The following is a 144,179-nucleotide window of genomic DNA, read 5'->3' as shown; positions in this document are numbered from 1 at the left end:
AGAGGAACAGAATCTTTGCAGAGAGAGGAGGACTGGGCTTCATCCTGGGCACACGAGAGCATTTGTACTGTCTATCCCAGCTCTGACATGTTCTGGACTGAGGTTCTTCTCATCACTTTGAAACCATGCCCCATAGACTCAACAGAAGCTGATGGAAAACAGGAATTCTTGAGCTTTTCTTGGCTTGCACAATGAAAGGGGACCAGCTTATTAAAACCCCTCTGCTTGTAAACTGCCTTTACTGATTAAGCCCACTTGAGTTATTTTTTTCCTTTCTTTCTTTCTTTCTTTCTTTCTTTTCTTTTGTTCTTTCTCTTTCATTGCATACCTTTCCAGCTTCACGTAGCCCAGTTGTCTTACAGGAATTTGGGGTCACTTGTCGCCCAGTGTGAGTCAGATAATGCTGACTGACCCTAAGCTGGGCTTGAGCAGCTGTCCGTGAATGGCCTTCTGAGGTCAGAGGGCTGGAAAACTGCACCCTCAGATCATACTAAGCGCCTCCATATGGAACATGCAGAAGCAGGTAAGCAACGTGTATCTGCATGGAACACGGGTCCCCTCACCTTCTCCCTACCTCTGACCACCTTCCCCCATGACTGAGATCACTCTGCTTATCCCATAAATGTCCCAACGCCCTCACCTTCAGGGAGGTGGATCTGAAGCTTGTTCTCCCATCTCAATGCCTGGCCGCCTTGTGAATAAACTCTTTTTCGGCCACAAAACCTTGGCATCTCAGCTTTTGATTTGCTGCCTGCTGGGCAAACAGACCTGATTCCATAACAACCTCTCTTCCCATTGTCAGTAGAATCGTTAGTGAAACTCCAGTAGACGGACATTATGACATTCACTGCTAAATTAAAAAGCAGTCACGGTAAATATTCAGTTAAAAGAAATAAGGGAACATCACTCTCCATTCATCCCATTCAGTAAAGCCCCTGGGTTCCAATTCCTCTTTCAGTGTCTGTGATGTTTTCCAAGAATTCTACCCGGAAGCCAAGAGGCTCTGGGCTTTTTAACAGCGCAATCTGAGGCAGGCACCTATTTCTCACATGTCACAGCAGGTCCTTCCCGTGGATCACATGGCACTGCTTCTTCAAAACATAACTAAGACTTCCAAAGTCACCTGTGGGAGGGCACGCCTACCTGTGCCTGTCTGCCTTATACTCAGCATTCTCCAAAGGTGGGAGTATTTTGGAAGTGTGACCTCGTTGACAAAGAGACCCGGAAGTCTGGCCATGAGGCGTGGCTGCCAAGGACTGAGCAAAGTCTTCTTCCTCAGAAGCGTCTTAAGAAAGAATTTCATGTCAAGAATGTCCAGGAGTCAAGAAGGACTCATAGGAGGTTGTTATCTAGATATATGTTTAATATAATATACGTGCTTGTGATTACAGATACATATTCGGTGCTTTATCAAGAAGTATGAGTTACATAGCATACAACGTATTGGATACAAAATCAGAAGATAAACAAAGTTGTTCCTAAATGAAAACCATACAGGGTACATGCTGACAAATGGATTGCCCAACCTTCCATTTCCACTCCTTTCTCTGAGCTGATCTCCTGAAGATGAGTTGCAAGCTGTAGCATTTAAAAAAAATTTAGTCCCCCCCCAAATCTAATACTATATCATATGAAATTACTTTTGGCAGCAATTATCCAGATTACTTCTCTCCATCAGAAAAATTTTCAGATCTTCCTGTTACTTTGTTATGGCTTAGTTTAGACATTTTCCTAGCTATGAAATTAAATATTTTAAACTGTATTCATTATTACATAACTGTGATTAGACTCAACTATTTTAAATGTATCCTCATGCAGATGGAGAAGAGAAATGGAGGTATAGGTGTGAGGCAGAAAGGAAAAATATCTCAGGTGAGAAAACAAGAGACTTATTAAACTGAATATGAATGTTGAGTTGGATTTGTAGCTTCTCAACTAATAAAAAAGGTCAGAAGATTATTGTTAAATTGTGAGGTGAGGAAAATATTCCCAAGTTTTTGTTTCTTTTTTGCCCTTCACTCTTTGCTACAAGTTTCCATTCAAAGCTAAGAATGTCTCCTCACGCAGAACAGTTGATTTTTACAGCACGAAGATGCTGAGAGGGAAAGCCTTTCTTTGGATTATTGCTTTGGTCAGCCACATGACCTATTTGGGTGAAAATATATTTAACAGAAATAGCAGTTCTAAATTATTAACCAAAGAGCCTTGTCACAAGCAAATATTAAACACACACTCTTCTCATAGAATGGAGAGACTAGAAAACCAGAAAGTTCTAATGACAATTTGGACAGGATATGCCAATATGCATTAAGATGTCACGTCCAGAAGCTACAGAGAGTTGCCTGGCCCTTGGGTTTGGATGCTTAGATGTTAGAAACTGAGTTCTCCATGCTCTGCTCTGTGGAATGCAAGCTGACCAGGGAAAGTAAACCCTCTATATTTGTTCTTTTATCTAATCAAGACTCCTTAGGATTTTAAAATGAGGTTTCACATCTAGCTGCATTGATAATCAAGAAATGCATTCCTGCAAATCTTGATGATGACAGCAAGAAGCAACGTGATTTTCAATTAAGTGGAGCTGCTCTTAGACATTTCCTAGTGAATGGACACACTTCATAGGCCTGAGCACTTAACTTCCTCACCACTTCCCTTCCCTTCTTTCCCCCCTTCTTTTCTCATGGTCCTTTTTCTCCAAACCTGCTAAATTACCAGGAAACAAAGTAAATGGCCTGCTAGAAGGAATGATTTCAGGGGTAAAAATCATTTCCCTGAAATATAAATCGCCTTTGAAATGAATCTCAAATTTTCAAATTTGTGATGGGACAGATAGCCTGACAAGTTTTTGTCGAAACTTCTGGACATCTATTATTCTTTGAGAAAGAATAACTTCGCTCTATCGAAAGGGAATGTGTAAAGAGAACACGTCAACCGAGCAAATTCCATGACTTTGCAGAGGATAAAAATAAAAACAATTTCTTTATCAAGTTCTTCTCTTTATGTACTAGAAACTGAAGTCTGCTTAAAGCATAATTTATACAGCAGAGAATTAAGAGTCCACAAGGTGATACGGGGAGCAGCGCACAAAATACTTTCATGCATTTGAGTCTGTTGATTTGAAAGCAAAGCTACGGAAATGCCTCAGTTACTTCTGCATTTCAGAAGGTGTTTATCTGGGAGAAAGAAAATTGTGTGTGTGTGTGTGTGTGTGTGTGTTGGGGGTTGTTCACACGAACAAGCACTGCTTTAGCAGATAAACATGAACACAGCCTCCTAATTTACTCTAGACTCAATAGTCTGTCTCTTTGTTCTGGTCCAGTTTAGATCCTAATCTGACGCTAACCACAAACTACATCAAACCCAGGCAGAAAAAGTCAGGTTATGGCCATCCCCTGGCCTGCTTAATCTTAGGTTTCTCTCAAGAATGAGACACATATACTCCTGTTCGCATTGACCACCTCTCTACATCCCAGATGCACTTAGGACTGTGTTACATTTTCACAGGGAGGAAAGCAGCACCACAGGGCTCCTGCATTGAGTTCCATACTTTCCCCGGCAATTTACTCCAGGGAGAGTGGGGAGGAAGGGGAGGAGGCAAAGGGAGTGATAAACAGACATTACACATTTTTTTTCCTGGTACAATCATCCCAGTTTTCTTAATTCCCCCAAATTTAAAACAATGTTATTTTATTCGTGTTACCATGGAAACTTCCAGTAACACAGTTGTGGTTTTCTTCCCCCTTAAGTTTAAAAACAGTTTCAAAAAGATTTCAAAGAATTTTCTAGGGCAATTTTCATACGTTTGCTTTGCTTTCACATTTTAGGCTGTGATATTTGTATTCCTTTTAATTTTATTATTTAGAAGAGTTTCTAATGTGTATGTGCCTGTCTGTGCACTGCTTTAAATTTAAAATCACACATACTTATGTTACATATCACTGGTGGACTGCAAGGCCTTCCTTCTTCTTGCAGCCTCATGACACTGCCCTCCTGGTGCTCTTCCTGCCCTCTGCTTCCTGGGTTCAGCTCATGAAAAGGTGAAGGTCCTTCTTATCCTCCACCCACAAGTCTACCCACTCAAGGTTGTGCAGTCAATTTGTGAATGCGGTAAGTCTGAGTCTTTGAAACATCGACTGTCTTGGTGAACTCTGTGATCTCTAGATAAATCTCTGGGTATTTTCAAACATTTGGCTATTTCAAATAAAAAGAATAAGGTATTTGAAATTGTAATGACATCAAAATTTCTCTTAAAAATGTTTTGTCATTCAAGAAAAAAAAATAACTCACCTAAATTCTTCGGTTCTTACATTTTCTAGCTGCCTTAGCACGTAAAGGACTGGTGATTTCATTCTGATCTGGGGCAGCAAAGACAGATGGTGAGGAAGATGGTGCCGGGAATTCTAGGTGTGAGTTGCTTGTCACTCCTGCACATATGGACATGATGGGAACTTCTGTTTCATGCTCCCAATGTTGATCCAGCCTAGCTGTCGACTGCTTGATGACAGAGTTTCTTTGAAGTGAGCAATATTAACAAATATAAATGAACTCACACCATACCAGCAAGAGTTGGCCGTAGACCCAGTCACTCCAACCCATTTTCGGAATTTGAAACGGCAAGTATTCAGGAAGGGCGTGTTATCTTTGGAAATAACAAAAACGAGGAAAATCCAACAAACACGAACAGTGTTTACTCAAAGAGTACAGTAATATGGTTGCTTACTTTCAATATTCTTAAGGAATAACTGAATAAATGGGCTACAAATGTGAAGCTAGCAATGTGCGAATGAAAAAAGAAAAACAAAAGGAGATACAAGACTAAGCAAATGTAATCTTCTACTTGAACATTTCAGATTTTTATTAATCCTTTGAAAAATACTTTTTTAATTAACTCAATATCCTCACCTTGGTTATATTCATACAGAGTTAGAGTCTATGACTAGATTATGTAAATCATTACTTAACCAAATCTACTAAAGATTAGAAAAAAATTTTAGCAAGACTTATAATAATGCAATACAGAATTAAATGTTTAAACCTACTAAAAAATATCATGGTCTATCAGTTGGTGGTGTGTAAGGCATGTTAGGAGTCTAAACGTGCACTTTGACTATAAATACAATTCACTAAATGCAGTGAGCCAAAAGGAAGGGAAGTGAGGTGTTGCTAAAAGATCACATTATTTTTCAAGATGCAGGGTACTTATGTCACTTAGCAGTCCTCTGCATTTAATCAAATTGATTTTTTGAAAGATAACATGATGGTTTGAATATAATTGTCATTTACTAAACAAACAGATCCTAGGAGAACTAACCAGTTTAGGCTTGACAAAAATTTTCCCATCGTAGCGTACAGCCCTCTTGATATTAAGGTGGGAAGACTGCTGCAATGAGCAGCAACTGTTTTATTTTACAAGATTGGAGTTTAAATTTTTGGAATTTTATACTCAGGTGACATTTAAAATACTTTGGAAATTGAAATTTTTGTCCTATAGACTAGAGTCATAGATACATTTATACGGTAGTCCACTGTCAATCTCAGGTCATTGATTTAATACAGAATTTAATAACTTTATAGGTGGGAGGGTATGAGGGAAGTACAGGGAAAGAGGCCATATGGATTGTGTTCAGATGGATTTTGTGAAAATACAACATATTCATGGCTGTATCTTTTGTTTATAATCTTCAGTTAGCACATGGATGCTCTCAGAGGAAGATCAACATTTTAAACAATGTATTTGCTTAAAGAATGAAATAATGCCTGCCTCATAATTTTCTTGCCACCTTTTATTACTAAAGAAGTTCAGAGATAATAAGAGGGGTGACCTTCTGGATCAGAATTAAAACAACAGGTGAGATCAATTAATCTCACTTGAAACTGGTCTTTGCACATCCACATTCTTTTTCACACCAATTTAGGTGGAGATCCGTTACCTAAAGCAAACGGACCCACATTCAATGATATCATATTCTTGTCTTACATTTCCTTAAGTAGAGTTTTTCTGTCATTCTGACTGAATTTCACAACAGCATACAAGAGTAGAGGTTAATTAAGAATGGGGGCAGGAAGAGGAAACTGGAAAAGGAAGGCATTCAGGCCAAAACAATGTGGGCAAAAGAGTAGGCAACACTCTCGGGGATTTTCCCTGCTTGAGAACCTTTGAGCAAGCCTGCTATAGGAAGATAAGTGGGTTGCTGGACAATACAGGGTTGTTACGGAAGAAATAACTCTCAGGATGGTTCTCACAGCCTGATTAAATTGCTACTTGATGAGCTCCTGATAAAACTCAGAGCGCACAAAGCGAGGCAGTGAATCCTTTTCCATCAGGGCATAGATTCTTTTCTGGGCCACATCAAAGCTGCTTGGGGAAGGTTCCACCAGGTTCTTCATGGTGATGTCCTTCGTGAAGTGATCGATATTCACCTGTGAGCCAGGAAACAGGGTCACTGAGTCAGCCCAGGTTGTGGGATTTGATGAAGAGTAGTGAGGATGGAAGTGGCATTTCCCACCAATAGAACACATGAGGGGAAGAGACTGGTAGAAAGTGAAAAATATCATATCATTTTTATTTTGCAGGCAGTGGGGTAAGGCAACTGGTGTTCCAATAAATGCATGACTCAGATTAAGCTCCAACCAGTATTAGAGACTCAGTGTTAGAAGCAGGCAGCTACAGGGCAGACCTCATTTAATCCGCACAATAACCTTAAGAATGAGTCTTTCCTTTTGTAGGGGAAAGATAGATAGATAGAAAGATAGATAGATAGATAGATAGATAGATAGATAGATAGATAGATAGATAGATGATAGATAGATAGGCAGACAGATAGAGGTTTCCTCAAGATCACAGAGAGAATAAATGTATTTGAATGCAGAGGCAGAATCTGAATCCATGTACCCTGATGCCTAATCCCACAATCTTCCTACCACAGCATTTGGTTTCACACCTCCTGGGGAGAATGAAGAAGGAGAAGGAAATTCTGGCCAGGGGTCCAAGACCTCTTGCCTGGCTCCAGTAGAATAAGGCAACTTGGTCTTTTCCTGAAACAAACCAGGATACCCTGGTTCCAGCACAATAATAATAAAAGTGGCAGCTAATGTTTATTGAGTTCTAAATCTGTGCCAGACACTGGCTGAGAACTGTGCTGAGGAACTCACTTTATCTTCCAACGCTGGAAGACAGACACTGACATGTACATTTTACGGTTGAGGGACAGAAATTCAAATGCTTTGCCCAAGCTCTTTAGTGGTAGAGGGAAGATTCAAAAGCTCAGCAGTGTGGCTTTTACCCATGAGACTGCCGTGTTGGAAGGTGCGGTGGCTTAGATATTGGTCCTGGCTGCATTGCCACTACGTTGCGCCACTTGCAGGGACATCGTTCATGCTAGAGTCCACGTGAATGGCCCCCCGGCATTCTGCAGCATACAGCCTGCCTGGGCTCGCCTGAGGATCATTTGTGAGGAATCGCTGTACATCACGTTGTATGTTTTAATGACTTTTAAGGGAGTGTAAAAGAGAAACAGAATACAGATCAGCCAGTGGTTCTGAATTTGAGCATCAGAAAGTGTTTTAGCTCTCTCCTGGGCTGCTAGAGGTACTTGCTCCTGAAGAAAAGCTATTTGAGCTCAGAGAATTGTCCACAGCTTTAGGACAGAGTCAGGGACAGAGGCATGATGGGATTACCAGGCCAGAACAGACAAGAGCAGTGAGTGATCAAAGGTCCACGGTGAAGCGAGTTGAGGCTATGACGTGGTTTTCCACAGGTGAGCGGGACCTGTATGTTTTATGCAGGGATGGTAGGTGACTACAGAGGCTGCCCTGGGAATGGCCTCGGAGGTGACGTGGTCCGATGCCTGCCTTCACGGGTGAAGACTCCAAGACCCAAAGAGGTTAAGTTACACGCCTACAAACTGCTAGTGAGGGACGGAGTTGAGGCTATAATGCATATTTCTGTATTCTCAGCCACACTAAAGCAGTGCTTCTTTCTTTTCTTAAATATAGACTGAGCTAGGTGGGCAACCTTACTCAAAATAGTTGAATTTCTAAAAATTATAAAATTCTCTATTAATTTTATTTTTTAAGTGATATATTTAAAACTCTAACAGACTGTATGCGCCAGCAAATAACAGCTACTCATCTTACTATTTTTATTTTTTGCATAGCCCTCTTCTAACGAATCATTCTGATACGTGCTTATCTGTTTACCGCTGAGCTAAGAAACTATTTTTTCATTAATTTAAAATATGGGCACTTGACAATTTGCAATATATGTGAATTATCTACTTATTGAACTACACAGGATCATTTCTCTTTTTAAAACCTTAGTCCCAATTTTTTTTTACCACTGTACCTCTCCTTCAGTTCCTGGTATTAAAGAGCTGAGGTGAATATTCAGAGAAAGAAAATTCAGATTACTCTTTGCCTGGGTAAACTTGTTGCATAGGTCAATCTGCTACTCATCATCAAAACGAAATAGTAAATCTTGGGCTCAAAATACAAGATTTGGAGAATTTTTGAATCTATGTGAGATGATTATAGTTAAGGGAGCTAAGAATCAGAGAGGTTTAATTAGAAACTTACCCAAAGTCACACATCGACAAAGGTCTTTAATTGGGACATCTTTAATTATTCATCTCATAGATATTCCCTGAATGCTTGTTAAGTGCCAGGAACAAGAAGCACATTCTCTCTGATGCTCGGCTCAGAGACTGGAAGTCAAGGCATTTTACTTAAAGCTCACAGGTCCTTATAACGGGGGCCACCATTCATTTGTTCCAGTAACTCAGCCAAAGTTTCATTTATTTTGAAACTCCATTTTTAATGTGTCATATTTCCATAATAACCATCAATCTTTTCATAAGGAACCTGGTGAACAATGTTTTCCTAGAGCTCAGAGCAACTAGCAATTGTCCAGATGGGTCTCCACCATTGGCAGATATTGCAACAAATCCTAGAATTCTGTGAAGAGGAATGAAGTTGGTAGGAAGGAAGGTTAGAAGTGGGAAATCAGTTGAAGTCAAGAAATGTGGGCCAACGTTAATACCAAATTAATCTCCTTGATAACATCATAAACTGAGATTCCATACTGAGAGAAGAAAGAACGGCCCAGCACAAATGTTATCGGAAGTAGAGGAAAGCTAACATATGGGCACGGGGTGGGAGACTGAGGAGTAGAAGAGGCGAACTGGAAAGGATTACAAAATAATTTTCAGGGCAGGTCTAAACCTAGTTCCAGTCTAGGACTCTCACTTCCTCCACTTTACCTATTGTAGTTTATGCTCCCATGCTCCTGACCTCCACCTCTTGTGTCATGGAGAGAACTCATCTGCTGGTATTAAGGTATATAATTTGTCCATCCATTCAAACATATTTACCCTTTAGAAAAGATCAGTGATGAGTAATCCATAACCAAAGGAATAAATATCAAATGGTGGAATCTCAAAAGTATAGAGCACCTGTGAGAGAAAAAGGATACTGGGGGTTTTCCCCTCTCAAGTCATCTTAAACTGATTACTGCTGACCTAGGGGTTTTGCTCAGATCACCTCTGTGCTTGACCCCAAGTCTTGATGAAATATTTGATGTCCAGATTGGAATATGGGGTACAATGTGAAATTAGTGACCTGATCAAAACATGATGAATAGGTCTTGCTAAGGCCATTCTGGATTCCACAAAAAGTCTTTTCAATTCATTTTCACAAATAGCAAAGAGCAGATAATCTACCACAAAGCCGTTTTGAAATCAATACACATCTTAAGTGTGTTGTCAATTAATGGCATATTCTCTTCTGATAACTCTGTTATCTTATAATAATTGATTTTCTTGAGTAGAAACCCTGTTGAGTGTTGACTAGACTGTAAATGAAAAAGGCCTGGGGGAAACAAAAGGATGAGGGAGAATAGAGGGGAAAAGAGTTTTTACCAAAAAGAAAAAAAAAAAAAGGAGAGAAAGGGAAAAGTGGGGAAGGGGAAAAGGAGGAAAGAAAAGATTAAGTGGTAGGAACATTCATTAGGCATTAATTAGTTCCAACCCTGAGATGTGTATTTTCACATCCACTGTTTAATTTCCTCCTTACAACAACTTTGCAAAACAGTCTTCAGTATCCTCATTTTCACAAAGAAAGAAACTAAGTTCAGAGAGACTCAGCAATGCATCCAAGATGATACCACTAGTATCATTCCCGCTTGCAACTGCATGCTCCTGAAGTGAGACGCATGTTGCTAGAACGTGGTCTAAAGAGGATGCAAGTTCATATCTGCTTGACCTTGCTGCTCCGCCTTGGCGCTCAGTTGGTGCTTAAGGAAGGTGGCTCACTCTCAAATTGCCTTTTACTGCAGATGGAAATCCTTCCTGGGAAGTTGTTGAGCTGAACCCCACTGGCCACACTCCCCCACCTAGCCACCAGAACCAACCTCATTAGGAGCCTCTGTCTGGATGAATTCTTCATAAATTTTCTTTGCCTTCTCAGCCATCTTGACAGGGGACTTGATCTTCTTGTAATCCTCACAGGCCAGCCAGAACTCGAGGTTTTCCTCACTGAATTCAGACTTCAGGAAACTTTTGAAGCTGGCAAGTCCATCTAGCAAGGGAAAAAGGTATTGGAGGAAATGCATTCAATCTATCTGTATGTCTATCAATACTATCTCACTTTGTAATGCATTGTAATGCATTATTTGCTATACATGCCATTTATGTAATAACTTTACAAAAGCTAACTCATTTGCTCCTCACCACAAACTTAACAGGCAGGTGATGCTGTACCTTATTTTACAAGAAAGGTCAGAGGCTGTTACCTAACCAGATAGTAAGTGGCAGAGCTGGGATTCAGATCCAAAGAAGTCTGTGTTTGGGTGATGAAGGTTTATCTGCATATGGCATCAAGGAATACTGTGAACACTATTGCCATTCTCGATACTTAGCAATTACCAAAAAAGAAAAAAAATACATTTAAAACTTGATTTGGCAGTATAAATAATTTAATGTTGATTATCATGTATAAACTACTTAGTCTTCTTTTTCTTTCTACAGATGATTTTTAAGAAAATATTATGTTCCAGGAACTATGGTAAATAAAATTGAGATGGTTCCTGCCCTGATGAAGCTTATAGATTATGGGAGAGATATAGAAGAAAAGTGAAGAAAAACACACACACAATTATGCAACAAAATAAAACCATATGAAATATAGTATCAGAGTAACAGCAGGGTCCTGACCTCACTTTGGGTTAGGCTTAGGGAAGGCCTCCATGAGGAAGTGACAGTCAGAGACCTGGAGGAGGAGTGGGAAGGGGACGGATGGAGCTACCACATGCAGAGCAGTTACAATGCCTATCAATTATACATTAGACTTTAAAACATATTAAATTTAACGTAATTATAACTATTGTGATTCTGTGTTAAGAGTAGATAAATGTAGCTCATGTAGAAAATATTTCAGCTTATAATTTAAATATATATATATCTTTATACATTTATATACAAATATATATATGTGTATATATATATATATTTGATTTTCTTGAGTTGAAACCCTATTGAGTTTATATATGTTGAGTATATATATGAGATTCTTGGATCTGCCTTTTTTTTTTCTTTCCTACCCCTTCAGCTCTACCCTCCAAAATGGTAAAAGACAAGGTTGGGATTTAGAAAGGCACTGGAGAGGAACAGAGGACAAATCACTCTATATCTTCAATACTTTCTTCCTTGTTTTTTTAATGGAGGTACTGGGGTTTGGAACCAGGACCTCATGCATGTTAAGCATGTGCTCTACCACTGAGCTATACCCTCCCCCACCAATATTTTCTTCCTTTTAAAGCTGACTATATGTATGCATTTTAGCCCCAATTCTAACAAATGGGTATGTATTGAGAGAGAATCCATGTCCATTTACTATCTAAGGAAAGTAGATTTCTAAAGGAGGAGAGAAAATTCTAGTTTTCCACAGACAATATCACAATTACAGGCATTCATGGTGTGTCATTTGCCTCCCAGGGCAGAAGCTGGATTGACTGTCACCAGTACATCAGGGCCCACTTTTCCTCTAACTTGTTCCCCATCAGGAGATATTTCTGCAATTCATTAGTTCTACTTGGAGAACATATTTGTGTACTGAATTCATTTCCTTTGACCTAATTTCAATCTGTTTCCCTTTCCCTTGAATATTTCTCCCTACTCTTTTTTTTTTTATAGATTTTCATTCATTAGTCATTGCCTAATGCATTGATTTCATACAATTTGCACAAAATGTGATGATTAAACCAGAAATATACCATTGTCCTTTTTTCAATTTTCCTTCTATACATTTTTATTGTCTTCATGCCCCTCACATTCCCCTGCAACTATATTCAGTTCTAAAGAAACAGAATGACTAAGTCATAATCAACTTGGATTAGGGTCACCAGTGATTTCTGGATCCAAACAAGACACTGCATTTTAATCCTCTTTCCCTGTCCTTAACCTAAGAGTATTTTTTTTTTAATTGATCAACACCTAAAAATACATCAGGGAGCAATGGTAAGTATGATAAACAGTTTTCTCTAGAAACCTAGCTAGAAGAACTACTTTAAAGCCATTTGATAATCTTTACGTGGGTAAGATCAGGTGTATTTCCCACTCGCTCTCTGCCCATATTTCCGACTATATTTCCAGCACTAATTGTTATAATTCAGTGACACGGTGGTCAATGGTGTATGCTGAAAGAAGAAATAAGACCGAGTCCTCTGTCTGTCTGTCATCCTTAAAGCCTTCATTGTTTCTTAAACAAAGGGTGTCAGGAAGCCTCTGTTGAAATGGAAAAAAAAAAAAAAAAATTCCAGGCACTTTCTAGCTGCCGGGAATTGACACAGGAATGAAGTTTTACCAGTTCCCACACAATCACATCTAAGACGGCGGAGGAAGCAATAACTTCACAGAATAAGTCCGGGGCCAATTTATTCTCATTAGCCCCCGTTTCCCCACAACATGGTGAGTCAGGCCTGTAATCACCCTTTCTGAGACTTTGAAAAAGGTAGAGACCTCCCAACATTGTTATCTATGAATCACCCTCTCTGAGTCTTTGAAAAAGGTAGAAACCGCCCCCCCAAACATTGTTACCTATGACCTGAGGATGCATGCCAGGATCCCTCAACAATGTTAACTTTTACCAAGTCATCTTTTCCAGGGAATGATCTTGGAAAACAACTTTCCAGTGCTCTGAGTCTATTTCCTGCGGACTGGCTTCATCGCTCCCATTGAATCCCATGATATTATTTCAAGACTTTTTATCAATGTGTGGACTTTAAAGCAAGACTCCTAAAACAGCTTTATACTCTATCAGCCTGGGAGATGTTTAAAGCTGTTCTTTCTCTTATCCGGATTTTAACAATTCTCTGGAGGAGCTTTTCCTAGGACCCGCTAACGCCACTCCCCAGATGCTTTCACCTCCTTAACTGCTCATTTTCTACTGGTCCATTCCTCAGAGATGCTCTCTGCTGAATTCCCATTACTCCTGAGGACGTCCTCTTAGATCAGAGTCAGGTCTACTCTGGGCCAAATGTCTCTGTTCTGTGAGGAACACACATGTCTTCTTTGCCCCATGCTATTCCCCTGCCCACTCCACGGCCCAGTAGAGCTCCTGGTACACAGCCCTGATAAACCCTACATTCTTCCTTCCTGAGCCTGCACAGAGCCTCAGCATAACCTCTCAACACACCTCTTCAGGCGCCCTATTCCTAGGGAGCGGGGGAAACCCACCTGATCCTCTGGTCTAGTGGAAACACTGGGTTGTGACCCACACTATGATCCCAGAGCTGGCCCTAATGAGTGAAGTCACTGTTGACATCTGTGTACAATACAGTAACAGCCCTGCTAAAGAACAAAATGAAACCACCTATAAAACCACTTTAAAAATCAAAGGAGTGTAAGGCAAACCCAAGTGAGACTGGTGGAAAGGGAAAAGACTGAGAAGCAGATCAGCACAAATCTTTTCTCCTAGGGGAGAGAGAGTGAGACATGGGTCATTGACAAGTACCATGACATAGTTTCCAGTTTCAAAGCAGGGGCTTTAGAGTCAAGATTTTCTGGAGGTGAAATCTCACACACCACGTTACTGCAGTAACTTGGGCAAGTAATCTAACCTCCCTGAGCCTCAGTGGCCACATCTGTTAAATGGGGTACTAATGGAACCTACCTGACTGGGTTGTTAGAAGGGTTAAATAACTTGCGTAAGGCTCTCACATGACACTGAACATAATAATAGCTCATGTGAACAAAAAATACTGCAAAACATCAGTAAACAAAGAATGCTGAAGCCATCAAGCCATCAGCCACTGCTGCCACCCCCCACTGAAGGCAAGCCTGCAGCCCAGCCTCTGCAGCCAATCACAATGGTGCACCTGAAGGGACTCAGAATAAGAAAAGACAGGATACTGGCCCTAGATAGCTAGGTGCTTGTCGAAGGAATGAATTCAATGAGCCCAAATGTTTGCTCCCTCCCATACATAGAAAAGCGCTAAATTCTTTAACTTGAGATGTCTGGTTTTCTCTAGTTAACAAGTAATCTTCTAATGTTCCAACTACCTGGTCTTTGTTGTAAAGCTCCTATATATCCTAGCTCCTCTGAGCAGTCCCTCAGCGCCATCTGAGAGGCTGTCATCCCGGCTCGAGTCCTCCCGCCAAATAAAACATAACTCTCAACTTTCAGGCTGTGCATTTATTTCAGTTGACACCCAATAAATGCTGATTTTCTCCATTATCATTCATATCCACTTTAAAATTAATCTTTATTCAAAACCCCACTCAAACATTGCTTCACATTCAAGGTAGTCCTTACCCAGTATTTTTCACTTGCTGTTGAGGATTTTTACTATTATGAGAGACAAGTTCACTTTCTGGGGTTTTGTCATTGTTGGAATTGTTTGCTTACATGGCTATCTTTCTCAGGAAGCTGTTAATTCTTTGAGTTCAAAGTCTGAGTTTCATTTATCTTTGCCCCTCTTTTGAAAGCATCACACGTCCTAGTTTAAATCTGGTTCAAACTGAATTAAATAAAAAACATAAAGAGAAAAATTTCCTCCCAAGCCATGAAACTAAACAGATGGGAACACAACCTGCACTCGTGGGTCCTCAGGACACCCGGTTTTCTTATTCCCTTGGCATCCTTCCAAAATTGAACAAGTGTCAAAACTGGGGAAGAAGGCCATGGGCACCCCCAAAGGTGTGTTCTGCCTCTGTCCACCCCTTGATTTTTACAAGAGATAATTCAGACTTACAGTTGTTCTCCAGGAGTTTATCCAGGGACTCACGCCACTGCAGAACCTCCTCCAGTGAGGGTCTAAATCAAGCATTAAGAAAGAAAAAGGTGACAGCCATAAAAAGGGAGTTAGCCACATACGCCAACAATGACTGGGACCTGCTTTTCTTTGAGATGCTACAACAGATAACTCATCCTCAGCACAAGGGAGTTGGAGTTTTTCCCTTCTGAACAAGTGGGCTTAATGAGCAAGGTTTGCTTTCATACAGCTATCTTGCATATTTCCACCTCTTGTTGAACCATTTGGTTGGCCCTGTCCCTTTTTAGAAGTAGAGTTTTTTGTCATGAAGCTACATCTTGATATTCTTGAATACCCCATGACCGTGCCTCTAATTGTGGTCTTTTTTTCCCAAATGCATAAAATCCAGTTGTCCCATTACAGGGATTGAACTCATGTTTCCTGGTTCACCAGGGCTGTGCTTTGATCACCCGACTTAATACAGCCAAGGGCATCTGATTCCACATCCACAGTCCAGCGCTGTGTCACCGGGGCTGATGGAAGACGCAAGGTGTGAAGCCACCTCATGCTGTGAGTGTGATCAGTGCCCATTTTAAAAAATCTGGGTGCATTTTCCTGCTCAATTCAAACAAGACAATGATATTTAAAAGATTCAATCTCTCTGAGTAGAAAAGTGGTTAGACCTCGTGCATATGATCCGGTTGCTGATTCGAAAGGAGAAGGTAACAGTCAACACATAATTTCTCCTTAGGCTGTTTTTGCTTTAATGTTTATATATGGAAAAACCCTGCTGCGTTTTCATTTTAACCACCAATTTTTGTCTCGCGGCAGGAGTGTGTCAAGTCGGGCTGGTGCTGTCTGGGAAAAATGGCTGACTCTGCTCTCCCGGGGCTCACCCTGCTCTGACTCTTGTGTGATGATGTGAGTTCTTCGCCGTCAAATCAGAACAGACTAACAAGGCATTTACTAGAACAGTAAGGCCAATGAAGGTGCTTTTCCTAAATTGGAATTTCCTTAGCACTTAACTTGTTCATCTACTGTTCAGACAACCCAGGAAAACTCCTGCTTCTGGTTTTTAAAAGATAATGTCTAAGAATTTTAATTATTTAGATTAGCAGTGAGATTGATAATTGCTGATTCGACTTCTGACTTTGCTCTCCAGGGGCAGATTCAGCCTTACTTCATTTGTGTACAGAGTCCAAGATGGTAGTAGTTTTTTGGTTTTTTTTTTTGCTAAAGTACTGTGAATAATTCCTTTGTTTCTTTATTCCTCATGACAGAACATATCCAGACTTTGAGTCTTAATTATATGATTTTTCATAAAGTTTTATGTTTTTACCATTTGAAGGTTAAAACATGCCAAAAATGAGAGTAACAAACCTAGCGAAAAAAATGGTATCAAGTGATTTCATTTTCCTGGCTAGAGATAAAAGTATCCTTGATCAAAAACTCAACACTAATTCCTTGAAAATTTTTTTTTAGTTTCTAAACAAAATTTTATGTAGAAGCAACCATTTTACAAGCACATTTGGAAATTTATTTTTAATGCATGAACTACCTTCTCTCTTCCCGTTTTCTTCTCATTAGTATAAAGCATCAGGAGGAGAGGTGACATGAAGAAGGGGTTACAGGGATGTCCTTGTATTTTCCTACCTGATTTTATTTCTAACCAGGAAAGCAGCTATCTTTTAGAGGTCAGTAACTCCTTTTGGCTCTTCTATATTGCCCCATGCTGAGACCTTTTCCTATGTATATACTATTTTGTACCAACATTTTCAGCACACAGCTTTACACATCTTAATTTCTTCACTACAGTAGGTTCAATGTTTTGCAGATGACACCCACCAAGTCTTTACTGATTGTTGACAGAAACAACAAGACATTCAACAACTGGACAAAGGAAACAAAGCAAGGGGAAGACTGAATCTCTTCTCCGATTTTATAAAGATTCTCATAAAATGAAATCACCTTACTGGCCACATTTCCTCTGGTTAGTGCAGAGGGACACAGGAAGAAGAAATGACAGGAGCAGGTGCACCCAGCTTAAGCGTGTTACCAGATGCAGTTTGCCCCAAATGGTCTTGTTAGAACCAGGCTAATGGACAGTATGAGCAGCACATCACAGCCGAGATTAAATTCGCGCAAAGGACATAGGCAGAGCCCGCTTGAGGGTAATGTTAGTCCAAATTGATTCAAGGACGCAGTCAAGCAGGACACATCCCCCACAACACGAAGCCCAGCATTCTGATTACAAGCCTAGGAAGTGCCACAGGTTCATCCTGTCCTGATTCTTAGAATTTGCCATTAAGTCTGACTTCTTTGAAACAAGAGAGATGCAGATCTAAATGACCAATACGTATCCTGGTTTGCAAGGTCATTGCTGACCACAGAGAGCGGGCACGGGGTTTCTGTGTGAGGGTGTGGAGAAAGGGAGGGAGCCAGTCCAAATGAAAGGCAAAATAAACATGCATAGAGATGATTAAATGTGTGTTTTACAACGGTCACTGTACGAGCCCCCTGCTCCAGGGAGTGACAATCTCAGCTGGAAGTGCTCTCTCCCTTTACTGTTCTCTCACCACACCTACTTGTTGAATTTCTTACATGGCGGTGATGCACTCACTGCCTAGAGGTAATAAGAGCTTGTCAGTCACGGAGAACTTTCCCCATTCCACCCTGTCCAGTGGCGCATTCCCTGAAGCCTGGATCCACCCCGAAATGTGCATGTCAGACTAATATGTGAATTAATAATGGTTCAGTTTGTCCAGAGTTAGTCAGTTGATGAAAGCCACAAATAACCCAAAACGTAGAGTACAAAAATGTTAGCACCGTGAATCAGAACTACCACTATAAGCAACTCTGGCACCTGCTAGCTGTAACCACGGGAAAGTGTGACAGCATCAGTGGTTTTCTCCTTTATTTTCTTTCTTCTTCTTTTTTTTTAATTACACACTCCCTGGCAAATATTTAAACTCTTGATAATGTTCTCACATGGTCTTGCTCTTCACAAGGAAAGTGAAATCCAATTTATTTAATGCACTTGAGTGCCTGCTCAGGTCCCTCTTCCTCTCCTGCAGTGCATCTGCTCATGGCCAGACTCAAGTCCATGGACATTTATTGAGCCCTCATCCCACGGCCAACGGCGACCTGGGCACCATCGATGGAGATGCAGACAAACACACCTGCCGCTTTTCAATGTCTATCTGTGGGCCAGTCATTGTGCATCCACCTTTCCTCCTCACAGCAAGGCTCGCTCTGCAGTTTACCAGGTCAGAGTGCATGTAGGACAGCCCTACGTAACAGCCCTCCCTGCGCACAGGCTAAGGACGGTTTATGCATGGAGGTCATTCCAGAGTTACAACGTGGCAAAACAACAACAAAAATGTAGTTAAACATTAGTGACATCAACAGGGAGAAAAGAAACTATTAAAAATGTCTACATCAGCTCCTGAGCATTTTGCAATCGATTATATTATAACCTGTGATAATGCTTATTACTAAATCTATGCAGTTTTATAACATGTTTATTGTTCATTATGGAGACCTACAGTAGGGCCTTAGAGAATGCTCACATACAGAGGGTGGGCAAAAGCGGGAGCCCTTAGAGAGAGAAGGCAGGGGGAGGATTCAAGGTTAGAAGTTAAAGAAGAAAGTTTTAAGGAGACCAACTGGTGAGCCGAGTCCAAAGCTGCCCATGAGTCAGGCGTGAGCCCTTAGCGATAGTTTCAGTGAGGGAGTAAGGTTTCAACCTGATGAAAGGAATTAAAGAAGAAACTGAAAGCAGCTACTTTCCATTTCTAGAGGTAACCAATGAAAGCAAGAGGAAAAAACAGGAGTAGATGGGGTGAGGGGCTGGGAGGATGTTTTTCATAGTGGAACATGGATAATTATTTGTTCCTAAGGAAAGAGTCCAGAGGGGAAACGAGCAATTAAGAACACTAAAATGGTCACAGAAGCTGGCTTTGGGCAGCCGGGATAGAGGCAACTTTTTCCTACTTTTTTTATTGGTTCATTTTTCTTCTAAAGAGAAGAATAAAAATATATTTTTAAAGTAGAAGATGCTTTTCTTTTTAAAGGGGGATTCTTTTTTTTTTTTTTTTTTTTTAAAGATGAGAGGAGTTAAAAATACCTTTAGCTTGGGGAAGGTCTGTTTTCTCCTCTGAGGTTTATTTCCTTGTCCTTGAGAAGGATGTGGGTAAAAAATACAGAGGAACTTTAATGTGGGGAGAAGAGAGATCAATTGAGCTCATGCAGAACACAGTCTTCTAGTTAAAAGGCATGGAAATTTGCCAATTATGAAGAGGTGAGATGGGGTTGAGGGGTGTGGAAAAGGATGGGAAACCTTTATGGTGATCACTGTTAAAAATGTAGTAGGGACACAAATATTCTCTAGGGATAAGATTTTTTTCCAAAACAATTCAAAGTTGGGGAAGCGGAAAGGGGATGGAAGACAAGAGTAGAAAATAATCTAATAAATGTCAGCCCCAGCTTTTCTTCCAAAACTACTTCTCTCTGAATCCCTGTTAAGCCAAATAGTTCTAGTGTCTGGGTGCGATATTAAAGCAGAGAATCAAAGCAGGAAATGTAGCACTATGTTTATTCTTTTAAGTTAATTCCAACAGAGCAGTAACTGCCACGCTGTTTATTTCAAAATAAATAAACTTTTTGATCTTTTGCTTTAATGAAATGTGGTTCCTATTCCCGACCAGTGCCTGGTGCCCGCCGCTCCACAGTGAATTAGCTTCCCTTTTCTCAATGCAGAAAACTCAATTATGTCTCACTTCCGGTGTGGGTTCACTTTGAAGTAATAAAAGGAGGAGAATGAACATATCCACTTAGGTTGATGAAAAAAGATTTAAAAGGAATAGTCCGTCTCTCTATCTCCCAACTAACCCGGCTGTATTAATATGAAGGTCATTTGGAGAAAAAGATCAGCCAACTGATACAAACGTTAGATTTAAAAAGAAATGGAGGTTAAAAGGGATTCCTGTCTTTTTAACCACACTTCTGTGATCTCCTCAAAGCCTTAAGGTAGCAGAGTGAAGGAGTCTGAGCACATTTGGCTTTTTGTCTTCCCACTTTCTCGTCTTGATTTTTAGGAGTGTCTCTGTTTTAAAGGGGAAGGTCGGGTGTATTTGTCTAGGCTGTGACACAGGGACGCAGTGACAGGCTGTGTAGGAAGCAGAGCGATGGTAAACACTGTGAACGCTATGAGTAGTGTCATTAAGTTAATCAGTGCAAAATTGTGGGCTGGATTTACTGCCATAACATCTCGATCTTTGGAATTACAGCTTCCCCACAGCCTACGTGGATAGAAGGGTGTGGGGGAAACGCGAAGAGGGGACTGTCAGGAATAGCAACGTATGGATCGGGGGGAAAAAGTGCTTGATGTGCATTAAGTAGAAGCATCTTGTCAAGTATTCACTTCTCCTTCAAGGACCAGCCTTCTGTTCCTCTGCTGACCCCTGAAGGGACAGTATCTTGGAGAAGAAACTATCAGCTGTGAACTTTCTGCCTTGATCCGAGCCATTTCTTGAGGGAAATGCTCCCACTTGTTTCTCCCTGCTGAGGAAGCAGCCTTGGATACTTTCTTCTCAGGTGGGCATCCAGGGATCACAATGGTTACCTGGCCCAAGGGCAGCAAGTGAACAGGTATTTTCCACCGCACTTCTGTAGCGTAAATGACGGATGAAATGGATGGTACCATTTTATAAGATATGGTCTGTCTCTCCAAGCATATCACAAGGGCCCTATATTTTGTAAGTATCCTGCCAGTAAACAATATTTTGCTCCATATACAGGAGAGTTAAAAAAAAATCCTATGTACAGAGCAACTCCCTGAGGACGCTTATGATCTTCAATGAGTAACTGAAGGGGGAGGGCGTCTGTGCCCTTTAAAAATAGCCATCCTCTAGGGGAGAAGGGTGGAATCCGCAATGATGACTCACCTCTGGGGCCTGGCTGGCTTCTCCGGCTTCTCGCTGTTGTACGGAATGACAAGGTCAACAGCAGACTCTGGCTTCTGGAGGAGAATCCCCAACTTGAGCTTGATCTCCTTGGCCCTGCAGGAGGAGGTGTAAGGAGAAACAAGAGCACTCCATGAGCATAAAGATCCAAGAAAGAGATTTTCTTTCTGTGTCAGAGAAAGAAAAATGAACAAAACTCCATTTCACGGTCGTGGCAGAAAGAAAACTAATGTAGAAATTGCGACACGTGAGCTCTAACAGCAGTTGTCAAGTTTTCCTTCTGTCCCTGGCTCATAGGCAGTACCTCATTTTAATCCTAATTGTTATTTTGTGTGCATTCTTTCACATTATATATGGGGAATTCTATCATATTATTCCCATTTTACAAATGAAGAATTTAATGATAGAAAACTCAAGTAACTGACTTAAGATAACCAGGGCCAGTATGTGACGGACATGGGACCAGACCCCCAGGCTGCCTGACTTGCGTTCACAGGTGGAACTCACTGCATTGTCTGCCAGTCTTCTGAGGGCTCTGCTCCCAGCTCTGCCATTAATTCGATGTGATATTTGAAAAAGTGATCATGTTTTATTGGCAGACCTCAGTTTCTTCATCTATAAACTGACAGGGCTAACCTAGATGTTTTCTTCAGTCATTTCCAGCTATAAAATTGATGGTTGCTTTTCTATAAAATGTTCTTCTTTTGGATGGATTTGATTTTTTTTCCAACCCCTTGCCCACTGTTCCACAATGGCTGTTGTAGTATCTTACAAGCAGTAAGCCTTCCATAGATGCATATTAATTACCAATGGACTGGTTATAGCAGCATTATGCTACTCCTTTCTGTCTTCAACATTTTAGTGAATAGATGTGGTCAGAATTCCGGGCACTCCTCCATCCTAGGGTGCAACTGTTTTCAGATTTGAAAACTAATCTGCTAAGTTACCCATTATTTTATCACGAGTCTGAACTCAAAAAGCACCAAGCCAATCCTAAACATTAATCCACAAGACAAGCCACTGTATCCTGGCAGATCCAGAAAGCTGACCTTTCACTGTCACTCTGGTACTTTACACGTGCTTTTGAGATAGGATTTATCATACTGTGTTATGGTTATTGATTTATGTGTCTGTTTTCCAAACTGGATATAAGATCTCTTTGCAGGTAAGAATTGAGTCTTAAATACCTTTTAACTCCTATGCATAGCACAAGGCTTGGCAGCATAGTCAACATTCAAAAATATTTGCCAGAGTGAACTAAAAATATCTTAATTTTTGTTCCTCACGCAGCTGCTAACATTCATCTCCCAGTCAATGCTGATCAAAGCCAAAGTTTTCAAGAACTGTGATAGGATCCATGTTGTGGCCAGATAGGGTTCTGCCACCGTAAACACACTTTCCTCATCCGTTCACACGAGACAGTGATGAGACAATTTAAATACATAAAATGCATAAGATTAGCAATTATGGGTATTAAAGAGAAAAGTTAAGGAAATATATTGTATAACTTTAAAAGTAAGTGTTGAACTGTGTCATAGGTACGTATGATGAGGGTGATTTTTGAAACTATGACTTAGAATTAGTCAATGTCTCTTCCTTTTCATTTCTTCCCTCTTCTGTTCCTTTTTTTCTCCAGATAAAGCCAACTCAGCTACCACGCTACAGGAGAGCAAATGCAGCTGAGCACAACGTTATGGTTGGCACTGAGACTGTTCTACTGAGGGAACTTATACAAACCATGAGAACAAGAGTACGTGTCACTTTGACTCCAGGCTCCTCAAGATGCTTAAACTATCTAACATTTAGGGCTTTTTGCCCAGAAATTGAGACTGATAAAATAGTACATCCTCACAGAACTTGTTGTGATGATGAGATGTGCTCACGCATGTGAGTCACTTCGAACAGCATTTGCCGTATCACACCACTTCTTCAAAGTCAGTTCTAACTGCATGGTCATTTTTCCCAGCCGAATTCAAGCTGAGTTCCCTTGCTTGGAGTACCATATTAAAACATCCAGAAATTTCTCACATGTTGCTAAGAATTCAAACACCCACCGCCTCCTATATTCTACCTCTGAAGACGGGAATTACCGATTTTATATTTATCTGAAGGATGCAGAAAACAACATGGGGGTGCAGAGGGAGGGATGCAGGCAATTACGTGTAGTCACCCTCTGCTGGCTAGGGTGCAGTGCTGCAGCCAGAAACACCAGGGCGATCTTTTCCACCAGGACACCCAGGCCTTGAAGAACTTCATCCCTAATACCTCTCCTAGCTCCATATGCCCCGCACCTCCTTCCTATAAGGGGAAGGCATGAAGCAACTGTCTGAGTTTCAACCTTGACCCAATAGTTCACTCAGCAATATTTAGATAAAGATGATCTGTTTTATGAATGTTTCTCTATGCTTGTATTTTCAGTTGATTCTTTAGATTTTTGTTTTGCCTTTTTCTCCCCCTCTCAAGTTCTGTTTCTTTATCCTTTTACTCTTTTGCTCCATTTGAGCCACTTGCTTTTATAAAAAGGCAGAGAGATATTTGTAATTGATTCCTAAGGAAAGAGCAAGTTGGACATGAAGAAGCCATTTGAATGAAGGGGTTGAGCATTTTTAAACTTCATTTATTCGTTACTACTTTCCTCCTCGGTCACGTTTACTGTGTCGTTAGTGCACAGTAAACACACCACACACTCACAGGGTTTGGTCCTTGCCTGCAAGGTGCTTATACCCTCAAACTTGCAAACAATCACAAGCAGCTGCTCAAGAAGACGATGCCCAGAGAGCAACAGAGCACTGGTGGAGGACCCCGGTGTCCAAAAGGGTGAGTCAGGGGGCTTCTCAGAAGAGGCAAGGGTGGAACAGCTTTTAGCCAAATGGACAGGAAAAGGATGGGATTTCTAAGTAGAAAGAGAAGAACGTGCATATTGCTTGAAGGGACGTGGAAGTGGTTCTGTGCAGCCTGAGCGTAAAGTGTGATTAAGGGGTGCAGAAAGCCGTGTTGGATGAAGCCTGCTCACTCTGCCTCCCCTTCCTGAGGGAGGGACGGATGATGGAGGAACCTCTGAGCTGTACACAGCCTTCAGCAAAATTGGTATGAAAACAAAAATGAGGTGAAACTATTGAAAGATGCCTTCAAAGACTCTCTATGTGAAAAGGTGGCATCTTAGCTGACAAGCTCAATCTGTTTCCCATTTTTCTTTTGCTAACTTTTATAGGATGCATTTTCCCATAAAAATGGTGTCTCTAAATTCTGATTAAATTCTCAAAAAGACATCCCACAAAAGCCTTTTCAAACCAGAATAAATCAGAACCCTAGTATAATTTTATCTGTATCACTATTTAAGTTGTTTTTCTGTGAGATCATCTAGAAATCAGCTACTATTTATAAAATTGCCTATAGAAAATCGTATTCCACTTCCTCAGGGTAGAGCAGCATACCAGAACTTCACGTTACTCTTCTCCTCATGTTTGCCCTGGGGATGGAAGGGAGAAAGGAAAAGCAGTGCTTTGGAAAATACTTCTTTCTATGGTTTAGCATAGGTTCAAATTATAGGACATTAAAATGTTATGGTACATAAGTCAGGAAGTCCATTTGGTTGAATTAGGAGTTTGAGAGAACACAGAGAATGAATAAGATTACTGTCTCCCTTCTTATAAGATAGTAAAAGTCTAAAAGCTGAAGAGTTGACTGATGCTGAAGTCCCAACCACTTGAAACGTTTTACTCATTTTGTAGTAATAAACAGTGTTACTACGTTTGTTTTTCTCTTTCAGAGTTACTGGAATGCTGCTTCATTCCCCGTCTCTGCTTCCTCTGCATCATAGCAACACATGCAATTGTGGGAATGAAAACAAACAAATGGAAAACCAAATAAAACAAAAGCTCAAACCTACCATTTTATTTTTCCCGTTAAAAAGTAGATTTGAATGTATCTGACATTCATTTATGTCAAAAACAATTCCACCCAGATAATAAAACTTCCTAATGTGTTTATGATTTCAGCTCAGTCCCTGGCTCTATTTGACCGCCCACCAGGCAGTCTTCCTGGTTACATTACATTAATGCTTGTTAACAAGAAGTGATCCTTATCTCTTCTCAGCTCACCCCCAACCTTGTCATCCTTTGGTTTTACAAAGAAAAACTTGTTTTGAAATAAAATCATTGGAAATGCCTCGGTGAAATTTTAATTAAGGGTTCAGAGGAAGATAATCCTTTCACTGGATGACTCACATTAGTGATTTCAAACTGAAAAGAGTTTGAATAATTATAGGGCTGTACAATTTTAAATCTGTGCCCTGTGTGGGCATACTTTCAAACAGCTCTGGGCCATCTCGGTCCTTCCGGCTAATGGGTGAATTGAGTGAAAGTTATTACCTTAAGACAAACAAGTGTGGAAAACAGTTCAAGCAATCACTAAAACAAAAACAGAGCAGAATTTTTAAAAATACAATTATATTTAAGTAAAATTTATCCATAACCAACTACGGATAAAGTCCTTTCAATAAAGATTTACTATATAAGTTGATGAATCAATAAATGAACGAATGAATTGAATTTCTAGGTTATAGTAAAACTGCACTTTGGAGTGGTTGGGTGAGATATTGGGGTGAGGCACAAAATAAGTCATTGAGGACTAGGATGTCTCTGATGTAGCTAACTGGGAAGAAGGGAAGCCACTGAATGATTGCAAGGAGTCCAACTGAATTCTCTGTCTGTCTGTCAGAGAGGTTGGAAACAGACAAGAGGGAGCTCAAACTGAGTATGCTCATTCTGCCTCACCGCAGATAGGACACGTTCTGATGAGAAGAGGCAGGGAGGGTAATTACAACCACTAACAGTCTGATCGGAATCCATTATGAGATCAAGATTTATCAGGACTCAGTTAAAAGAAATAGAAGTAGCCCCGAGGCGAAGGCCAGTCCTGTGGTTGGACATGTGTCGGAGACAGTCAAGAAGAAATACAAGATTGAGCAATGTTGGGAAGTAAAGGACAGGGGTTTTACAACACATTTCCAAAAGAGATATTCCAGCATGTCCCATGTCAAGGACAATCCAACTTAAATTCATTCCAACTGAAATCTGTGTTGCAGACGCCCCCTGCTGACTGTGGGAAGGAGTGAGCATCAGGCTGCTGCTTTCTGAAGAAACATCACAAAGCTTGTCTCCACAGGAGTAAAAAGGACATGCCCTCTGTTGGCCTCTAAAATGTAATAAATACCCATTAAAGATAAATAAACGTTTATAAAACACTTAGCAGTGAGACCCAGCAGCTGGAGTGTACAGGCAGCTGGATCTGAACAGCAAAGGAAGAAAAGAGCGCCTCTGAGTTCTTGCCTGTGGCTGAGATCAGAGTCACGTGGACAGAACCCCAGCAGAGGCTGAGGAAGGAAGGGAGCCCAGAGGGTGTGTGTTCACTGTGCTGGACCCATTGAGGGCAGTTGATTTGGTTGAAGCCTGGAAAAGCCTTCTTGTTGGCTGCTCATTTAAAACTTGAGATCAGTGGAGTCTGTTACTGATACATGGATCATGAGAGATTGGGGTTTATAATTGATCTTGAAAACCCTTAGTGGAATATAAGAAAATTCAGTGGAAAAATCAGGTCAGTTCTAGAACTGAAATTCTCACCTCCCCAGGATCCCCCAAACATGGTTCCTTAAAATCAAGATTCATTCTCAAGTGTGGGCAGAGAATGTAACAGTTTGGCATCTACCATTTCCCTAACTTAACCCACTTCTATGTGAACTAAAGAAAGTCCACTCATTGCTTATGTCTTAGCAGAAAATGAAAGAGTGGTTTCCTCATGCTGCGTTGAAGTATGCATTTTTTTTTAACCTGACATAACTTAATATACGATACATTATGGAAAATGACTCTATGGTTAGTTAATATGAAATACTCCTCAGTGGTCCAAATGACAGATGAAGAAAATTCTAAAGAATATATTATTATTATTACTACTACTATTACTATTATTATTATTTATGTATTAAGCTGTAACTCCAGAAATGACAGCTCTTTCCAAACACAGTTGAATCACTCCCTGGTGGTGCCTTAAGGTTTTCACTCATATTAGTCATTAATTAAACAACAAGCCATGTCAGACTGTAAGATGGCCAAAACAATGTAGAATTACGATGTCAGTTGTGTCAAGCACGTGCACAGAAGGCGCACTTGTCTATTAAAACCTTCCAACCCTTTATCTTCTAACGTCTCCTTTCTGTAAGTTCTCCTAATAACAGCTACCTTCATTCTTATGTTCAAGTTCCCACCTCAACTGCCCCGGCTTAACTCCCCATCAGGGCCCCTCACAGGCAAACTGCAGTCAAAGACCAGGGAATCCCGTCTCCAGGCTGCCTCGACTTCACAAGATGGCAGCTGAGATAGAAAACACTGGCCTTGACAGCGTCTCCTCTTGCTCACTTATTTATTCAACAAATTAAAAGTATATTTATTAAACACTCGCCATGTGCCATAGACCATCATAGGTTTTGGAATCCAGTGAAACAAGAAGGCAAGTTCCTCTCGTGGAGTTTATATTCCAGTTGGGCCAAGACAAACACAAAATAAGGAATCCAAACAATGAAACGAAAAATTCCAGCTGGTTTGTAATCACTGCAGGGTGACACCGTGGAAGAGTTAGCTTCAGCTATTTGTCCTAATCCCGGTGGTGGTCAGCAGGCTTTTTAAAAAAGGCCACACTCCAGAGATGGCTGCCGTAGGTGTCCCCGCTGTCCGCGCAGAGAGCAACACCAGACACTCTGCCAATTAGCAAAGCGTGTTAGAAATGAGGTTTGACATGTGGGTTTGTCCGCTAAGTAATCGGTTTCCTCCAGTTACAGTAATGACCCTCAGGTCATTTTTACTGGAGACACACCCATTCCATAGAAAAGTTATAAAAATGTAATTAGCTCTCAGATGGCTCCTGTGGCTTGATCCCAGGCCTTGATTTGGAGATTTCTTATTGCCTGATACCAACTACAAGGGTATCAGAATCACACCTCAGAATATTAATGACTGAGTGAAACTTTCTTACAAGTTATAGTCAGAGCATAAAGCATTAGGCCTTTACTGAGATCACAGAACCAGCTGTATTAATATTTTGCACCGGCTTGTCAACAACTATTTGCCTAAATAAATATGGCACAGTTGGCTTTCATTTTATGTACAGTGGTCTTGCTTTCATACACTGGTCATGAAGTCGTGGAGCGATAACTAACCATCACCCACCACTATCCATTAATAGCTACAGTTATCTACCGAAAATAACCTAAGAGTTCGGCATGAATTTATTGATTTAGACTAGTTTTCAATAGCCACTTACTATCTGTGGGATCTTATGCAAGTTAGATAATGCCTCTTGGCCTCAGTTCCGTCATCTGTAAAATGGGGATAACATTAGTGCCTGCTGTGAAAATTTCTGTGAGGAGTGCGTGAGATGATGCATGTGAAAGTTAGTGCCTGGCACATAGATAACATGCAGTGCACAGTAACTGTCATCATCAGTCACCCTCATCACCATCATCACCGCTGCCCGTCTTCTACCACCTACTGTTACAGTTTGCAGCAGTTTCCCTTAACTTCTGGGATATTAACATCTGATGTGTTAAGCTCATTTTCTCTTCATTGGATGAATGCATTCTATGCTTTAAACACTACTTTCCTGGGGAAATCACAAAGATCCTGAAGTGAGAGAGTTAGGAAAAGTCAGAAGCAATTTCTGGTGACTCCATGCTGGGAAAGAAGGAAAGCTCCATGGTAAAAGCCAGGAAAGTATTGAGTTGCAAAGCAGTGATGCAAAAAGAGGCCCCGATGCACACAGAGGCACATCTATCTCTGCAGCACTCTGCTCCCAGTCCGTGAAATGCAGGCTGGACGTGGGCATGTGGATAGAGCCTGGCCCTCCCTGATGCTGCCTCCTCTTCCTCAGTTACCTGGGGAAGAAACACTCTCACTTCCCACATCCCTGATATTTCCAAGTATAGAAACCATGTGAAGTCACAGTGGTTTCATTTTAAGCACACAATCCATGAATCTAGATGCAAGGACTCCTTCCATGGGCAAAAAGTTACTCCTCATGGCACACAAGCAGGAAACAGGTGATCTGAGGCAACTCTTTAAAATAACAGTAATAATAACAATAATAATGTATAAAATATTAATTTATTGAGATGTCAATTCATGTTTTCCTCTTCTTATTGTTTTTCTTCTAATTTTCAAGAAGGTCGCTAGGCATTTGTGCTTTCTTGGCTCTGAGGCAGTTAGGTTGCATGGAAAGACCAAAAGCAGATATTGATTGAAATAGTATCCCATTTCTGACCTTTGTTTTCCAAGACCCTAAACTCGCTGGGGAGATATGCTGGCTTGTTCCCAGAGAGGAGAACTGCTTTTGATGAGTGGTAAAGGAAGAGGCGGGGGGAAAAAAAAGAGAGAGAAAAGAGGGAATCCCCGAGGCAAGAGCAGAGGACTGTGGTTTAGGGTTCTCTAATTAATCAACACCCACTCTCCCCTGCCACACACACCTTTGCAGGACTCCAGGGAGGTGGCTGGACCACAGAGGGAGACAGTTGTATGGTGCCCATAATGGGATTTTACCCTTAGCCCCCGAGCTCCCAGCTTCACCCAAGCCAATACCCAGACCCAAGCAAGGGTTCCTGGAATGATTTCAAGGCACTGTGAAGCTTCAGACGAGAAAGATAAAAGAAATGATGTATCCACTTAAAGTTTTTTCAAAAGCCAGCCACCTAACAGTGTGAAAAAGACCCCCGCCCCAAAAAATTCAGGAAATGTTCAGGAGAACTTACTAACCCTATTGTGATGAAACCATGGAAACAGTGAACTCAATGTGGCAAACTTCCCATGGCTGAAGAAAATTCATCAAGAAAAGACAAAACCAGCTGTTCTGGATAACAGCTAAGTCATATGACTCCGAGATTTGTCCAGATGATTTCACAAGATGCTTTCCAGATCTCGAGCCCATTATTACAGTTACAAGCAACGTGCTGGATTGTGTTCAGTCTCTCCCCCTGCACTTGGCAGAGAAAATATCCAACTCCTAACTGTGGCAAAACCCCTGTCTCAGCTTATATAATTGGAAGAGTTTGCAAAGCAACTAGGGTAGAGGTCAAAAGGACTGTTCCTGGAGAGAAAGTGATGTGGAACACTGAGCTCTCCCCTAGAAAATCTGGTTAATGCCCAAACTAAGCAATTTTTCCTAAAAAGCAATAGACAGTATAGCACAGTGGTTAAGGGCATGGATACTGAAGTCAAACTGAGCATTATTTATCTTACTACACGTGTGACTTTTGCCAAGTTTTGAAACCCTACCTGGCTTCAGTTTTCTCGTCTGTAAAATAAAGGTTCTCAGAATGATGAAATGGGCTATTCCATGGGAAGCACTTATATTAATGCCTAGCACACTGAGCATGCACTCCACAAATAACAGGGGTGGTGGTGGTGGCGGTGGTGATGATCTCCTTACAGAAAATCCTGGGCCAATGAAGGCAAGTGTCTAGCTTATTTACAGAAAAAAAAAAAAATGATAACTCAACATAGACTATATCAGTAGGAAGGAATCTTAGAGGAGAGACAGTAAACAGAGTAACATTTGCCCTTGACTAAACCCTATTTTCAACTCGGTCACTAGTTTGCTGGGTGATCTTGAGGAAGTTATGTGAGTTGTCTTTCAGTGAAAAGTAAGAAAAGAGAGAGAGGAAGGATGGAAAGAAGGAAAGAAGGAAGTCTGTTTAGTGATAAACCTCTAATATCTTCTCTATCTATTATAAACTAGTATTTCCATATTATCCACACTAAACATCTTTATAATGTAAATGAGAAAGTGAGGACCTGAGATGAGAAATGACTTGTGAATCGCACCATGGATGCCTTCTATTCCATCCTCTTCCCAACATCCCATTTTTATCTTTAATTACAATATTCTTCATCTTCTCGTAATTTATAAACCCTCTGATTCACATTAAACTGCTCATCTTCTTCATTCCCAATAGCTAATCTGTCACAAATGTTGCTCTTTATCCCTAGAAAATTATTTTAGATGTGCCTTTTCTTCTCCATAGCTAGATGAAGCAGCTTTCTCCAGGCCTGAATCTCTGGGACGTTCCCCCCTCACTACATGCATGCTCCGCTCACTATCAGAGCAGAAACAAGCTCCTACTTGCTTGTAATGACTCTGTATCATTTACCACGAAGACTCTCAGACTTGAACATGCACCCCCAACACCAGGAGATCTGGTTTAAACACAGGCTTCTGGGCCCCGTCCCAGAGTTCCTCCTTCAAGAGGTCTGAAGTGCGACTGGAGAATTTATATTTCCAGTCCGGGACCACACGGTGAGAGTCACTGATGAACTGTGTCAATTTCAAACACCCTTCTTGCTTCCAAGGTCCTCCACTTCTAACCTTGTTTCCCCCAATTCCCCTAGTCCCATTGGTCTCCTCCTTATCTCCCAAGCAAATCGTCTCTGCCTCCCTCCACTCATATGACAATTAAAACTCTTCTAATGCTCCAGAACAATCTCGCCTTTCCCCCTGAAGCCTCTGTAACGACTCCAGCCTAGACTGCTTTCTGTCTTCTCTAACATAAAATCATAAACACAGAAGCATATTTAAGGGACCTTATAGAGCTTCTAATTCACCCTTCCCTTATTTTAAATGTGGAAAAACTGAGGTTTATATAGATTAAAATATTTTCAAAGATCTCATAAAATCTCATTCTAAGATCTCTAATAATTTACAGAGCAAGGGATAGGGTAGCTGCTGTTCTTCAGCTAAAGTTCTGGGCAGCACATTTTCACCCAATTACTCTAGTTTCTTGTGAATGTATATCTCAGAGTTCCATATGCATGTACTCCCGTGAGACAGCAAGTCCTTTGAGTACTTCCTTGGCCTCCCAGAGCATCTTGAAAATAACTAAGTACTTTATAAAGTTGCTTTAACTCCTAGGATGGCATGGAGGATAAAGGTGCAGGCCTGTACTGCTTTGGTTTGTATTCCAGCTCTTACTTATCAGCTGAGTGACTTTGGGCAAGCTACTTAAATTCTAAGCCTCCATTTTTCTATGTAAAGTAGTGATAGTACTTTTCCTGCCTCATATGTATGTTGTGGAGCTAAGGAAGTTAAGGCATCACAGTGTTTAGACGAGCACTTGGGACCTTGTTAATTTTCTATAAATGTGACCTATTATTGTTACTGTTCTAATATTTGTCCCACTGCTCTGTCACAGTGCATATTGCACATGGGATGTTGGGTGATAAATGTTTACTGAACGAATAGAATAGAGTGAAATAGGACTCAATGAACATCGGTTTGACTGACATGCAAGATAAGTTCCTTTCAGAGGCCTCCACCTTGGAATAAGGGAACCAATTCTGAGACCGTAGCGAATACCCGTTGCTGGAGAACGCAGCCCCAGAGAGACAAAGAAGGCAACATGGAGACTTCTGCTGCTGCCCTGCGCAGCTCAGAGCTGCACTGTAATATCACCCGCCTTGTGCTGCTATTGAAAAATGAAAAACAAAGTATTGTTTTTCCCAAGCACTGACTACTCCCTACCCAAGGTTTCCCGTGGAAATTGAAATATTTCCCATGCTTTTATGGCCTGTCTCTGACATGCTCATCATTCAGAGTAGGTTATTAGGGGTAAAGGAAGACATACTGCAGGGACAAAGCAGACAGGGGCAGGAGTAGTTTTTTGTTTTTGTTTTTTTTCCTTTGACCTTCAATTCTCCATCTTATTCAAAATATCATTGGCAGAATTTCTGGACTATTTGTAATTCAGTTTGGAAGCCAGATAATGAACAGTGGGAAAATGGTCTTCAAGAAGAGGAAGACAGAAATTTATGGTTTATTTTGAGTTCCAAAAGTGGAGGGGTCAGAAGGCATTCCCACGAGAGCTTCTCTGAACACTGGCGTGACCCAGAGCTGTGGAATATCTCAGTGTCGTTCTGCTTTAAATTATAAAGAGGGGCATTCTAGAATGAAATTTTCTAGCTGTACATGGACCCTAGTTGTTTTATACCTTACAAAGGTATAATAAAGCATATTGGAAATAATAATAAAGCATATTGGAAAAGAAGGGAAGGAAAGAGGAGTAACATAAATTCACTGAAGCCTTAATGGACATTAATATATATATTACATCACTTACTAAACCTCTGTTCCCAGAACTTAAAGTGTCCTCTTGCAATCACTTTATGTAACAGATATAAAGTCATAACTTCAGATAATCAGGACATTTTGTTGACATTCATCTCGGCCAAATTTTTAAAAATACTTTTTGAGCAAAATAATGACATGACGATGAGGAATCAGAGGACTGTTACTTGTCTGGAGTGTAGAATTTTATTTTAAACCATTTCTTCTCTCCTTCTCCCAATATATGGAAACAGCACCTTATTTTGCAAGATTTCTATTTTTCAGAATTATCTATTGATTGATTCATAACTCACATTTGTATTTATTCACTTAGCAGACTCTAACAGAGCAACCACTGCTTGTCAGGCACTGTACTAGACAGTATGAGGGGTGCTTTACAAAATTAATAAGAAATTGTTCCAGACCTCAAGTAGGTCCCACTTTATAAAGACATGTATAGTCATCCCTCAGTATCTGCAGAAGATTGGTTCTAGGTTCCCCAACTCCCCATGGAAATGAAAATCTGAGAATGCTCAAGTCTTTTATATAAAATGATGAAGTATTTGCATATAACCTACACACATCGTCCTGTATACTTTAAACCACCTCTAGATTACTTATACTACCTAATATAGTGTATATGCTATGTAAAGAGTTGTAAATACAATGTATATTGTATGGAAATAATTGCTAGCACGCAGCAAATCCAAGTTTTACTTTTTGGAGCTTTCTGAATTTTTTTTTTTTTGGAATACTTTAGATCCATGGTTGGTTGACTATGAAGATGCATAACCCCCAGCTACGGAAGGCCAACTATGTACATAGTTTAATTGGAAGATGAAAAAATTCTGAGAGCTCAAGGGATGAAGCGCTAGCTTCTCCTTGAGGGAGAAAAGAGAAAGCTTTTCAGAAGGGTTGATATTTGGGGCTGGAATTTGGCTGAAATCCTGTGCGGTAGAGGCACAAAAGGTATTGGTTTGAATCCCAAAGCAGGTGCTGTCTTCCTGTTTTCTCTCAGTGCCCCAGGGATCCTTCCCAAAGTTTAATATGGAAGTTCCCATCTTCCTAATATGTTTTCAAAAATTCCAAAGAGGCTTTCAAGGTCCATGCAGAGGTCACAGGGTCATAATCCTAGAAAATCCTTGCCAGTATTCTTAGAACATTCCCTCATTTTTCTCCCAACAAGCAATGAATTCTGACCTGTGGCCCTTACATCAAGACTTGGTCTACAGGGATTCACTGAATTGTGTGGCTATTGGGATAGGAGTTACAAAGCTAGAATTCTGCGCTCAGGGTAGGGACAGGGTCCAAGAACCAAGCAGATGGTCGCCTGGCTGCTTGCTGCAAGAATGATGCAAAGCAGCAGTCTTTGAGCTGAGCTCTCTCCTCTAGACTGAAGGCACAGCAATCTTAGACAAATGCAAATGTAATTTTATGTATTACGGATGCAAGTCACAGCCGATAGGAGACCATCAGCTATGAAACACAATAAGAGATAAAAAGACCTGAGAACTTGGGGAAGCAAGGCCAGAGAGAGTGCTAGGGACATCCCACAGAAAAAAGAAGGGAAGAACAATGTCTTCTATGGGAAAAGTATCTCGTTAAACTCTTGAGACGTAGCCAGCAACCTGAGAAATTTTCACTTACGATGATAAGAAGGATGGTCTGCAAGGCATAGAAACAGGCACAGAAGGAAAGGGGGGGCTGGGTCACATGGCAGAAGTTAACAATTCCCACATCTTCCTTGGTGGTAGGTCCAAGATGTCCATGTCCTAGTTCCTGGGACAGGCGGCTGTGTTGTCCTGTGTGGCAAAGAGGATTCTGCAGGTGTGATAAAGTTAAGGATCTTTAGCTGTAAAGATTATTCTGGATTATCTGTGGGGGCCCAATATCATCACAGGGATCCTTGTAAGAAAAAAGCAAAAGGGCCAGAGTCTGAAAGCAATGTGCCAGTGGAAGCACAGCGGGAAATTCTGGAAGGTGCTACACTGCTGACTTTGAAGATCAAGGATGGGGCCATGAGCTAAGGGATTCAGGAGGCTTCCAGACATTAGGCTTCTTCCCTAGACCCTGCAGGAGGAACCCCAGCAATCCGAGGATCCATTTTAGACTTCTGCTGTCCAGAGCTATATGAGAATAAATGTGCATTGTTTTAAGTCACTAGGCTTCAGGCAGTTGTTATAGCGGCAAAAAGAAACAAATACATCCTCTCTTAGCTTCTGTTTTTCAGACTTGGTTCACTATAGAAAATAAACTTAACAGCAGTTGGACTGTTTTCTCATCCCCATTCTACTTTTCTATTTTCAGTTAACAGTTAATCTTAATTCTTTTCACCTTTACGGAATGGTCTGTATTTCAACATTTAGTTTTCTGAATTCCCCGCCTGGACCAGCTATTTTTTTTTTTTCTAATCTTGCTCCTTTTCTTCTAGCCTCCCAAACTCAAATCAGACAAGTGTCCTATGGGAGAGCTACCTAGAGTTACTCCCTGGAGCCTTGCATGCAGCAGATAAGTTGTTTTTGTTTTTTTTTAATAAAATTAATTTAGCAACAATAAAACTTTTGGGAAAGTCAAGATAATGGGTTTTGACTTGACATCGTCTAAGAATTCCTAAAGGAGGTGGTCTTAACTCAGAAAAATTAATCCATCACCTACTCCTAAAAAGAGTATCACCTCCAGGCAAACAAATTATGTCAATAGTCCATTTATTCTATCAACCCCCAGGCTCAGAGGAGTTATCTGTGATACCCTTGCTCTCCTGCTTCCTGTCATCCAGTTGACTCATTTGCTTTCTATTCTCCTTTGCAGTGGGCTGTTCCATTTGAATCCTATCCCCATACCTCCTGTTTAGCTTTTCAGGGAGAAGACAGTTTTGGAAGCTTTCCAGTTCCTTGTTCTGGCTCCATTCTGAGACTTGGCTGCAAGGTCTCCCAACATGAAGATAACTAAGAAAAATCACCCACTTAGAGAAAGCACTCAGTCCCCAGCTAATTAAATGCTTTACTCAATACATATAATGCATAACCCTATTTAGTGTTCATAATAATCCTGAGGGAGGTATAAATGCTACCCCCATCTTGCAGATGAGAAAACTGAGTCACAGAGAATTTATTTAATCTGCCCCAAATTACCCAGTAAATGACAATTTCAAACCTAATGTCACTTCAGCTCCTAGGCTTTTAATAACTATGCAAAATCACCTATTTCATGCTGTTCAGATAATGTAATTGGCAGCTGTGTGCATCTGGTAATTAGAAATTCTTAACAAATCATTGTTTTCTTAAAGACTACAGTTTGTTTCCTAATCAAAACCTTCTGAAAGATGGTGTCTATGGAAGAAGAAATATTTTAACAGTGAAGATGCACAAAATTCATAAGTTAAAGTTCGTCAGATAAAATAAAATGAAGGTGATATGTAAATTGAGAGACCTTGAATTAGCTTCAGCTCTAAGCAGCTGTGTGATCTTGGACAAGTCACCAAGGAAGTCTGGACTTGTTTTGTCAGCTGCAAGAGAAGAAATTGTCCCGTGGCTCTGATCCTATTCTCAGTCTGTGATTTTAAACTGGCCATATGAGAGAAGAGGGAAAAAAAATGACATCCCATCTCAAGGGGCAGAAGCTATGAATTTGAGTCACTAGACTTTCATTGTGCATCTGTATGTGATCAAAATTGAGCTGGGCACTCAATTCCACACCACCACAATGGTCAATTGTGTATGTGATTCTTGTCTTTTTCATGCTCTTAAGCTGATGTCCATTTAATAAAATATGTTCCATAAGCAACTAAAGAAAGTCACATATCCCTTTCCCTTGGTTGCAGTCCAGCCATCTGCACTCACATTTCAGCCTAATTGCAAGCATCAGGGCCTTGTCTGAGCCAGGAAGCGAGACAAGAATAGGTTAAGCTATTCTTAGAAGATCTGGAAGATAAAAGAAGGCAATTTGAAAAAAAAAAAAATTAAGGCTTTTTGAACTGTCAAATTAGAATTTTGAAAAAAATCTCAACTGACAAAAAGTTTTTTTTTCTTCACTGTTGCTAGCTAAAGGAGAAAGTGTAAAATTCAAACCATGAAGAGAGAAAAAAAAAATCCTCATTGATCTATATTCATCTTTATGAAAGAAAAATTGCTTCCTCCTAGCAGGCTCAGACACTTGCAATCTGTCAGCAAGGATCTCTGATTTTAACAAACAATCCGTCTTTTTTCCAAGTCATTAAAAAATATCATGTGCACGTGTGTGTGCACATGTGCAGGTGCATGCATGTGTGTGTTCAAGTGACACACATGTTTTGGACTTGGGGGATTCAGAAACAGAATCCAGGACTCTGGAAGCTTGTCATCCAGAAAACACCAGACCCTCAGAGAGTGGGCGGGCTCTTCTGGGAAAGTCTTCAGTGTGACCTGCACTGTTGACCTTGTCCCAAAGTGCACTGGTCATTCGGTCCCGTGGTCCTGTTGACCCAGGTATCTCTCGTAAACTATTACTTGAAATAAGTAACAAAAAATACAACAAACAACTTTTTAATGAAACATCTCAATTCTTTCTAAACTTCCTATATCCCCACAGACAAGTCCTTCATCAAGAAATAGATGGTCTACACACACACACATACACAAATGTCAAAAAGTAGTAGCTTGACAAAAACAGCTCCGCACACTTCTCTACCAGTCATGAGCAGTACACAGTAGAGCACCTCACACTTTCCACGTATTTTCACTTCATGCTTCATCTTTTCCTCTGATTCTACTATGATAGTTCTAACATCTCTCTAGAATGTATAGTTTAAGGATCTGAGTGATAGTTTTTTTCTAGATGGCCTAGATATTGTTTTGAGAAGTGTCTGGGAAAGCAGTTGGGAAAAAAGAAACAAAAACATGTAGAATATAGAATAATGGTCTTAGCCTTGAGACAGGAAGGGGGCAGGGCACAGCCATTCAAGGAATGCTCCACAATTAACATCAAAATGGTGGAAGATTCAACTCCCAGCAGGCCTTGAGGCTCAAGATGATGGGAGATTTAACTTCTAGTAGGCCTTGAGCTTCATTTTACACCCTTTGTAATACATTAACATGGTGAATAACGCACCCGCAGGCGCCATGGCAGTCCCAAGGCTAGCCACAAAAGGTCAAAGAGTGGGAAATGGCCAACTTCCTGGGAACCCCAGCCCCCTCCCCAGGCTACTTAGACTGGTCTTTTCATTTATTTGCATATGAAGCTACCAAAGCCCATGAAGGTGGGCAACACTGCCCCTCATGGCCTCTCTCTCTCTCTCCCCCTTCGGAGAGGGCCCGCACGCTGCCTATGGAGTGTGTACCTACTTTTACTCTAACCTGAGCACCCAACCCCCTCACCTCATGGCCTTTCTCTTGCCTTTTGATGTATCTCTCTAAATAAATCTACCTTTACTCAGCTGTGGCTCGCTCTTGGATTCTTTCCTGCATGAAGCCAAGGACCCACACTTGGCGGGGCACGTCCCAGGGGCTCAACCAAAGCCTGGGACACGGCCATCCTCAAGTCCCACATCTGTTTTTCTTGCATCAGTCTCCCTTACTATTCATAAAGCCAACGTAATTTTAGGTACCTACTGTCCAAAAGCATTCAAAGACTGTGTAACCTAATCCTTTCAACCCTGAAATATTTCCTTTTTGAAGGAGAAAAAATATCAGGCCAAGCTACTTTGTCTTGACATAGTAACTGAATAGAATGCTTTGCAAAGGAATACCCCAGTCTGGACTTTCCAGGACCTCTGTGGTCCAGGTGAGTAAGCCTGAAGTCAGTGTGCATTAGCTGTGTTGGGGATGCATGCATTATATGATTAGGCTGATCACACCTACAGATTTACCAGGAAAGACCCAATTTCTAATGCCTGGTCTAGAGGCAAGTTCTACATCCTCATCCTAGTTGGAAATCGCCATTGCTGTGCGTATATGTGTGTGACACGGATTCATGCAGTCAGAGGCAGTCTTCATGTGACTTCATGAGTGGTCAGCACTCCAGGATCTACTCAGCTGGCAGATAAAAACTGGTTAATTATGTGAAGTCCTAGAAACTTCGATTCACTCTTATTCCAGCCCCAAGGATGAAAATTCTTTTCATTGTTAAGTCAAAGGATGGGCAGCATTCAGAAGGGCGTGCATGGGCCACCGTGAGAAACATGTGACAAAGTGGTGAAGGCGGTCTAGGTCACCACACCCCCAAGGTCAGTCGTGTCTGTGTTCCCGCATCACCTTTCCTTCCTGCCCTCAAGGAACTTATGCCCCTGAGATAAGAGAGAACTAAATTAACAAAACAAACAAACAAAAAAGAATAGAGAAAGGCAATAGTTAGAAGACAAAAAGTAATTCATTACAGGAACTGTGGCAGTAAACTGCATGAGAAATAGCTGAAGCCACACAATTTCATGAGGTTTACCAATAGCTAAAGGCTATCATTAGAAGCAAAAAGAGACTCACCTCTTTAACAAAGTTTTCCTGATGAACCTATAGAGGTGCTGGAGGTTCTCCACCTTTCTTCCTCTCCCAACCCCACTCTCACTCTCCCCCAGAAGGAATCCCTCTTTATTTAGCAACATACACTCTATCCCTTTGTAGCCTCATAAAAAAACTCAGCTATAGTCCTTCCCAATCCTTCTGGAACCAGAGAAAGCACCAGGTCAGCCTGGAAGCAGGTCTGTCTCCACTTGCTGTACATTTATTTGTGCATTCTTTTGACAAAACACTAATTAAGTGCCTACTACATGCCAAGTACAGATTGCCTTTATAGTATTGAATTATTTAGGCATAAGGGGGAAAATCTTTTTCATGAACAAATCTTTTCAATTTTTAGAGCCAGGAGTAGAGGGGCCCTGGACAAGTTCCAAGGAAACAATATCCGAGACATGCTGCACAGGTTAACTGTGATTGGAAATTCTAAGTTCCCTCCTCACCTGCTTGCATGGGAGAGATAATACGGATTGCACGAAGATGTCAGAACATCAACCAGACTCCCTGCACCATCTCATCTCCATGTCTTTGCACATGCAGACTTGCCCCTTGGCCTGGTATGCCTGCCTTCTGTCCCCTTTTCCTATTTAGACCCGACCCACTCTTTGGTCCATTCAGGCTTAGCTCATAAACCTTACGCGTCACCCTCTGTGACTTCTTGCACCGTCTTCCCTGACCACCAACAGCTCTGTGAGCCTCCAGCCCAGCTGCCCCCACTTCTGTGCTTCTTAATACGCGGTGCATTTATTCTTCCACAGCAAATCTCAACACAGAGGGCCACTTTCCTCTCATTTATTTCCCTACCTGAACTGAAATTTCCCTGAGAGTTCTTTCATCCTTATGCCTAAGACAAGTTTGGAGGTTTGAAAGGCAATCCAGAGAAACAATGGAAATTGTTTCATCAGCAAGAATTGAAACAAAGTTTTTCTTAGTGACACCTCTCCTCGTTTTGTTCCATAGTTTACTCACTTTCTTAAGATTACAGAGTTTCACTGAAATAGTTGCAGTTATGTCACAAGACTCCTATCAGCAGTAGCAAGCTTCAGATTCACACTTGTTCCAGAAAGCATGACTCCCAAACCCTCCCCTCCTGGAGGCTCTGCCACTGCCTCTTTAGGCCTCTTCAGTGATTCTGTGTCCATCCTGACTCATTTATCATTCATTTGAGTTCTTTGCTTCAGTCTTTAGTTCACTAGGTGCTTATCTTTTCTCTATAATTGGCCTAAGGATGTGCTCATGCCTTTGGGAGAAAGCTGTATTTACTTAATCCTGTGGACCCTGCAGCTTTGACCGGCTCTGTTTGGTGCTTCTGAGCGTTTAACAACCTTGGGGGATGAGTTGATTAGTGGCCCTGGTTATTAGGTGCCTTTCTACCCTAAATTGTCCACACTTAGACCCATATACATTAGAGAAGATGGGGGAAAGTTGAATGTTTAGCAAAATAATCATAAATAACAAAACACCACCTTCCCCATTTATTCTGTAGCTCCTGAAACTCCCAGTGTTGCCACACATTTGAGATGGCCCAAAGCCCCTGAGTGAACCATGGATTAAACACATTCCACCCCCGGCAGCCTTCATAATGTTAAACAGAAATCAGATGTATGTTGGACACCTATAGAAGTAAAGCGTTTGTGACACTTGACCAACAGCTCAGGGAAAAATCTTTGTCAGGAATTGCCTTCATTCCTCCTTTACTCCACTTTTTAGTTTAGTAGAGACTGTAAACTTGGTGTCAGGACTAGTTGATGGACAAAGATAATCATCATCACACTGGTTGCTTTACATAGCAGTGACAATTTTCAGGGAATCGTAATAATAACATGTTTTATTTCAGAATGCTTCCATCTTCTTCCAAAGAGCTATGTTATTTAGCTTAAAAATTGAACCTGCTCAGAGAAATTCAAGAAATTCAAAATAAAACACATTTTTAAGAGAAGCCTAAAATTCAAAGTTGAAAAATCACTGGCAAAGAGTAAGATTTTCAATTAATTCAACTCTTTCTCTTTCCACTGACTCTCTGAGATTCCCACCCACAGAGCATAGGTTTCAACATGCCAGAGGGTGAAAACTGTGGGGTGGTGGCCAGTTTAGTGTTTGGATTATTGGTCTCCTTAAAAATACATAAATACGTGAGGTCAACTTTGACTTGTAATGAGCAATAATCTTTAAAATCCAAATAAAGAAAGGAAAAAGAGTTTCTACAAGTACATCAAAGTTGACTCTGGCATAATGTTTCCTTAGACATTAAGAAAGAACTATTTTCTAAAGCTCCCTTTGTGTGAAGGTAAGTGTTGCTTTCTTGTAAGTCTGTATGAGAATTACAGAGTAGGTTGCTTCTGCTACAGCCATGATTTCAAGACAGGGTTGAATCCTTGATGATTTTTCATTAATTAATTCCCAAACTTTTAGAGAGAAATAAATTAGGAAAATTTTTAAGTTTAGGAAAGATGGTGTCTCTTGCTAGACACTGAAACCAAGTGTATTTCACTTGATTTAAACTATGTTATAATTAGAAAGGATGTTGAAGAATAACTAATCCAGCTTCCACTTCCCAAATACGAAAATAAAATCTCAGGAAAGTGAAATAACTGGCCCATGAACACAGATTAGGTAATGACAAAACTAAGTCTGCCCCTTACTCCTTAACTAGTTCATTTCCCATTATGAGTAGAGCCAAGGAAGGCAGATTTGGAAGGATGCATTCGAGTATCATTTTCCCCTTAGAATAGACACTATTAGGTTCTTTCCATGAGTGCGTGCTAACAGCTCCCCAGCTCCACTATTCCATTTCTCCAAAACAGTCATCTCAGCCAGCATTGTAATTGGAAATAGGACTCTATGTGCAACAGTGAAAAATCATGAATAACACAGTAATTGCAGGATTCTACCATATGTCAGTAAATTAAAGGGTTAAGGCAATAAGCTTGCTCTTTGGCCACTCTATAATATTCCTTGTGAACATCCTGGAGCAGAAGAATTTACTGTGCATTGAAAGATTTGTAAAGTGATTTAATATCAATGTTGGTAGAGAATCAGATCTAAAACAGTAATAGCAATCAGTGAAAGAAATGTTCCATCCATGCGTCTCAGCAGACATTATGCGTGTTTACAAGAACACACAGGACAATATTAGTAACAATGCCAAACTTTCAACAAACATTTATTAACCACGAAATGCCAAGCAGTAGGTCACAGGATCACAAAATGACTGATAGACTGATGTTACAATCATTCTAGACTCAATCGTTCAGCAATTAATGAGGTGAGGTTTATTCATTACATGAAAGTACATAATTTCAAACAATAAGGGGGCTAAAGGCATGCATCACAAGTGTTATAAAAATCAATCCTGCAATTCTCAGAGTTGCAAAAATGGAAGAAGAAAGAATTATGTATTATGTCATGTGCAAGGAAGTTCCTTTCGTCTCCCTATGTTCACTTCATTTCTCAGGCTTCCTTTGGAGGGAGGCACAGGCTGATAGCAATAAATCGTATTCAGCAAAGAAACCTGTCTTCCTCCCCAAGGTTAGTCCAGTGGCTAGTATCATCTGCCTGGTTACAATCTCACTTCTGTTACTTAAGTCCTGCTACTTTATTTTGCATGCATCTTGTAAAAATAATCTGTGCTTTTGACAGCAGGAAGTGAGAGCAGGCTTTATTTCCAGTATTGTCAGAGACAAATTCCTTTGCTATGATATCTCTTTAAAAATCTTTTTCAGATTATTTCTAGGGTCAAAGTCATCAAAACGAAAACCTGAGATTGTAAGAGACAGGAGGACAGATCTACTGAACAAAACAATCTTCTGAGGCAAACATCCCCCATGGCTTTAGGACTGAGGTTAGACTGTACAAAGATCACTTGAATTTCCTTTTAATAATGTTGGATCAAACAAAATTTATCAGAGTCATTCTTAAGAAATAGGAAGATGATAAATACCCCTACCTCTCTGCATCAGGTAGGGTTGTTGGGTTACATTTTCTAACAAGTCAGATATTTGTTCTTGTTCTGTTTACTTGGTCTAGATACTTAGGATTCCCTCCAGAATATTGTCTAGTCCAAGGACAGTCACAGAGCCTCAAAGGTGTTCCCCCGTGTCTGAGAAATAATGTTAGCTAATAAATAACCTCTATGTCTCAAGGGCTATCTTCTCTCCAACAATCCAGCTACTTCTGTCTGATGGGATTAAGATGCAAAGAACAATGAGAAATCCTCTCTGCCTCATTGCAAACCTGGGCTGTCCTCTTCTGCTCCATGGACATTAATAAAGGTTAACATTTATATAGTTCTAATATGTGCCAGACAGTGTTCTGGGCTTTTCATGTACAGTAATTCATTCAATCCTCATAACCAGCTAGTGAGGTAGATACTCTTAGTAGACCCGTTCTACAGATAAGGAAACTGAGATACAGAATAAATTGCCCCATACCACACAAAGAGTAATAATGGAGCCAGAATTCAAAACCCAGCAATTTGGTGGTGTTCTTAACCATACAGTTCTGACTCGGAACAAGCACCTATAAAATGGCATCTCTTCAGAGGAAATGATGCATTAAATGATGTATGGTATATCTCACATTGTATTCGTCTCCTAGCTCAGATCTTTCAAAACCTCTTTGTTGTTAGCAAAGGAGACAATCTCCAGTCTACCACTGAGCACCTGTTCACCCGTTTCACCACAAACTCCAGTGACCTTCTGTTGCCTCTGGGTATCCTCTCCTAAATGAAGATCCTCCATTCCTCCATCTGGTAAGCCAAAATAACTTTTTCTCACCTTTCCAGGCACGAGTGGGGCAAGGCTGCAAGTCCTTTGCACATTTTGGCAGGTGGCTTAGCTCCTCAGCTTTGAGCACAAATTCTTATCAGCAGAGCAAAGTCTCTGAAAACTTCAAAACTGTCTGGGACTGCCTTTTTCTCCGAGGATTATATAGAGGCTCCCTCCCAGCCCTCGGTCGCTCTGTGGGCCAATCCAGAGCCGCAGAGGAAGCTGCGGGCTGGAGAGCAGCAGCAGTCGTGTGGGAGGTGGAGGCTGGAATCTCTGCTCTGCTGCGGGCGCTGCTGCATCAGGCTCTCAAGTGTTCTTATCGGCCAGCGCACGGGTGGCTTATTCTGCCAGGGCAGGGGCAGGCATAAAGCAGGCACAGGCCATTCTTGTCTTAACTCATAATCTTGAGCCAGCCACAGCGAAACTGTGGGGTTTTGTTATGAAGCAGAGTGCCCTGGGCTGCTTCAGATCTGTCGAAGTCACAGACCATTAGCACTGCAAGGGCCCTTGCAGAGCAGGCAGCCTGACTTTGTTTTTCAGTGGAGGAAACAGATTTAGAGAAGTCCAGGGGACACATATGTGAGCCCTGCAATGTGCCAGGTGCTCAGCTGGACGCTAGGATTCAAAGAAGAAGCCACTCCCTGCTCTCAAGACCCCAAAACATCATATCAATATGATATAAAGGATTGATGGAAGCAAGCCCAGGATGCTGTGAGCCTTCAAGGGCCACAAGAAAAGCTTTTTTTTTTTTTTTTTTTTTTTTTTTTTTCCTTTTGGAGGAAATAACCCCTAAGCTGAGTGATGGAAGAAACAAAATACTTTCTATGATTCTATCCACTAGATTTGATCCACCCTCCAAGCTCCCCTAATTCTGTAAGTGGTCTTCAGGTTATTATTTATTTTAATGACTAGTTTAGGTAATTCTCTGGACCACCACCCCCATGAACCCAACCATCCTTGGCTAGGTTTGTCGTCCCTTCCCCTTCAACACTTTCCTTCCTCTTATCATTCAAGGATTATTTCCATCAAAATTTACCTTATTTGTGTTTCATCCAGTCAGGATCTAAGAGGCTGATAAATTAATATGTAAATGCAAATGCCTAAGGTGTAGGCAATGAGTCCAAGCTAAAAATAAGTACCATCACATAATCTGTAAGAAAGGTTCTCAACTTGGAATTAAAAATGATTCTCATTATGTTCCCTAATATCTGAAATTACTTGTTTTGAACTGTTTTAATGGTTGCTCAGGACCTGTAAAGTCAATATAGCATATTATGACCTGGTGCTTTAACGTAAATAGACCAGAATAGGCAAATACCCAATTATGTTGCATGAAGAAAGTTAAACAGTTTTCTGAAATTTTTGCTTTAATTATCCATATGTATGTGTGAACAAGGCCATTAGATAAATTGTATTTCTAATGGTAAGTCACAATCAAAAAGGTTTGAAAGCCATAGCTCTATAACACACATTTTTTTAAAATAAGGAGCTGTATTAGATTCACCTCTACCCCGAGCACATTGTAAACATCAGGCACATAGACATTTACAAATATTGCTTGAACTAAATGCAACTGTCCAAGTTCTGCCATTTACTGGCTACATAAACAGCAGCAAATCAATTAATCTGAGTGACAGAATACTCAGTATTCACAGAGATATGAACACTGTTGTTGACCATTGAGTCTCATAGTGGGAAAGTGTATAAAATTAGCAGAGGAGACTCCTTGGAGTAGGAGCCTAAATTACTGTATGAAACCCAAGGGGTCTTGAATACAGAATAATATGGAAAAAAATTAATGTGAGATATTGGAGAGTGATGCCTTGGCCATGTCTGAAGTGCAAAGCAGGTTTCTGACTGTCTCTGAAGAGTTTATGTGATGAGCAGACTCTTCAAAAATCAAAATTATCTCAGTCACGCTAAAAGATAGACTAGAACTCAAAATGCGAGAATTAAAAAAAGAAAAGAAAGAAAAAGCAAACTGCAATAGATATAAATACGAATCCAACGTATATTTGTTTAAAAAACTTCCTAAGTGTGGGATAACCAGAAAGCATATAAAAGAGGCTGCTCATTGTATTAAGCTTATACAGAGAAATCTACAGAGATTTGTAATAAAGAATTGGCTCACGTGATTACGGAGGCTGAGAAGTCACAAGATCTACAGTCAGCAAGCTGAAGACCCAGGAGAGCCAATGGCATGTGGTCCTAGTCCAGAGGCCTGAGAAGCGGAAGCAAAGGTGTAAGTCCCAGTCTGAGTTGAAGTCTCAGTCTGAAGGCAGGTGAAGACCCATGTCCCAGTGAAGACAGGCAGGAAGAAAGGATGCATTGTCCCTTCCTCTGCCTTTTTGTTCTATTCAGGCTTTCACCAATTGAATGAGGCTCACCCACGTTGGGGAGGGCAAACAGGTTTACTCAGTCTTCTGATTCGAATGATAATCTCATTTAGAAATACTCTCAGATATACACCCAGAATAATGTTTGACCAAATATCTGGATGCCTGGTGGTCCAGTCAACTTGACATATAAAATTAACCATCACCCTCATGTAAAATAAGTGTGAAGTTCTTTTTAAAGTAGGTTGAACATTTTTTTCCTCTTTCCCTTTGAACATCCCTCAAAATGATAGTAAATGTATGAAAAAGGTATGTAGCTATAATAGCATAGAGAAAGGGAAATAGGCCATCATGTTCTGAGTGGTTTCAGTCTCTTTATGAGAAGTTAAAAGGGAACTAAAAGGAGTGGTAACCTAAGAAATAAGGGAAAGAATTCAGAGAACACCCCAAATAGGTGCTGTCTGCCTCGCAGGATGCCACGGAGGTTCAGACTCCCAGATGCTAGATAGTAGGGGAGGCAGGAATTAGCTGTGAGGATGGGAGCAGTGGGAGCAACTGAACGTTATCATCAGAAGAAAAGGTCTCCTACCCACAGTCTCTCCCCCAACACAACTACTCTGATTCATTTCTAATTCATTTTCTTAGCTAAATAATGCATTGATTTTTTAAAGCTATGATTAACAACACATTTATTGAGTTGAATTTTACGACCAGTGATGGCATCAGGAGAACCTCCAATCTGGAGACTTCTGGGATGTGTGGTAGGTGGTGAACAGGCATCAGGAATCCACCCCATTTACTCATTCATCTCCCTTATTGTTGCAGAGTTCCATCCTCAGGCCAGCAAGGAGCACACCTTATATGTTCCTTGATTTCTTTCGTTCTTTCTGATAAATTTTTAAAGTTATGTACACGTTCAATTTCTAGTTCTACCACCCAGAAGTATATGCTGTTCACAAATTGTGATATTTGCTTTCTGGCTTTTTTCCACCCCCTCTTTTAATTAATCACCAATAGATAGAACTAAAATCCTTTTAAATGACATTCCCATTTCCATGTTTTCCCCATTTCCAGCACACACAATCCCTATTCATACTTTGGTATGTGGTTTTCTTCCAGGTCATTTTTTAATACCTTTACATACATTGGATTCATAAAAAGTATATAGTAATTATTCACATGTTTTGATAGTCATGTGGTAATATAACTTTCATTTTAGTTTTTATTCAAAATTATGCATTTTTTAGCTTTTGGTTTTAAATTACAGTGATAGCTAACAGTTATAGAACATTTTCTATGAACCAGGAACTTAAAAAAAAACTTTTAATATATTTATATATTTAATTCTCACAGTAAAACCATGAGTTAAGTGGCATAATCATGACTATTTTTAAAATGAGGGGACACTGTGATCTTCTAAATAAAGATGAACTTGTTGAGGGTTAAAAAGCATCAGTATTAGCCCTGCAAGTATGGAGCCTACACTCTACCTCTGCACTCTAGTTACCACTCCTTTTAGTTACCTTTTAAAAACTAAATATGGAGATACACTAGTATATGTTTTTCCATTGCTGGAGAGAATTTATTATATGCATATATAATTGCATTTATATATAGACCAATTGATAAATATTTAGGTCATTCCCAATTTTTTACTTCTGGCAAAAGTACTTCAATTAATATTTCTGTATTTGTCTTCTGGAGCAGTTTCTCTATAACATATTTTACAAGGTATAATTACTCAGTCATGAGACATACTACTACAAAATTATAAAGTGGTCAGACCAATTTAGACCCCCCCCCCACCAACAGAGATGTATGATGGCATTGTTTTTGTCTCATTTTTTCCCAAAACACATAGGCCAGGCTTTAATTTTTGCCACTCCCAGACCAAAAAAAACATATATATATTATTTTTATTGGTACTTTTCTGACTGCTGGTGAATTTGAGTTTCTATTCATATTTGTATTGGTCATTGCAAATCTTTTCTTCCGTTAGTTGTCTATTCCCATTTTTTTAAACCATCTTATTATCTTGCTGTTTGGCTTTTCAGTACTAATGTACAAGAATTCTTTATATAAATAATGAAACAAAAGATGGGAGAAGGGAGAAGGAAAAGAAAAGTAGAATTAGAGCATTGATTATTGTAAAGGCAAAAGGTTAGAATTGAAGAGGATGAATAAAATCTGATAAACAAAACAGTAACAAGTTAAATAAGAAACAAGAGACAAAAGGCTCTAAGAGCAGTGTATGCACAAAGGTAACTATGAGGACAACACTACAAACCCTCCCAAATACCAACATTAAAGAAAAATTATAGATTAAAAAGCAAAAGGTACACATTTTGTGGAGAGCAAAAAATAGGACATATCGCAAAATACACACAATCATACAATATTATGACCGAGTTGAGGACAAACATATAAGTCATCAAGAATGTGTATAGGTGTAAAAAGTTTCTATGAAGCTTACAAACTAAGACCCAACTATATTCTATCTACTAGGAACACACCTGAAACAAAGTTATTCAGAAAGATTGAAAATAAAGAGAAGGACAAGTGTATAATGGATATATGAAAACAACGAGAAAGAGAAGTAATTCTGATCCAAGACAAAGAATTCAAGTCAAAAAGTATTAAACATGACAAAGAAAAATACTTTTAAGGCTTAAAAGCCACAATTCATAATGGAAATATTAAAATTATAAATATTTTTGCACCAAATAACATGGCAACCACCTTTCTGACAGACAGAAAGACACTAATAATCAGAGACTAATACACTTCTCCTAGTACAAGAGAAAGGTTAAAAACCAAATACGGAGATGAAAGTACAAAACCACAAATACAGAAGGCAGTTTTTATGGATATACATCAAACTCTCTACCCTGATGGTGGAAAGTATTCCTTCCTCTCAAATGCCTATGAAATATTCACAAAAAATTAGCAAGTAATAGTTTACAAAGAAAATTAATAAGTTCTATTAAATAAGAAGATATATTTCAACAGTCTGTGAACATAAGGAAATAAAATTAGAAATGACCAACAAAAATAAGAAGGCCTTTCTACATAGAAATTTTAAAACTTTATATTAAAACACTTCTGAATGAAAAGGGGAAATACAAATTGAAATGACAGAATGTCTAAAAAGTAATGAATATGAAAACACTACTTTATTCTAATGACTATGAGATATATTTAATGTAGTGATCAGAAAAAAAATCACAACACTAAATATTTTTAATGAGTAAAATGAAAAAGTAAAAATAATTAATTAACTACTCAGCTCAGAAAACTACAAAAAGGAACAATAAAGGAAAAAAGATCAAAAATGAAATAATAGAGATAAAAGCAGAAGAATGAGGTGGCGGGAGAAAAATAGTAAGCCTAAATTGTAAACAAATTCCTGATTTAAAAAAATGAACAAAAGAGACAAATAACTAGAAAAATTAATCCAGAAAAGGGGAGAAATCACAAATAAACACATTAAGAATTGACAAGGAGGAAAGAGTCAATGAAATAAAAAAAAATTTAAGAAACTTTTTTCAGACTTTTGTACAAATAAACTTAAAAACTGAGATAAAATGGATAATTTTCAATACAAATATTGATTATTAAAATGGACCCTAAGTTAGAAATCTTAAATAGTCCTATTTTCATAGAAGAATGTAGCATATGTTACTAAGTATAAGGGTCAAATTATTTCACAGGGGAATTTAACCAAATCATCAAACACAGACAGCCCCAATGCTCTATAAGCTGTCCAGTACATTAAAAATGGAGCAAAACTCTGATTTTTTAATATGAGGTATGGTTAACATTAACATCTAAATGTGATTTAAAAAACAGTGCAAAAAAGAAACTTATAGACACATGTCACTTAAAAATATAAACACAAAAATACTAGATAAAATACTAAGGAGCAAAATCAACATAAGACAATAATACAATATCAAAGTGGAATTTATTCCAGGAATGCAAGGTTGGTCCAATATTAGTAAACCCATTAACATCGTACATCATATTAATAAATCCAAATTGCAAAATTCATATGATTACCTCCATAGACACTGAAAATGTTTCTGCAAAATTTAACACTCAATAAAAATTGAGGGGTGACAATGAATATATATATGTTCATGTATAACTGAAAAATTGTGCTTTCCACTGGAATTTGACACAACATTGTAAAATGATTATAAATCAATAAAAAATATTAAAAAAATAAAAATAAAAAATAAAAATTGAGAGGGATAACTGATATTTCCTTAAGAATATATATGCATTTATATATATTTTTATGTTTATTTTTATGTAAATATAAATATATATTTAATAAAGACATTTTCCCCAGAAAGAAAATACAGATCTAATTAACTACAAATAGATAATTTCCACTAAAATCAGAAATAAGGCAAAAGGATGCCCTTCTCAATATTGTACTGGAAGTATTAGATAATGTAGTTAAGAGAAATCAATTCTAGGCATAAGAAGTAGTAAAGAGAAAGGAAAAAAAAAAAACTCTTTTTGTGGAAGACATGATATTAAGCCTCAATATCCTAGAGAATCAATAATAAAACTAACTCAAACAACAAAAAATTCAGTAAGTTATCATAATAGACAACTAACAAGAAATTGATTAGAGGATACAATGTTACAGAGAAAATCCACTTACAACTGAAGCAAAGAACTTAAATACTTAGGAACAAACATAACAAGAAAGGTATAAAATTAATGCAAGGAAAATTCAAAAATATTTCCAGCAGACATAAAAGTTAACTCAATCAAATGAAGAGACATCCTTCTCCTTGACTAGGATGACTCAACATTATAACGATGTCAGTTTTTCCTAAATTAATTTCTAAATTTAACACAATCCTCATAAAAATTCCAACAAGCTTTTTTTATGGAGTTAGCCATTTTGATCCTAAAGTTCAAACTAGAAAAAAATAAACATGCATGAACACCAGGACATTAAACATAACTACAGAGCCTGTATAAATAGTGTAGTATAGATATATGAGTAAATAATTATACCAACATAACAAAATAGTTCAGAAATACACCTAGGTACATATGAAAATTTGGTATATAATAAAGATATCTCAAAACACTGGGACTAAAATAGACATAATAAACAGTGCCAGACAGTTTGTTTGCTATTTGGAAAAAAAGATAAAATTAGCTCCATACCTTATATTCAGGATATGGATTCAATATCGATCCTTCAAATGGATTAAATATCCAAAAGTACAAAATGAAACCCCGAATACTAGTAGAAAATATGGGTGGATTCTTCCTTAACATCAGTGTGGAGAAAGGCTTTCCAACTATTACTGAAAATCTAAAGACAATAAAGGAAAAGATTGGTAAATTTGACTACATTATTTTTAAAAAGTCATGACAAAAAAAAATCCCAAAACTGAAATCAAAATAAAACTGACAAACTGGGAGAAAACTTGTAGCACAACAGTTTTATGTCCTTTAATAATTGATAGGTACAGCTGGGTTTTTTTTTCTATTTGTTGTGTTCAATAATATATTTGGATGTATTTTTACAATCCTATTTTGTACTAATATTTCCCACCTGTTTTAATCTTCTATTTGAGACATTGAGTTTCTTTCTTCCTTCCTTCCTTCTTTTCTTTTCTTCCCTTTCTTTCTTTCTTTCTTTCTTTCTTTCTTTCTTTCTTTCTTTCTTTCTTTCTTTCTTTCTTTCTCTTTCTTTCTTTCTTTCCTTCCTTCCTTCTTCCTATTACACTTTATTCATTTAATAGTTATACATTATATTATTTTAATGGACAGCAATGGATTTTTAATATACATGTTAAATGTATTTTAACAGTCTAAACATTACTCAGTATTTCTCTCCTCCCCACAAATAAAACAAAAGACTTAGTTTCAATACAATACCTCCTTCTCTCATATTATTATTTTCCAGCTAAAAGAAAAAAAAACAGTAAGTTATAGTTTCTTTTTGAATATTTTATAGTCATTATTTATGGAAGTTTATTCTCATGTCACACTGATTTTTGTCTACTGTTGCTTTTCATCTCACACTTTTTCTTTCTCATTCATTTTTCTCTTTTTTTTTTTTTTTTGTAGTTCTTTCAGCAAGGATCTGTGGGAGTATATTGTACAAATTCTTGTATTTCTAAAAAAAAAGTCAGGCTGGCTGCAGAATGTTAGTTCACAATCTTTTGTACTGAGCACTTTGAAGACATTTATGTTACTGTTCTCCGGCATCTATTGGTGCTGAGGCAAACTCTCCTGTCAGTGTGGCTGCTCTATTGTGAGCAGTTGCGGGAGTCTTTAGGATGACCTTCCATTTTTCCATACAAAGGGCATCCTGTGGCTTTGTGTTTAATTCTGCTTGGGAGCAAGGACTTTTCAAAATGAGATTCTGTGTCTTTCTTCAACGTTAGAGATTCTCAGCCATTCTAATTTGCACATTGCCTCTTTTCTCAATTGTCTCTACTCTTTCTTGGAGCTCCCAGTAGACAATGTTGAGCATCACATTCTGTCTTCCATTTCTTAACTTCCTTTTTATATTTCTCATCTCTTTCAATTTCTGAGTACCATTCTGGAGGATTTTCTCAATGTTATCATGCAGTTGACTAATTCTGTATTCAGCTGTGACAATTGTACTATTTGCTCTTAAAATGATGTGTTTCCTTTCTTAAAACTATAATGGCTATAAATTTAATTTCTAAGATTTCTACTTGATCCATTTGAATGACTATTTTTGTTCCAGTTTTATGGCTATAACATTCCACTTTATTGCCTTGCAATTAAAAAAAAAAAAGAACCACTTATTTTAAAGTATCTCAGTGGCCTTCCAGGGGGGCTGTATCACATAATGGTTGAGAGCACAGACTGGAGAGAAAAAGCCTCAGTTCAAACTATAGCTCTACCCCTACCCCTAACTGTGACACTGGACTAATTAAAACTGGGGCAGCTCAATGTTTTCTATAAAGTAAAATGTAATGAAAACATTGCCTACGACATGCTTATAACAGAGCCATAGGGTAAGCAGTCACTAAAGACTCACTACTAAAATTATCTCTTGCTTTTTTTATTTGTTTTCCATGGCGATGAACTTCCTAATGTTTTGTGTGTGTGTGTGCTTTTTTTTCCCTGCCTGAGATTTTATCTTTTGTGGAATTACTTCCTGTGGGAATTTTCTCCCAAGAGTGTGCTGAGGTTTGGAGACTGCATGATGTCGAGTTTCCATGTTGTCTGCCAGGGTATGCTGGATGCACTGGTTTTAAACCAGGTCTCATCTTGTGCTGGTAAACCTGGAGGATGGGGTGGGAGGATGACCAGTTTCAGCCTGGGACCATGCATATGAAGACCCACACTAAAACAGCTGGACTTCTGAATTAGGCAAGGAGGAAGCATGTGTGAGAGCAGTATGCTTTGTTTCAGGTTTTATCACAGTTAGTTGACTGAAAGCATAACTTGAAGACCACAATTTCTGAGAAGTTGTGGGCACAGAATTTTAAGAAATTTGTTAGTGAGAGTTGAAGAAGATGAAGTCATGATATAGACTATTCTTTCAAGACCTTGGGGGTGATTGGAAGGAGAGAAATGATAGTGGTCGCTTGAGTAGTAATAAATAAGTAGGAATTACTTTTCAAAGGATGAATGAGATATGAGCTGTCTACAAGGTGAACAATGGGCAGGCGGAGGTTTGGAAAGACGGTAGGTCCATCAAGACAAAGTGGGAGGAACATGAAAGGATGATATTTCTAAGGAAATTTATGGTGAAGGGAACAGAAGGTAAGGTGACTTCTTTGGTAGCCCCAATCTATCCACTAAGGAGGTGGTGAAGGCGTAGAAGCTTTGGAAAAATTCTCACTCACCCTTTCCATTAGGTTCATGGAAGAATTGCAAACAGAAACTCCATATTCTGTCAAATTATTAAGTATTTTGGTAGATGGAATTCTCTTTTTCGGTTGGTCTCACTGTATCTAAGTACCACTTAGCTGCAGAACAGGATGATTCCCATGGAAATTCCAGGAGGCTCTCACTACGTATGTTACATCAGAAGTAGAATGGAGTCAGGTCCAGACTCCATGCTTTTTTTTGCCTGTAAAAGATATTAAAAACAAGGAGTCCTGCTTTGTCTCTAAAGGGAACAGACAGTCAGCATAGTTCTGTGAGAGCTGATTTTCTGGTATAATTACTCTAATGTAGTATTTATCTTCAAGGTCAGTAGAGGCTGTTAAAAAGGTTGTCCCTTTCCCTGGAGAACAGCATCCTCCCCTGACAAATAATTTCTGTTGGAAGAACATTCTGTAAGTCCATGTTCTCACTACAAATGTTATCCAACTTAGCGCTGGAGGACATTTAAAAAACAAAGCCGTCCTTGATCTTTCAAAGCCAAAATGCCTTGGGCTGAATTCTCTTTCTACGAAATAAGTAGGATCTTTTAGATGGAGGATTAATTAGGCTTTCAGTCCTTCATCTCCATCTTCTATGCAAGTGTTTTTTTTTAAATAATGTATTTGTTTTTATTGAACTATAGTTGATTCACCACATTGTGTTAGTTTCAAGTGTACAGCAAAGTGATTCAGTTATACATATAGATTATTCTTTTTCTATTGTAAGTTATTACAAGATATTGAATATAGTTCCCTGTGCTATATAGTCGGTCCTTGTTATTTAGAGCTTTTTTGTTTGTTTAGTTGATTGCTCGGTTGGTTTTGGTTCCCACATCTGAGTGATGGATTTGGGTAGATGACCTCTAGGCTCCCTTCCATTTCTAAGATGCTATGTGTCTTTGAGTCTAAGTGATAACAGCAGTTTGTGTATTATATCCACACTATACTTTAAGTTTCTTGAAGCTGAATAGAGGAGACCCTTTGTCTTTGGGTCCCCCAAAGCATGTGGAATGGAGTGCTTGTATCATTACATATCTGTTACTAAAAATACAAGTTAGTTAATTAAATAAATGGCAATACCTCCAAATATCATAGCATTGCCCAGGGATACCTTCTTCATGAGAAGTGGAAAAGAGAGGCCATTCTGGGTGGACATAACAGCTAACTGCATGGCTTATTGGTGGAGCACAGGCTGAGGTTCACCCCCAGCCTCCTTTCTTAGTCATGTGTTTTTGTGCAGAATCCAGCCTCTATGGCTGTGCTGGGCTGTGCACTACTGTGTTACATCACCTTACCTCTCATGAAGCCTGAGGAGTGTGCTCCCTCATAGCTCCCCTGTAGGTCTGCATGTGGGGACAGCGGCATGAGGGGACAGCTGTCCTGGGAAGCAGCATGCCACTAACCTAAACATCTAATCTATACCCACAAAGAAATATACACCCTCCTCTGAGTTATAGCAGAGATCAATGCCATCATGCTTCCTACCCCTTTTCCCTGGGCATCTCCAGAGGTGAAGCCTCAGTGCCCATCACTGTTGACCTGGTGCTCTTCTGACCCAGTCCTTCTCTCACAGTCACATCACGGGACCCTGTGTAGCTCTGTCTTTATAAATTGGCTTACTTCCCTTATCTTAAGCTTCTTCTGTTACCATTAACTGAAATTGAACTTCTCCTCAAATTAGAGGATTTTTATTTTTGCTATTGTTTTTTGTTTCTTCATATGCGGTTTCATTTCCTATTCTTGATTTCAGGATCAGGAGGTATTTTTATTTTCTCTCTTGCTATGCATTGTCACATCAAGATTAATAGGCCTCTGTGCTCCTACAAAATCAGTTTATCCTCTAAGACTCACATCCCTGCTGCATATAACACACGGCAGATACTAGTAGTTGCCTATGTATTACTCATTTCTTTTTTCTTTCCAAAACAGAAAACTGATTGTGTATGGGGCAGCAAAATGCCCAGCTTTTTAAAAAAAATTTAAAGTTAAAATTTCCCTTGAAGCTAAGATTAGCCAAGTCACGTGGTTTTATCTGATGTGGTGGAAGCAGAAATCCCTGGATAGAATTTGCAGGAACTCACTTGAAAAGGAAGCAGACTCAGCTGGCTCTCTACTTCTGTCCCTCTCCTTTCCCGTCCTCCCCCCTGGGGTGACAACTTCATGCAGAATGCAGCATTTCAGTTGGCCTTTCCCCTTGGTAACCGTGAGGCAGGAAGCATGAGGGCTAAAGATGGTACAGAAAATGAGCATGGAAGGGAAAAATGAAAAATGAGCAAGGGGCAAGGAAAATATTTGAGTTGTTTGGCTCACGGATTGGTTGCCTTGTTGGCACAACTTCTGGGCAGACGGAATTCTTACAAAAACACGGAACTTTAAATGTTAGGTTTTGGTTTGCTGAGGCAAAATCTTCCAGTTTACTGAGGAAAGGCCACTGTTAGGTTAATGAAAGATTTCAGTGTAAGGCAGAAAAGACTTGTAAAGCAAATAGAAGGCAGTTTAACGCCTGCCTCCTGCCTATGTTTCCCAGTGTGTTCAGGGGCCCACTGGTTCTGTAGGCTGTCAGTGGGTTTTTTGTCAAATAAGCTTAGAAACAGTGTTTAAAACTAAATTAAACAATTCTTTTCACCAGAACATCTTAGAGCTTCAAAACTGTGCTGAAGTGGGAGTCAGGAAAGGATCCACGAGTTCACATGGGGATGGATGGGCTGGTTAGATCAAGGGCTAGTGCCAGAGAAGCCAGCAGGTACCTTCAGACAAAATCTTTGCTCAGTGCTTGCGTACCAGCTCTTGTCACTGCTTCGACTGCTGTATCCATTACCAAGTAGATGGACATTGCTTGCTGGACCAACAGGTGTTTGAGTTCCACATCACAGACTTGCAGAGTGAAAACAGGACAGACAGACAGTTGGGCTCATCCCACTGGCTTTATTCTTCTTTTATTCTCAAAAATCTATGCAAACAAAAATCACTTAAAACTCAGCAATAAGGAAACAAACAGCCCAGTTTAAACATGGGCAAAAGATCTGAAGAGACCCCTCGCCGAAGAGGATATACAGATAGGAAATAACCATAGGAAAAGATAAGCTACCTCATACGAAAAACAGTGAGATTAGAATGGCCAGAATTCAAACCACTGACAATACCGATGCTGATGGAAGTACAGAGCAATGGGAATGCCACTCATTGCTGCTGGAGATGCAAAAAGGTGAAACCACTGTGGAAGACAGTTTGGCAGTCTCTTACAGAATTAGACATTCTCCTACATATGATACAGCAATCATGGTCCTAAATACGTGCCCAATTAAGTTGAAAACATCCTGCCACCCAAAAAGCTGCATATTTGTACTTATGCAGCTTTATTCATAATTCCCTTTGTTGCCCCGGCAGCAACTAAGATGTTCTTCAGTAGATGAATGGATAAATACATAAACCGTGGTACACTTCCAGTGGTGGAATATTATTCAGCACTAAAAAGAAATGAGCTATCAAACCACAAAAAAAAGACATGATGAAATCTTAAATGCTTATTATTAAATAAAAGAAGCCAATTTGAAAAGGCTACATACTTTTGATTCCAACTGTAAGACATACTGGAAAAGGCAGAATTATAGAGACTGTAAGGGTTGGGGACAGAGGGATGAACAAGCAGTGCACACAGGATTTCTAGGACAGTGAAACTATTTGCTACAAATACAATAGAGAATTCCTGTCATTATACATTTGTCAAGACCTATAAAGTGTACAACATGAAGGATAAACCCTAATGTAAACTATGGACTTTGGTTGATAATGTTTCAATGTCTGTTCTTTGATTGTAACAAATGTACCACACTGCAGAGATGTGGGAACTCTCTACTTTGCACTCAATTTTGCTCCACACCTTAAAAGTCTCTAGAAAACAAAGTTTATTAATTTAAAAAATATATATACAGATATTGATCTCATCAGTCATATTTGCTGTCATAAACAAGTCTATATGATTGCAAAATATTTCCCATATTGTGTGAACATTATTATAGACCACATCATCATCATTAAACACTCATCTGGGATAGGTATGCCTGGTAAGATTGTGAAAATACAAATACACTGATTAAAAAGCAAACAAACAAACAAAAGCACAAAAAAACACTCATCTGCGTAAGGTGCCCTCCTAGGTACCACGCAAACGACTTTAATTAAAACAAGTATTATCCCTACAGCTTGAGAATCAAATTCACTCAAATAATCCTATCTTAAAAAGAAAATTAACTGATACTTTATGTTTTAAATTTAAAGAATAAATGGAACAGCTGTATCCTATTCTATTGATACCTTCATTGACCTTTATAAATTATCAAGTGTATAAGGGGAATCCTAAGGAACATTGATTCAACCAAGCTTACATTTCTTATTTGTTAATTTAAACTAGATCTGGTTATTTTTACCTATAATTTTTAGATATTCTTTGTATGTGATGACTCAGGTCTTGGCCATGGATTTCAGTTACATTTTACCTTTATCGTTTAATTTGTAACTTTGTTTATGGCATCTTTTTATTTTCCAAATAATTATGAGTCAGTGTTTATACCCTTTTGATGAAAGTTTCTGTCTTGGTGTAATGCTGTATTTTCTTTTAGTTCCTTACATGGTTTATGGTTTTAGATTTATATCTTCAGTTCACCTGAAATTTATTTTTTGGATGGAATTTCTAAAGTGTTTTGCTAATTATCTTCACTACACAGCTTCTTTGTTAAAAAAAAAATATGTGCACCTGTTTTTCTGCAACATGAACATGTTGCTGCCTCTATCAGATAATAAGACTCAACGATTCAATCCATCTTCCCCGCAAAACAGAACAAAAACCACTTACGCCTTTACACGTACGCCTTTTTTGGATGAAGAAACACTGGTTGCTGTAGAATGTCCCCTGGAAGATGTCATCACTCAGCACTTACTTCACTTCAGAGAGGAGACATGTGGGGCCTAGAACAGAGCACTACCAATATCTTTTCATATACTTTTTCCTGTAAATTATAATATTAAACAAAATCGTTATTGAAGACTAATGTTTGCACATACATATATACGCTAATTAAAACTAAGAGTCTATAAAATGAGCATAGTCTATGGAATGTTTCCTGAGCATATTTGTTTGCTGGGACTTTTGTTTCTTTCTTTCTTTGCTTTACTGGACATCTCTTTCCTGGGATAAATAACATTCCACAGAATTCACTCTGGGAAATAACGCTGGGAGAGGCACAGAGGACCTGCAACCTTGATGACATCATTAAGCCACTGATTAAAATAATCCTGAACCTGAATTCTACCATTGTTTGAGACTTCTTACGTGTGATGAATTCTTATTGCTTAAAACTGCCTGAATCAGGGCTTCTGTTATTTGTAATGGAAACTAACAGATGAGGACTCAGAGCCGGGTGCTGTGAGAAACACATTCTAATATGCAGAATGAGGTGTAGGAGGCTGGACACGGGGCAATGTGAAACCCACTTCATAATGCTGGCTTGTGTTGACCATTTGTTGTGGATCTGTACAAGACAGATACAAGCTTATTCCAAAAGTAGCCAATTTGAAAAGAGAGGTGGGAAATGTGGCCTAGCTATCGTCTGCAGACCAGGAGGACTGAGAGTCTGATCATTTGCATGTATGCGAAACTGGTTAGAAAAACTGAATCTGGAACCATGAGTTCTTAATCTGGTTTCCCTATATCTCAGGTGCTTTGAGGCTCTGATAACAAAATTCAGCACACGTGTACTTGGATGGAGAAAAAGTTACATCGTTCTTTTCATTACCCCCTAACTGAAAATTAATATTTCCTTTCATTATAAATGAAGACAAAACAAACAGACCAACCCACAGGTGGATTCTATGTGATTCCATTTGTCATCCATAGAATTCAGATAATTTTGTGTCATATTATAGTTATTACAGATGTCTCAGAATACTATTTAAATGCTTAATTACTTTGAAATTTCAGTAGACTCACTGCTAGATATTGATTTAATTTTGAGTATCCTCAATATTAATTTTCATGAATTAATAAACACCTATTTATCAGAAATACATTTTTAACATTTTCACAACTGTACGTCAATCTAATTTTCCTATAACCTTATACATTTTATTTTATGGACTTAAAAACATTATTCCATTATTCTGTGTCTGTGAGCGTCATCAAAGTTCCAAAGGGGTTTGTGGTACAAAAAAGGTTAAGGGCGTTTACCTACAGTAAAATTCATGAGAGAGGAGATGGGAAAACAGGAAATTTAGAAATGGGATTGTGGTAAAAGACAAACGTTGCCTCAGGCCACTCCCTAATAAGTGCTCTCCACCCTACAAAAGGGGCAAAGGTATTTATTGCGAAGATGCATCTGGGAAACAGCTGGGGACCAAGAAGTGGATTACGGGTGGTGCTTCCACACCCAAAAGTATTGTTTATAATCTTTCAAATTGAGGTCACTCATGTGAAAGCCAGAAGGATGGGCTGAAGTTAAAAGCTTGTTGCTAGGAGCCTGGAATTCTCAACTCAAAGATGCTATCTGGACAGATTTATGACTCTGAGTGTTAAATGGATTAACAGCTGAGTTTTTATAATATTTTAATTTTTTATTCTTTACTGAAGTGTAATAAGTGTAAAGAAAAGTGTTACAAGGGTACATACAGACCTATACATTTTCAAACGGAACACACCTAGATAGCCAGGGCCCAGGTTAAGAGAAACGAAGCATTAAGAACACCTCAGAAGCCCACCCCTGCTGCTCCATTCCAGTCATGCTCCCCTATTCTAACTCCCAACAGCATAGTTTCATTTGCCTGTTCCTGTACTTTTTATAGCAACAGGATCATACAGTGTACTCTTGTGTCAGTCTTCTTTATTAAGTTTGCGAAATGAATCCACATTTTTGCACGTTTGTTCAGTTGCCTTGTTGTGTAAGAAGAGGCTCTCAAAGTGTTTTCTAGGGATTCCTGGGGTTCCTGGGACCTGTTCAGGGTGTCCACGAGGTCTGAATCACTTTCATAGTAATGCTAAAATGTCATTTGCCTTTTTACTCCCATTCTGTCATGCCCCATGGAGAGGCACTGAAGGCTCAGAACAAGACCTCTGAGGAGCAAGCCTGCCTCGGGAATCCATTGTGGTTTCTGAGATGTGCCTACCTGCCCCCACCCCACCCCCTGCCACTAAACATGCTCAGTGTGTTGGCCACAGAATGTTCTGTGACTTGACTCTTGGTGAAACAAAAGCCAATCATGTGTACAAAGAACAGCTAAACTGCAGAATTACTCTCTTCTGATCAACAATAGAAAAATGATTACAAACGGTGCTGAGTTTTATGTGACGTGTGAGTCTGTGAGGATGATTGCTGTCGTGTCCGGCTGAAAATAGGGTTTTATTGTTATCTGTGCTTAATTCTCCTAAGAGACAGAACTAAATAAACTGCTTGCTTACTCGTAACTGCCCTTCAAGGCCGAAAGTTGTTTTGTCCTTCTCATCCACTTTAGTTTTTCTTAAAAATCATCATTATAAATGTTGGTCATTTATTTAAGTGATATGAGTGACAAGCTAGCAGGAGTGACAGTACTAAGTGAAAACCAGAGCTGTCACTCTCTCCACTGCTAGCAGCCTGCACCAAGCCACCATCATCTCTCACGTGAATTAATGATTTAGCCTTCTAAATGTTTTCCATTTCTACATGCTTCTTGTGACCCTTTTAATCTGTTTAATGCAGCCACCAGAGTGATCACGTTGTGTTAAAAGCTAGGTCAGAGTACAGTTACACACATACACAGACATTCTGTCCTTACTCTTCCTGATTTATTGTCTGATTCCTCCCACTAAGATCTGAGTTGCATAAGGGCAGGGATTTCCATCTCTTTCTCACATTGCTGAATTCCCAGCCTCTCCCAGATACCTGGCTCACAGTAGGTCATTAACAAACATTCATCAAATTAATAATTAGATGAGCAAATGGTATATTATAAACCTGGGCTTTACATCTATTTATTGGCTGGTTGGAAGCAAGCCTCTTCACCTCTTTGTTTCTGAATTTATTCTTCTGGAAAATAAGGTCATGATATTCCCATCTAATTCATTGCTATTTCATGCTTAGCAGTGAATTCATGCTTACAAAGGCTTTTGAACTTCTGAATTAAGAGCATTGAAACATGAGATGTTCATATTTAGGGGTAAAATGAACATAACCAGGACTTTTCTTCCTACCTCAAAGGATTGCTGTGAACTTTGAGAGAGCATGAAACACAACATATGTGATAAACATTGGTTTCCTTTCTCTTTATTCTCCTGTCTGGTCAAAAAAAAAAAAAAAAAAGAAAAGAAAAAGCTACAATGCTTTTTTTTTTTTTCCCCAAGGGGGAAGGGAGGTAATTTATTTATTTTACCTATTTATCTTATTTTTAGAGGAGGTACTGGGGATTGAACCCAGGACCTTGTGCATGTTAAGCATGTGTTCTCACTTGACCTATACCCTCCTCTCCAAAACTTAAAATGTTAATACCAATAGTAACAATAGGAGCTATTGTTATTTTGTCTCTAAGTCTAAAATACCAAGGTTTTGGTGGTTTTCCTCCCACAAGGGCTAAGTATTTAGCTCATGGTTGACTCCACCCACACCAGCAGTACATGACTGTCAATGAGAGCCTCATTATCCTACTTTAAAAGGTGTCTAAGGTTCAGGCTCTGATGACAGTTGGTTCAGTGACACTATATTGTCACTAAATTACGTTCACCATTAATTATCTCTGTAAAGGATAAAACACTTATAAGCCCTTATCATTGATCTGCAGGAGCTCATAGTATATTGGGTTTACATAAAAAGAAGTGCGCAATATATGGACTAGTTAGAAGGGACTCCCTTTAAAATAGTGTTCTGATTGTTTGATTATTTCTAGACAGGTTTCTCCGTGTCACATAAGAGTCCTAACAAGATCTGTTCATGAGGCTGTCATCCGGAAAAATCAATACAGACTCACACATCACAAGACAGTCAACCGTGTTTATAATCGTTTTTCCTATTATTGATTATGAGACGGCAACTCTGCACTTTATATGGACTATGTTCAAGTTATTGACACTTGTGTCACTGGCAAATCAAGTCAGGAAACATTTTCTGGCCAACGCAGCAGGGTAGGGTGGGTGGGAGGAACTTCAGGCAGTCAGGAGCTGAGACTGACCAGGAGAGGCCCAAAGCATAAAGAGATCATTTAGAGAAATCTTTCTGACATCCTTCTCACTCTTTTTAATATTAAATCATAACAAGTAATACTGAAGAAATTTACCTCTTGGGGGTCCCTGACAACCATATAATCCTGTCCATGTGCACAGTGTTCTAAAATGTGTAAGATGCCCTTAGGAAGTATGCGTACATAATTAAAGTTGGGATAAGTAGGGTGGTTATGATTATTTTTCTCATTTTACAGGCGAGGAGACAGAGCCCGTGTTCGTATTATGAAGGACTGGGAAGGATGACTTCTGGGATGAAGGGACGGAGAACCTCAGCTTCGTGATCTCCAAATGTAATCTCTTGGGAAAAACCACTTTGCCTGGAGAATTTAACAATAGTAAAGCAAACAATGTTCTAGGAATAAGCATTGAGTCTATTTTTAGTCCAATGGTATGCACAAGGCTACAGTAAGTCTAAAGGAATGTGTTTTGTATGATGAAGAATAAACTGAACTTATTTGGTGTTGTTTCCTTTTATCCATGTCCTCACCCTTGAGTCCTCAGGACTGTTTATGCTTATTAAGGCTCTGTTAACTTAGGCACTGGGAACAAACAAATGGTAAAATCAAACAAAGGCTAAATGGAAAAGTTCTTCTCTTCGGTGTTGAAATTGGTGACAAAGTATTCAGAGAAAATCAGAACGTCCACCTCCCCTTGCTACTGCGCCACGTGCAGAAGGAGAACGCTTTCACAGCTCCAGCAGTCGACATAACTTAAAAGATGTGTTTGTTGTACTGAAGGGCAAAATCAGACAGGTTGAAACGCAGAGAAAATTAGTTCAAGAGGTCGTAATCCGGTGACCCATAAGGTCGAACTGACCTGCTGAAATGGTTTTTTGTTTGTTTGTTTTGGTTTTCTGGTCCGTAGATTTGAATGCAGTAGGCTGGGCATGCATCACCCTGTTTATCGTTGTTTCTACCACTATTTAAAAACACTTTTTATTTTGAAATTGTTTGACAGCTCTGTAAGAATTGTAAGAACAATAAAGCACTTCTTCATATCCTTGTTCTATGCACAAGCATACAGAAACATCCATTTTTTTTCTAAATCATTTGAGAGTACATTGCAAATACAATAGCCCCTTATTTCCTAGTAATTCAATATGCATTTCCCCAAAGCAGGGCATTCTCCTCTAAAACCACTGTACAGGATCAAATTCAGAAGACTTAGTACCAATATAATATTATCATTTATTATATGGTCTATATTCAAATTTTATGTCCTCTATATAATTTTTTCCCTCTAATTCAGGATCCAATCCAAAATCTCTAATTTTTTTTTTTTTTTTTTTAGTTGGCTGGACTCTTTAGTTCTTTTGCCTTTTAGGACTTTGATATTTTTGGAGAGTGAAGGTCAGTTTTTAGAATGTCCCTCAATTTGTTTTTTTGTTTGTTTGTTTGTTTTTTACTATTTCTTCATGATTAGATTCAGGTTGTACATCTTAGACAGGAATACTATGAGTGATGTTTTGTTCTTTTTAGTGCATCATATAAAGAGGCACAAGATTGGTGACAGTAACTTTGTACCATTGTGTGTCCCATTATTGGTGACAGTAACTTTGATTGCTTGATTAAAATGATGTCTGTGTGGTTTTTCCATTGTTAAGTTTAACCATTGCTTCTCTTTGTAACTGACAAGTGATATGTGGGGAGATATTTGGGAATTGTGTTAAGTAACTTATTCCTAATTAAAACTTCACCAAATAGCTTTGCCATCTATTACTGATTCATGAGTAGGCTATTTCTTTGCTTTAAAAATTCTCAGTGGGGGCAGGATTCCCTGGAAACTTCTATGTGAACAATCATGTTATTTTAAAATACATATTTAAGTCAATTAATAGATATTTATTCATTTCCAACCCCAACACTTTTATTTATATTTCTTAACTTATTACTTGCTAGGACCTGAAGTACAATGATGAATAGAAGGGGTAAGAAATATCCTTGCTTTATTTTGGATCCTAAGGAAAAAACATTCTGTCTGTTCACTGTAGGATTTTAACGGATGTTCTTTATCAGAGGAAGTTCCTTTCTGTTAGTATTTTTCTGAGTATTTCTTAATTATAAATCAGCATCAAATTTTCAATTCTAATGCATCTATTGAGATGACCGTATTTTCTACTTTTGTTCTATTTAGGTAGCAAATTATTGTTTGATTGTTTTTAGACCAACCTTGCATTCCTGAGATTAAACTGACTTGGCACTGATTTTTTTTTTTTTTTTTGTCTTACATATTGCTTGACTCAATTTTCCAATATTTCCTAGGGATATTTGGATGTATGTTCATGAGGAATATTGGCCTAACACTTGTAATAAATATACTTTATTATTTACATCACAATTTTGCTGACATCAAAAAACGAGATGTGAAGTGTGGCCTTCCTTCTTTATTTTAGGAAGTATTTGTGTAGAATGGCTTTATTTCTTTCATAAATACTATAGAATTCACTCATGAAGCCATCGGAGCCAGGGGTTTTCTTTGTAGAAAATTTTTTATAACAAAGTCAACTTCTGCTTTAGCTATCGATTGCTTTGAAATAAAGCACACAAACATTTAGAGGCTTAAAATAATAACAATATATTATTTTGCAAATTTCTGTGAATTGTCTGAGTTTTGTCCAGGCTGAGCTGGGAGTCCCAAGACAGCTTCACTCTAAGTATGACAGTTGGTGCTGGCTGATGGCTCAGCCTTTTCCTCCATGTTTTCTTTCTTCCTGGGAAGTCTCAGAAGAGTTTCAAAAGATTAAAGGTGGAAGTTGCATAATATCACTTTCTGGTATTCTGCCAGGCCTCAGAAGTTACACACCATCACTCCTGCCACATTTTGTTGATCAAAGCAAGTCACCACTGGCAAGGGCCATTCCAGATTCAAGAGAGGGGAGTGACTCTGCTTCTGAATAGAAAGAGTAAAGGGAACATGCAGAATATAAGGAGTCGTTGCAGCTAGCTTTGCAAATAATCTACCACAGTCAGCGAAGGCCAGAATAATTCATATTCCTTCCACATGCAAATTATACTCACTCCTTTTTCATATCCCAAAATTTCATCCAATCAGAGCATCAGGCTTAATGTCCATGATCTCCTCACATAAATCTGGTCCAGATCTCGATGAAGCGCCTTGGTTGTAGTCTGTCAAGTGCAGCTCCTCCAGTACTGCTCCTTTTCATACAGGGACCTGTGAACTACAATGACCTTCTCCCTTCCCACACATACAAGATAGAATGTTGAATAGCAGTAGGATACTGACCATAGATACTCTCATAAAGAGAGGCAAAGGACAAGAAACTCATGGAGCTTTTGGTCTGTGGCAATTCTCACCCCCAAATATGTACCTGTTAATTCCACCTTCTACAACAGTAGAGAATGTTCCTTGATTAGGGCCCAGTGCTAATCCCTGAGAAGAGTTCCTTAACCCATTCTTCTCATCTCTTGGTCTTTCTCTCTGGGTGTTGACACTACCATCTAGATATCTTTCTTTTTTCGTAAGAAATGGCTGTGTTTGTAGCTGAGTAGTTTTTTCAGCGTACTTCCAGCCTGTAGGAACTCAGGGTCTCAGAGATCTGTTTCATTTTCCATAGTCTTTGACCCTTCTTAGTATAATCTCATAGCAGCACTTCCTTAAAGACATTGTAGGCTTTCTATGTATCAGGTTATAGTTCATTCCAAAAGATACAATCCATTCCCACCATCCCTTTTCAGACAGGCTGCCCCCTGCTTGGAGCAGCAAGTCAAGACAATGCCTTTGTGATTCTTAGCCTCTCTTTGGCTTAGCTAAGAGAGTCAAGTGAGTATCATCTTACATGTTTCAAAGCATTTTAAGAAAGGGTTTTACAGTCTTGCCTTTGATTTTATCTATATTCTGGGGCCACTTCTTACTTTGAGAAACTTACACTAGTTAAAGAGACTGGAAAGGCGGAAAAGTTTCATCTTCTACCCCAATATATCCTGGGTCCATATCTCCTCTGAATTCTGTTTGGAAACTGTTACTGCTTTGCATTGTCTTTCTCTCTCCTACCTCATGCAGCTTAAAAGAAGTGATCATTTCAAACTTCTGCTTGGAAAACATCTTAACCTTGCCTTGTGGCACTCCAGGTTTCACACAAAATACAGAATAATCCTAGTAAAAGTTCATGGCAGTGATCCACTACTAACTCAAATAGTGTTTTTGAATGAGTTTTAAAAAGCTGTCTTTTCCTGAAGACATTTACTGACATCTGATGGAAAACTGTAACAAATATACATATCTATGATGGCTACAAGTGGGAATGGCAGCCCCTGAAGTTGTGCAATGCAAAATCATATAACGATTCCCCTGGTTTTGCATTATTCCGTGCTCAAAACCTTCCGGTGGCTTCCCTTCACATTAAAAAAGCAATAAAATTGAAAGTCCTTACCTTCTTGTATGCAGAATACATAAAGACTTCCTACAAACTAATAATATAATTTGGCAACTTACTTGGATAGACTCTCTACAAAGAAAGATATAAAAATGGCCAATGAGCACATGAAAAATATTCAACACCATTAAGTGTCAGAAAAATGCACATTAAAACTCTAATGAGAGTTCTATACATCCACTAGAATGCCTAAAAAGATAAAAAGCTGACAACACCAAATGTTGGAGAGTATATGGAAAACCAGAACTCTGATGTGTTGCTGAAGGAAATAAAGAAGGGTACAATTACTTTAGAAAACTGTCTAGCTGTTTTGTTCCACTTAAAGTCAAAAATACACTTACCTTGTGACCCAGAAATTCCACTTTTAAATATTTACCCAAGAGTAATGAAAAGATATGTCAACACAATGACTTATATGTAATAACACAGAAACTGGAAATAATTCAAAAACAATATTAATGAAAGTAGATAAATAATTGTTGTATGTTCATACTTTGGAATGCTAATTATTTAGAAGTAAAAAGAACAGACTAATAATATATGCAAGAACATGAATAAATTTCAAAAACATATTGGGGAAACAAAGCCTTACCAAAAGAACGCATGCTCACTCTATGATTCCATTCAGATGAAGTTCTAGAACAGGTGAAATTAATCCACGGTAGAAAAAAATCAGACTATATGCTTCAGGGGGCAGGATGGAGACTGGCTGGAAGTGGGTATGAAGGAAATTTTAGGGATAATGGAAACATTCTATATTGTTTCTGAGATGAGGTTACATGGGTGAATATAATTATCAAAATGTATCTAATTCTCTACCTAAGATTTGAACATTTCACTGTATATAAACTCTACCTAAATTAAAAAAGAATCAGTGCCTGTCCGACACGATCTTTCTTCTGGCTTCCTCTCTGATCTCATATCCTCCCACTTTAATCCCAGCTCAGACCCACCAAATACACTCACCCAGGCTTTGCACTTGCTCTTCTCTTTGCCTGGAACACTCTTCCCAAAGTATCTTCGTGGCTTTCTTTCTTGCTTCCTTCAGGTTTCTGCTCACCTGTCATCAGTTGAGAGATTCCTGATTACTCTTTCAGAAATTATGTCTGTTCCTCAATTTCTCCTGACACGGTATGACTTTATTTTTCTTCTAAAATGCCTCCTGTTGTATTACTTGTTAATTTGTTCACCTGTTTTCTTTTCATACTAGAATGTAAGTTTAATGATGGTGGGGATTTTTGTTGTTGCTGTTCATCACTGTATTCCAAGTACTTAAAACAATGTCTGGCACAGAATAGGCACTCGGAAATGCATTGTCTTCTGGTCTAAACATCTCCAGGAGACTTTTCCCCATTGCTCTGAAATCTTTTCCAGTAAGACTGCATCTTGTCTCTCTCTACAAGGGCTTCCCTTGCCTGCAGCACCTAGGTTTAAATTGTTTTCTTATAATAAAAGTATTCCTCCAACCCACGATTCAGACTATAGTTTTGCTAGTTTACTGTGTCCTTCCAGGCAGGCGTGGGTGACACATATGCAGCTCAAGACCATGGGCTACGTCTCCTCTCATTATTTGAATTCTAATTCAGTTTGTGGCTAGAATCAGACCACTAAGTTGTTGATCCAATTCATTTGTTAAATGAAAGTGAATAAAATGATCAGGCTGACCAGGTTTTAATATGGCCATTCAATTCTTAGATGTTCAGTTTAAGATAGAAAACACTGACACGAGTAGACATTCATGTATAAAAATAAGTTTAAAGTATTCGGCTTTTTTTTTTTTTTAATGAAGGGGAGGTAATTAGGTTTCTTCATTGATTTCCGCTTGTAGGAGGTACTGGGGATTGAACCCCGGACCTCTTGGGTGCTGAGCATGCGCTCTACCACTTAAGCTATACCCTTCCCCATTAAAATATTTGAAATAGAAAAGGATGCAATATTTCATTGGAGATGGAGGATTGGCCAGTGGCTATAATTAATGGAGAACTTTAGTTGACCTTCTGGGGATACAATTAATCATTATTAAGAAAATAAATGTCTGCATAAGAACAGTACTTTTATTAAGCATTGTATGCTACAGACTAAACTAGATGAATTATTTCTAACACACTGATCTCCAACACCTCAGGCTACTTCACATTTCATAGGGATCTCTGGGACCAAGGAAGTGGGACATCGAATTGAATTTCTCCATTATGCAGAAAGATCTTTCTTGAAAAATAAAAACTTGTCCTTAAAATGCTTGATTCCTGCTTTATAGGTGAGTTCTATTACAGTTTTGACCTAAATGTCTAAGTTAGTGGCTCCACGAAGACAGATAGTAGATCAAACATGGCATATTGTTTAAATACATCAGAAAAAAATGAACATTTTGGTTATCTTATGGCATAAATACATTCCGTGCAATGTTAAAATGAAGTATAGTCATGGGCAACATTAGTGAATATCTGATTCAACTCAACCAACATTTTCCGAGCGTGTGTTAAGCATCAAGCAAGACATTATGAATACAGAATGAACCAGATGTTGTTCCTGTGCTTAAAAGGCACACAGGTGGAAGGGAGTTGTGAGATAAGGCAGAGATATACACGAATGAGTATTATACTCGTAGTCAAACTTTGAAGCACACCATAATCAAATTAGTGCACAGTCAGAAAATGCAAAGACAGGCTCTATTTTAAATGTTTCACTTGAGTCTTAAAAGATGTTTAAGACTTAGGACAGGTGAAGAATTTCAGGCAAGAGGGATATTATCAAGAAATAAGGTGCACAGGCAAGCATATTGGTGGGATGGCAGTAGCCTACTCTGATAAGAACCTGGAATTGGAAGGAAGAGGTAATGAGATATGAGGTTGAAAAATAAAGCAGAAGGTAAGTTGATAAAGAGGGCTGAGGAGTTAAGGCTTTATCACATTTTCCATAGGAAACCACTAAAGTTTTCTGACGGCAGTGGTGATGTGGTCACATCTGTGTAATAAAAAGTTACCTCCATAATAGTGTGTTGGTTGGACTGTGGGAAGGGAAGGAGAAAGGCTGTCTCTGCAGTTAGCTGCAGATCACGATGACTGGTGATAGTTCTACTATGTGCTATCAAATAATCTATGTTCAAGAGAGTAGAGATACAGGGGGAGGGGATAGCTCAGTGGTAGAGTGTGTGTTTAGCATGCACAAGGTCCTGGATTCAATCCCCAGTACCACCAATAAAAAGAACAGATAAATAAACCAAATTACCTCCCCCCAAAAAATTTTTTAGAAGATTTAAATTTAAAAAAATTTAAAAAAATAAGAGAGCAGAGATACATTTGTATGAGTGTCTTTACATATAGGAGGAGACATCTACACACACACACACACACACACACACATAGACACACACACACCCACCCCCATTAGTCTGGCAGAGAATAGCAAATCTGAGAGACAGAATATTACAATGGTGAAGGACATGGGCCTTAGAATCAGACAAAAGCCTGACATAATTGTATCACATTCCTTAAGATACTTAAACTCTCTAATATAAAATGGAGCTAAAGATACTTACTTTTCAGTTTTATTAAGCAATAAATATAAGAATGTATGTGAAAGATCTAACACAGTTCTGGCCTATAATAAGTATACACTAGCTGGGAGCTAACCTCACTGCTGTTACCATTTTCACTATGTTTACCAATCTGAGGCCCATCCCAAGTCAGTAAGTAATTAGGTAAAAACATTTACCAGAAGCAGCTTGAGGTCTACAGTCAGGAAGATAAACCCCATGCTCTCCATGACAATGGTTTTGCAGTCTTAACAAAATAAGATCCATACACAGAACACAGAATCCTCCAGAGTCTGTTCCAAGTTCCATTCCCAGAAATGACTTCAATGAGTAAATACTTTCCAACTCACTTGCAGATTCACTGTGTACCTGCTAATTCATTATCCTGCTCTTGCTCAGGGATGATCTTCAAAGCACGTAACACAGCAAAGTTTATCCAACATATTGTCCCCCAACTCCTTCAAGTTTATCCTGCAACAGCTTCTGTGACTCACGGAGCAAGCACGCTACAAAGGGTACGAGTGATTTTTTTAAACTTAAAAAAAATAACAGAATTTTTAAAAAATTAGCAGACAAAATAACATTTACAATGAGTGAAAAATAAAGCAAATTATAAACAGAGAAGATGAGGGGTGTAATTTGTCCTCAACTCTGGTTGTTGACTTACTGCAAGCTTGTGCCACACAGAGAGTAAGCAACAAAACCTCTTCACTGAGAACAGTAATCCATGAGAGCAAAACTGAAGACCGAAGAATCTCAGGACTCAACACAATGGAGAATCAACCAGAGGGTTTAATTAATCAGAAGGCTTTCAGTATAACAAGTCCAATGACCTGGACGTGGAAGAAAGCACTGTCCCAGGCTGCACTGTCCCAGGCTCCGCTGGCCCTGGAAGAGCCCTGGTTCCAGAGTTGACATCTAGCACTCTGCCTCCCAACTGTCACCTTCTTCTCATGTCCCATAGAGGCACATGGATCTTGGATTCACTTCCTTCGCCCTGACTTCCCTATTATCTAGATAGATGGGGGTGAGGGAGTGCTGGGGAGAGATGATCTGAGAAATAAAACCTTAGACAACATTATTGGATATACTCTGCTGAATAGATTTCCTCAAAATAGCAACAATGAAAAATAATTTTAACCACTAAAAATTCCTGAAATACATCAGAAATTTTGTAGCTTTAAAAGTCTTCCAATATTTGGGGGTGGGGAATAATCTGTGGTCTTGCTCTTTTCACCCACCTCTACCCACCTTGTCCTCTCTGATAGTTTCTCATGTACCATTCACTCTATTCACTCATCTGCCTATTGACTCCCAAGCATACCCTATACACTTGTTCAAGCAGTCTTGCCCAGAATTCTCTTTCTCCCCATGGTAACTTGGAGGAATAATTCTTCTGAAGTTTCACAAAGCTCCCATCTCTTCCAAGGAGCCTTCCCAATTGCCTCTTCTTCTTTTTAAATATGACAATAAGACTCTTTGCTTCTAACAAGTTAGCACTGATATCACTTTGATTTCACAAGGATTGTAAAATCCTAGAAATCAGGGACCACAACTTTTATATTGTTGCATCTCCTAAAATGTTTGGTATCATGTCCATTGCATCAGTATTGAGAATGCAAAGTCAAATTCTAGCCTTTACCGTTAGCTTCCTGTGAGAGTTTAAGCACATCATTTTACCTCTTAGAAACTCTGATTTCTCATCTGTAAAAGTGAGTATAATAATATCAATTTCAAAGGGGGTGCTGTGAGCACTCACTATGCCCGTATGTGTAAAGCACTTAAAACGGCACCAGACCCACTGCATGTGTTCAATAAATGACAGCTTAAACAATGTCTGTGTTCTGTATGGTGGAGGTGTAGTGATTACCTTCTCCAGATAATGCATTCAAATGATGTCCTCAATCTGGTCTGCAATTAAAAGCAAAAGAGCCATTAGTGAGAAAGAGGACCTAAGCACTTAATGACAACTCTAATCTCCAGGAAGAACAGCTCTTCTCAAGGTGAGACATTGCTATCAAACCCACTTGTCTCTGTGAGCAATTTACTCTACAATGAGTCTAGTAACCCCTGCTTATTCTTCTGGGATTTATTGCAGTGATAAACTTTCCAAACACTGGAAACTGGAACACGAGTTATCTGGACAGTTTAAAGAGACATTTTGATAGGGAAAATGTGTTTTGCTCTAATCAAGTGAATTGGTGGTTTCAGGGCTCTTCCCAGCCCTGCAATATGGCGCCCTTCTTAGGCCATACCTTTCTAACCATATTGTCTGAGACATGGGTGAATTTCTATCCCAGATCAATTCAGTATGTAATCAGTAACTATTCAGATTGACTATCATGCAAACCTACTCAATTAAATTGCATGTCACTCTACCATAACATTTCAAATCATCCATATGCCTCTTTGGTTATGGAAATTATATTGCATATTGCAACTGGATTGAAGTTTGTGTGTGTGTGTGTGTGTGTGTGTGTGTGTGTGTGTGTGTGTATGTATCTCCTTTCCTGGAAAAATGGCCACTTCTTCCTGAGTGATCACATTGTATATTACACACAGTTCCTTTACAACACCACCAACACATTATTGCTCCTGAGGGGGGCAGGCAACAACTAATACTTTTTTCATCTTTTAATCCTGCTCTTGGAGCCTAGCACAAAGTTGGCCCATGGTACAGGATCAACAAATGTTTATTCTCTCAATTAATTCATTTTCTCAGTTGTCCCTACTCCGTCACCAAGTTGCTCTGGGACATTAAGCATATCATGTCTCTGGGCTATGCTTCTGTTTCCTTCATGGAAAAAGGAGTTGAATCTCTGAAATTCTATAATTTTATGAAAACAAAGAAACAGAATGAAAAAAGACATTAAATACAATAGGTGTGTCCCTAAGGGCACTCACAGATTTGTGTGCAGGACAATTCTGGTGCTCGGCTTTGTGATTTGTGTGCAGGACAATTCTGGTGCTCGGCTTTGCAGATCTCACTTTCTTCCCACCCATATTTTCTCCCTCAGTACAGAGAGTGACAATGTTAGTAGGAGCAGAGATAAAAATCACCTTCTTTATTAGATCTGGGTTAGGCCAACAGGCCCCCAAAACACACAGAGTCAGATCTGCCTTGGCTTTAATATGGTTACAGCGTGTTACTGGACCTTACCCTCTAATTTTTTAATGAACTGATTACTAGTCCCAGGGATCAAAGACTCCTGTTGTTTATCTTTACTCTTTTAGTTTAATGACTTCTGACACTCCATTAGGGTGTCCTAAGGACTCAGATGGAGTTTTGATTGCCATTCAAGATGAGATGATAGAAAACTCACCAGGATCTATAATGTTCTACTATGAACCTAAGAGGGGACGGGGAACAGCATTACCCTTGTTTTAAAGTGAGCCATCCCTAATCCTTCTTTACAGAAACTGTTCTAGCACTGCTCAAGCAGGGAAGCAGAGTTTACTCAAAAAATTAGGGAAAAGCACTTCCAGGAAAAAGAGAAGAAAAAAAAAACACAACACTGCCTGGGAAATACAAATCTTTTATTTCTATCTCCATTGGTGCTCTTCTTGGAATCCCCATGCTAATAACCTTTCCTCTCCTTAGGATTATAGCAGGAATATAGATAAATAAGGTGCAAAGAATCATCTCTATTGATGGCTGTTCAGTAAAGCACAAAATGCAGAGTTTTTGGTAAGTTGGATTTGTAGTGGCTAGGATCTTGAGCCAACTTGGACCATCTTAACACTTCAACCTAAATATGGCATTGGCATTAGTAGGAAGACTAGGGTTTGACAAAATTATTCAAATGGCAAAGAAGAAACTGGAAAATGGTCCATCTTCAACAAACAGAGGAACATCTGCCCCTGTTTGTCTGCTTCACAATGGGAGGGAGAGTTGAGATAGCCCTGTCTCCTCTTGTAAAACAAGGGGCCAAAAATACAAGAGCGAAGGAGAATGAAGAAAGTTATCACACTGCAATTTGATTTCATAAACATACTGCAAGTTAAGTTACCCCACTGGGCATGAAGCTCTCAAATTTCAAATAATCTACACCTGCTCTCTGCACTGGAAGAAAAATGAGTGGAAAGAGACAGAAAGTATCCACTCCAGTAATCTGCTTTATGGAGAGTAAAGTGTCTCTTCTATGGAAATACAAGAAAGGAAGAATCAGTTCCTCCTTCTGGAAACTTTCAGGTTGAGCCTTCACTTCTCTACTGCACTACGGTAATAATCCTTTTAGTATGTTTATCACCATTCTTCTAATTTAAGGTTTTCACAGCATGGAGGAAAGTCTTCTTTTCAGAAGATTAAATCATGCCTCTAACTTTCTACCAAACCTTCAACACTTCCTTGAGAAAGTCACCCACTCTTTCTGTGTCTCAGTTTCCACTTCTATAAAATGGGGAATGATAGTAATTGGTGTGCAAGTTTGTCCTGAAGGTTAAATGAGTTAATGTCATGAATCTCTAGTAAGTGCTAGTGATTAATCTCCTCATTATATTTATCTTCTGCTGCCTTCCCTCAGCTCCCCCTGGCTCAGTCCATGGTATTCCAGTCAGTAGATATGATGTTGCCACATTTCTCAGAGTGATATGGGCTTGAGCCTGGAAGTACTCAGCTCATACATTTAATTTAACACTGCCTTATAGAGCTCTGCTGACCCAGGACACCAGGCCCCAGAGATGTCCATTGGGTTCTCCAGCTGAGTCCTAAATCTTTCTGCAAACATGGCTTAAGGTGTGGAGGTGCAGAGCTGACTGCTGATCATCTAGAACAAAGCATGACTAGAGACACAAACTGTGGATTTAATCTTCTGGGAACAATCACTATTGTGATGAAATTACCATAAATTGAATGAAAAGAAAAAAAGAAAGCTGAAGACAAATATGTAAAGATTATCTATACTTAGGTCAATGAGCTTTAACCGTCTACATATCTTGAACCTATCATGAATAGTGTCTGATGTATTCGCACAGCAAACTTAAGAGGCAGTGAGGGTGAGTTGTTGTAGGATCAAGATTAAGTGGTTTGTCTGAAGTCACACAGTGAGTTCATTGCGCAGCTACAAAAGAACCCAGCTTACCTAAGACCCTGTTAAAGAAAAGCTACTAAAATCAGGTGTGGTGGGACTGGAAAGAGCCTTCCTGTGGCTGATGCAAGGATGGACTTTCAAGATTTGGTCTTTGGAGAGGAAATGCCTTTCCCTGCTCACCCCACTACTTTTAAGTTCTTGGCAGAAAGATCCTGAAAAAATAAAACATATTATTAGTGTTAGAAGAGTGCCAATCTCAGCTGAGCTCTGTTGAGTCAGTAACTCAACACAAGAGGATTGGTAGGGAGAGAATAAATAAATTCTAAGGTTCTCTGAGCATTTGAATTTATGATCTATAAAACTCCATCCATAAAAGGGAAAAAAATCTGGACATGTAAAATTATAGACAAGTTCTGCCCAGGCCTTAGTCATTAGCAAGGGAGTTTTTCATAAATACAAGATTGGAGGTGTTTCTGGGATTTTAACAAACCTAAACGTTTCAAGCGTAATGGAACCTTACTAAGTGAAAGACACTGCACAGAACTTGGTAGGTACTACATCCCTCAACTTATGAAGTTTAGAATCTAGACGAGAAAAAGTTCAACCTTAAAAGATGTCTAGTGATACAATTCAGTTTTTTTCCCCTCAAGTTACATTTATTTAAGACCACATAACATATACCAGAGGAACTCAATCGTCTGTCATGCCTGTTAAACATCTGAGCCAATATATTCCTTGAGTTAACAAGGTCTTTGAGGAAAATGTTGGTTTCTCAGTGGAGATGGAGTCCATGTAAGGATCTCTGAACAAGCAATAGACCTTCTCCAGTCTCTAAGGAGTTTAGAAACATATCAAAAAGTTTTACTCACACTTTTTTCATCTTTTAAGTAATAAAACTATGATGAGGAAAATATAAAAAAGGGAAAAAAATAATCACCCTGTAACCCCATCACTCTAACATGCTCTGGTCACATCTTAAGTTTCTTTTGCTGATCTCTCCTTTTCTCAGGAATTCTTAAATATATCAGGGCTTTGGACTTGATCCTTGGACTTTTCATCTTTTCCATCTTCACTTTGTCCAAAGTGATCTCATAATCTCCTGGCTTTAGGTGCCACCTGTATGCTGATGGCTCCCAAATGTGTAACTCCAGCCTAGATTTCCAGCTATTCCTTCATAGTTACACCCATCTCCCTCCTTAGCCTCCAGCAACCACTAACATGTTCCCCAACTCTATAATTTGGTCATTTTGAGAATCTTATTTAAATGGAATCATACAGTATGTAGCCTTTTGAGATTAGCTTTTTAAAAAATTATTATTCAGGGTATTTCCCCTGAAATTCATTCAAGTTGCTCTATATTTCAGTTGTTCATTCATTTTCCCACTATGTGTGTACCACAGTTTATTGAAACATTCACCCATGGAAAGATATTTGAATTATTTACAGTTTTTGTCTATTACAAATGAAGCCTGCAAATTCATATACATTTTTGTGTGGACATACATTTTCATTTCTCTGGGATGAACCCCCAGGAATGTGATGGCTGGGTTGTACATTTAGTATATATTTATTTTTCTAAGAAACTTCCCAACTATTTTCCAGAGTAGCTGTACCATTTTGCATTCCCATCAGCAACGTATGAGAGATCTAGTTTTGCCACATCCTTGTTAACACTTGGTATTGTCTGTCTGTTTGATTGTAGCCATTTTAGTGGGTATACATTGGTATCTCATTGTGGAGTTTTTATTTCCTTAATGATTAATATTGTTGAACATTTTTTCATATGTTTATTTGCCATCTGCATATTCTGCTTGATGAAATTTCTTTTCATGTCTTTTGCCCATTTTCCAGTTGTATTCTTTTGGGAGATCTTTAGATAAGTCTTTTTGTCAACTATGTGTTTTGCCAATATTTTCTTGCTGTCTGTAGCTTGTCTTTTCATTCTCTTTACAGACTATTTCGCAGAGTAAAAGTTAAAAGTCTCACTTAACTGTGTTTATTGCAGTATTTTGCAATTGAATTTTTACCATGATTACCTTTTTTTGCCCATAATTAGCATCTTACAGATTATGGGTATCTGCAAAACAGATTCAGAGATGTCGTTCCAGCCATTTCCTTACTTCATTACTTACCTCTGATCTCCAAGTGTACCTGCCTGGTGCACCCAATTTTCTCAATGTCCTACTCTCAACTAGGGGCCAGGAGATAAGCTGAAAGTCAAATTTATGTCAGTGAGTGCTATGAGAATGCGCCATATCCCCAGTTGCATATCGTATTCTTTCAGGTGTTTTGTAGAGACAAACTTGAAACAAATAAGAAGTGATTTGAAAGGTGGTAATTTTTTCTCCATGGACACTGATTGGAAAAAAAAAATCCAAACTTTAGATTGCTAAAAGAGAAGCACTAAACATGGATTTGCCACTAATTGTCTATGTAACCTTAAATAAGCCACTCCATTCTGAGCCTGGGTTTCCTCACCTGTAAAAATGAAAGGACTGTAGCAAATTTAATGTTCTATAATTCTAAATCACAGCAGTACACCAGCTGAGTACAAATGTGGATCTCGTGTATGATGAAGTTGTTGTGTGATTCTGCTTGAAAGCTTTTAAAGAGAGAATTCAAGCTACTGAGTGTGTTTAAATGACTGCTAAGATCCCTCCGGGGTGAGTCAACTTTCTTAGCACTTTTCTAATAAAGGACACAAGGTGTTTTCACTCTGTTTCTTCTAAGATCAAAGCAGTCCTCCTCTTCTACAGATTTCCCATGTCAAGATACCAAAATCTACACAACATTTCTCTGTTTTATTTCTAATCTAAATCAACATTGAAAATCAGTGATCAGGAATAAATTAAGGTAGAATGAAACCTGTCTTTCCTAAAGTTAAAGGAAGCTTGGGGATAGGGAGGGAACAGGAATGAGAGAGGAGGAAGAGGAAGTTGGTGAAGAGGTTAGGGTGATGATTAATTAGCCAGTAGGCAGATACACATCCATCCAATAAACAGAATGTCATTAAGATTGGTTTACATTAATTTCAACTGCATCTTTGCTTAAAAGGAACTTCACACAAAAAAAGGTACATTACCTGAGCAATTTGGAAATCAGTTTCAAAAGATGCTTTCTTTCCAATCTGTCATCCCAAGACAGGGCAACAAAGAACACTGCACAACTATGGAGGGAAAAGGAGGATGGAAGTCACTGTCAGTCTAACAATGCTGACATCCTGGTGCAGGAGGAGACAGAGGCAGAAATGTAAATGCAAGAAACAAGCACACAGAAGTCTAAGGAAACAGCAAGTGTTGATGGGGAAGAGCATCGTCACAAAATCATATTGATATTTAGAAAACTGTTCGGGTGATTGGATCAATAAAAGCTTAAGGATCTCAGATCTGAAAGGATTTTGGAGGCAATGTTGCCAGCCACCTTTCCCTTTTCCCTTTGATCATATTTCTTTTCAACATAATTACTCATTCATCCTTCCGTTTAATCAGCACTTATTTTTTTGAAGTCCTACAATGGCCAAGTACTAATACAGAACCTGGGAATACCAAAGTGATGAATTAAGACACAATCCTTTCTATCAAGGAGCTGTCATTCTGGTCCATGCTATCTAGATTAGACCACCAAAGAAAGGGTTACAAAATAATTTGATGTGTGTGAGTTTCGTTTTTGAGATATTTACTGGAGACTATTGAAAGCAAACAGGAAGAATGCTTATTTCTGCCTGGGTAAGTGGGAAACACACAGGAAGGGGATTTGCGGTTTGGGAAGGTAAGATTAGAAAGGGCTTCTTCGTTGGGATTATTTACATCTAGAATTCCCCCTGGGGATCTAAGAGCACCAGTTTTGTCCTCTCTGAGGTTTAGAACTGGTGAGTGTGGGGGTGGGGAATCTTCAAACTCCCAACCTCCCATCTATTGGCAAAAAGTTACCCTCTTTCTATTCTAATGTTATTGCTTTCCACACATTCAAAAGTAATATCATTTTACGTTCTCTTTTGTATCTGTTTTGCTTTTCAGCCAGGAGATTTACTTGAAAGCAGCAGCATCGATCTTAGGCTGTAGAAGGGATCTCACAGAATGTAACCGGAAGGGACATTTACAGTGAGGAAACTGAGGCCCAAAGAGAGACAGTGACACACACACTGGGGTTTTCTAACCGTGTTGGGACTAAACTCTTAATCCAGTTTTATATCCGTTACCCCTGTCTCCCCAACCCCTGCTATTTTCTCTCTTAGGCTATACTTACAACCTCCCTAGGGTGCTAGATAATACTTGTATGTCCTGGCTGTGTTCATTTTCGCACAAGTTTCCCATGAAGATTTTGCTCTTTCCTCTTTCAGACATGACCTAAGACCTCAGGCTGGCCTCATTAACTGATCCCTGTGGCACCTTAAAAACAGCCCTCCCTAGGGAGATGCCTGGATCAGGATGGCTAGTCCCCAGTGACTGCATTCCCACCAGCCCTGGCCCTCTCCGCAGAACTCAGTCCAAGCAACATGCAGTCTATGTTGAAGAAAGTATTTATGCGTGTAGCCCTTTTGGCTTCTTCCAAAGCCATTAAAAACCTTTGTGGTTTGAATCTGTTCACAGAAGAATTAATTGACGGTTTTGAATGTTATTAGAGAAGAAACCCAGCTAGTTTCTCAGGATATTCATCTGGGAATTTTCAGCTTGAGGAATAATGTATTTCAGATGTTCCCTAAAAAAATAAAAAGTAAATAAAAAGTGAAAAAAAAAAGACTAATTAATGCCCTCTACAGAAGTTAGTTGTGGGTGGTTGGAAGATGGATATAAATCTGGTGTAAATTGAGATGGCTTAATAACGGCCAAACCCTTTCCCCTTCTGCATCTTTGTCTTTTGACAGTGACATTCAGAATCCTACAGCCAAAGCCTGCCTTACACAGAGGCAGAAAATTGCAGCTATGTTTATAAGCGATGTGGGAAAGCTAAAAGCCCCCATCTACTAAACGGTTCTCTCTGCTGGCACTCCGTCTGGTTTGGCCTGACACGCTTCTCTTTTAGATGCACACACCTTGAATTATTTAACCCAAACTCACAGCCTCACATTCAGAAAGAGAATACTAAAATGCACATTTTACTACATGTAAAATCGCTAGCATCAGGCGAGGCACGGAGCCAAAGTGGTCTGTGCATATTACATAGTGATGTTGGCTTATCCCTTCACGTGCTGAATTAAATATCTGAACTCCCAGTTTACATCCAGCACTTAAAGAGCTTGCTGCCCCTGAGAAGAGAGAGATCTACAAACAGATGATTGCAATACAGTGCAGCAAGAAATTATAATAGGAGGGAACCTCAGGTACCTCAAGAATAACAAAGAACGTTAGTCCAGCTGGAGACAGAGCAGGGAGGGCATGTGATACCTGACTCCTAAATGCCAGTGGGAGTTACTGTGGGATTCCTGGGAGCTGCAGAAGTTCTTCATCACTCTAGAAGTATAGGCTGGAAAGGGTGACAGAACATGGCATCAGCAAACCCAGAGTGGCCAGCAGGCGGGCAGAGGCTTGTTTCGGACGTGTGCATGTGGGGCAGGAGCCCCGAGCACCGGGTGCCCTGGTAACAGACTGACCGTATCCCCTGCCAGGACGGGAAAACACCTAGATAAATGCTGGGCAATGGAGGTCAAGCGCAAATTCCAAGAAAAGAACACCGAAGGCACCCTCTGGTTGCTTCAAAATATCCTTGTGTTCCATTCTGCTCATAAAGCAGTGATACATTGCCAGTACACATTATTTCCCTCCCCACTTCTGTGTGTCAACGTACATGTCTGTGAGGAGGAACCACATGGAAGGGAGCTAATATTTTTTTAAATAATTATCACTTATTGGGTGATTACATTATCATAATATTTTTATCATAACATTACATAATATTTAAAATTATAATTTATTAAATAGAATCTTCCCAACAGCATATCAGTGAGTTTGGAATTACTAATCTCGTTTTATGTTATAAGAAGACTGAAGCTCAAGAAAGCTAAGAAAGGTTAAGGAACTTGCTTGAAGGAACCTAACTGAAACAGGAATTCAGACCCAAAGTCTATTTTTTTGTTTCATGATGTTGTAACACTTCACAAGTTTTGGAATCAGGCGTATTTGGATTTAAGTTAATAAAAATGTATTTGTTCTTGTCTGTGTGATTTTTAAATTTTTATGTCCCTTTCCTTAATTTTATTAATAAGGTCTTTGGCTGGTTTGTTTTATTTGTGAATCTTATGTAAATATTTGCTCCTCTCATTTGCTTATTTTGGCTTTCTTGAGAAAATGAAATCATTGCCAGTGCTCCAAAAAGCATGAGTTCCAGTCAATTCAGTTTAACAGTTTCACTGAGTAAATACCATGTATGCAAAACCAGAGAATCCTCTAGATACGCCTCTTGCCCTGATTTATAATTTTCCCTTCACTTATCACCACCTAAAATATATAGTTGTTCATTTGAATACTGTCCAACTCTCTCTTTTTTTTTTTCAGGTTGGGCAAACTGTTTTACATTCTACTTTAAAAATATTCCTACATTTTAATATGTGGTATTTAATACCTGGTTCAATTCCTTTATATAATACGTGGTACACTGTCACATATTAACAGACCACATAGTGGCTGTTTTTAATGTTTGTGTGCTTTGTAAGTTTCCATGTCATCAGAAGCAGTACATCCTAGGACAGAGGAGATAAAGCAGTCTGGTTCTGAGCCCTGACCAGGAGAACTTCTGTGACCTTGAGTCCCTAAACGAGGTGGATCTTAGTCTTCTGGGGGCCATCAGAATACTGTCCATCTCTTGTAATAGACTGTGAACTCCATGAAACCAGGAACATCCCCGGTTTTGCTCGAAGACGTACCCTCAGGAACTAAACAGTCCTGGAAACCCATGCATGCTTTACAAGTATGTTAAATGACTGAAAAACCATTACATTCTGAAGGAAATATAAGGATGCATAAGACAGCTTTCGGTCTCGCTATGTGCACCTGGGTGGAGACTCGGGACACAAATGCATGAAGCTGCCCAGCAGCGTAAGTGGCTGTTCAGCTATTGTGAATCAGAGGCCTCAAATCCAGATGTGAAATAAATTTAACTTTCCTGTTTTATAACTCAGCCTAAACTGGATTTCAAGCTTCTATTCTGCTAGTCTAGCAGAAACTTTACATGTTTCCTCTCCTTCTCCAGTTTGTGTCTCAGATTTGATGAGAGCTTACGCAGGTCAAACCCCAGTGGTGGGCATGCTGCCTGGACTTCTCATCTGTCCACACCAGCCATCAGTGTGATGCCCTTTGGTCCTCCTTCTGCAACCCCTCCAGGACTGGTAGCTCTCTCTGCCCCTTCTTCCTTATGCATAAAGGCATAGAAATCTTTGTGCTGCTTTTCAGCCATCTCTTAAAGACTGTCTTTGGACATCTCTGCATAAATACCCTCTCTGAGGTCTTGTCACCTTTCCTAGGTTCTGTCTACAACACGGGGTCCCTTCTCTGCTCTTGAGGGTACCACAGACCTCAAATCACTTCCTGGACTATTTCAGAGAAGAAAGGTACAGAGCCTTTCTGTGTCTCAGACCCACAGCACACTGTTCTCATCCCCTGCATTGCTCCTTCCCTTCACAAGCCTGGAAGAGTATTTTACTAATTTAGGAAGAGGGACAGTCTTCTCAGTTCATGTGCTTTCCAAACACTTTGGCTCTCCTCTAATCCTTTCCTGCAAGTCTTTTGGAAAACAAAGCCAAGATCAAAGACTCACAAGATGTGTGCCCTTCCCTGGAATGATGAACACAGTTAACTAGTATCTTGTATAGAAAGACAGGAAATGGGGAAAGAGATTACTATTTCAAAGACATGATTTTACTACATTCTTCTCCTAGTAAACTTTTACATTCCTATGGGTGAAAAGGGGGGTATTTTCTTCCTGTTGTTTGTTTCTTTCCTTCCTCCCCAAAAGTTAGGGTCTGGGACTGTCCTAAATTGGGCTCTCCAGGGCAATAATATCATAATCAAAGCAATCCACATGAAAGCAAATAGCCTCGTCTGTATAATGGAGCTAACAATCCATAGTTCATGAGTCAGTAGCCAAACTGGCTGACATGTTTAACTCTGGAACTGAGAAACCAGTTCATGTCTGGGGCAAGAGCTGAGCACTCTGTGGGCAAGAAGGAGGCCACCTGCAAATAGGTAAGAGAGCTCTCAGCAGGAATTGAATCAGTCAGCATCTTGATCTGGGGCTTCCCAGACTCCAGAACAGTGAGAAATAAATGTTGGTTGTCTAAGCCACCCAGGGTCTATTTGTTACAGCATCCTGACTGGCTAAGACATGCCACTATGGTTGATTTAGTCTGTAGGGACTTCAGAAAGTGAAAAGATCTGTTGAGAAGAGAGATAAAAAGAATTACTGGCAACCTGTCTTAAATTTTTTTTTAATTCTACAGTTTTCATCATTAATGAATTTTTTGCATCTGTTATTTGGATGTTTCTCCTTTGAGGACAACAGGAAAGTCAAAAGTCCTCTAGGGAGTTAAGCATTTAAATTTCCCATAAACTTTTTACTATTGAAAGCAGAGTTAATCAAGTCAGACAAGAAGGAAAAATAATCATTGTGCAACTCAGTCTTTTGCTAAATACACAAAGGCAGACTTGATCAGAGACTTTGGTCTTCACCATTCCTTATTTTTTTTTTTTTTAACTTTTTTGGAATAGCTCTATTGAGGTATAATTTAAATGCTATGAAACTCGCTGACTTAGGTATACAATTCAATGATTTCTAGTAAATTTATAGAGATTTTCAACCATCACCACTCACTAGTATTAAGATTTTTTTAAATCATCCCCATATTTTCCTGTAAGCTCTTTTGTAGTCTGTTCTCTCATTATCACTCTCACTAGCCCCAGACCACCACTGCTTTCTGTCTTTTTGTTTCCTTTTCTGAACATTTCATATAAATGGGACCATAGAATATATGGTCTTTGTACATGGCTCCTTTCACATATCATATTTTTAAGGTTAATCCATGTTGTAGCACGTACTTTCCAACCCCAAATGGAAACGGTTTTGCTGTTATACAACATTTAGGATTGGACTCATTTCTATCTCCTCCTTTCTCATTATTCTGAAAAAATCTGGGATTGTCTATAGGCCCAATGCAGAATAACCATCTTATTTGTGGAACTGATAAATGGAGTCTTTGTGATGTGGACTAAATGGTATTAAGGAAAGAGAAAATACCATGTGTTCAGGTCCTGTCGGCCAGGTTACTCTGACAGAACAACATTTGAAATATATTGGTATCATCTATTTTTACCATTTAATCCTAGACTGGCAGTAAAATCACTGGCAGTATTAATCTGAGGGATACGCTCCAAGGGAAACCAGGCCCTTCTTTTTAGTTTTACTTCTCCGTTTATAATTTAGTCTGGATAACTTTCATTTTGGAGGGAACACAAACATTTAAATAATGCTTTAATTGCTTTTCAAAGTAATTCAAGGATATTAAGGTAATTTAGAAAATATTCAAGAGTATAAAAAGGCAGTCAAAAGTTGTCCATAATCTTACTCTGGAGGCAACTATAATAAACAGTCAGAGTTAACGTGTACATATGGTATTATGCCCTGTGTTTTAAAAATTTGATAGTATATTATAAGCATTTGCTTTAATGGCACTTTGAGTAAAAAAGAAAGCACAAGATTTTATGTAAAAAATATGTCTGAAAACTAAAAATAGAAAACTTGTTCCATTAGTGAACTTAGTTCAAGAAATAAATTATGTAGTTTTGAAAAGTGGGGGGAGCTTGAACTAGTTCTTCAAAAAGATTTATAGAATCAGCAAAGAAGGTGATAGTCTCCTGTTAATGGGAAAACTAAAGTCATCACTGTGCTATGTAGGGAATTTGGAAACCAAGCAAATTGGGGATTGTCACGTAGTGACAAACCGAAATTTTTGTTAGCTGATCCAACACACATATGTGGTCCAGAAGAGGGGTCAAAATGCTTGCATTCTTTCCCCATCAAAACACCTTCTAATTCAATACAGACTGACTCATATAATAATGGCTAACATTTATAAAATGATTACTTGTCACCTACTATTCTAAGGAATTTACATGAATAATTCATTTACCTCTTAAAATAACTCTTTGAATTCAGGTCTATTAACTCCCTCATTTAATAGGGTGACAGATTCAAACTTAGGCATCAGATTCCAGAGGTGACAATAACCACCATACTATACTGCCAGATCAGGACATGCAAGTTGCTCTGTCCCTCCAGTCTTCCTCCCATTTTTTTTTCTCTTCCTTTTCTGCCCATCCCCGCTCCAGTCCCAGGTCCTGGAATCCACTTTGGAGGTGCACCATCAATGCATCAAGGATCAGGGCTTTAAGCAAATATCCTGGCTCCATCCTTGATGGATGACATCAGATTGACACTGTGAATGTTCAGGGGAGGCATTTTGACCCTTAAATTCTTCAGAGCATGGTGTTTAGAAGACCAAAAAAAAAAAAAAAAAAAAAAAAAAACCAAACAAAAAAAACAAAAAAAAAAACCAGAAAAAAGAAAAAAAGAAAGCTTTCTCTTGATGTATTGACTCTCACTTGTTATACTAGCCAAGTCTCAACCTTTTTTTATTTTTAATCCCATCTTCCTTTTCACAGAAATGGGCAGCGCAGAGACAAAGGAATAAGGGAGAAAGAGAATTCCATCCTATTACAAGTGAAATCAGAACAAGGAGCAAAACGAAATATATTCCCAAGAGTTTCATAAAAACACAATTCAATCATAACTGACTTTATGATGAACAAATTATTCTGAAGACATTTTAACAACAGAGCTAATGTTTTGCTTTATCTCATTTTATTTTTTGAGCTGGGAGTTGTTGATTGCCAAGTCATCAAGGAACAGTGGTTTTTCTTGGAAACTGTTGTTCTGGTTTTTTTTTTTTGAAAGAAAAATACTGCTACTACTGTTTACTATGGATAGGCGTATAGATAGAAGTTTTTATTTCTTTCATTTCATTTCTGATTGATTTTGACAAATATTTATTGAGCACTAAAAATATACGAGGCCCAGTACAAGGAACGAAGGGGATACAGGCCATAGACATATGAAATATATATTACATTTGGAGTGGCAGGGCATGTACATACATCTATGTATGTAACAGTTAAATTCCAAATTACTCTACTGACTGCTATTATGCAGGTTAGGTAGATCATTATTTACCTTGTGGCTGTTGGAAGGAAAAAAAAAACCCATAGTGCCCTTTAAAAGAACACTCAGATTTCTGTGATAGAAGCACAGAATTGAGAGACGGCCTGTTGTGTGTTTCCCTTGTCCCTATTCTGAAATTCAAACACTGTGTTTTGTAAGAATTATTAAGTCAATAGTATATTCTCTGTTTTCTCGGGGTAGGCACTGGAAGGAGGCAAAAAGGAGCTGGATGGTATAAAGTCTAGGTGGACAGTACACACGTCAGCCTTGGAGAAACAAGTCACCCTCTTCTAGCAGAAGAGTGAATTCTCCTTGAGCAAACCCCAGTGTTTAAAATGCCAGTCTTCCTTCCTTATTATAGCTCTTAAATATTGGGAAGAAAAGGCTGTAGAGAAGCCAGTTGGAGAATAGCAACCAATGTTTCTCCCTTTTTTTTTTTTTTTTGGGTGTCTTTCTCAAATTTGGAGGTCTTCTGAAATAGTAACTGCCATCACAGGGTTATTACTTTAATAAACAAAGAAGGAGGGCATGTGAAAATGCCTTGAACAGCGAGAAGCACATGATAGGTACAAGGTAGAAGGTACAATTCTTTGCTGATGAGGAATCTGACATCAACACTGGGGTGTTTCCTCGTGGAAGGAAACCCTCTACAGGTCACTGAGAAGAGAAATTCTGAAAAATAATGATCTGGACTCTGTTTCCCAGAGTCCAGTGTTATGGCTTCTGAGTAAACATCATTGCTCTCTGATTTTGATCTAATAAGTATCATTCTTTCCTAACTGAAAGAGTGGGAAAAAAGTCTTCTTCCACAAATGGTGTTTCTGGTGTTTTAAATGACAGTTTTACTCTGTCATTGTTTTGGGAATACAGGCTTACCTCGTTTTATTAGGTTTCACTTCCTGGCACTTCAGATACTGTGTTTTTAATAAATTGAAGGTTTGTGGCAACCCTGCATTGTCAAATGATGGTTAGCATTTTTCAGCACTAAAGTATTTTTTATAAAGGTATGTATTTTTTTAGATAGAATGCTATTGCACCCTTAATAAACTACTGCATACTGTAAACATAACTTTTGTATGCACTGGGAAACTAAAAAAAAAAAAAAAAAAAAAAAAAAATTGTGACACTTGCTTTATTGCAGTGGTCTGGAGCCGAACCTGCAAAATCTTGAAATTACACCTGTATTTTGGAGAGGTGGCAGAAATTAACCTTTCTAAAATGACCCATATGTGTTTGCTTTTAAAAAAGAGTACACATTACTCCAGAATATCAAGTCCCATGTTCAACTTCATAGCATCCAATGCTGGTTTCATCCACCATTTCTAGTTATCATGTTTAACTTTCATGTTTCCCAAGGTAAGCAGTAAAATCGGCCCTCTTCTAGAGAGGCAGAAAGTCAAGTAGAAAGGAAGGGATCACTCTGCCATCTCACTCCCAAAGCATGACTGACAGTCGTGAGTCTTAGGGGATTAATTCTTGGAGAATAGATGGGAAGGAGGCCAATGGTCTTGAAATCAGCCTTACCCACGTGACAGGCTGTTCTCCTAACGTGGAGACCACCCAGAAAAATAAGAGCGACATTGTAAAGCAGCCTAATCTCAGTGTTCCCAGACATTGAGCCCAAGAAGCTTCCATCCTGAATATGACTATTCCTAATTCTAGGCTCTGTGATTAAGCTCCTTTCAGTTTCTCCATCTAACTATAAATTCAAAGTGTCTCTCAATGCTACAGCGCTAACCAGGTTTTCAAATCCTAACCCAAATAATTTGATAAAAAATGTGGTGCGGTGTGCCTGACCATTCTGTTCTCCCTTCGTGTCGCAGTCTTATTTTTGTGTCAGCTATTTTCAGACTGAAGGTGCTCTAGCGGTTAACTAAGGACAGCTGTGTTAGGCCTCAACAGGATTCTCGGGTCTCATGGGACATTCCGCTTGGAGAAGGGGAAGGTCACCTTTATCTAATTGGAAATAAATTTGAGAGTCTCACAAACACAGACTCAGAACATTATCAAAGACCAAGGAAGAAGCACTGCCAAAAATGTTACCCAAGAAGATCACTCAAAGGCTAGCCTTCTGGGACTGATAACATCACGTCCATGCATTTAAAGTCTTTAGGAGTCCTACTGTGTCACAGCTGTGCACTTACCAAGTTTACTGACCCCGAATGCAAAGTATGAGAATGAACCTAAGGCACAGCCCACGTTGTGCTGTGCACAGGAGGAAGCTTGCGCGCCAACGGCAGACCTGCTGGGGAGAGACAAGGGGAAGGGTGGTTTTTCTTCAGCTGCAAATTTATTTCAGAATCTCCGCAATGGGGACAGGAATGAGGTCAAAGAGAAAGGATATGAGTAAAGGTAGTTACTGGATGATAATTCATTTTTGAAAGAAAAATGCCCAAATGGTTAACACTGTCTGTAAACAATTTCAGCAATGGTGTTTATTTCAGACCATGCAGGGCACTTTGGGTCACTCTTCCTCGAGGTGCTATTCTCTGAGAACAAATTTATCATCAGTCTTTGTGGCCCATTTTACATTGAGACCGAATTCTAGGGGGAAAAACAGAAACCAGAAGAATCATCTAGGATGAATCTTTACAAGGGATAAACTCTCCTATTATTGCTCAAGTCTCCCCTTGCCTCTGGCTTGTATACGCCACATGAGCTGTTATTCCATCAAGCCCAGAGCATCCATGAGACTCCCTGGTTCATTAGCTGAGCTGTAACTTTCACATCATCTGGTCAGACCATAGATAAATAAGTAGAAATGTCTGCTTTCACTTAATAATTACCCGGAGACACTCAAGCCCTTCCCAGGATATCCATTCTAATCCGATGATTTTTAAGTTAGGAAGGAACCTAGTTTTCTTTGGTTTTGAGGGAACCAATTTAAAACAAATATTTGGCCACAGAATTCCAAATATTGGCTTCTCGGTTCTTCCTGTTTTTTTTTTTCAGTTCAGATGGGTATGCTGTTCTTTATTTTAAAATATTTAACTTTTCTATAAAGAGAAAAAAATAAATATTTTGAAAGGAAGTTTTCTATTTACTGATAGCATCTTCACCTATTATAATAAAATAAGAAACTCTGGAGGATAGAGGGGAATAAGTAGCAAGTAAAATAATAACTCACTGGGTAATTCGTATCTGGTGAACTCCTACCGTGTTCCAGGTACACGTTGCTACCTACTCAGAACCCCCAAGTGTAACAAGTGCATGTGTTACAGATAGGAAACCATGATTCAGAGACGAGAAATAACTTAAGGTCAGAGGGGGAATGCGATTAGAACTCGGAACGTTTTCACACCAACACTTGTGGTTTTCCCACGTTAGCACATTTCCTCTCCACTTAATACATTTGTTAAGATGTATGTTTCCTTTTGTGGACAAAGACAACACTAATGGGCCACTCTTTCTTGGAGGTGATTGGCTTGGGATGATCCATCATACTCCCCCTCGTCTGTTTGGTGTGCAGTGTCACTCTGGATCAAAGGCCTTTAAGCATCAAATCCAACTCCCTGGCCTACTCAGACTTCTGGCCTCCATCTCTCCTGTCTCTGGCCAGGCTCCCATGGTATGGCCCTACCTCACCTTTCCAATTATTTCCCTTCACTCACCAGGTCAGTCAAACTAAGTGAGTAGCTGCTCTCTCTCACTCGGTGTTTTCCCTCCAAGACTTTACTCAGGCCATGGACTCTTCCAGGAAGCCCCCCAACTCCCTTACTACATGCACATGCCTTAGTCCTGCCATCGGTTTCAGCCCAACTCAGATGTGTCCACTGAAGAAAAACACACAACCTAAACGTTGAGAATTATGTTTTAATCAGCCGACATCCTGAGGACTTCAAGCCTGGGAGGCAGCCTTTCAGAGAATTCTAAGGGACTGCTCCAAAGAGGTAAGGGAGAAGCCAGGATATACAGGAGTTTTTGCAACAAAGCCAGGTCGTCGGAACATCAAAAGTTTACTGTTACTTAAAGAAAACCAGGTATCTCAAGTTAAGGAATTTAGTATTTTTCTATGTATGGGAAGATGCAAGAGTCTGAGCTTATTGAAATCATTCCTTTGATATACACCTTAGCTTTCTAGGGCCAGTATCCCATGCTTCCTACCCTGAGTGCCCTCAGGGCGTACCACTGGGAGTAGCTGCAGTGGCTGAGAACTGGACAGCGGACAGCTGCCTGCTTGTCTCTGCCCTGAGTTCCCTCTGGTTCATGGTCGGGGCGGTGGGTAGTGGCTGATGGCTGATGGCTGATGGCTGCAGCATCATTTGTTTACTGATATGGCAGGCAATATTTTTTAGCCACAGATGTTTTCCTTGCTTCTCAAGCCTGGAAGTGATTTTGCCCTCTTGTTAGCTTTTATAGACTTCTCTTGTATGTTTCTTATAAACTTTTACTTTTCATTCTGTAATACAGTATTTATACTTAAGTCTCTTTCGATTCAAAGGCAGGATCTATACCTGATTCACAGTTTCATCTTTCCCAGAGCCTAGCTTTTGATAGTAAGAATGACAGATTTAGGGAAAAAAATATTTTAAAGGATACCTAGTAAAATCTGATACTCAATTAAAGACTAATTTTAAGTACATTATTTGAATATTCTGCATATTTAAATGTCACATGGAACATTCTTATAACAAGTCATTGTTCCTTATCTGAAGTTCCAACCTGGTGCCCTGCATTTTATCTGGCAACCTTATGAATAGATACTCACCAAATAGTTTTTAAATGAATGAATTTCAGCCAGTGCTACAAATCTGACTATGGTGTCGTTAGCACTGATTGAACTAACCTCAAATAGTCATAAAACAGATATCTTTGGAAAGGATCATGGCGACAATTTATTCCAACTTTCTAGTTTTAGGGTTATTTTAAAACATAGGCTCTCTCTGAAACTTGCTCCAAGTCCCACAATTAGCTAATGTTCTGGCATCACACGTCTTTGAAACTGGAAATTTTAAAAACATAGAGCAGATCATCAAAGCTGCAGAGGGCTCTAAAGATGCAGAGAACTTGGACTGTGCTTCTGTATAAGCTCACCTCCTTGTCCCGAGGTGAGAATTTACAGCTGGTTCAGCCCTTGTTTAATGCTCTATGTGTCTCTCTACGCTTTTGCACACGCTGTTTCGAATGGAAGTCTTAAGAATCAATGACTGTCCTCTCTGGTCACTGATTGATCCTGCTAAATAAAGTATACTTGTAAAAAGAACCCCTGAAATATACCAACAGAACCAGAACAGACCTCAATAAACTGATCTGGGCCACAGTGTTGGTCTCCCTCACTTCTGGCAGCGCTTTTCTTCCTGGTAACCCTGCTACTGCCCTTGGGAGACTCCGGGAGTCCTGTCTTCCAGGCTTCCCTTCCTGCAGGGCCTTGTCTCTGTGGCACTCCTTCCTCCCATCAGAACTTCCCCGCCCTGCTGGCATCTAACTGCCAGGTGGGAAAACAACCTGATAAACTGACCTGAGCAAGGTGTGAAAGGCTGACGTGGTTTTCATGGGCTTCATGTGCACCTCCTCCAAGAACCAGCTTAAACGTCATGCTTTCTGTGAAACCTCTCTTGATTTCCCCGGGAAGTTAACGGCTTCCTCCTGGGAGCCACCCCACACTTCTACCCACTCTCTGCTATGTCTGGTAGCTCTCTGGTCGAGGCGTAATTATGCATTTATAAGTGCACATACACACAATGGCTTCTTCACAGACAGGGGCAATTCCTTCTTTATATTCATACTGCCAACACTTAATATGGCTTCTGTCTAATCAATATATATTAAATTATTACTATATTATTAAATATGTATTAAATAATTACTAATATATTAAGTGTTTTTTACAAAATACATTGAAACAGGGATTCTTAGATAATAATTAAATAGTGACCCTTAGATTAGAGGAGCAAACACTGAAAACAGCCCAAAAGGAAGACTTTTTAAAAAAGTTCTGTGGTCTAACATGTAGTCTTCAGCTATGTCTAGCATGTCAGCCCTGAAGATCCCTTCAGAGAACAGGACTATTGCTGATTCAAGAGTGTTTACAATGCAAACGTTATAAAGCTTAACCTGCTCTGTTTCTTCTAATTATTACCTCCAACTAGGCTGTCTTAAATCTCTCTTCCATTTCTTGGATAGTGTCTTGGACAGAGTCCATAACTTTCTGGTCACTTTTAATTACTAAACACAGGCTTACCAGTTCAAGACAGGAGGGGGCCGATGAAGCGTGGCATGCCCTTCCACTGCTCCCCTTCCTCCTCGGGTCTGTTTCCTCTGAAGCTGGGGGCAGGGGGTGGGACAGGAGAATCAGAGGTTACCTTGCAAAACCATCCATATAGCAGACCAAGGCGTAAGGCATTTCTGGAACCTCCTTGACTTGGAATGGCTCTGTCCTTTGATGGTGGCTTCAATGGATGTAGTGGTCTCTGTGAGGATGAGTGCTTAGTTTCTTGAAGTGGTGCTTAGCTGTCCCAATGTAACCAAGCAGGACCCCAAGGGGCCTTCTCTAACGGACCACTTCCCCCACCCTATGTCCTCCACCTGCTTCTTATCTGTAGAAAAACTGGCCTCCTAGGGCTTCCTCAAGTTCCAAAGAGTACATTTAATCAGAGAAGTGAGAAAACACAGAAAGAAAGGAAGCAGGTCAAGTGAGACAAAATAGGAATAGTTTAGTCATTAAACAAAGTCAAAGACCTTTAAGTTCCTCCTCAGAGGCTATAGACAAAATTCTGAGCCACATCCTTTGAGCTGTTTCGCTGACACTGAAACTGCCACCAGGTGGAAGAAGTTAACTATATGCTGACCACAAGCATGTAGACCCCAGACTGGTAGGAACCAGAAGGTCAATGATGTTGACTCCTGATTACCTCACCACCAGCCAATCAGAAAAATGTCCATGAGCAGATGGATACCCTGCAACCCTCCTCCCTTATCTTGTCTTTAAAAACCTTTCCCTGAAAGCCTTCTGGGAGTCCAGGTCTTTTAAGCACTAGCTACCTGGACTCCTTGCTTGGTGCCCTGCAATAAATGCTGCATTTCCCCTCACCACAACCTGGTGTCAGGGATTGGTTTTACAGCACGTGGGCACAGGTTTGGTTTAGTAACACTAAGGATATTCTCCCTCCACCCCTGCTGCAGTATTTTTTTTTTCTGGGTGGGGGGCCCCCCTTTGGCCCTGTGGCTGTCTGAGCTGCTTTAGGAATCTTGCCCCCCACCTAACCACCACATTCTTTCCCATGAAGCCTCACAACTCATGGGTTCTCTTCCCAAAGATTCTTTACTTTGGGGCCTGTAGGCCCCACAGGAACAGGCTACACTATTTCAGAATATCTAAATAAGAAATAGACACTTTCCTCCATGTTCACAAACATGCTCTTCTTCTGAATTCCTTGTCAAGCTTTCCAAGGAATTCTCTCACCACACTTCACTGTGTTCCAGCAGAAACTCTAAAGTGGGCCTGTAGATTCTACAGATCAGCAAGGAACAAGAGGACAAGCTCCCCCCTTTGTTGGCATCTCTGTCTCTACCCATGATTCTCTTTATGCCCTGCCCCTACTTTATCCTGTCAGCCACCTTTTCTTAAGTCAGGTCACTAGCTCTCCACGGATCAGCTGTGAGTGATGCTACAGAATTGTGGTACAAGGATGCCCCCAACACTGGTATATAACTACCCTCAGAACTAAATTGACTTACGGATATCAGGGATACCCAGGGATCATTGAAAGCTGACTATACATAGTAAAAGGTACTTCCTCACTGTTAGCAAACTACCATGTTATCAGCAGTTCAGAGTGTGGGGACATTTTTAATGGTGTTTCTAAACTGATACATGCTCACTCAGTTCTGTCTCTTTCAATTTTATCTTTGTGTTTTCACCAAGTGCATGGTTTTAGAATCCACCGTCAGGGAATGTGAGTCCTCAGTAAGTTAGGATGGTCCTCTACGCTCTGTTGAATAAGACCTACTTTTCTCTACGACAAGACCCAAAGTGTCACCAATTCAGTTACCTTTGTTTGTTCCTTTTGAATATATTCAGACAGGGCTTTGAAAGAGTTCTGTTTCTAAGAAAAATAAAATGAATCACATGTACTGAGCACTCAAAGGGCATTAGCAAATATAAAAGTAATAAGTAATTAGTGCTCAGTTTAAAAAGGAGGTACAAACTGAGGGACTGCATCCTGCTCTGAAGGGAATCTGGTGCATTTGTCCCGGCTTGAACCCTCAGACTATTTATAGATCCTGTTCAGAAAGGCTGTTAGTTCATGATGTTGTGACTCTGTTTTATGGATTGAATTATTTCCTCCAAAACAGAAATGCTGACGTCCTAACCCCCCAAATCTCAGAATGTAACCTTATTTGGGAACAGGGTTTTTATGGAGGTAATTAAGTTAAAATGAGGTCGTTAGGGTGACCCTTAATCCAATGTGACTGGTGCCCTTATGAGAAATTTGGACACAAGATACATAAATAGGGAGAATGTCATGTGACGATGAAGGCAGGGGTAGGGGTGGTACATCTACAGACCAAGGATGCCAAAATTGCCAGCCAACCACCGGAAGCTGGGGGAGGGGCATGGAACAGAGTCTAACCCCCAGCCCTCAGAGGAACCAATGCTGCTGACACCTTAATCTGAAACAGAGTTCCCTCCAAAACCGAGTTCTTCTGTTGACTTTACAATTAACCTCTCTATCCAAACTTCTATTCCCCTTCTTGTCCCAAACCTGCTCCCCTCAAGGCTGAAGAATATCAAAGAAAAGGGGGGGCTGAAGCCACATACAAGCCCCGGTGTCCCTGCCCTTTGAAGGCAAAAGCCTTTTGCTTTATCGCTTTGGTCTCCCAGGCCTCTCCTGAGTCTCAAAAGGCTGGCTCAAAAGCTAACGGCTAGGAAATGGGAAGACGCAGAAACAAAGAATAGCTGTCGAGCCAGGACACTGGTAACAATTTAGATTATGAACCACCACATAGCAGAATCTCCGAACTCCCAGTTCCCTGAAGGTTACAGATAAAGGCTTGACACACATTCCTAAGCTGTTTTTACAGGAAGCAGACCCCTAACAGATAAGAACTGCTGACCGCAAGCATGTAGAACCCAGACAGATTGAAACCAGAAGACTGGTGGTGCTCGAAACTTCGCCTTGATGCCAACCAATCTGAGACTTGTGCATAAGCTGCTCGTGCACCCTGCAGCCCCCTTCCTCACCCAGCCTTTAAAACCTGTCTCCTAACCTGCAACTTGGACATGGCCTTGGGATGTTAGTCTACCACCTTTCCAGGTTGCCGGCCTCCTGAATAAAGCAACTTTTCCTTTTCCACCAACACTTTTGTCTTGAGTACTGGAGTGTTTCTGAACAGCAAGCAGCCAGACTTGTGTTTAGTACCCGCCTTGTCCAGTTACAAATCCGGTCCTTCTAGTCTCCAGAACTGTGAGACGATGAATTTCTGCTTGTTAAAGCCACCTAGCTTGGGGCAGTTGTTATGGCAGACCTAGGAAACTAACACATGATGTCCTTTTGTCAAATCTCTTTATTTCTGAATTCATATACAAAGGCATTCATCTCACATTTGGGAGCAACTCCTGTGAGGTGTGAGGCTGAAACAGAGGGAAGAGCTCCTGGGATTTTGATGCAACCAGGCTACTCAAGGTGTTGCTTCACGCCTACCTCCCCAGCCCCTGCTCTCTCTCCTTACCTCATCCCCTCTCTGAGCTGAAGAGATGTCATCATTCAGCGAAAATGAACTCTAGTATGTCCTTTACTTATTCTTTTCCCTAAAATAGTTTTCTCCAGTAAAAATTTAGGATTCTACATCGGCAGAGTGGAAAACATAGATCTTTAGAAAAAAAATCTTAATTTTTATTTATGAAATAAAAATGAGAACCTTTTTCTTTTTGGTCTTTTCTTTTTTTTCCTTCAAGCAGGAAAGACATATCAAATTACCTAGAAAAAGTCCCTATTTTATTGAGAAGGAAATTGAAATAATAGAAACAATGTATTGGTCTCTGCCCTTGCTTCCTGGAATAGAGCTCTTAAAACTTTTGTAATTTAAGGGTTTCCTCAGGGATAAGAGCACGAGGAGCATCTTTTGTTTTAGTAATTGGTCATTGACCCTAGTTTCTAACACAGAGTTCCTAAATCCCTCAGGATTTCCTGGGTAAAGGAGCATCTTTTGTTCTGAGGCAACTCTTAGTGGGCTCCTGGATAACTTTAGGATGGAGGCTGATCACCAGAAAGACCAAGCCATGATTAGAAGCTTGGAACTTTCAGCCCCAGCCCCATTCTCTGGAGAGAGGAGAGGGGCTGGAGATTGAGTTAATAGTCCACCATGTCTATGGGATGAAACCTCCATAAAAATCCCTAAAGTGTGGGATTCAGAAAGCTTCTGAGTTGGTGAACACATCTAGGTGCCAGGAGCATGGGGGGGGCATCCCAGCTCCACAGGGACACAAGCTCCTGTGCTCAGGACCCTTCCAGACCTCACCCTATGTATCTCACATCTGGCTGTTCCTCTGTATCCTTTATCATATAACAAATTGGTAGACCTAAGGGTTTCTCTGAGTTCTGTGAATCATCCTAGCAAATTATTGAACCTGAGGAGGGGGTTGTGGGAACTCCAATTCCTAGTCTGTTAGTCAGAAGTACAGGTGACAGCCTGGGACTTGTGACTGGCCTCTGAAGTGGAGGAAGTCTTGTGGGACTGAGCCGTTAACTTGCGGGCTCTGACACTAACTCCAGGTAGACGGCGTCAGCACTGACACTGGAGTTGGAGAACTGGCCGTGTGGGAAAACCCCCACACATTTGAAATAGAGTGTGGAGAGGAGAAACAGAGTTTTTCCTTTTCACTCACCTAGAGAAGAACACAAAGTTAAAACATTATTTTGCCCTTGGAGGTCATTTGTCCTAATTACTGGGTGCTGAAAGTATAGTGTCTGATACCTAAATATTCAGTGAATTCCTGTTGACAGCATCATGGCAGTTATATTTACAGTTGATACAAAATCTTTGCAATCTTGCCAATTCTGATTAATCCTGGGGTTAGAATCTTAGTTTAAATTTCTGTTCCCTAGCGGGGAGTAGGTAGAGCTCAGTGGTAGGGCACATGCTTAGCATGCACAAGGTCCTGGATTCCGAGCACCTCCATTAAAGAAAAAAAAAATCCCATAAATTTCTGTTCCCTACTAAGCCACCACCCTACATGGTTTGCCACTCTGCTTTCTGTCTCCAAGCCTAAAATGAAAACATAATAGGGTGAAATAAAATGTCCTCATCTCCCCACACGACTGCACCCCATTCCCTGCCCTGGGGCAAGGGGAGAAACAGGGTGATTCTGAGATAATTCATTGTCACTCAGGGTAGGAAACAGGGTGATTCTGAGATAATTCATTGCCACTTAGCATAATATAGTCTGGTTTATTCCTAAGAAATAAGGCCAAAATTATATTACTCCTGTGACTGTGAATTTCTCACGTAGAGCAAACAGCAGTTTTCATAAGCAAATTAATTCTTGGGGTAGCAAATGCTTTAAATGTGTTTTGCTTTAGCTAATATTAACTCCAAGAAAAAAACCTTTGGGAGGCGCCCACGTCCACAAGTGGAGCCAAACGTAACTGACAACCGACAGATTTAGCTGCAGCTATGAAACTTCCTGTTATGACAAAGGGAGAAACTGAGAGAGTCTGGAACTTTATTCTTTCTCTTTGGAATGATCATAGGTCCTAGGGAAGTAGAAGCTTGGAGAGATTCTGGAAGATGCCAAGCTGTGGGAAAAGAGGGCTAGGAATGAGAGGACACCTGCACCGGACACCTCTGAAGGCCCGGAACGCCCTCGAGGGGCCAGTCCACCCACAAGCCTACAGAGGGGCATAGTCCCTGCGACAACACAAGGGGAAGTAGAGCCAAGAGTCCAGGCCACTACATCCTTCCTCAGAGAACTGCCCAAGGCTCGGCAGGGCCCGCGTGAGTGCGCTGTGCCGCGGGGAGGTGACGAAGGGGAGCCAGCCTCCAGGGAGGTAGCCCTTCCCAGAAGGGCCCAGCGATACAGCCTGTGGAACACAGAAAGCAGCACTGCCCTTACCAGTTCTAAGGGTCTGAGATTAGGTAGCAGAGTAGAATATTGAAAGACAGAGCTTTTCCCATCAGATTATGGGGGTTCAAATTTCGGCTCCCTGGTTTCCTCGGTGTATGACTATGAACAAATTGTTTTAATTTTTTCTTAAGTGATTCAAGTTTTGGGGTTTTCATGTGAAAAATGGGAACAGAAATTACCTCACGCCGTTGTGAGAATTAAGGAGGTAGTACATGGAGCGGACCTAGCACCTAGACTATCTTCTAGGAATGTGAATCATTATTATTATGTAAGTACCATACGCAAAAGGTATATAAACGGAACAGCATCCAAGTGTCAGCTTTGAATTTATATGGTCACCCTGTGTTTATTCGGTTCTCTGCTTCATAGTGGGTGAAAACTGACAGGTAATCTTTTTCAAGTAATAAGGATTAAATTAAACACCCTTACTTGGTGCTTATGTAGAAACGTTTTGATAAAACACTCAGACAAAGCCTCCTTTTTTGATAGAAAACAGGATTAAGGGCTATGAAAAGAAGATTCTGAGAACTCAGAAGGGACTTCCTTCTAAGGGTTCATTAAACAGAGTCCTGACTAGAAGCCTTACTCTGGATAATAGACATCATTAGCATAAGAGAATCCATAGGAATGAAAACATGACCCTAAAACTCCGACCAAAAAAGCTAGTTATCGCCGGAGTTTTCTGATTTGTGATACTCTGTCATTATTGATTCTGTTTTTTTAATTTCTTTTTCCAAAATTTGGTATAAATCATTAGTCTTAACATTAGTGCTCATTAACATTTTTCCCCCAGAGAATCTTATAAACTCCCTTGAAATAACGGGCAACACCACAGGATACTATAATACCAAAATTGGAAATACCTAGAGTGTAAAAATTGTATTCAAAAAGTCACACTAGACAAATGCTTTTACCAATATCCAATTTGTTTAGGCTATTAATTCCTTAATTCCTAAGATTCTCTATACTATGCTAAAATAATATAAGTTGATGTGAAAGTTGGGGAGAGAATACTAGGAGGTTAGAGTAAAATAAACCAAATTCTTGCTTCCTGGGATCTAGTTTAGAGCTTATCACAAATTAGTAAAGGACACGCATTTTTTGGCTTCAAACTAAAAATTTCCTCTGAATCCAAAACAAAGATTCTGTTTAAAGTACTGCAAATGCATAGCCTAGTTCCCAAATCCACTAATAAAGATGACACAGCTGAGGAATGAAGTAAATTAACAGGTCTGGAATGATTAAAAGGTAATAAAAAGCAGACAGCTACTTTGAATTCAATTGTTTATCTTCTTAAGCCTGAACTCTAATATATATCTTAAAGTCAATAAATTTAGAATCTAATTTTTTCCACCTAGAACATTGTGTTCTGTTTATCACTCTAATTCTGTTTACTTATGTAAAAAGAAAATGAAATAAAACTTGCAAATTGTGTAAGGTTAACATTAACACAACAGCACCACCTAGTGACTATGCTATGCAAACAAAAATGTTACTAGAGTTAACACTTTGAATATTAGTGCATTTTCAGTATACCTATAACCCCAACCTTTTAAATAAAATTATATACTAAAATACTAATTCACAAGTATATAAAAGCACTGTGACTTCTTCATTCATAATTAACTACAGTTAATGATGTGCAAAGAATATCCCACCACCTGTAAATAAAGGGTTCTGCATATTAGATATTACTTGTAATGTTGGCAAGCTACAAATGTTAGCAGTCAGGTCAAAGAGACACACTGTTTCCTCTCATCTGAAATGTCAGGCAGATGTAAAACTATGAAACTCCTTTGCTTTAGAAGGTTTTATCTACACTTCACAATACATAGTTTCAAAGATTTTCTTCCTGATGCCCTTAATATACTAGTATATGTTCATAATTTCACTTCAGCCTGTATTTCCATTCATGGTTAGTGATTATTTTTAAGACATGAATAAATATTAACTGTTTGTGTAAGTGAGCTGAACAGTGGCATCAATGATACAACCATAAAGCCTGTAAACCAATCAATAATGTGATGTGGTCAAAAAATGCTGGTGTGTTCTCAGATAGCATTAATCTTCTACTCTATACCAATCAGATCATAGTTAGAGTATTGTTTTCAGTTTGAAGTTAATACAGATTGAATACTTTTTTTCTCATCTCTTTATTTTTTCACAGGAAATGGAAGCACATAAGAGAAAAGTATAAAGAACCAAAGTATATCCAATAAAATCTTCTCACTCTGACCCCCTGATTCCCTCCTCAGAGGCTCCTACTATTACTCATTTCTCCTGTTAGATGTACCATGTTTTAAAAGGAGGAGTTCAGTTTGATAACAAACACTGACTGGGTGCCCAGTTTGTGCCGGACACAGTGTTAGGTGCTAGGAAATCAAGCCAGTAAGAACTGGCCCTGTGTAGCAGTGAAGACAGACACAAAACAGATCATTTCGATAAAACATAGACTTTTATTTTTTTAAGTGTACTAAGAACACACCTCATCTCTTCCAGCTGCGTTGTGTCTGTCATCTTCATGTCTCTCTCCCGCAGGCATCTTGAGCTAGACCTTCCCAAAACTCAATCACCAGTCGCCTCCCCAAACGAGGTCACCTCTGTATTACCTAACTCAGAGACGGGCATCCCACTTATCCAGGTGCTCAAGCCAGAGAACTCTCACTCAGCAGATACTTACCAAGCATCTAGTGTCTAAGGACTTGGAGGCTGTGGGCATCTCATAGCCAACAGGGTCTTTCCTGACTTCACTAACATTTGCTTATGGAATTCTATCCTTGGCTTCTCTCACCTCTGCCCTCCCAATTCAGTCGTCAAGTCCTGCCACTTCTGGTTTCTGAATTCCTCTGGGATCTATTTCCATCCGCACTGACAATACCCCGGTACGGGCTGCCATCTTCTCTTCCCAGCATTATGACAGTGATGTTCTAACTGGTTTTCCTCTCACTAGTCTTGCCACTCTTCAATTCCACTTTCTGAAGGTAGCCAGAATCACCATCTAAAATACAAACCTAATCATGTTGAAACCCTTCAAACTTACAACTATGTTTAGGAAGAAATCCAAACTCCTTAATATAACTAACTAGTAACGCTCCTCACTACATGGTGCCTGTGTACCTCCCCAGCCCTGCGTCCGGACTGTGCTCTCCTCTCACGTCTGGGCTTCACAGGAACCATTCCCTCTACTTTCTCCTCCACCCTTTAACCTGGTCAGTTCCTAGCTGTCCTCCAGCATGGAGCCACTCAGACTCAACAGCAGTTTTTTTTTTAATTACTTGTCTCCCTTCCCTATGAAAATATAAGCTCTATCAGGTCAATTATTAGATAGATTTTTACCACATTTGTTTGTTCACTATTATATTTCAGGTCTGGCACAAAATAAGAGGCTCAATAAATATTTTTTGAATGAATAAATCAATGTCTAGAAAGCCAGAAGGAAAGTCAACTAGTTCAGACCATGGAATAGAGAAAGGCATCTGAAAAAAAAAAAAAAAAAAAAAAGAGTCAAGCAAAGAAAATCAAGACAGTCCAGGCAGAGTCAACAAAAGTAAGAAAAGGTCTAAAAGTGTAAAACAGCCTCATGAATAGGAAGTGGGTGTGATGGGAGATGACAGTGGTAACATAAACAGTGCCAAGATCATGGAGGTCCTAGAATGCAGGCTATGAAGCTGGACTTTATCTAGGAGGTGATGAGGGAAGGGGTTGTAGAAGTTTAAGACCAGTGAAATGGTCAGATTTACATTAGGACTGATCATTCGAGCTGCTACTAAGAAGAAATTGGGGGATGTAGGTAGGGGTCATAAGGCTGGAGATAGCAGTGAGATAGACTGGTAGTCAAATGAAAGCAAGGAACAAATTAGAATCTCGAAGGCTCGAGATTCCTTCCAAATGGATCTATCTAGTAGGCAAGGAAATTAAAGACTGAATCTTAAGAAAGAGGGCAGGGATAGCAGTAATTTGAGGATCCTTGAGCAAATAGATTAATAAGACAATGAGAGAGGGTGGTATTCCAAAGGAGAAGATTTATGCAAACAGAGAGAAAAACCAAAAACCAAAACCAAACCCTAAAGTTGAAACATATTTATTTACAGGGCAGGCAGAGAAAGAGTTCCCTAAGAAGCATGAGACAGGCAGAAGAAACAGGAGAGAAGCAAAGGGAGTTGGGTTTAAGAAAGGTCTGATTAATGGTGTCAAATGTAGCAGAGAGGTCTAGAAAGGGAAGCGCTGAGCAATAAAACAGTGGAGAAGGCACTTTTCATCTTCTGAGATAGATAAGAAAGAGGGAGATAAATGTGGCGGTAAGGGAAATGGGTAGGCAGGAGGTTAAGGTGTATGTTGTGTGATGGCTTGAATTTTCTCAGTTACCACGGAACATGGTTGCTGGGAATGTCTGTGGCCCCTAGGAAATCTCTGTATTCAAATGAGTGGATGCTTGACAGCACGGAGGGAGTAGTACCCAATCTCAGTACTTCACCCACTCCTACCACACTAGACCAAGTGAATCAACTTTTCATCCTTACTGACTCACTAAAAGCAAAGCAGAAACAACTATTTGGAAATCCTGTCACTTAAAAAAAGGCTTTTAAATTTTAACCAAAAGTACTTGCTACTACAGGAGCACCACTGGAATTAAAGTCCTAGTTGCAGGCTGCCATGGTCTCACTGAGCATCCCACCTTGTCACTCAAGGTCTGCTCAGTCCGTACAGGCCTGACATCCAGCCTCTAAAGTGTAGTCTAGAAATGGAACATGGAATTTAAATTAGGAAAGGAACGGGCATAAAAATTGCAAACGCATGTGCATGTTAAATGTTTGAAAAATACCTTTCAGACTACTCTGGCCACCTGCTGATAAGGAGAGAAGCTGAGGTTGAGGAAGGAGATAGTTTTGAGAAATCACTGAAAGTTGTAAGACAGGGAAACGACAATTGGTAAAGGATTGTCAAGAACTGGGGTGAGCTGAAGCTATAGGCCAAGACCTGTTGTATTGTCACCTTGTGTTATTTTCTTCAGGGTGTCCAGCTGGGGATTTATGGGTTTTGACAGGCACCTGGGTCAGAGGCAAGGGACACGGGGAGTTTCGATATTGATAAACCATGTAGTCTAGGCTGGAAAGGGAGGTAGTGGCAGGAGGGCTGACAGGGAAAATGAAATATAAGACCAGATACAGAGCAAGTGAGGGTTTATAGGTATAAGAAAAAAAGATGCTACAGTTACGAGGAATGCTAGAGTCTAACTTTCTGCTGCAGGTAATGTCTTTATGGATGATGACAAAACTCTAGAAAGTCTAGGCTGAGATTTCTGGATTCCTGACGCCCTGTCCTCCACCTCACAATGACCAGTAACAGACACCTGAATTTTGAAAAATCAGATCTACCCTTGTAATGGAGATACGTTGAATAAATACCCATTAGTTTTTTTCCTTAATTTTAATTTTATTGTAACTATCAATTTGCCATATCCACAGTAAAATTACACCCTCAATAAGCAATTATTATATTGTAGATACAGTCATCCTGATCTTCCTTCACCTCACTGTTCTCTCTATATGTGGTCCATTCTATTCTTGGTTTACATATGGGCCACGCTCTCCTTATCTGGACTCTTAACGATGGTTCAGACATTTATTGAGCACTCACCACTTGCCAGATATATACTACCAGGAAAGTATGTACATAATAATCGTCAAGATAACAGCTAACACGTACCATGTGCTCACAATTCTGCCAGACACTTTACACGAATGAATCCATTTAATCTTCATGACACCCTATAAATCAGATATTATCGCTATTTTAAAGATGCACAAACCAGTTTAGTTAGGTTAAACAACTTGCCTGAGTCCAGATAGAGAGTAAGCAGTGTGATGAGGGATTTAAACTCAGCTCTTTCTGACTCAAGAGCTAAGCTCTCAACCATTATTTTCCCTGATTCTAAGAAGATACAGCCTAATGGAGTATGCGCATATACAAGTTATCAGTTTGATCTGGTAAGTGTCAAGGAAAAAGGTCTTTTTTCTCTCCTTTCCTCACTGACTCAGTATTAAAAAAAGATTCTGACTTTGAGAATTACATCAGTGACTGGACATAGAAAAGGAAAAAGAAAGCCCTAAACTACTAGATACGAAACATATTTTTATTTTGAATCAGTATAAATTTCTATATCAATAGGTATAGATTTCACTCCCCACAACAAAGAATTTATGTCTTTTAAAGTATAGTCATTATTTTTTTTCAGCGAAGACAGGAGTTATGTTTTATTCACGAATGTGTTGCACAGTACACAGTACTGTGTTTGATACAATAAATACTTTTGATTGATTGACTACATGAGTAAATGAGTGACGATTACAGTTAACAAGTGCTACAGACGGCTACAAAGGAAATGGGTTAATATTGGCTGGAGTTACTGTAGAGGGCTTTGTGTAGGGCTAACTTTCTATTTTTTTATTTTATTTCATTTCATTTTTATTTTTATTTGAAGTGCTGTCAGTTACAATGTGTCAATTTCTGGTGCACAGCACAATGTCTCATACATATACATACATAAAATTGCTTTCATATTCTTTTTTATTATAGGTTACCACAAGACACTGAATATAGTTTCCTGTGCTAAACAGAAGACATCTGTTTTTTCATCTATTTTATATATAGTAGTTAGTATCTGCACATCTCGAACTTCCAACTTATATAGTAGTTAGTATCTGTACATCTCGAACTTCCAATTTATCCCTTCCCACCCTCTCTTCCCTGGTAACCATAAGTTTAAAAATGATGGTTAGATGCCACAAAGTAGGTGGCAATGCCTTAGCGCGGTATGCATGTTGTCAGGCCCAAGGGCTTCTTTCATCCTCCTCAAGGGGAGTGCAAACGTTCTCTCCTTTCATACACGTGTCTACTTACAATACAATCTTCTTAGCATTATTTTTCACTTGATTCGGTCCAGACTTCCCACCCAATACATCAGCCTTACTAGATGATACTGTACCCTGTAATCCGATGCAAGTCCTATTATGGCCTCAAGTGCCCCAAGCCATAATAAAACTAAATGGCTTTTCCCCCTGACAACTAGGTTAGTCTAATATTCTGCTGCAAGACCCTGATTTGTCATCATGCATGTATGAGGTGCCCCTCATTCATGCATTATCTGAGTTCAACTCACTTGGGGACAATTGCAAGTCTCGAGAACAGTTCAGTGTTAGGAAGGACTGGGAGTGCCTGGCTCCTGAGGAGGGATGAATCGAGGTAGGATGAAGCTAAGACCAGGAGACCTGGATCCTACCCTGGACAGTGCCATTACTGTACAGCTGGCAACATATCACTTCTGAGCCCGTTTCCTTGCCTGTATAAGTGAAAGGATTTGACCAGATGAACCGTTAGGTTGCTCCCACCTCTTGGAGTTGTGCTTACCAACGCTGAATCAGATGATATGTCCAAATCCGCGTTATGCTACTTGTGAACTACTGTGCACAGGTTTGGCCCGGTTGCATAATCTCCCTGATTTAATCCTTCATTTGGTAATAGTATCTATTAGTCTCCTCACCCTTTTTAATGAAGCTCAACTGAGATAATGCTTATAAGCATCTAACACAGATGCTCACGCTCAGTGCTCAAAAAATATCTGCATTATTATTACTCTGAGACTCTGACTTACCCTGCCCCATCGAGAGCTCCCAGTCCTCTTTCCCTCGTCAACTTGAGCTTAGCTCAAGTCTCCAGAAACGCTCCATTTGCTTTTGCACTTCAACACGGACCCGGAAAGTGCTCCAAGGGGCTCAGGGAACTCCATAGCAACCCCGGGCTCCTCTCCCAAACTGCGGCGCCCCCACTTCCTGTGGAATCGAGGTCCGACTAGACGCCAAGTCCACGAAAAGTGGTTCCGCCTGAAGCAACTCCGGCAAAAGCCGCCTAGAGTCTATTGAGCCCAACCGGCATCCGGCGAGGCCGGCAGGAAGTGGGCGGGGAGAGACGGGGCGGGACTTCCAGTTGGAGGCGGCAGGTTTGAAAAGTGACAACGGTCGGTGTTCTCTGAGTCTTGACTTCGCCTGAAGCTGCTCGGCGGACTCGCCGCCCTCCCGTGGGCGGCTGCTGCGGTAGGTGAGCGCTGACAGACCCTGGCGGACGGAAGGAGGGAGACCGAGTGCGCCTTCTCGCTCCGGAGGGGCCGGCCGGGGCCCGGACGCCGGGCCCGGCAGGGTTTTCGTTGGGCGCAGGGCCGGGGAGGAGGCTGGGGAAGCGAGCCCCTGGGAGGTGGGGGCGAGCTCAGAGGTCCTTTTCATTGGATTTTAGTCCACAAAGCAACCTGAGCTCAGTTCCTACAAAACTAATGGGTGTTGTCCGGTACAGCGTAGATTGTGGGAGAAGAAATTTCAGCTGAGGCTGGCCAGTTAAAACTTGCATTTATATATACTATAACTCAGTTACTTGGTAGATAGTGGGGTTGCAGATGCTGGTCAGCTTTATGCAAATCTTCGTTGCTCAGACATCGCTTAACCAAAGCCAAAGCCAAGAATCAAAAGGCAAAAATGTCATACTAAGTCCAAAAGTCAGAGGAAGAGAGCGATGTATGTGTGGCGCTATGCGTGCGTAGCACGATCATTTCCCCTGAACGAATTCAGAAAACTTTTTACTTAAGTTTTTGAAATTGGGCGTCTTTTCGGTTTGTTTTTGTTTAACCTCTGCTTCCTAGGATTTTGATTTCCCCTGTTTAGTTTATTGCAGCAAAACGAAGTGCCTACAGTTTAACAAGTGTTTTTTCAATACCTACTGTGTGCAGGATACTGGTGGTGCAAATAAATGAGAAACCGAAGGGGTAATTAGCAGTAAATGCCTGTTACTTGGTAGGCAGTCTGAGGGTCACTTTACATATATTAGTTCATTTATATACTTTATCCCGCCAAGGAGCTCGGACTGTGTATTGGAAGGCCTCTCTCCCCCTCCTTCCCACATCTCCCCCTCTGTCCTTTAACCTCCGTCTCCTCTCTGTTCCACTCTCCCTTCCTCTCCACACACACGTGAATTAATTGGAACTGAGATTGTACTGTCAAAGAAAGAGAAACTGGATATGGGAGATGATTCCAAAAGGGAAATTTGGGAAACGTCTTGGAGGAGACTAACTTGGAGCAGAAAATTTATTAAGTTATTAAACCGTGGAAGGTTTTAGAAACCGAGCAGAAAAACTTGAATTTGATGTGACGGGAAGAGCAAGTAATTAAAGTATTTTTGTAAAGATGTTACATGATGCATTTGGTGTTTTATACGGATTAATTTGATAGCAGAGCATGCAAGACTTTAAGAAGAGAGGGATGTGCAATAATAACTTATGAAGATATTTTATGTGTCTTTATCATGATAGAGGTATCTGATCCAGATATAGCTTCTTTTGGAAATTTGACTTTTTCTGCAGCCTTTCTTTGGGCAAGTCTTTTTATCAAAGACTTTTAAATCTTTGACTTAGGTGAAAATATAGAATGCATATTTATGTTACAAAGAACATATATAAGGTGTCAGAATCTGGATTCAAAAAGATTCTGGCTGTAGAATGAGAACTTAGAATTACAGAATTCAGTAATAGGAAATGCAAATCCTTGCTAAAGGTTCATATCATCAATTATGAAAGAAGAACATGGAGAAGTCCTGGCTTGATATCGTATCACTGGGCTACACTGAAGAAGTTCTGGGAGTTTCAGTCGATCACATATGTATATTTGTCAGTGTTACCGTAGCACGGGATCGACAATGACCATTGCCAACTGTATTAATATTCTGCCCTAGGCAGACCCTGTCTGGAGTGTTGTGTTCAATTTGAGCATTACATTTTAAGAATATATTGACAAAAAAGTTTTAGAAGAAAGTGGGTGGAATGGGGGGGTAGAGTATAACAAGGTCGTATGAAGAGTGGCTATTAAATTATACACACCTTAGACAAGAGAGGGCTAAATAAATGTGATGGCTTTTTCACGTTTTTGAAAGTGGAGTCATGTAAACGGGGATTAATATAGTCTATGTAGTTGCCATGACTAGAAAAAGGACGAGTAGGTAAGGGTTACAGTAAACAGATTTCTACACAGTATGAGGAAGAGCTAACTGATTATTAGAGCCATACGAAGGTAGAAAAAAGTGTCACCTTGAGACTTAGTGAATTCTGTGATGTTTGTAAGTGTTCAAGCAGAACTGGGAAGTTACTTGTTAATCATCTTTTAGAATGGCTTCCAACATTTGTCAGAGTTTAGGCAAGTAGCTGAAGTTGCTTTTTAATCCTAACATATTAGGAGCCTAAAGAAATAGATCTCCAGAATTGTGGGTCATTTCGGTTTGTTTGCAAAATTGAATAAATTCACATTGGATTCCTGGGATCCCACTGCTTCCCTAGGGAGTAGGGGACCCGTAGGTGATAAACCAAGTGTTGTTAGCTGAGTGGCTTCTACTGCTGCTGCTTCTTCTGTTACTACTGCTATTCTGCTGGGAACAGCTAAAGATAGGAAGAAAACGAAAGTGTCTTAACTCACCGGGAGCTCACAGTGTAGTGCCAGAGTTCTGTAAACATTATCACAATGCACTGTGGCAAGTATTATAACAGAGTCCAGTGCTAGTCTAGGGTGGGATTTCCTAACCTCAGCATTATTGGCATTTTGAACTGAATAATTCTTTGGTGTTGGGTGTCTGGCGTACTGGCGTATGCATTGCAGGATGTTTAGCAGCATGTTGGGTCTGCTCCCACTGGATTCCAGTAGCATCCGCCTCTAGTATGACAACCCAAGGGGTCTCCAATGTGAGAACTGCTGCTCCAGGGGAACACAGGTGGGACTATCTCACTGTCTGAGGATGTTAGGGGAAGTGGTTTCTTGTTTTATTTATTTATTTTTTAAGTTCTCTCTCTGGTGATTGGAATTCCTGCCAATTACAACTATTCTATTCTTACTCTTATTTTTTTTCTGTTCTTACTTACATCTGAAACCTTATTCATCATCTCACTGTGTGTACATTGAGTAGAATGTCAGAGTACAGTTTTATTATTTGCCCTATATTGCTATTGTTTGTATATAGATTCTGCTGATAGTGTTGCCTATATATCTTGCTTTGAGGATTAATTCTCAGGGTAGATCTTATTATTAAACTCTGTGTCTCCCAAATTTAAAAAAGAGAAGCATGGTTCATTTCTGTTCAACCTAAGTCTTCTCCCATGTTAAGGAAAACAGCATTAGGAAAATGAGAAGATGACTGTGTTGCTTTCGACTAGAAGTTATTTCAGGAAATATGTGTGTGTATTTGTTTTTAATGTTACCTTACTAGGATATTTGATTATTTGATGATAGTTAACTTTACTATGAATATAGTTCAACCTTGGCTTGTTAATTTTGTCCTTAAATTTGTCAGCTTCCAGATAATGAGAATTGCTGGTTGTGCCATGTTTCTGATCTTTGTTTTTAATTCCTTCAGACTAGCAGGAGACTCCGAAGATGGAAACTTTGTCTTTCCCCAGATATAATGCAGCTGAGATTGTGGTTCATATTCGAAACAAAATCTTAACAGGAGCTGATGGTAAAAACCTCTCCAAGAATGATCTTTCTCCAAATCCCAGGGTAACATGCCGTTGTGTTTGTCTGTGGTTGATGTTATTTGAAAAGAAATTAAACTACTAGGTCTATAGCATGTGGAGACGGGACTGTATTTTACTATTTGACATAGGCTAGCGATTTTAATCCAGAGAAAATCTCTCACCTAGTGTAATTTAAAAATAACATTAAGTTTTTATGTGGGGCAGCTTCTACATTCACATTAGGGATTCAAATCTTTAATATAGTTGTTTTCTTCAAAAAAAAAAAAGGCTTCTAAACCATAGACATATTAAAATATATTAAATTTTTTTATTATTATTGGAATAGTGGTCTGAGGGCACCATTTATTGGTACAGCATAAAGAAACTTACTCTAGGTGGTTTCCAATCACAAAAGTGCTTACAGTCTTCTTTAGAAGCTTACAGACTAATTTTCTTGCATTATGTCCCAAGGGAGAATTGACTTGTTTTGACAGACATTGTTCTTTATATCTTTAGTTATTAAATGCAAAAATGAACTATTTATGTGTCACAGAAAATCCCAAAGTCTCCTTCCAGTTTCCTGTGTTCATTTTGAAGTGGTAACATAATAAAACATGTTTAGTGATGTAGAACTAAAACTATTTGATCTCAGTGCCTCTTTAAGTTTTAAAATGGAATAACATCAGACTAAAGAAGCTTGTATACAAATCAGAAGAGGTTCTGTGGGCTAGTATTAGGGAATCACTGATTTAGAAGATAAAACTTAAAAATCTCCTATTATCCTATTAAATTTAAACCTCCTGGGTCATAGTATTCACTTAAACTTTAACATCTAACTCATCTTAACCTTAACATCTGAGGCATCAAACAAGGTTTCCCAAGATCTTTTTTAAAAAAGTACACCTTCAGTGTGCCATTTTTGCCACATGCCTGACAACGTGTTTTGAAAGACTAACTCTTTTTCCATTTCCCAATGTGGATGGATTACCTGGATTGGGTTTGAATATACTTGCTATCATTCGTCTGTAAGCTTAAACAACTGATCTCATTGGCTATTTATTACATATGATCAAGCTGATAAGTATATAAGTTGCTTCAAAATTTGGAAAAATTAGGAAGTACTTCAAGGGAAGTGGAGTAATTTTGTCACCCTTTTCTTCTTTGTGTCTGTTGCCTGCAGTGCTGGACAGTAGTGGTGGTAGTGATGCAGCAGAGTGTTAAAAGTTATTTTTCTCTTGCAGCCTGAAGTCTTGCACATGATCTACATGAGAGCTTTACAAATAGTATATGGAATTCGACTGGAGCATTTTTACATGGTGGGTTTCAGATGAGGAACAGAATGTTCTTTTGCTGCGTTTCTCCTGCTCACATTGTGTACTGTTTTCAGGACAGGAAGTTCTTGACTTCACTTTTCACAAAATCAAAGGCTTATATAAAATTAATGTCACTTATAAGAGAATCTTGGGCATAATAAAGGTATACGTTGATAGCTTTAGTAAGAAGAAAACTATAGTAAAAGAGACAAATTACTGATGCTATGCAGTTATTCGCAGATTTATAGGTTTGTCCACAGAGGCTGTAATAAGCAACAGCAAAGTTTTCACAGATACTGTTCTCTTCTCAGAATGGACCCCAAATTAGAGTAGGAGATGTGCACTGAGATTAAAACAGTTGAAATAAAGCAGTTGAGCTTTTAGCAAACTAAGTATTTCTAGGAGGAAGATCATTTTCTTAATCTTTTTTTTGCTAAAATCAGGGCATCATCTGAAGATGCACTGGAAGTGTAATATCTGTAGAATCTCACCAATATTACATATTATTTAAAAATCAAAGGCTTTGCTACTTATTTGCTGTGAAACCTTGCTAAGTTAATTTCTTGGTCTATAAAATAGGGGTAGTACTCTGTCTTAGCGTTGATATAAAAATGAAGAGAACATATTTAAAACGCTTAGCATAGTACCTGATATTTAGTAAATGCTAACCATTATCCCTTTAGTTTTTCACTCATTTAAAAAGTCTTTATTGAGCACCCACTGTGAACCTAGCATTATTAATATTAATGACAACTCTATAGTTTTGTGCTAGGATCTGTGTTGTTTGTTTTTATATTGATAAGTTAATACATTTTGATTTTAATCTATGACTAAGGTTTTTTGAGGTTGAAGATTTTTCTTTTTTCTGATCAATGTCTAACTTGGATTTTGCGATTTATTACATGTAGATGCCAGTGAACTCTGAAGTCATGTACCCACACATAATGGAAGGCTTCTTACCAGTCAGCAATTTGTTTATTCATCTGTGAGTAGAGTCATGATTTTCTTTGTTCACTTTTGTATTTACATTACATTAAGCTTTCTTAATAATGTAATTTTCTTTGGGAAGGAGTTTCTACCATTTTTCTTTCCACTCTATTCCATAAATATTCAAAATTATACATTGTCAGCAAACATACCTGCGTTCACCTGTGGCACTTTCAATTCTGCTTTCTATTGATATATTAAGAAGTTGTGAGTTAAAACTGTTGGAGGGTTTTACATTCTTGAAGAGTCCTAGTACCTCCAAGAGTGTGTGTTGTTTACTAGAATCTGTAACTATACGTTGGTGTTAGATGAATACTTGTATAATACACAGAAAGACCAGATTTTAGTGATATAGGATTATGTATTGTCGTAGACTTCTGACTTGGTCCTTTGACATTGAGAAATATATCCAGAAATGTTCTTGAAAATAAAACGTTTATGTCCTTTGGCTTTGTAGTAATTCACAATACACTTCTCAATATTCTTCCTCCGTTTCATCTTCAAGGGACTCGTTTCTGCCCATCTGCCGGGTGAATGACTTTGAGATTGCTGATATTCTGTATCCAAGTAAGTGAGAATTTAAAAGGAATTTTAATGTTTAGTTTCAATCTAACATTTTACCTTTCCATCAATAAATGTTTAAAAAAAAAAGACTTCAAAGAAATTGGATCTAGAAAGTGTATCTAATCCTCAAGGATGTTTTTTTTTTATATCCTATTATTGGAACTTTTTTCCTTTGTAAAGCCACAGAAAAGCTGTTTTTCTGATTGGTTTTTCTTAACTCCTTACACTGGAAAAATTCCCTGTAAATCAGAATATGAATACAAATAATACACAAGCTTGGTGTTTCATAGTTGGATAGTGGCTTCATCATACCACTTTTATCAAATGTAATAATTACTTTTTACCATGAAGAAAATACCTTTTAGCACTGATAATAGTCACGTTATCTTAAAATGTAAAATTCTCCTAACTTTGTGTCAATTAATTCGTTTGACTGATTCATTTGATATTTGTACATCAGATTATTTCATGTTGCAAGATACTTGTTGTGCTATTTAAAAATTTGTTTTTTATCCTCTTTTGGATCTCCTGCTTTTGTTGTTGTTGTTGTTTATTGTCATATAATTTACTCAAAATGAAAGTTCACTGATTTTAAATGCATAGTTGAATAAATCTTAACAAATGTATGTAGTTGTATAACCACGGCCACATCGTGATCCCCGAACGTTCCCCCATAACTCTTCATAGTCAGTTACCTTTGGTGATCTCCTTTTACCTGCAGCCACTGATCTGCTTTCTATCACGGTAATTTTTTGACTTCTCAGAACTTCATGTAAATGAAATCACACAGTCCTTAGTCTTTTGTGTCTGGCTTCTTAACTTAGCATAAGGCCTTTTGAGATTTGTCTGTTATTGCATTTATTAATACTTAATTTCTTTCACTTTGGAGTAGTATTCTGTTGTAAGTATATACCACAATTTGTTAATCCATTGTCCAGTTGAAAGACATTTGAATTGTTTCCATTTTTTGACCATGATGAACAAAGTTGTTGTGAACATTAACACACAAATCTTTCTATGTATACGTGTTTTCATTTCTCTGGGTAAATATTAGAAGTAGAAATGCTGGTTCATGTAGTAAGTACATGCTTAATTTCTTGAAAAACTGCCAAATTCTTTTTCAAAGTGGCTATATCATAAAGTGCCTGCATTATTACCCGCAGTATGCGATAGTTTCAATTGCTCCACATCCTCCCTGGACTTGATATTGTAAGGTTTAATTTAAGACATGCTAGAGGCTGTCTAGGTGTGTCTCACGATTTTAATTTATATTTCCCTGATGACTAGATAACAATAAGCATATTTTCATATGCTTATTTGCTATCCATATATCTTAGATGAAGTGTATATTTGAATCATTTGCCTACTTTTTAAAAATTGAATTGTCTTATTGAGTTGGAAGCCTTCTTCAGATATTTTGGAAACAAGTAGTTTATCAGATACATGTTATGTAAATATTTTCTGTTAGTCTGTTACTTGCCTTTTCAATTTCATAACTGTCTTTTCAAAAACAAAATATATTTAATTTTAAGGATTCTAGTTGATCAACTTTTTTCTTCTATCATTCATGAAACTATTTTTTTTGTTTTATTTTATCAAGGAATCTTGTCCTCAAGGACAAGATTTACTCTTATATTTTGCTATACGCATATCGTAGTTTCAGCTTTTATTATTTAGTGCTTGAATTTTTACATGTCATTAAAGGTTCTTTTTTTTTTTTAATGCATATGGTTATCAAATTATTCTAGGGCCACTCCTTGAAAAGATTATCATCCATTCCCCGTTGAATTACCTTGGCACTTTTTGTCAAAAGTAATTAATCAACCACTACACATCTATTAGAATGGCAAAAATCCAAAACACGGACAGTACAGAATGCTAATAAGGATATGGAGCAACGGGAACTCTCATTCATTGCTGGTGGGAGTGCAGAATGATACAGCTACCTCAGAAGGCGGTTTGTCAGTTTCTTACAAAACTAAATGTTTTCTTACTGTACAATCCAATAGTCATGCTCCTTGGTATTTACCCGAACATGTTGAAAGCTTATATCCACACAAAAACCTGCACACAGATCTTTATTGCAGCTTTACTCATAATTGGCAAAACTTAGAAACAACCAAGATATCCTTTCATAGATGAATGGGTAAATAAATAAGTACATCAGGGCAGTGGAATATTATTTAGTGCTATAAGGAAATGAACTATGAAGCAATGAAAAGACTTCCAGGAATCTTAAACACGTATTGCTAAGTTTAAGAAGCTGATCTGCAAAAGCTATTTACAATACCATTCCAATTATATGACAATCTGGAAAAGGCAAAACTTAGGGAGATAGTAAAAAGATCATTGTTTTCCAGGGGTTGGGGGGAGGGAAGAATGGAATGCCAGGGCCCAGAGGATTTTTAGGGCAGTGAATCTGTCTAAAATGGTGGATACATATCATTATTCATTTGTCAAAACTCATAGAAAATGCAACCTCAGGAGTGAACCCTAATGTGAACTGTGGACTTTGGGTGGTAATGATGTGTCAGTGTAGGTTCATCTTTTGTAACAAATGTACCACTCAGGTGGGGGTTGTTAATAGTGGAGTAGGCTATGCATGTATGGGGGACAGAGTATATGGAAACTCTACTTTCTGCTCAGTTTTTCTGTGAACCTAAATCTACTCTAAAAATTCTACTTTAAAAAGAGAAATATGCTCATACTCATATATATACACACACACACACACACACACACACACATATGTATGTATATATATGTGTGTGTATTTCTGGCTTCACTCTTCTGCTCCATTGATCCGTATGTCTCTTCACACCAACCATACTACCTTGATTACTTTAGCTTTATAGTAAGTCTTGAAATCAGTTGGTGTAAGTCCTATAACTTTGTTCTCTTTTTCAAAATGCTTTTAATTATCCTGATCCTTTTGCATTTCCATATAAACTTTAGAATCAACTTGGTCACTTTCATACCTGCCCCCTCCTCACCATGGAATTTTGACTGAGATTACTTTGAATGTATAGTTCACTTGAATAATTGACAGCTTGATAATATTGAGTCTTCTAATCCATGTGTATATCTCCATTTATTTAAGTTGTCTTTAATTTTTCACAATGTTTTATAATTTTCAGAGTATAAGTCTTATATACATTTTATTAAACTTATCCCTAAGTACATCAAATTTTTAATGATATTGTACATTTCTTTAGTTGAATTTCTGATTGATTGGTTAGTGCTAGTGTAGAGAAACAATTGATTTTTATATATTGATCTCATTTCTAGTAGATTTTTTTTTGTAGATTCCTTAGGGTTTTCTACATTGGCAGCCATTATTTGAGAACAAAGACTTTTCCAGTCTAGATTGTATTTTGTCTTTTTCTTTCCTTCTGCAGTGGCTAGGACTTCTAGTGTAATGTTGAATTAAACTGTTGAGAGCAGGCATCATTATCTTGTTCCCAGTCTCAAGGGGAAAGCATTCTGGCTTTCATCAGTAAGGATAATGTTAGTTTATAGGGTTTCCTTAGATGGCCTTTATCAGGATAAGGAACTTCTATTCCTAGTTGTGTCATGAATGGGTGTTGACTTCTGTTAAATTCTGTTTTTGCATTTAGTGGGAAAATCATGTGGTTTTCTCTTTTTCGGTCTAGTGGATTATGTTTGATTTTTGAATGTTAAACCAATTTTGTTGTATTCAGTATGAACCCCATTTGGTTATGATACATTATGTGTTTTTAATAGATTAATGGATTTGATTTGCTAATGTTTTGTTGTGTGTTTTTTGTGATGATGTTCATGAGGGATATTGGTCTGTAATGTCACTGCAGTGACAGATTTGGATTATCAGGGTGTTGCTGACCTCTTAGGATGAGTTTAGAAAGATTCCCTCTTTCATTTCCAGGAACAGTTTTATAAAATTTGTATTTCTTAAATGTTTGGTAGAATTCACCAGTGAATCTGTGTAGGATGGTGTTTTTTTCTGTGGGAAGGTTTTAAATTAATTCATTTTAATAAATAAAGGGCTACTCTGGTTGTTTATTGCCAGAGTTCCTGAGTGAGTCTTTGTAGTTTACCTTTTTCAGCGAGTTTACCCATTTCATTTAAATGGGCAAATTTATTTACATAAAGTTGTTTATAATTTTCCTGTATCATTTTCGTAGTCTTTGGGGTCAGTAGTGATGTCCCCTTTCTGATTTTGACATTAGTAATTTGTTTCTTCACCCTTTTATTTTCCCCTGATCAGTTTGTTTTCTGTTTTATTGAGTTTGTGCTCATTGTTATTTCTTGTTATTTCATGCTTGCTTTGGGTTTGTTCTTCTCTTTTTTCTTCCAAGTTTTTTAAAGGTAGAAGCTGAGGACATCAATTTGAGACCTTCTTTCCTAATGTAAGTGTTTAGTGCTATGAATTTCCATTTTGCCCTGCTTCAGCTGCATCCCACAAACTGATTATAGATGGTTTCTTGTGTGTGTGTGTGCATGTGTGTGTGTGTGTGTGTGTTTGAGTGCACATGTGCACATGCATTTTGGATTAAAATTTAAGCTCATCTTCAGTAGGTTAGTCTATGGTCTTCTTTTGCTTCTGGGATTGAGGCCACATCCCTCCTGAGGTATATTTAGCTTTTGACAGTTATTCCAGGGTTAATATTGGCTAAAGATCACTTTTTAATCTTAATTCCTAATTTTGGTAGTTCTTGGATCACGTATATAGTTTAATTTAGACTAAAAATCCATATGGCGATAGGCCCAAGGTTCAGAATTCTCAGGGGAGATTATTTCCTCACTAGAGACAAGGCTGAGACAGTAGTAGCTTTGCCATTTCCCTGTGGTGGTATGAGAGATTTTTCTTTCTCTGATCTACCATTTCACGAAGGATGTAGCCTCTCTAGAGTCCCACTTCTTGTAGGGATCTCAACTCCAATTACCTGTGTCATGTGGGTCCAAGGCATCATCAGCTGTTTGTAAATGGAAGTTAATCATCCAGACCATTTGCTTACTCAGCCTGGAGTTACTGTCTCTTGGTTCTCTGCATGTCTGGCTGTTTTTACTAAGACTCTTTATCACAAGCTTTCAGCAGTTTGATTATAATGTGCCTTCTGAGGACTTTCTGTTTGATTTTTCCCCTTACTTAGATTTGCTCACTTCCTTGGATATGTTCATAGTTTCTATCAAATGTGGGAAATACTCAGCTATTTTATAGAAGGTTTTCATTCCATTCCTTTTTTTGGACTCCAGTTACACATTTGTTGTGTCGCTTGATTTTGTCCCTCTGCTCTTGGGAACTCTGTTCATTTTTTCCCTCTGGCCTTCACTTTAGACGCTTTTGTTGCTGTGTCTTCAATTTCACTAGCCCTTTCGTCTGTAGGTCTGATCTGCTATTAAGCCTCTACAGTGTATTTTTCATTTTAGATGTTTTATTTTTCAGTTGTAAAAGTTGGATTCAGGTCTTTGTAAAACATCCTTTCTCACCTTATAATGCTGATTCTTTTTTTCTACCTTCTTGAACAAGTGGAATATATTTATAGAATATGTTTATAAAGGCTGAATCAGGAAGAGCTTTAATAAATTCTGGTTGCTTTGGTCTCTCTAAACTCTAAACTTTATCTTCATGACTCAGCAAAACCCATGAGTTCTGTTTGTGTTCTCCCTCCCTGCAGCACAACCTGAAAATTCTCGTAAGTGGTAGGCTGGTACGTTAATAGGGTTCACCTCATTTATTTCTCTTGGGGACTGCTGTCATATATTGCCTGTTGTTCAGTGTCCACAGTGTGTTGCTTTATATATTTTTTTCTGGTTTTCTGGTTGTCTAAGATGGGTTAGTAAATCTGGGCCCTATTGTTCTCATGGGCAAAAGTGGTTTCTATTTTTTTTTTTTTTTTTGATTATTGATGCTAAGATAATTCTGATCTTTAAGTTAGGGCAGATATCCTGCACTGTGGTTAACTGGCATACACACATTTTTATTCTATATAGTATGAGCAGAATATATGGTGGGAGAAGATGAATTTTCATTTTTATGTTACATGGTTTCGAAGCTTTATTGAAAGAGCATTGCTTTCTATTTTAGAAGGCAAAACGGACAAGTCGATTTTTAAGTGGCATCATCAACTTCATTCACTTCAGAGAAGCATGCCGTGAGACCTATATGGAGTTTCTTTGGCAATATGTAAGCTTCAAGTATATTGTGGGTCACATACCTGATCAGTAACATCATTTTGAACTACTAATCTGTTTTGAAATCGTTGTCACAGATACCTAATTGTTTTATGGACATTAGGATCAAATTTATATATTATATGAATTGCAGATTTTTAGTAAGCTTATCTGAGAGTGAGATTTTCTTCTTTATTTGGCATCATTAGGGAGAGGTTGGACTTTTTTGTTTTAATCTCGTAGCTGAGACTCCTTTTCCTATGTTAGGAAATGCAAGAGAGGAGCATAGTGATAACCATATTTTTTTTCTTTGAAGTTTGATAGATAATGTAGTGTTCTTCAAATTATTAAGGTGTTCGAGGTTTATATTTGCTTTCTAAATAATGGCCTAATTAAGTGTTTTGTTTTGTTTATCATGCTTGCCCAGCATTGCATTATAAGATTCAGTCCAAGTAAATCACTTTCACAGATAGAAACTCATTTTGTCAACAATTTAGAGAATTTGTAAGACTATGGGTCATCTGTGTGACCTGTTCCCACCTGTCCTCAGTTTTGGGGTACCATACTTTTAGAAAAGCACCCAAGTCACACTAGAGTGCTAGGACTTAAGCAGCTGAGCTATATGGAGAACTACAGCCTTATTCAAATTACATTAAGCTTATACCCCTGAACATCACATACTCTCCAAAACTTACACTTGTCTGTGCCAGCACATACAAACACACGATTTTGCTTCGCTAATTTCTCATTTTTTAAGACACAGCTCACACATCTGTCATTTCTGTGAAACCCTCTGTGACGCTCCTTTGCCCAAGTTGGATTGGATGTCATTGTATTCAGTCCTGTAACAAGCTGTTTTGTAGTTTTATATTTGTTTTTCTGACTCTTCAAGGAGATTGAACTACTTAAGCCCAGGAATTGTAAGTTAGTCCTTTCTTGGGAATTTTTCCCGGTACTTAGCATAATGCCTAACTGTGCTAAGAACTCTACATTTGTGTGTTGAGTACGTAAAGAAATTCCTAATTCACTTATGATGCCTGATTCTTTCTTAAATTTCTTAGTTCTGATGGTGAAAGTTGTAGAGTGAGTAAGCATTTCGCAGCCTGTACTGGTAGATATTTTAAAAAATACTTCACTGATTATATTGAAAAACACTAACATGGAATTATTAAAATTGCTTTAATAGAAATCTTCTGTGGACAAATTGCAGCAGTTAAATACTGCTCATCAGGAGGCGTTAATGAAATTGGAGAGACTTGAGTAAGTAGGAGGTTTACAAATAAAACAAATGCAATTTCAAAATGCAAACTGAACGTAAGTAGTATTTTACAACCTATAGTTTACTGTTTTATCTTCCTTACTAACTAGCAGAGTATTTAAGTTTACCTTTTCTGGAAAAGAAAAGCTAGTTTTTCTTCTTTCTCTTAATGCATAATGCATTCTTTGACCTTTTTGTTGTTGTTGTTGTTGTTGTTAGCGCATTAGCCAGCGATGTTTAAAGCCGTTAACTGACTCTCCCAAATTATATCTGGAGGTATTATCTTATGTACCTGAGTAATAACTGACCGGATTCTCTTTCTTCCTTCAGATCGGTTAATTCTGTTAACATTTTTATTCCTTCAACAGAGGTTTTCTTTGTTTTGTTTTGACTCAAAGGAGAAAGAATCATTTGAGGGCTATGATTTCTTGGCCTTATATATATTGATTTTGAACAGAAGAACTTTTTATCCCTTCTAATTTGTTGATGTCTTTGGGTTTATCTATTTTAGGTGAGATCTTTTTTCAGCCAGCCTTGGCGTAAATTGCCTTTAGAGACAACAGTAAGCTGAAAAGACTGGGAAAAGGAGTTAGATATTAAAATTTAACATGGTAAATTTACCATAAACCAAGTCAAAAGAGAAGTGACAGACTGGGATTTGGGAGAATATTTGCTACATATGCAGCAGAGCATTACCATCTCTAATAACAAAGCCTAGTATTCCTAATACACAGAGATCCCCTACAGACTGACAGGAAGGAAGATAACAGAAAAATGGGCAAAGGCTATAAATAGGGACTTTACAGAGGAAGAAGGGCAGATAGCTCATTAAAAACATGTAAAGACTGTTAAGCTCACTAGCAGTTAGGAAAGTGAAAATTAAAATAACAATTCTATACTATGTTTCAAAAACTAAAGTTGAGAACGTTCATAAGGAAGAGACTAGAATGTGTGTAAGTGCTCTTGGGAAGGATTAGCAGAGCACAAGAAGTGGGTGATGCGGGAGGGGGCTGTGGGGAGAGGAGGGCCCTGGCAGAGGTGGGGAAATCAGCACTGAGAGTAAGAGTGGACTTGGGAGGGGTAGGTGTGCGCACAGATGAGTCAGTGCATAGGTTTGGTGGCAGGAAATTGAAGGAACTCATCTGATGTTTATTTTCTCTGGGTACCAGGGGCCAGTTCATCAATTTAAAATCGCTGTCATGTGGAAGGATAGGAATTCAGAAACATGAGAGCAGATGGCTTTTTTCACTTAAGTTATTGGAGGGCAGAGACTTTTTTTTGGCCATTCAAGGTTAAGAACCTGATGTGTGTAATTTTAATCTATTTTGCTGTGTTTAGCTCTGTTCCGGTTGAAGAGCAAGCAGAGTTCAAGCAGCTTTCAGATGACATTCAGGAGCTGCAGCAGTCGCTGAATCAAGAGTTTCGTCAAAAAACGGTATCTGTTGTTAGACACCTTAAACTTTTTCGAAAAGGTTTCTTTGTAGATGTGGAGGGTCTAAGAGCACATTACTTTCAATTATTAAAGAAATAGAGAATATCACTGTGTCCGCTTTTGCCCCTTATAATGGATATATACTTCTGTCATCCAGGTCAAACCATGATTATTTCTTTATGTTGTCGAAGTTATACGCTGTCTTGTTGACTAGAATTTTTTACGATTTTTCTGTGTCTAATCCTGATGTTTTCAAACTGTGCATTGAGGCACCCTGGATGCTGCAGCAAACCCTCAGGGGTGCTTCAGGAGATTTTAAATTTTAAAGGGAAACAAGGGCATTCAGCATTATCAGACACTGCTTCAACTTCTAGCTCGAGGAATTTCACAGTTTCAATGTTAACTCATGTTACCTTCCTTTCGTGTCTTTGTGAACCTGGGGCTTTGACATTTGCTATGATAAAAAGCAAATGTTATGTGAAAATCATCATGCAACAGGAAATGAGAATTGTCTGGGTCCAGTGATTCTAAGATTTGTGAATTTGTGCTGTGCCCAGTTTATGCAGTACACACATCCAATTGGAAGTAGTTGTGGCTGTTTAAAAATAAAATAAAAATGTTATTTTTCTTTCAGTTTGTGTGTTTTACTTTTTCAAAGGGCTGCTAAGCTGTTAAGACATAAGTCCTTGCCCAGTTGTTTGGATTTAACTACTTAACAAAGGGGCTGTTAGGTGCTTCTTTTGGCCGTAGGGTCATCACGAACAGAGAAAGTTTGAGAATATCTGGTCTAGTCCGTTTAAGTCCTCTCCTTTGTTACTTTTATTTTATGAGAAAGCATTGAGTGGCTAAATTTAAATCTGTCTTGAACCATTCTAAAGCAGCTGTTTGTTTTTTTACTTAGATAGTGCTTCAAGAGGGAAATTCCCAGAAGAAGTCAGATATTTCAGAGAAAACCAAGCGTTTGGTAAGCATCTTTTCATTTAACTAGCATTTAAGGTTTGAATCTTTTTGTGGAGGAGTATTTTAACTCTGTGTTATTGTCAAATGTTTCTCTCTTTTTCCCTTAAAATGAAACTAATTCAAATTTTTAAAATTTAAATATAATGGGTGACTGTTATTTTAAAAAATATGTAAATGCAGACGTGTACGGTGGAAGTGAAAATCACCTGAAAGCTCACTGCACAATCAGCAACATGTCATCGGTTACATTTCTCTGCAAATGTGCCAGTACGTGTGTACTTTTACATAAGTGATACTATACTCTGCATGTCTCAAGCCTGCTTTTTTTTTTTCACTTTACAATATGGTATAAATAGTTACAATGTCATTATAGACCCTCATTTTCATAACTGCATGTGGTTGTGCGTTCTATGATGGACCTTAATGTAGATCCTTTTAGTGTCCTGACAGACAATCACATTGCTTCTAATTTCTTTTGCTGTTGAACAATAGTGTGTGTGTGCTACATGCCTACACATGTGCATATATATTTGTGCACCAGGATGATGTTTATCTTCAGGTGGATTCCTAAATGTAGGATTTCTGGGTTAAAGGGAATCACACTTAAATTTGGCACACACTGTCAAGCTGACTTCTAAAAGATACCAATTTGCACTCCTACCAATAGAATGTGAGAGTATTCCTTTTACTACATCTTTGTCAAAATTGATGTTTTTATGTTTTCTTTTTCTTTTTTTCTTTGTTACTCTTATAGGAAAAAAACCCCTCATTTTAATTTTGATTTTTTTTTTTCAAAGTGATTTTGACCACCTTATTCAGTGGCTTGTTACTATTTTTCACTTTGTGAACTACCTGTTTATGTTTCTTGTGTATTTTTTTTTAACTCTATGAATTAGGGTTATTAATTTTATTTGTCTTTCAAATTTATCTTTTTTTCCTGTTAGAAGGTTTATGTTTTTATTTAGTATAATTTCTAAATATAGCCTTCATGGTTTTGGCTTTAATTCCATACATGGAAAGATCTGCCTTTATTCATTTCTCTCTGTTCCAATCTATATTAAAACAAAATCACTTTGTAGTTATAATATCAAATTTAGACTTTTTGTAAAGGGAAGGAAAATGATGAAAGTCAATGCTAATGAAAGGAAAATGATCTTTAATTTTGTAGGGCATTAAAAGAATAGGTAATGTCATGGTTTGCTAAATTTTAAGAGTAAAATAACAAATATATTGTTTTAGACATTCAGCTTTGGTCTCTGAGTTAGTTGATCAAAAAGTAAAAACTTTAAAAAAATTTTAGTTAAAAATAATTTACACAAACTACACAAACCATACAGTAATACACTCCTGTTATAAAATATTCAAATGACACACACACACTCACACACATACATACATATACATACATAGAGAGAGAGAGAGAGAGAGAGAGAGAGAGAGAGAGAGATGAAGGGCCCTCTCCCCTCTCTTCTTAGCCCACTAGAGGTTACACCTTTCCAGTCCTTTTTCTGTGCTGCTACGTGCACATTTATAGGTTTATATAGTCATTTGTTGCTATTTTGTTATGCTGTTTTCATAGGGACAGGTTTGTGTTCTATGGAGATCAGTGAATTTATTCTTATTCTTAAATTTTTTGGCAGTCTTTCCTTCATCAGTACATAGAGTTATAGGGTGTCCCAAAATAATGTAAATGTAATTTTATCAACTAATACTTGGGAAGGAATTTCTTTTTACATAATTTTAGATGTACAGAAAAGTTTTAAAAGAATTCTCAGATACCCTTCACCTCAGCTCCTAAGTGGTCTGAAGTTGAGGAGCAGGAAGTCTGTTTTAGTTACTAACCATGGATTGAGTACCTTGCCGGTGCTATTACTTTCTCTGGGTTCTGGTGGAGCAGAGCTAACTGTGTACAACCCCAAGTTGCTCATTCAGTTCAGAAACATGTTAAGTGCATAATTATGGTAGTGCATGTACAATAACTATCCTGTTTATAGAAGGAATACAGAGGAAGCAGGAGCAGGCTTTTCAAGGGTTAGTAGAAATTCACACGCAGTACAGGAAGGGGATGATGATACTCAGGAGGACCGTGCTAAGAGGGAGAGATCCCTTGTAATTGTGCAAACATAAGACTGCCTAGTATTACTGGATTGTGGGGTATAGTAGGAAACTGGGGGAAGATGACACTGGAAGGGAGACTCAGAGCTGCATATGAAGGATCTTGCGTGTTGCACTAAGGAGCTTGATCTTTGGCCTATGGACAGATGTGAGCAGTCAGGCAGGGGAGTGGTGTGGTCATAATTTAACTTTACCCCCATTACAGCAAGCATAGACCCGATTTCTTTGTTCTTTTCCATTATTATACTGGCAAATCAGCAGTTTTATTATTATGCCTTACATATAAAAATCTTTTCTCAACAGAATGAACTAAAATTGTCAGTGGTTTCTTTGAAAGAAATACAAGAGGGTTTGAAAACAAAAATTGTGGATTCTCCAGAGAAGCTAAAGAATTATAAAGAAAAAATGAAAGATACAGTCCAGAAGCTTAAAAATTCCAGAGTGAGTTTTCTTTTTATTTTAATGCTCTTCTATCTTTTTTTCTTTTTAGCAACTCTTGTTTAATCATGTGTTAATTTTTTAATTTACAGATTACCTATACATCTCTTCCTCTTTAGCTTTTTGCCCTTGTCTTTAATTTTTAGCTCTTTTCTAAAGTGGATGTAGGGAAACGAAATATAATTTCAGGACATTTGTTAAATTATGCAACTAACTTTTGAGTCTTTGCCCTGGGTGATCAGAACAGAAATGACCTGTCCTCATGAGGCTTAGTTACTTTATTTTAATGGAGAAAAGTATTAGACAATTTTATAATCAGTTATATAATTACAAATTATAATATGTATTAAGAAAAAGTATAGGATGTACATGTGTAGGGGCCGGAAGTATATAGGAATTCCCGGAACCTTCTATTGAATTTTGCTGTGTACCTAAAACTGCTCTAAAAAATAAAGTCTATTAAAAACACCAAAAAGAGAAACAAACAGACAAATAAAAAAATAGTATAAGGTGCTTTGAAATAGCATAATGAGAGTAGCCTAATTTAGTATTGTGGAAATCAGAGGTGGGGGTGGGAAGGAAGTGGAAATTTATGCTGGCATCTGAAGGATGAACAGAGGTTATCATATAAACTTATACTTGGAAGAGCATTCAAGACGGAAGGAACAGCATACGCAAATTCTATGAGGTAATAGGAGTAAGTTATATTCAAGGAAGAAAGCATGAAGTATAAGGAGAGAGGCATGAAACAATGATGGAAAAATAGGCAACAGGCAGATTATTCAGGGTGCTGGCTTTTATCTTAAGAGCAAGGATGTACCACTGGTTGGTTCAAAGCGGGATGTTGGAACATGGTATGATTTATGTTTAAAAAGATTATGGGTTACTATGGGAGATGGGTTGTGGTAGGGTGGGACGGAAGTAGAAGTGGGTAGACAATTTAGCATCCTTTATGAGGAGGTTTTTAAACCAGTAATTAAAAAAAAAACATTTCTGGTTTGTCTCTGGATTTGTTATTTAGGTCATTCCTGATGATCAGGAATTATCACAGAATAGACAAGGATTACTAGAACAGAAATGAGAGTTCCGAAATAATAAACAATTCTGGTTCAACTGGCTGTTCATCTAGAAGAAAAGGGAGTTGAGTCTACACCTTGTAGCATTTACAAAAATGAATTTTAATTGGATTAAAAATGAAACAAGTTTAGAAATTTTAGGAGAACATTTATATTATCTTGGATGGGATAGAATTTTAAAATTAAGATTGGAAACCCAAAAGCTATAGCAAGAAGTAGACCTGTGCATGTAGTGCATATGACAGATAAAGGGATTATATCCATGACGTGCAAAAATGCAAAATAGTCTTTACAAATTAGTGAGAAAAAGACAACTCAATGGACAAATGAGCAATAATATGATTAAGCATTTCACTGAAGACAAAATCCAACTAGTTAATAAGGTGGGAGGAGGGGTAGGCTACTGGGGAAAGGAAAGAAACCTTTGTATTATGCAGTGCTTATGGTTAACATATGTTCATTTCCTAATTTTAGAAGAATTCATCTCTTTGAAAGAATTAGCTGTAGTAATAGTGATATAATAATAGTTACTAGACAAATGAATAGGAAGATTATAATTGGTAATGTAATTGCCCAGGAGTGATCAGGAGTCGTTTTCAGCATTAGGAGAAATGAACTCCTTTAAAATCGTCATGAATAACCTTCGGAGGGTACTTCAGTGAATGGTTTAGAAAAATTATGGCAGTTCTTCTTCTTTGTTCAAGGATATTTGGCAATTAGGAAGCATAATTAAATGTGCTCAGACACACGACAGTAATACTGCTTTGTTACTGACCTAGAAACTTAATTGTTCCCTGCTCTTAAGCTTTCAGTATTGAGTACAGAAATTGTTTAAGAGCAAACAAATTGACATACTGCAGTTTCATAAAGATGAGTGTCGAAGTGGTTTCCGTGTTTTTCTTTTTCTTTCAAAGCAAGAAGTGATGGAAAAGTATGAAATCTATCGAGACTCTGTTGACTGCCTGCCTTCTTGTCAGCTGGAGGTGCAGTTATATCAAAAGAAAATACAGGACCTTGCAGACAATAGGGAAAAGTTAACCAGTATCTTAAAGGAGGTTTGTACTATGTGGAATTTTTATGTCTTTACTGTGTAACAGTTTGCTGTAGTCCCTTGGGTTTGCTTTTACTTTCTGTTGCTGTTTTCCTACAGAAAAGCAGGATCTGCAGCGTAATAGATGCGGCACCGTGTATGCTCAGAAATAAAGCGCTGCTCTTTTTAAACATTGCAGTAGCAGACCCATTTTAACGTTCAGATGGAAAGAGTAATAAATTAATTAACATAGCATATTGCCATGTAAATTGTGGGGAAAAGTCATGAAATTTTGAACTTGTTCTAACAGTTGGCAGTGATCTTCTAGTCAGTGAGCAGCAAGTCCCAACGTACTGCCTCGCACTGTAGCCGGGATCTCTAAAGAGACGTAAAGTTTATGGCACCGATCTGCCCTGAATGATGATGGAGAGCTAATGCCGACGGCTTTGAGTCTCTCAGGCTAGAGACTTGGAAATCCTTTTCACTTCTTAACTCTATCATCCTAATCCAGACTGTCCCCGGGATCACTAACATAGCATTTGGTAAAATTTCTTTTTTGAGGAAAGAGAGGGTTAGAAGGTGAGATTGCCTGAGCTGTTCGTCCCCACCTACATACTCCCCTCAACTGCCATCAAGAGTCAGCAAAAAAAGACTGAGATCCACTGCTTTTAATTGCATCTGGGGTCTCCCCTTTTCTCTTCATTCCTACTGCCTTAGCTCAGACCCACACCCCCTCAATGTAGCCTGTTGGCTGATCTTACTAATATGTCCCTCCATTCCAATCCTTGCTGGTAAAATGCCGTGATAGAAACACCTCTCCAGGTGTCAGGTTCTTTCTCAGGATCCCTAGTGCCTTCCTGACATCTCTTCTGTTCAGTCTGCATTCTTGTTCTGGGCTTTCAGCGTTTAAACAGTTGTATCGCATTTTAAAATTGTGTTTTATTATATATAGCTCACCTTCGAAAATAGTCCTTCATTTTGTTTATAAATCCTAATTGGTTGTATTGACTTTAAATACGTCTCTTAAAATATAGAGCCTGAACCTGGAGGACCAAATTGAGAGTGATGAGTCAGAACTGAAGAAATTGAAGACTGAAGAAAATTCCTTTAAAAGACTGATGATTGTGAAGAAGGAGAAACTTGCCACAGCGCAGTTCAGAATAAACAAGAAGCATGAGGATGTCAAGCAGTACAAACGCACAGTGATCGAGTATGAACTTATTTTCAACTTGATGCATTGGAAAGTAATTAGGAAAACCTAATACATTTTTCCCCCTAAGATTCCAAATCTCCTATGATGTCAAAAAGCTATTCCGCCTTTAGGTGACTAAAATGGATGAGTTAACCATGAATCTTATCATGCTGCTACGTCTAGGCTTAGAGGTGTTTTAGGTACGAGTTTTGTTTCTTTTCCAGATACCACTCTAATTCCTTCGCATAATTCTTCAGAAGGGTTCTGGCGCTACTGCTTATTTCAGTGTACTGTAGAGACAGTGGCCTGAGCTGTATTAGAACGAATCAGCCGGTTCTTCTTACTGTCTAGCTCTGTAACATTATAGGATAGTCTGAGAAAAAGTCTTATTTTTTTATTAAGGTAGGAAGTCATACTTTGCTAAACATTTTGTTGTTGTTGTTGTTGTCGTTTTTGGCCACTATGTTGGGGCATTTCCTTGGCAGAGTCTTCTTCCCATCATTTCTAAGAATGTGTTTTTAGAATAAATGCCCCAGGCGGGTCTATGAGATGTCACTGTTTCAGCCTAGGGGCTCGCCTGAAGATTTCCTTTGCTCTTCCTCGTGCAGATAAAGAAAAAGGGCAGAACCGAGGGTTTTAACTTGTTGCCAGGCTGCCTTGCAGCAAAGTTGTGCTGATTCACACTGCCAGCAGTACATGGGTGAGCACAACTGGGGAGATGTGACTTAAGACCTTCATTTTAAATAACAGCTTCTGTGTGTAAGAGCGCACTGTGTGCCGTGGCATGAGTACAGGGCCACCCTGGGGTTTTCATCTGTTTGCTTTCATATCTTGAGAAGAATTTTAGGTGTGTCAATCAAATATACAGAGTCACACTCAAAATTAGAGTTAAACGTTTGGCTTTTTAGATGCTTAAGAGGAGTTACAATTTAGCCGTCTCTATTTTCCTTTAGAGATTGCAATAAAGTTCAAGAGAAAAGAGGTGCTGTCTATGAGCGAGTAACCACAATTAATCAAGAAATCCAAAAAATTAAATTTGGAATTCAACAACTAAAAGATGCGGCTGAAAGGGAGAAACTGAAGTCCCAGGTGAGTATATGTTCATAAGAACTTAATTTCAGATAATCTCATGAGTTTAAAATGTAAATTATATCACCCTCGTTTTGAAGATTTTTGTCAGTTCTCCGCGGAGTAGAAATTGGCCCCTTGGGTCTGTTGCTTTTATTTCCATTTGTAGCATCTTTTCCATTACCCTGGAATAGCTTGCATGTATGTCTCCTTCATACCTTTTTTTCTTTCTTGCCTTTTTTCCCTGTTAGCACCTAGAATTGTGCTTTGCAATAAGAGTAAGTGCTCCATAAAAGTTCTGAACTTTTAGTTACTTTAGGATGGTGATTTTAAGTAATATCTTCTAAAAAATTTCTGCATCTTCTTTTCCTGATAAAGCAATCTCAAAAGTATTTACTATAACATCAGTGTTAAATGTATTTGCTTTGTTACCTGAAATAAAATAGCTTAGATCTATCTCTGTATTTTGAGACTTTAATGATGACTTTATCATAATTACCTAAAGTTACTTTGCTTGTTTCAAGTGTGTTTATATTATTGTCTCATATTGTCTGAAATTTAATGAGGACAGGCATCTTGTCTTTTACATTTTTATCTTCCAAAATGTCCAGTGCAAACAAAATGCTTACCTGTTTTCTTTTTTTTTTTTGACTGCCAGTGACCCAAAGAAATAGTCTATTCCTGGTACTTCTATTACATCTCATTCTTTTTTTTAACTTCTTAAGTTTGTCCAATATCCTCAAGATTGTCCCAAGCTGCTCTACCTGAAGTCACTAAAAACAACCCTTTATCATGTAAAATCCTTTGGCCTCTTTTTTTTCCCCTCATTCTTCTTCACCTTACCTACATTGATATCTTAGTCAAGATTTCCTAGACCTCTGATATCTGAAAAATATTTAAACACTGCTGTTACTACCTTCTACCATCCACACCTAATTTGCAAGGATTCCTGATACTAAAAGTACCACAGTGGGCAACCCCTGTACCTGTTCTCAGGAACTGTTATCCCCTGAAAGATTAGGTTGTTAGCACAAGTATGTGTACGTGTGTGCATGCATACCGAAGACTGTCTCAAGGCTACTTTAAAAGGTAGGACAGAAGGAAGGAATGGAAGAGAGAAAAGTGAAGAGAAAATGATTGGGTTTCCCTCCCATGGTCTGCCCAGTACACTGCCCTGATTTTTGCTACTCCTCCTTTTCTTTCTACATTCCAACTACTTTTCTTTTTTCTGCCCCTTCACTGTATATAGACTCAGCCCTTGGCCCTCGGTTTCTCTCTAGAGTGGGGATTAGAAAGACCTTAGGAGATATTTAATCCTACTTCTTAACCAAATCAAATGAACAAACATTTGTTATCACATGGTCAGATACAGTTAATGAGCCCATAAGGTGCCCACGCCTGCTTGAAATTCCTTTTAGTTTTGTGCATCTCACCAGTAACATTTTAAATTTCTCAACCACAGCAGTCAGGCACTTTTCACCTTAGTATATCATGTCAAACCAGGCCTGGAATGGGGCCTTATCTGTAGTACACTTTCTGTAAACATCTATAAAGTTGGGAAGCCATCTAGCATTTGCGTTTCTTCAAGCTAGCTGTGTGTTAGACTTCCACAGGGAATTTGAAAGTGAAGAAACCCCCACCCAAATGTATTGAGTTAGAATTCCCAGCAGTGGGGCCAGTGAGCCTCAGTGTCTCACGCAGCTGTTGAGAACCACCGGTGTGTTCTGCTTCGTTGTCTTTAGTGTTACAGAGCTCATCACTGCTCAAGCTGTCCTCCTAGGACAGCATTAGTTACTAAAATGTCACTTCTTATACTGAGTTTAAAACTGTCCACTGCTGCGCTCTAGTGAGCCAGGGTCTTCTCTCTGGGACAAATCTGTGCCCTCTTCTACCTAAGAACACTTCTACTTAAGACATTTGAGGATAAATATCATAGATTCTTCCAATCTTCTCGTTCAGGTTAATTGGCCCTCGTTTTCCAGCCATTCTTTGTAATATCACTTTTATTAATACACTTTCCTGTTTAAAACAGGAGCTCCCTGTTTTCCTGCAGTTATTAATTTTATTACTTCATTTGGCCAGTCATTCAACAAACGGTCTGTGCACCTACTAGGTGCCAACCATTGTGTCTGACTCAGGGAGTGCGTGTGAACAAGGAAGTCCTGATCCCTGCCTTCTAGGATCTGTACAGTTTTGTGTCTGAGGTTGAATGGAAAGTGTATTCTCCACATAACTTTCTCTGGCTCCTTTCAGGTCTCCTTGATTTCTCTCCTGAAATACTATCGCATTTGTAGTCTATTCTGATTGGTGCTGTCCAGTGGGGTAGCTTCTAGCAGCATGTGACTATTTACATTCCATTTAGATTAATGAAAAATGAAATACAGTTTAAAATTTAATTCCTTGTTAGTACTAGTCACATTTCAGGGGCTCAGTATCCACTCTTGTATCAGTCGTATGTCTCCTTAGGGTAGAAAGCGTAATTGCATGTCCATTGTGCTGTTGCACTGTTTACGGCGCTACTTGTAGAAGGTGCTTGGTAATATATTGGTTGATGAATTAATACATACTTGGGGGACAAATGGCTACACTGGCCATAAAACTCCGCGGATATTATGTAATCCTAAATTTCTCTGATTTGAAAAGTGAGGTAATTACTAGACCAGTGCTGTCCAGTGGGACTCACTGCTGGAAGTGCCCTGTGCTGCTCGGTGCAGTGGCCAGTAGGGGCATGGAGCTGCTGAGCGCTTGAAGTATGACTGGCACACCTGAGGAACACGTGGCTACGTAAATGTAGGTTTAAATAATCACACGTCCCTAGTGGTTGTCATATTAGACACCACAGAACTAGAGTTTGAGTTTAAAAATACTTAACTTCTGTGAAGCCGTCACAGTAAAACTTACTTATTATGTGAATTAATATAAAGTTCCACTTGGAGGCACAGTTTAGTTGGAAAGTGAAGTGTGTAGCTTTTGTGAGGGCTGTGACTTATCACTACTAACGTCCTGTGAGGTTGGCTTAGAACTCCACGCATTTGCCTCTGGCTGCGCCACTGGGACTGGGCTCCAGTGTTCCATTCATTTGTCACGGTTCTGTCTGCAGGATCGGGTCCCTCCTTGAGAATGTGGCTGTTCTCAGGAGAAGACTGTTCCTCTGAGTATGTTGAAATGGTTGATTCAGATATTTACAGATCGTGTATCTTTATTTAGCCACACTTCATTTTAATAGTTTGTCACAAGTAATGTCTTTCTAACAAATTTATTCAGCTTTCTTTTTTAGTATAAATAAATATATATCCCCATAGACCTAGGAAATTAAATTGATCTGTAGCTGCTGAATGTGCTGATTTTTTTTTGAAAATGGTGTTTATATAAGCTAGCAACCAGTTCACCTTACTTTTCCTACAAGATTTAAGAAATAAAATATCAAAAACTTTTGGTTTATTTTCCTAATGATTCGTGTTCCATCATAGCTGTAGTAATCTGATGCCTGATTAGATCTTCTGTTTTTGTATTAGGGTTTAATAGTGATCTGTGTTTGGATTTGGGGAAAGTGTTTAGCCTTAAGCATCTATTTTTATTCACTTAACCCAGAGCAACAGTTCTCAAACCTGCATAGATGGCAGTCTCTGCAAACAGTGTTCTTTTGGGGAACATTTTGAATTCATACCATATTAAATTATAATCCGTGTAATTTGCTCCAGATCAGAAGTATCTACATTAGAATTTAAACTAAGATAAGTAGTAGCCAAACTATAGGTTTAAGAAAAACTTAATGGGAGCAACACTTAAGATTGAGAACATTTGTGCCCATTATACCCATTTACTGCTTTCTCCTCCCATTGGAAAAGGCCTGCTGTTTTATTTCAGTGGTGAAACACTTCTTATAATCTTTCCAAATACCACTTTTTCTTGCACCAAGGTTTGAGAATTATTTTATTTAAGGAAAAAATAATAAACAGATCAAAAGTTGTATTTGATAAATATGAAATAGAAGACAATGTACGCAGACTAATTGGTTTCTTTTATTATTTTATTCAATCTATAAATATTGTTCTGTATTTTTTATTAATTCTTAACACATCCATTAGGTTTATGTGAAAACTTTTACTTATAGTAGAACTGCCTTATCAGTTTATTAAAACAGCTTTAAAAGGTATTAGTATATTTTTCAGTCCTATAGATTACTTATTAAATCTGTTTATGTATCATTTAAATGACAATCAGGGTCAAATACAGAGGTGATAGCTGCTTATTTGCCTGGTAAACATTAAAAGCTCCAAAGTAAAAATTTGTCTTTGATAATTAAAAATATGTTCTTAACGTCTTGGAATCCAAGTCATTGTTAATATCTCTGCTTTGTTCTTTCTAAGAAGCTGACCTTTTGGTGCATCCATACAGCTTACAGAATGAATATTTAATAAGAGTAAGCACACATATGTGTGCACATATGCATAAGATTGTCTAGGTTTTAAAATATTAGTAATAAATATGAATGAGACTATTGGAATACTTGCAACTCTATTTCATTTTCCACTTAGGAAATATTTCTCAGCTTGAAAGCTGCTTTGGAGAAGTACCATGAAGGCATTGAAAAGGCAACAGAGGACTGTTGTGCTAAAATAGATGAGAAAACAGCTGAGCTGAAGAAGAAGATGTTCAGAATGTCAACCTGATTAACAGAATTGCACATCTTTTTGTAAATAGCTTGCCGATTGTTAATTTTATATTTGGAAAGGGAATAGTTAAGTTGAAGTTACTGGAAGTATCAAAAGTACCACATAATGTTGCTCAGTCAGTTTTATGTACTCTCGTAGGTTATCGTTTTGTAGGATGATGCATGTAATGTACTTCTGTGTACTTTTATGAACTTAAAATTAAAATAACTTGTGCAGCTATTCACGTCTCTTTTCTGCTCCTCGTTGTCAGTAGTGGTTGGAGTGAGACAGAAAGAATTACAGTTGAATTACATAATTCTTCGGTCGTTGTCATGGCCGTTGCTGCTTTCTTTGCTGACGTGCCGAGGTGCAGCATTACTGAGCCCTGACCATGCACTGAGCATCGAGGCTGGGATCTCGTTTGATCTTCACTCAGGCAACTCTAGGCAGACATGTTTATAACTGCTTTATAGGTGACGGAACAGCGCAGGTCCTGATTGAGTAAGCAGTTGAGCCACAATTTGAACTGAGCTCTGTAGGATCCTGAGATCGGGACTCCTTCTCCGGTACCACGCTGTCTAACGTGACTATTTGGAGGAGAGAGAGCGCATTGTACTCCAGTTCTTCACTGCTGCCATGCGTTTTTATGAGGGAAATTAGTTAAAGCGTGCAAACCTCTTAGAACGGTGCCATGGTAGACAATACATACTAAGAATTAGTGCTTAGAGTTCCTGGTGCTTTTCTCTTGGTCAGAAATAAACCAAACTATTACTGCAGGTAGAGACCAGGCTTTCAGGGAGAGGAAAGGTCCTGGGGTGGGGGGAGTGGGAAGGTCTAGGTGACCAGAGGGGACTAGTCAGGGCACAAGTTCCAGCCATTGCCCTGTCCCTTTCTTGCTTTTTTAAAAAATACTCAGAATTTTAATTCATAGAAAGGTCTGTTTATGGGGTTAGGTAACAGGTGTAAGGATGACCATATCTCCCTCATTTTTTATTTAAAAACATTGTAACTCTTCCTGGACCTATCTCCACCTTTAGCTACAGCTCTTTTTTTCCCCACAACCAAAGTTCTAGAAAACCTAATCTATACTTCATTCCCGGCCCATCATGACATTGTTGTTTTTAGCCATACTAGTCACTGAACTTTGTAAGATCACACTGCTAGTTACCAGAATTCCCTGGACACATTTTAATCTTTATCTTCCTTACGGTCTCCTGTTCAGGACTTTTCCCCCTTTGTCTCAGTAGCACCACTGTCTTGGTTCTCTTAATTCTCTGTCTATTCCTTTTAATGCTTTCCCACAAGGGCCTTGTTCTCCATTCTTTGAGGTATCTGTGTTCTCTAGTCTTCTGCCTTTGACGCTCCTCCTCTTTTCAACTTCTGTGCCCCTCAGAAACTTTTCTCTACACCCATTACTTCAATCACAAATTAAACATCCATGCCTCTTTTACTGCATTATATACGTTTAATTTTATTTGTCATGTATCTCCTGAATTTCAGACCTTGGGTACCCAATAGCCAGTACGGTTTACCTTTGAACAACACTGCTTTGAACTTCGCGGGTCCACTTAGGCACAGATTTGTTTCAGTGGTCCTCCGTGGTCCACAGCTGGTTGAATCTAGATGTGGACTGCAGCTTCAGAGGACCATCTATGGCACTAAGCAGACAAAATCTCGGCTGGGCCCTAGAACCAGTCCCCTGCAGATACCGAGGGATGACTAGATGTTTTTAAACTTTTTGGAATTCTGGTGCAGCCTAATGGATCTTTTCAGAATGATATCTTTCATGCATGAAATAAAATACAGGATTGCAAGCGAAACCAATTAGATTCAAATATGATAACAAAGTACTTAAAAACCTGTTATACTAAAGAGGATCACTAGCTACACTGTTGCTCACGTTGGAAAAGGAACTCATCCTCTTCCCTCTTACGCCACCACAACTCACTCCTTTATATCCACTTAGTTAGGAAGAACTGCACTGATGTACCCAGATCTTCCTCCTCTCCTACCTTTGCCCTTGTTGCAATTTACATCATCGTCATTTCTCACCTGCTGACCTTGCAATAATCTTTTACCAGGCTTCCAGTCTCTAACCCATCTACAAAGGCATCAGGGTATTCTAAACATGCAAATTAGATTATGTCAGTAATTTATACAAAGATTTTTAGATTTTCAAATTGTACTGCTTGGGTACCATATTGAACTCACAGGGAAACCATGGGATATTTTAAATTTGAAAAGGAGACAGTGGAAGTTGCTCTCTACTGGGCACTGCTGCAACCTGTAGCTCAAGGTAGTTCACAGTTTCAGTGTTAACATCATGCGACATCCCTTTCATTGACATGTCTTCATGAAGCTGGGTTTTTGATGTTTGCTGTGATACTAAGCATGTATCATGAAGATCACGATGGAAGAGGAAATGAGGGTGGTGATGTCCAATCCGATTCCAAGGTTTGAGAATTTGTACAGTGCCCAATAGGCATACACGTTCAATTAATAGTTGGCTATTTAAAAGCAGATAAAAAATATTCTGTTATTTTTCTTTAGTACACATAATTAGGGCATAAGTGCCCATTAAGTTGTTTGAACCTAACTACTTGATAATGGAACTGCTAAGTGTTTTGAGGTTGGATTTTTTTTTTTTTTCTTTTTTAGGCCAAGGGGCATGGTAAAAGAATTTCTGATACACTAAGGGCTTTGTGAACTAGGAAAGTCTTGGGACCTGTCACTTATAGAATAAATTTGTGTGAGTTTCAAGACCCTGTATACCCAAGACTCTCAAGCCTTTTCTCTTGCCAGTTCCCACTTTATCCTCGAGCAATACTGAACTATTTCAGTTTGTTACACCTCATGCTTCCATGTGTTGGCATGTTTCTTCCCTTACTTTATGGGGTTTTTTTTTGTATGTTCAACTAGAAAATACTCATTTTTCAAGTCTCCACCCAAATTATAGCTGTACCTTTCTAAACATCAGGTTTTCCTTTTTTTATGTTACTACTTTCACTATAATTTCACTGCAGTTTTTATCATTATACTGTCTTTTTTTTTTTTTTTTACACATCCTCCACTCTGCTAGACTTAATGTCTCTTAAAGCCAGTGACTATATCTCTTTTTTGGTACTAATAGTACAGCACAGGGCCAGGCACCTGGCAGCCACTTACTGTGTTTATTTAAGGAATAGCCATTTTTCCCCCCTTAGCCAAGTTGATCTTAATCCGGGAAGAAACAGTTACATTTCATGATTTTTTTTTTTTTTGCAGCAAACATCAACAGATGTTTAGTATCTAGTCATTCAATATCTTTGCTCTCATCTTTTTTTCCCCCAAATCAAAAGCCTTCATCAAGCTTTCAGTATAATCCCCATTAAAACCTATATTTGCTGTTTTGATTGGAGGGCAAATCTAACGCCTTCTTGAAAATAACTCTTTGGGCTATGAAACTTTTAAAAGTTTATTAATAGAGGGAAGTTAATGCTCTGAAAGGAGACAGTAACATCATGTATGTGTGACAGTTCCCAAGGCCTGATCTTGAAGGAAATTCTGTGTACCGGCAGACTTCTTTTTTAATTATCTTTCTAAAAAAATTATCTTTTCTGAGTCCAGCTACTTACTTATTAGCTATATGTAGAGCAAATATTTAATTTCAGGTTCAACTGACATATTTCAAGGAGCTAATCCATTTTATGACAAAGCAAGGGAAATTGAAATATGCACCTTGCAGGCTGAAGTTAATACGTCTGATTTTAGTTTAACAGGATGTTTCCTATTTTTAGTAAGACCAGAAAACTTTTATATGAAATTTCATTTCAAATTCAGGGCCTGCCACCTATTTCAATTAAGTCGGCACTCTCCCTCTGATTGAAGTACGCTTCTCATCTTCCTCTCCATATTGCCACCAGGGGGCATAACACAACTTGCATAACCAACACCAGAATAACTCCAGTCTGAGATCTGAAACATCAAAGCTGAACATTTTTAAAGTGATAGTAACAATTCAAAAAAAGGGTCAGAAAGAACTTAGAGACAATCTATTTAGAGTCTAAACAGGTTCTAAATACTATTTTAAAATTATTTTTTAAAGTTAGCTAAAGAATGACTCATGCCAAAGCTCCAATTCTGACACCACTTTATTCTCCTTTTGAGATTATTTTATCCTCAGTTATTCTCCTAGTACTTGGTTCAGGATTTCCAACTCAGATTCCATGCAACTCTTAAAACTGACCTTTCCCGGGGCAAGAATTTGAGGTACCCATACAACAATGAGCAAGTCACTTAGGAAATGAATCTAGACCATCACCCAGCATTGATATCTCGGTGTGACATTTTTTTCCTTCCGATAAGATGACAAAGTCAGTAATGTCACCGTCCTCTAATCCATTTATACTGCCACTACATAGAAATCCCTAGAATGCAAATCGAATCATCTCTCTGCCACTGCTTTACAAATCTTTGATGTTAACCCATTTTAGGGTAAGAGCCACAATACTCTGAAGGACAATATTTTGAGGGAGGCAACGCAGGGTAGTACAACTGTTCTCAATCTGTAGTGCGTGTAAGATTCGCCTGAGGCACTTGTTAAACATGCCTTAATTTGGTGGGTCTCTGGGAATCTACACTTGAGACAAGCACACCAAGTGCCTCTAAGGACAATAATCCTTGGAGATCACTTTAAGGAGCTCTGTTGTGTGATTAAGAGCATAAACTTTAGGATCAGCATTTACATTTCTTCTTATAAAATGGGAATAATAAATACATCTTTAGCTCACATAAGGATTGAGTGAGTTTTGGAAAACAGCACGGTTCCCGCCACACAGCAAATACCCGAATGGTAGCTGGTGCTGTTACAAATACAGCTGTTAGCAGATTGCCCCAGGGACCAATGTGATCTACTTTCTGTTTCCTGACTACGTCTATTTGCAGTCCTTTACACCTACTTGGTGATGAATGAATAAATGTTTGCTGAATCAGAGAGTCTAGTCTGCTTGACCAAAATGAGCACAGGATTGTAAAGCAAATAGCTTACAGGGAAAGAAATCAGCTTCGTATTTTTAGTGCAAAGAACATAGATCATGATGGTTTTATCTTACCAAGCTGGGGGGGTGGGGTGGGGAGCAGATACTCAGAGAAAACGTGCAAGCTTCCCTTTGGCTCCACAGGGTGTCACTGCTGACTCCTCTTTCCAGGCTGAGCATAGGTGTAAGGGCTGTTCTGCGTTCAAAGAAGGGTTCTCAAACCTCAGGGCTGGTCAGCATCACATGGAGGGTTAAGGCAGATTCCTGCCACAGAGTTTTGCATCCAGAATGTTCATTTCAATCAAGTTCCCAGATGAGGCAGATGCTGCTGGTTCAGGGATCCCACTTAGAGAACCACTGAGAACCATCCCTGTGGAGAAGTCCACCCAGACCAGGGACGAGGCTTTTCCGCAGGTCTTGTACAGCAGTGAAGCATGCGGGTGTGCTTACCAGTCACCTAGAGATCTTGTCAAAATACAAAGTCTCATTCGGCTGCTCTGGGTGGGACCTGAGACCCAACATTTCTACAAAGCTCCTCGGGGAGACTGATGCTGCTGGACCACGACCACACTTTGAATACCAAAGTGGATAGCCCTCCCCGCCTCTTGTCATTGATTCCACCTTCACATCACTGAGTTCTTCACGCTTCAAGGCAGAGACGGTTCATGTAAAGTGCTCGGCGCAGCACACAGACGCGGGGTCAAGCAATTTACCTTGCGTTAGCCATGGTTAGGGTGAGGCATTGAGTGCAGTGGCGAAGAATGTGGGTTTTGGAGAAAACTTCAAACTCCGTGTTTGCAACTTACCAGCTGTGTGAACTGGGGCATCTTACAGAATGGCCCTGAGCCTTGGGTTCCTCATTTTTAAATTAGGGATTATAGTCGTCTTTACGTCACAAAGTTGTTGTAAGGATTAAATCCGAAAATAAATGTCAGTTACTTAGCACTGTTTGTAGATGGCTATTACTGGTAAAACCCAAGAAATAGAGGTGACAAAAATGGCTGCAGCAGGTGCTAGGGTGAGCTATTACAATTTGAAAGAAATATAATCTAACCAGAAAAAAAAACACTATATTCATGATTGTGACCTACTTACTACTAACATTTATCTCTCCCAGGTATGTCACTAAGGAAGGGAAAAAGGCTTCGGAAAATACTGAGATGCTTAAAGCCATCTTTTAGGCTAGATTTGGAGAAAAAAAAGTTACAGAAATATTAATATTTTTTCAAAGTTTCTCAGAAATCAGTTGCATTTTGTCTGGGAAAGTGAATTTGTCCTGATGCAATCAAGGCAACTTTGTACCAGTGTTCTTTCAAGCCAGAGACCATAATTTATTTTGCAATCTACAGAATTTAGCATATAATAGAAGCAAAATGATACTTAGTGAAAAATGAATAAAGAAACCCTCCTGTATTCAAAGGTACAATAGGCTGGCCCCTGTTAGGTTCTCCTATTAATTTTCTATTTTTCTTAGAAGAGTTCCTTTAGTTCTCTCACTGCCTCAGTTTTAGCACTGAATGCCCCACATTCCAGCAAACCCCTCAGCTCTGCGCAAACCAGGATGGCTCATACACGTGCTAAACATGCGTATTACATGAAGCCCTATTTGGCCCCATACTCATATCCATGGTTGGCCTTCCCTTACTTTCACAGAATTTAGGTCTCTTCTTTAATCAATAACTGAACAGGTATTTGGACTAAAATTCCACTTTACATCAGGTGCTGTATAAGTATGTACATTGGAAGAAGTCAAGTGAGAAAGACAATTCCTGTTCTCAAGAGCAGGAAAAAGTTGGCTTTCCTCCCAAAGGTGATTGCAGAGTAAACAGTCCCTTCAATGCAGCCCTGCTCCCATCAGTCTCAGGAAACATGTCCCCACAAAGTCTTTTAAGTAGGTAGGTCATTGGCGTGAGAGGTTAGGTGGCCCTGCTACGGTGGCAGAGGACCAGGAATCATGATCAGACTCATAGGTGCCCACTGAGAACTTTTCCCTGTTCTCCTGGATAAAATTATTTTTCATTTTCTGTTTTCCCTAAGGTCACCATCTATCTTTTTTTCCTGGTTAAAAGTGAATTTCTACTAAGAAATTATTAACATGAGACATGGGGTCCTAGCCCAGAAACCCTGACACAATACGTGAAATGCTGCATTTTCATTGATTCTCCACCAAATCACAGTAACCAGCACTATTTTCAACGTGATGAAAACTCTCTAATGTGCTTAATTTGTCATCAGCTAGTTGTGTCTATTCTGGACATTCACAATGTCAGACAGACCCTAGTTTGTTTTTTTCAGAAATTTGGTTGTAACATCTCATCATCAAAATCTTTACACAGCGATTGAGTGTAAAGACATTCTTGTTTTCCTTTAAGAAAGGTATCACATTTCAGACGTAGATAAGGTTACTACACTGTGAATAAGAATGAACATCCATGTACCATCACCTAACTGAAAAAAGAAGACGTTCAGCAATACGATCGAAGCCCTTTGCAGGATGACAAGCCCCTTCACGGCTCTCAGGTAACTATTATCCTGAAATTGAAATTTGTTATTTCCATGAATTTCCTTATACTGCCTGGATGAAGCGTCCCTAACAATGCACAGGCATGCTGTTGAACAGCATACTGTATACTCTTCTGCAACTTACTCTTTTCACTTAATGGGAACAACTTGAGCGATGACTTCATTTTATTCAGTGCTGTCCAGATCCATAGCGCCTAGAACAGTGCCTGTCGCATGGGAGGCACTCACACATTCCTTGAACGAGTAGGCGTTCTAGTTCTGAGCTATGTCTGTATCTATATGTGTAACTCGTTTTGTTTCATTTTCACTTTTGCCTCATATTTCATTTCATGGCCCCAGCACATACTCCTGCTGAAGGACATTTTGAAGGCTTCCTACGTTTTAAAATTTTTCATGTGATTATACGTGTGCTATGCACTAAGAAAACCTGTTTACATATTTCTTTATGCACTCGTGGTGAAATTTCTCTGGCATATATACCAAAGAACAGAATTACAGGTCTCCAAAGTGGTTTTCCATTTTACCTTAGCACCAGCAGCTTCTCTGTGTTCCAGAGATTTCATGTCATCATCACC

At 39.0% G+C, this 144,179-nt stretch overlaps 2 protein-coding genes, 1 long non-coding RNA gene and 1 other non-coding gene across 20 annotated transcripts; 1 reads left to right on the top strand and 3 right to left on the bottom strand.

The window, feature by feature from the left end:
• Positions 1–1,342: 1,342 nt before the first annotated feature.
• Positions 1,343–44,847, bottom strand: RGS5 (regulator of G protein signaling 5). The gene is made up of 5 exons (XM_032463843.1): positions 44,606–44,847; positions 21,187–21,300; positions 15,242–15,303; positions 10,403–10,569; positions 1,343–6,417 (listed from the first exon to the last, which is right to left on the bottom strand). Exons 1-5 carry the CDS (start codon positions 44,647–44,649, stop codon positions 6,256–6,258), a joined length of 549 nt encoding a protein of 182 aa, XP_032319734.1. The 5' UTR covers positions 44,650–44,847; the 3' UTR covers positions 1,343–6,255.
• A 21,761-nt stretch (positions 44,848–66,608) lies between these two features.
• Positions 66,609–108,140, bottom strand: LOC106728590. 17 transcript variants are annotated; one of them, XR_004313913.1, is made up of 10 exons: positions 107,941–108,140; positions 94,404–94,486; positions 90,367–90,464; positions 80,100–80,183; positions 77,069–77,229; positions 73,858–73,898; positions 72,338–72,493; positions 69,419–69,512; positions 67,077–69,161; positions 66,609–66,948 (listed from the first exon to the last, which is right to left on the bottom strand). It is a non-coding gene; the product is annotated as an uncharacterized LOC106728590 (long non-coding RNA). The 17 variants fall into 17 exon arrangements; XR_004313917.1 differs by lacking the exon at positions 77,069–77,229; XR_004313915.1 differs by lacking the exon at positions 90,367–90,464.
• LOC116658866 lies at positions 107,053–107,177 on the bottom strand. The gene has a single exon (XR_004314156.1). It is a non-coding gene; the product is annotated as a U6atac minor spliceosomal RNA (small nuclear RNA).
• Positions 108,141–108,255: 115 nt separating the features above from the next.
• NUF2 (NUF2 component of NDC80 kinetochore complex) lies at positions 108,256–136,306 on the top strand. The gene is made up of 15 exons (XM_032463841.1): positions 108,256–108,379; positions 111,726–111,868; positions 113,067–113,141; positions 114,047–114,123; positions 114,631–114,692; positions 115,744–115,745; positions 120,760–120,855; positions 122,029–122,102; positions 123,439–123,535; positions 124,434–124,496; positions 126,911–127,048; positions 129,036–129,176; positions 130,186–130,361; positions 131,297–131,432; positions 135,950–136,306. The coding sequence occupies exons 2-15, from the start codon at positions 111,746–111,748 to the stop codon at positions 136,082–136,084; spliced, it is 1,395 nt and encodes a 464-aa protein (XP_032319732.1). The 5' UTR covers positions 108,256–108,379; positions 111,726–111,745; the 3' UTR covers positions 136,085–136,306.
• The last annotated feature ends 7,873 nt before the right edge of the window (positions 136,307–144,179 follow it).

Source organism: Camelus ferus, chromosome 21, assembly GCF_009834535.1.
Source record: "Camelus ferus isolate YT-003-E chromosome 21, BCGSAC_Cfer_1.0, whole genome shotgun sequence".
NCBI classification, from domain to species: Eukaryota; Metazoa; Chordata; class Mammalia; order Artiodactyla; family Camelidae; genus Camelus; species Camelus ferus.
Note: the sequence above shows the minus strand (reverse complement) of the source record. Positions and strands in the feature narration are given on the sequence as shown.

What these genes read in the sequence shown, in the direction of transcription:
- NUF2 (XM_032463841.1), top strand. Translation starts at nt 111,746, where the DNA reads ATGGAAACTTTGTCTTTCCCCAGATATAATGCAGCTGAGATTGTGGTT. An exon ending in ATCTTTCTCCAAATCCCAGG is followed by an intron (nt 111,869 to 113,066) that starts GTAACATGCCGT and finishes TTTCTCTTGCAG; the next exon opens with CCTGAAGTCTTGCACATGAT. An exon ending in TACAAACGCACAGTGATCGA is followed by an intron (nt 130,362 to 131,296) that starts GTATGAACTTAT and finishes ATTTTCCTTTAG; the next exon opens with AGATTGCAATAAAGTTCAAG.
- RGS5 (XM_032463843.1), bottom strand. Translation starts at nt 44,649, where the DNA reads ATGTGCAAAGGACTTGCAGCCTTGCCCCACTCGTGCCTGGAAAG. An exon ending in AAGCCAGCCAGGCCCCAGAG is followed by an intron (nt 15,304 to 21,186) that starts GTGAGTCATCAT and finishes TGCTTGATTTAG; the next exon opens with ACCCTCACTGGAGGAGGTTC. An exon ending in TAAACTCCTGGAGAACAACT is followed by an intron (nt 10,570 to 15,241) that starts GTAAGTCTGAAT and finishes TTCCCTTGCTAG; the next exon opens with ATGGACTTGCCAGCTTCAAA.